The 139,869-nt window shown below is 40.8% G+C and overlaps 15 protein-coding genes, 2 long non-coding RNA genes and 2 other non-coding genes across 32 annotated transcripts; 12 read left to right on the top strand and 7 right to left on the bottom strand.

The window, feature by feature from the left end:
- Positions 1–5,471: 5,471 nt before the first annotated feature.
- Positions 5,472–29,564, bottom strand: LOC135626317 (cytochrome P450 71A1-like). The gene is made up of 2 exons (XM_065131544.1): positions 28,707–29,564; positions 5,472–6,269 (listed from the first exon to the last, which is right to left on the bottom strand). The coding sequence occupies exons 1-2, from the start codon at positions 29,412–29,414 to the stop codon at positions 5,655–5,657; spliced, it is 1,323 nt and encodes a 440-aa protein (XP_064987616.1). The 5' UTR covers positions 29,415–29,564; the 3' UTR covers positions 5,472–5,654.
- A 5,429-nt stretch (positions 29,565–34,993) lies between these two features.
- Positions 34,994–35,868, top strand: LOC135626313 (LOB domain-containing protein 1-like). Its single transcript, XM_065131536.1, has 2 exons — positions 34,994–35,299; positions 35,366–35,868. Exons 1-2 carry the CDS (start codon positions 35,021–35,023, stop codon positions 35,708–35,710), a joined length of 624 nt encoding a protein of 207 aa, XP_064987608.1. The 5' UTR covers positions 34,994–35,020; the 3' UTR covers positions 35,711–35,868.
- Positions 35,869–38,099: 2,231 nt separating this feature from the next.
- Positions 38,100–46,241, bottom strand: LOC103978591 (tetraspanin-3). 4 transcript variants are annotated; one of them, XM_065131521.1, is made up of 8 exons: positions 45,960–46,241; positions 43,547–43,629; positions 42,942–43,235; positions 42,777–42,851; positions 42,521–42,628; positions 41,673–42,402; positions 38,654–39,002; positions 38,100–38,579 (listed from the first exon to the last, which is right to left on the bottom strand). In XM_065131521.1, the coding sequence occupies exons 6-7, from the start codon at positions 42,204–42,206 to the stop codon at positions 38,658–38,660; spliced, it is 879 nt and encodes a 292-aa protein (XP_064987593.1). In that variant the 5' UTR covers positions 42,207–42,402; positions 42,521–42,628; positions 42,777–42,851; positions 42,942–43,235; positions 43,547–43,629; positions 45,960–46,241; the 3' UTR covers positions 38,100–38,579; positions 38,654–38,657. The 4 variants fall into 4 exon arrangements, with proteins under 4 accessions (XP_064987593.1, XP_064987598.1, XP_064987583.1 ...); XM_065131526.1 differs by having other exon boundaries at positions 38,100–38,566; XM_065131511.1 differs by having other exon boundaries at positions 38,100–39,002; positions 41,673–42,405.
- Positions 46,242–47,278: 1,037 nt separating this feature from the next.
- Positions 47,279–50,562, top strand: LOC135638707 (protein REVEILLE 8-like). The gene is made up of 6 exons (XM_065152004.1): positions 47,279–47,652; positions 48,253–48,310; positions 49,824–49,947; positions 50,043–50,189; positions 50,270–50,386; positions 50,543–50,562. The coding sequence occupies exons 1-6, from the start codon at positions 47,402–47,404 to the stop codon at positions 50,560–50,562; spliced, it is 717 nt and encodes a 238-aa protein (XP_065008076.1). The 5' UTR covers positions 47,279–47,401.
- An 827-nt stretch (positions 50,563–51,389) lies between these two features.
- LOC135637444 (uncharacterized) lies at positions 51,390–52,361 on the top strand. Its single transcript, XR_010496293.1, has 3 exons — positions 51,390–51,506; positions 51,836–51,895; positions 52,237–52,361. It is a non-coding gene; the product is annotated as an uncharacterized LOC135637444 (long non-coding RNA).
- Positions 52,362–53,100: 739 nt separating this feature from the next.
- Positions 53,101–55,280, top strand: LOC135586499 (uncharacterized). 6 transcript variants are annotated; one of them, XM_065131460.1, is made up of 3 exons: positions 53,101–53,222; positions 53,895–53,995; positions 54,856–55,280. In XM_065131460.1, exon 3 carries the CDS (start codon positions 54,867–54,869, stop codon positions 55,032–55,034), a length of 168 nt encoding a protein of 55 aa, XP_064987532.1. In that variant the 5' UTR covers positions 53,101–53,222; positions 53,895–53,995; positions 54,856–54,866; the 3' UTR covers positions 55,035–55,280. The 6 variants fall into 6 exon arrangements, with proteins under 6 accessions (XP_064987532.1, XP_064987539.1, XP_064987568.1 ...); XM_065131480.1 differs by having other exon boundaries at positions 53,143–53,281; XM_065131489.1 differs by having other exon boundaries at positions 53,156–53,226.
- A 6,632-nt stretch (positions 55,281–61,912) lies between these two features.
- Positions 61,913–70,801, top strand: LOC103978589 (calcium-transporting ATPase 1, endoplasmic reticulum-type). Its single transcript, XM_009394429.3, has 8 exons — positions 61,913–63,665; positions 65,495–65,564; positions 65,675–65,796; positions 66,317–66,595; positions 66,691–67,068; positions 68,751–68,860; positions 69,019–69,247; positions 69,857–70,801. Exons 1-8 carry the CDS (start codon positions 62,259–62,261, stop codon positions 70,439–70,441), a joined length of 3,180 nt encoding a protein of 1,059 aa, XP_009392704.2. The 5' UTR covers positions 61,913–62,258; the 3' UTR covers positions 70,442–70,801.
- A 323-nt stretch (positions 70,802–71,124) lies between these two features.
- Positions 71,125–76,390, top strand: LOC135626255 (UDP-glucuronic acid decarboxylase 1-like). Of its 2 annotated transcripts, none has more exons than XM_065131446.1 (7): positions 71,125–71,758; positions 72,249–72,395; positions 72,582–72,661; positions 73,897–73,980; positions 74,092–74,166; positions 75,782–75,874; positions 75,966–76,390. In XM_065131446.1, exons 1-7 carry the CDS (start codon positions 71,125–71,127, stop codon positions 76,158–76,160), a joined length of 1,308 nt encoding a protein of 435 aa, XP_064987518.1. In that variant the 3' UTR covers positions 76,161–76,390. The 2 variants fall into 2 exon arrangements, with proteins under 2 accessions (XP_064987518.1, XP_064987524.1); XM_065131452.1 differs by having other exon boundaries at positions 71,125–71,762; positions 72,253–72,395.
- A 1,284-nt stretch (positions 76,391–77,674) lies between these two features.
- LOC135584096 (ABC transporter B family member 20-like) lies at positions 77,675–87,082 on the top strand. Of its 2 annotated transcripts, XM_065131412.1 has the most exons (12): positions 77,675–77,913; positions 77,994–78,579; positions 79,946–80,000; positions 80,079–80,254; positions 80,408–80,608; positions 81,235–81,494; positions 81,579–81,889; positions 82,007–82,227; positions 82,321–82,661; positions 82,969–83,756; positions 83,834–84,075; positions 85,573–87,082. In XM_065131412.1, the coding sequence occupies exons 2-12, from the start codon at positions 78,190–78,192 to the stop codon at positions 86,800–86,802; spliced, it is 4,215 nt and encodes a 1,404-aa protein (XP_064987484.1). In that variant the 5' UTR covers positions 77,675–77,913; positions 77,994–78,189; the 3' UTR covers positions 86,803–87,082. The 2 variants fall into 2 exon arrangements, with proteins under 2 accessions (XP_064987484.1, XP_064987476.1); XM_065131404.1 differs by having other exon boundaries at positions 77,675–78,579.
- A 152-nt stretch (positions 87,083–87,234) lies between these two features.
- Positions 87,235–91,709, top strand: LOC135626245 (soluble inorganic pyrophosphatase 4-like). The gene is made up of 6 exons (XM_065131424.1): positions 87,235–88,354; positions 88,937–89,078; positions 89,186–89,214; positions 89,518–89,583; positions 90,569–91,176; positions 91,510–91,709. Exons 2-5 carry the CDS (start codon positions 88,946–88,948, stop codon positions 90,647–90,649), a joined length of 309 nt encoding a protein of 102 aa, XP_064987496.1. The 5' UTR covers positions 87,235–88,354; positions 88,937–88,945; the 3' UTR covers positions 90,650–91,176; positions 91,510–91,709.
- A 910-nt stretch (positions 91,710–92,619) lies between these two features.
- Positions 92,620–93,429, bottom strand: LOC103978585 (histone H2A). Its single transcript, XM_009394424.3, has 2 exons — positions 93,116–93,429; positions 92,620–93,028 (listed from the first exon to the last, which is right to left on the bottom strand). The coding sequence occupies exons 1-2, from the start codon at positions 93,326–93,328 to the stop codon at positions 92,789–92,791; spliced, it is 453 nt and encodes a 150-aa protein (XP_009392699.2). The 5' UTR covers positions 93,329–93,429; the 3' UTR covers positions 92,620–92,788.
- A 5,564-nt stretch (positions 93,430–98,993) lies between these two features.
- On the bottom strand, positions 98,994–99,067 carry TRNAV-AAC (transfer RNA valine (anticodon AAC)). The gene has a single exon. It is a non-coding gene; the product is annotated as a tRNA-Val (tRNA).
- A 211-nt stretch (positions 99,068–99,278) lies between these two features.
- TRNAV-AAC (transfer RNA valine (anticodon AAC)) lies at positions 99,279–99,352 on the bottom strand. The gene has a single exon. It is a non-coding gene; the product is annotated as a tRNA-Val (tRNA).
- A 65-nt stretch (positions 99,353–99,417) lies between these two features.
- On the top strand, positions 99,418–102,267 carry LOC135626221 (THO complex subunit 4A-like). The gene is made up of 5 exons (XM_065131385.1): positions 99,418–99,659; positions 99,763–99,909; positions 100,293–100,361; positions 100,435–100,619; positions 101,887–102,267. The coding sequence occupies exons 1-5, from the start codon at positions 99,501–99,503 to the stop codon at positions 102,044–102,046; spliced, it is 720 nt and encodes a 239-aa protein (XP_064987457.1). The 5' UTR covers positions 99,418–99,500; the 3' UTR covers positions 102,047–102,267.
- A 6,304-nt stretch (positions 102,268–108,571) lies between these two features.
- Positions 108,572–111,904, top strand: LOC103974616 (E3 ubiquitin-protein ligase XB3). Its single transcript, XM_009389479.3, has 8 exons — positions 108,572–108,895; positions 108,985–109,044; positions 109,152–109,223; positions 109,337–109,455; positions 109,566–109,706; positions 109,813–109,920; positions 110,363–110,618; positions 111,162–111,904. Exons 1-8 carry the CDS (start codon positions 108,713–108,715, stop codon positions 111,543–111,545), a joined length of 1,323 nt encoding a protein of 440 aa, XP_009387754.2. The 5' UTR covers positions 108,572–108,712; the 3' UTR covers positions 111,546–111,904.
- A 1,575-nt stretch (positions 111,905–113,479) lies between these two features.
- LOC135626203 (uncharacterized) lies at positions 113,480–122,716 on the top strand. 3 transcript variants are annotated; one of them, XM_065131364.1, is made up of 6 exons: positions 113,480–113,834; positions 113,903–114,245; positions 117,167–117,377; positions 117,938–118,014; positions 119,719–121,414; positions 121,893–122,716. In XM_065131364.1, exons 3-6 carry the CDS (start codon positions 117,218–117,220, stop codon positions 122,570–122,572), a joined length of 2,613 nt encoding a protein of 870 aa, XP_064987436.1. In that variant the 5' UTR covers positions 113,480–113,834; positions 113,903–114,245; positions 117,167–117,217; the 3' UTR covers positions 122,573–122,716. The 3 variants fall into 3 exon arrangements, with proteins under 3 accessions (XP_064987436.1, XP_064987426.1, XP_064987421.1); XM_065131354.1 differs by having other exon boundaries at positions 113,480–114,245; XM_065131349.1 differs by lacking the exons at positions 113,480–113,834; positions 113,903–114,245 and adding an exon at positions 116,581–116,803.
- A 571-nt stretch (positions 122,717–123,287) lies between these two features.
- Positions 123,288–124,282, bottom strand: LOC135637433 (uncharacterized). Its single transcript, XR_010496284.1, has 3 exons — positions 124,142–124,282; positions 123,881–123,967; positions 123,288–123,549 (listed from the first exon to the last, which is right to left on the bottom strand). It is a non-coding gene; the product is annotated as an uncharacterized LOC135637433 (long non-coding RNA).
- Positions 124,283–131,539: 7,257 nt separating this feature from the next.
- On the bottom strand, positions 131,540–133,537 carry LOC103974612 (E3 ubiquitin-protein ligase RDUF1-like). 2 transcript variants are annotated; one of them, XM_009389475.3, is made up of 2 exons: positions 133,206–133,537; positions 131,540–133,121 (listed from the first exon to the last, which is right to left on the bottom strand). In XM_009389475.3, exon 2 carries the CDS (start codon positions 133,069–133,071, stop codon positions 131,896–131,898), a length of 1,176 nt encoding a protein of 391 aa, XP_009387750.2. In that variant the 5' UTR covers positions 133,072–133,121; positions 133,206–133,537; the 3' UTR covers positions 131,540–131,895. The 2 variants fall into 2 exon arrangements, with proteins under 2 accessions (XP_009387750.2, XP_064987405.1); XM_065131333.1 differs by having other exon boundaries at positions 131,540–133,175; positions 133,343–133,520.
- Positions 133,538–134,610: 1,073 nt separating this feature from the next.
- Positions 134,611–136,372, top strand: LOC103974611 (probable protein phosphatase 2C 68). The gene is made up of 4 exons (XM_009389474.3): positions 134,611–135,206; positions 135,284–135,619; positions 135,718–135,823; positions 135,923–136,372. Exons 1-4 carry the CDS (start codon positions 134,784–134,786, stop codon positions 136,222–136,224), a joined length of 1,167 nt encoding a protein of 388 aa, XP_009387749.2. The 5' UTR covers positions 134,611–134,783; the 3' UTR covers positions 136,225–136,372.
- The last annotated feature ends 3,497 nt before the right edge of the window (positions 136,373–139,869 follow it).

Below are 139,869 nucleotides of genomic sequence, written 5' to 3'. Positions count from 1 at the left end.
CGACCGGCCTCAACATCCACTGGGGCCTCTCTCGAGCCAACCCTCGCCTCGGCCGGCGAACGAGTGGACGGGGCCGTCGAGGTCTTCCCCCCACGAAGGTCTCGGAGAACCACCATCTCTGCGCAAAAGCACCAACATTGGTCAGCTGACTAGTTAATCCCTAATAGAAACCCTAAAGCTACCCCTTAGGGCATACCTCGAGGCATCGGGCTAAGACCCGCCTCGACCAACCACTGCTCGGACATACTCCGGATTGCTCTTGAGGCTGGAAGGATTTCTTTAAGCCTCCGGAGCTCTCGGCGCTCCCCATCATCCAGACTCGGGGCAGTGTTGTCTATCACGCGCGTCGCCCATCGAAGCCCGAACCCCCAGTCCTCCAGGCGACTGACGAAAAAGAAGCACCCCTTCCATCCCTTATTACTGGAAGGAGCCCCGCTCACTCGGAAGCCCGCTCGGGCGGACAGATAGTAGCCCCCCGACCCCTTGGAAAGCCGGAAACAAGAAAGGAGGGATCATGTCGGGGTGATGTTAGCGCAGTGACACTCCCCCAGGAACGCCACCAGATAGCGCCAAGAGTTGGGCATCATCTGAGACGGGGAGATACGCCACCATGAGATACATGAAGTTATGATGGGGTGCAAGGGGAGGCGTAACCCGGCCTCAAAAGCATCAAGGGTAAGGGCGAAACCCCTGGGAATCGGATCGTACGCCCGTTGGCCGGGCTCGGGAGCATGGAGGGCAAACTCCTCCGGGATGCCGTAGAGGTCCCGGAGGCGACTGAGCGTCGACTCGCTCACGGTGGAGTCGAGGTCATGTGGCCACATCAGGGCCTCAAGGGCCTGGGCCGCCTTTTCGTCGGAAGACGAGTTGGGGTTCGACACAACCGTCGTTTGCTCATCTTTAGCCAAGGAAGAGGGTGAAGAGGAAGGGGAAGAAGCACCATCCTTACCGACCTTTTGGAAAAGAAGAAGAGCGATCGGCGCAAACGAAATGATGGAGTACGAAGCGGCAGAATAGAAACAAGTGAGGAGACTTTCGAGGGGCTAGCTGCACATTATTTATAGACAAAATCCCGCCAAAAACATCGACCCTTTCTCTTCTCAGGCACGTCGCATCGGGATGACGCAAACGTCATTCCGCCATAAATATAGCTTGACATAACGACCAACAGGCACGTTACGCGTGGCAAACAACGGGCTTGAGTCCCCGGTCTTCTAGAAAACTGGCGATTCATGAAAAGGTTCATCCCCTGGACTTCCGAACAGACCAAAAGTTACCCGGCCACCCGCACCTCCCGCAACACAACGTAACAGATCCAATCGAAGTAGCTCCTCGGCGGTAGCTGCCTGTGTCGTGCTCTTCGGCCTCATGTCGCTTGAAACCACACCTGCGCAGCCTGCTTGCCCAAGTTCAGCTCCTCGGCAGCAGCCGCCTGTGTCATGCTCTTCGGCCTCGTGTCACCCGAAACCACACCTGCGCGGCCTGCTCGCCCGAGTTCAATTCCTCGACAGCAGCCGCCTGTGTCGTGCTCTTTGGCCTCATATCGCCCAAAACCACGCTTGCGCGGCCCGCTCGCCCGAGTTCAGCTCCTCGACCCACCCGCCTGAGTCGTGCTCCTCGGTTGCACGTTATCCAAGGCCATGCCTACACAGCTTGCTTGCCCGAGGGGGCCACCACCCCTACGGCCAAGCCCAATCTGACCTACGAGTCATTCTTCGAGGTTTCTCGACCACTCACTACCCAGCACCGTAACGGCACACCCGACCTTCCTCGATTGCCAAGCGCCACGATCTCCACGCCCAGAGCGGCGAACTGGCCTTCGACCGACGGAGAAAGTTCTTTAAAACTGAAGCCATGCCTCAGACCCCTCCTTTTCGGCAACTGACGCATAGCTTCCTTTGGGGGGGGGGGGGGGGGGGGGGAGTATGATGAGGGTGATAATTACGATAAGACTTGCGTGACACTCGCTGACGTCCCGCGTCCCTGTTGGGCTGACAGCGCGTGGCTAACACGGGTCGTAACGCCAACCGAGGCCCATTAACGACCGCTCAGGCTCGACTCCGCACGTCACACCAATAGCGATGTCAGACGTCATCAGAAGGTACGACCCTACCCCCTGCGAGCAGGCACATCAAGTAACACCGAACTCCCCTATAAATACCCTTGCATTCTAGACGGAAAGGGGGAGAAAAAATAAACAACTCCCACGATCATCGACTAACTTAATCATCAGAGGGGTCGGGTCGAGCATCCCGACCCGACCTGCGTGCAGGGACGAAGGCGAGGCGCCTCTCTCCGGGCGCGTTGGCAAGGAGCCCCTTCCTGAAGGAAACGGCGACCCGTCATCCGGCCTCGAACCAAGCCGCGTCGGCCCCGAGGCCACGGCTAAAAAGTTGTTTACACCAACATATATATATATATATATACATATACATATATATTTATACATATATATATATATATATACATATATATATATATATATATACATATATATATATATATATACATACATATATATATATATATATACATACATATATATATGTACATATATATATATATACATATATATATATACATATATATATATATATATATATACATACATATATATATATATATATATATATGTGTATGTATATACATATATATATATATATACATATATATATATATATACATACACATATATATATATATATATATATATATATATATGTATATATATATATGTGTGTGTCTGTGTGTATGTATGTATGTATATATTTACATATACATATATATATATATATATACATACATACATATATATATATATATATATATATATATATATATATATATATATACTTATCCATATATATATATATATTTGTATATATATATATATATACACACACATCAAATTTAAGCAAGCTATGTATGGTTACCACGTGCATCGCACGTGCTCAGCGGACCGAACACGGCATTTGAAGATTTAAGTCGGCGACTTCCCGCCCTCAAACCTCTCGAAACCAACACGAGAGCTCGAGGGACCGAGAAGAGTCGGAGGAGCCACAAGCCGTGGGAAGACAGAATCGACGTCTACGACTCCGTTCTCCTTCCTCTCCTCATTCGTTCCTCCTCTTCTTCTCGGGATTCTCAAACCCTCACCTCCCCGCCTTCCCTGCGGCCCTTCTCCCACTTACTCCCCCTCCTACTAAAACCCTCACTCTCTCCTCCGACCCGTCGAGGAGTCTCCTCCCTTGCAAATCCCCGGCCTTGTCGGCTTCGTGCAGGCGTCAGACCACCAATATTGCCCTTTCTTTCGCGATCGGTGCACGGATGATGGCGGACTGAATCTCGACGACGACGATGGGGATTTCAAGCTCATTCCGTGGCTGTGCGCGTTAGGGTTTCAGGGTATGCCTCTGCCTCCCGACTATCATCTGCGTGGCTTCGGTTAGGGGAAAATTGCAATCGGGTCTACCCGATTGGTTCTTGGACAGCTGCAGGTTGTTGTCTTGCAGACCTGCCTAGGCATTTGATTTGTTCTCCATGGTGTTGATTGGCTTGGTGGATTGATCATCGGGTGGTAGGGATCGTCGAATCCTGCTCCCCAAATGATCTGGGACACCCTGTGTTTCTAACACTGAACGTACAGACGGATCTTCGGATGAAAGTTGCGTCATCATTCTTATTGCAGAAACCCTACTTTGATTGAGAAGGAACCCCTTTTTAGTATCCGACAGGCATTAGTAGAGGCTTTGTGGAGTCCTCTCGGATTACAATCTCAGTGGCAGTAATCTCTTGGCTTCGTCCTCATTCGCAAGCAGGTTGCAAATACTCATCAGAATCTGTCTTTGAAGTGCCATTTTAATTCTTTAGCTTTCTGCCTAAGTCCAATTTGATTGAGACAGTGAATTCTCTGTTGTTTCGTCTTGAATTGATACTTTCATATGCTTAGAAATAAAACGACTTCAGGTGGCTGCTTCTTGTCCAGCTAAAAGAATGTGGTGACTAGAAAATTGATCTGCCTTTTGATGTTTCTATAATTTCAGGTAAATTGTCGCTGTTACATCATTTCTCTCGCAGTTAAGTTCCTATTCGAATTGACCTATCACACTCCATTGTATATATTGTTGGTCCCTATCAACAAAACTTGGGATTTTACTGCTGAAATTTCTTTTATCGATATACCTCCTGGTAACCAAAGATAAATATCGGAGGGTTAGAGTAGAGTACAGGTAATAGAAATCAAATATAGGAGCATGAAAAGTCTTTTACATTAGGCCTTGATCTTCTTGAGAATTCTGAGAATAAATAAAAATGGTATTCCAGACAATAAGTAGATTTACCACTGGATAAGATAGCTGGATAATGTTGGGAAGACTATGTTTAAGATCAGATGCCTGGAAGTTAGATATCAACAATTGCAAAGAAAATATTTGAAATGTCATATGATACAATGAGGTATGTTGATGCCAAGATGGACCACTAATAAAGAGGCTTTTTGGTGAGACAAAACTGAAAGAATTGTCCAAAAGTTTTGGAATTTTGTTTGAAAAGTCCTATTGGATATCTCTGTCTTACATCTTAGATGAGGAATGAAAAAAGAGAATTTAATGGCTAACTATATGCTATATATCAAGAATGGAAGTGCAAAAGGACTGAGTGACATTCATTGTCATTAATATATAATTACTATATTAGCTGGTGAAGAAACGAGTAAAGACATTCCTGACACAATTGAAACAAAGTTTGTGCACCAGAGACTTGCGTATACACTTTGGTCACTACTGGTAAAGTCACATTATTTTTTTACCCCTAACATTGACTAATTTAATATTTTATTTAAAAAAAGGCAAAAAAGAGACTCACATTTGAAATATTGAAGGGAATGACATTAGAGATATGTTAACAGACATATCATAAACAATGACAAATAGTGGATCGCTGAATCATCACGATGACTGTATGACGTAAAAATGTTGCATTTGATGAATAAAAAATGTGCTGCTTTGAGTATGCTATGGATTTTTGTGCTTTGTTGTATTGTTGTTTATTTATGCAATGAAATTAATTCAGAGAAAATTCTCCGTTTTGCTTAAAGAAGAGATAGGCGCAATGTTGATAGAGGCAAAAAGAGCTATATATATGCTTTTTGCTGATTGTTCTTTGGATGCTAATGCGTTCTAATCTAAAAGATGTGATGTGTGAGAACATTTGCGCTATTGAGAGGAGATTATAATATACTTTTGTGGATTCTTGTTTTATATGCTCAAAGTTCATATTGGGCCTCATTTATTTGTGCTTCCGAGGTAGACAGGGGGCCTCGGGACAATCGGAAAGGTGGATACAATTATTTTGGCATCACAGCTCGAAGAACATCTGAAGGTAGGTGCTATATAGTGTTATAATTCGAGATAGGCAGGTGCTATACAGCGTTCCACATGCATCATGCAGATCACAGCATACACACAACAGTGTATTATCGAAGCACCAACATTAGAATGCCGAAAGGTCGATACAAGTGTTTAAGCATCACAGTTTGAGGAACATTGTGGTATCGTTCGATGGGCTTATGATAATGCTCAGGTTCGGAGTTCATATGCATCATTTACGTCATAGCATGCACACAACAAGTTATTACTATTTACTAGTTTCCTTTTCTAAGCACCCCATGGTTTGGCAACAAGATGAAGCCGCCCTTGTCGTTGTGTTACGATTCCAGGGGCCTCGTTCATTTGCAGCTCCTCCCTCGTCAATCCACCAGGCAGCTCCCAGTCGAAGCGGCTCACCAGGTTCGCCAGCGCCAGCTCCAGAGCAGCGACGGCGAAGTTTTGACCGGGGCAAATCCTTCGGCCTGCTCCGAACGGCACGTACCGGACATCGTTGCCCGTGAAGTCCAATGCGCCGTCCGCGAACCTCTCCGGCCGGAACTCCTCCGGCGACTCCCAGCTCCGCGGGTCTCTGCCCATCGCCCACGCGTTCACGAAGACGCGCGCCTTCTTGGGGATGCTGAACCCTTGTATACTGCAGTCTTCCAACAGCTCGCGCGGGAGCAGCAACGGGGCCGGAGGGTGCAGCCGGAGGACCTCCTTCACGACTGCTTTCAGATACGCCATCTGGCTCACCTCCGCCTCTCTGATCAATCCCTCCCCGCTGCCTCTTCCTCTTCTCACTTCGTCTTGTAATTTCCGCATCGCTCGGGGACTCCGGATGAGCTCCGCCATGGCCCATTCCAAGGTTACGTACGATGTGTCGGTACCGGCGGCGAACATGTCCTGCACAAGTTGGTTTTGTTAGAAAATAAATAGATAAACAAGTTGCAGAATAAGTTGATTGTTATTAACATATCCCCATTCCTTTTATACAGGTTAGAAGGGAGAATTTTCCTCAACAGGTTAGAGGATTTCCCTCAACAGAGTAGACTCCGATCAAGGAGGCGAGCTAGAGGCTTCGTAAATGAGTCGGCCAATTGATCAACCATATGAACATGAGAAATACGAAGTTGATGGCGGACAACTTGATCGCGTACAAAGTGGAAATCGATAGCAATATGTTTCATATGGGAGTGGAATACCGGATTAGCGCACAGATAGGTAGCTCCAATGTTATCACAATATATTGTAGGGGTGGAATCGATGTTGAGTTCCTGGAGTAGATTCGTGATCCAATTGAGTTTTACAGTGGTAGCGGCAATGGCACGATATTCAGCTTCAGTTGTAGACCGGGCGACTGTCTTTTGCTTCTTAGAACTCCAACTGATTGGATGAGCACCAAGGAAGATAATATACCTTGATGTGGATGTTCTATCATCAAGTTTACCTGCCCAATCAGTATCGGCAAAGGCATGAAGACAAAGTGGAGAGTGTTTACGAAAAGAGTCCATGATTTAGGGTCCCTTTAAGATATCGTAGAAGTCTCTTGACCGCAGACCAGTGTAGAGTAGATGGTTGATGCATAAACTGTGATAATTTATTGATAGCAAATGAGATGTCTGGATGCGTGAGAGCTAAGTATTGTAAAGAGCCAACAACTTGGCAGTATTGAGTGGGTTCCGTAGCAGGACTTCCATCCGATAATTTGAGAGAACCACTAGTAGAGATGGGGGTTGTAACTGCATTTGAATCCTGCATGTTTGTCTTTAATAACAAATCTTGAATGTACTTGCGTTTGTTAGGATTGGAGCGACACTAAGAGGGGGGGGGGGGTTGAATTAGTGCAACGGATTAAAACGTCGGTTTTGACAAATCTTTCATACGATAAAAATCAAACTCGGAAGTGCTTAACTTGAAAGCGTATTCGCAAAGTTGTGCAGCAAAGGTAATGAGGAAATAAAGCAAGTAAGAAGGTTTGCAGTAATGTAAATAACAGTAATGAAATGCAAACCAAAGATTACGCCGATTTTAAAGTGGTTTGGTCAAATGACCTACATCCACTTGCGAGGCCCCTCTTCCATGAGGCTCCTATCTTCCACTAGCAAATCTCTTGAAAGAGAAGGGTAAATACCCCTCTTACAACTTTCTTTACAAACTGTTCACTCTCTTACAGATTTTTAGTAAGAAAGAAGGAGGTGAACACTAGCAAATTGAAAACAAGACTAGCTAGGACTTTTCTAAGACCTTTCTCTCAATCAATTGCTTCTCAAAAAGTTCTAATCTCAACTGAGATTTGAGGGGTATTTATAGGCCTCAAGAGGATTCAAATTTGGGCTCCAAAATTTGAATCCTCTTTGGTTCCCGATGCTGGCGGTACCACCGCCTGTCACTGTCAGACACTGACAGTGGACTGGCGGTGCCACCGCCACGCCAAGCGGTGCCACCGCCTGCACTATTTCAGCTCACTGGTTGGGCTCCAAACTTGGCCCAAACCAGTCCGAATTCGAGCCCAATTGGCCCCTACTTTAACACCTAATCCTAACCCTAATTAATGTGCTAACTACGAATTTAAAGACATTTCCTAAGCTATTACAAAGTCCGTAAGTCAAGACTTTTTTTGGCGAGCTTCCGGCGAACTTCCGACGGTCTTCCGACGAACTCTCGGAAACCATTCTGCGGACTCCCGGCAAGCTCCTAGACTTCACGATTTGATCTTGGCGAGTTCCAATGAGCTTCTTCGGCAAGCTCCGATCTTTCTCGGTGAGCTCCGCGAACTTTCAACGAACCTTCCGGTGAGCTTCCGAAAAACCCTTCGGCAAGCTCCCTACTCATTCTTGGCTAGTTCCGGCAGCAATCCCGACGAACCTTCGGACTTCCGTCGAACTCTCGAACTCGCAACAAATCCTTCGCGCTTGACTCCAACACTTTGTTTCGCTTTATGTCTTCATCGTTATCGTAGTTAATCCTGCACACACAAGCCAAAACTCTACTCCGATCTAGACAATTATTACAATGCGAATTGACATTCTGTTGCCCGGCATGTCATTGGTTGGCGCTTCGTCCGATTCTTCGGCGCATCGTCCTCTCTTGCGGCTTGTTGCCCAATCGGCGATTGACCTCTGCAACCCCGATATCCTTGGTGCAATTCCGCTCTTGGCCCGATGTCCGACGTCCGAAGTGTTCTACCATCCAATATCCTAACGTGATCTCCTCCGGCACAACGTCAATTCCTCCTGCGTTTATTGTCTAATCCTGATCGAGTAGACCTGCATCACTCAAAATGCAGTTAAACATCTAAACACAATCAATTAGTTTCATCATCAAAATCCGAGATTCAACAGCGTTGTGATAAAAGGAGACCGGAAGATGTGAAGGTAGCTTCGACGCCCAGAAAGTAGCTCAAGGGTCCGAGATCCTTAAGCGAGAATCAAGCTGCCAGTTGTTTGATGAACGCTTGGATGCTGATGGGATTGTTGCCTGTGACAATAATATCATCCACATATACCAGAATATACATTGTGTTTCCATGATGATGTCGCAGAAACAACGAAGTGTCAGATTTGGAGTTAAGAAAGCTGACAGAAGTCAAAAATGAGCTAAGTTCAGTGTACCAAGCTCTCGGAGCCTGACGAAGTCCATAAATGGCTTTCCGAAGTTTGCAAACATGCTGTGGATACTGAGGATGAGTAAAATCGGGGGGTTGTTGCATAAAAACATCTTCGGATAGAGATCCCCGTAGAAAGGCATTATTAACATCTAATTGTCGTAATTGCCAGCCTTTAGTGGTAGCCAGACTCAAGATAAGCCGGATTGTAGTGGGTTTAACAACAGGACTAAACGTCTCAGTGAAATCAACCCCAGGTCATTGATGAAACCCTTTGGCGACCAGGCGTGCCTTATATCGGGCAATAGAGCCATCTGGGTTCCGCTTAATTCTAAAGACCCACTTACACTCGATGATGTTTTGTGAAGGATGGAAAGGAATGAGATCCCACGTTGAATTATGGAGGAGGGCATTATATTCCTCACTCATGGCAATACGTCAATGCGGAGATTTTTGGGCTTGATGTGCTAGTCATAGGTGCCCAGCAAGCCAATCACGTGAGTGATGGCACGTGTGACTTGATACAGAATCTTTTTGCTTATTATATTTTGGCGTATATCACTTTATAACTATTGCATAAATGCATATATATTGTGATGTCCTTGGATTTGTGCAATGGGAATCGGATCGTGATGAGATCACGATAATGAGATCGATTCACCTTTAAATACATATCCTAAATAATCCCGGTCATAGGTTACTCGAGAGGGACATCGTGATAACCGGATAGACTGGTGTGCTGTATACCCGTCCATATGATGGATGCAGCTGGTCTCATAGCTGCTCGTGTAGGGACACTAGGGATACAGTACAGGTGCTCATTGGAGAATGAGTTCACTGATTGATCCGCTTACGGAATGCTGGATGGTTGATGATGCCTTATTGTCAGACAGCGATTCCATAGTCCTAGTGGTGTATCTGGTCCTTAGACTTGAGACACCAAGGATGTCCTGTATGAGTGCTCCACTCTTTGATACCAGACTTATAGGTTTGACTGTTCTCAGATCTAGTACAACTGGTCATTGGGAGTGGTAGTCGACCTTACGAGGGCTATTGAGTGTCGACAGAGGATCATCCACTCTCGGCGTCATGAGAGGAATATCCTATGTGTTCTTGCTCAGACAAATCCCTGGCCAGGGTCATTCGGGTTGAGAGAGAAAGAGTTCTCCGGGAGAATCCGATTAGAGCGAGACTCGAGTAGAAACCGTATGGGTCTGACAGCACCATGCTCGATATACGGTCTCTGGGATATTAGATGGATGAGGGACTATAGGTACATGGTAACTGAGGACAGACAGGTCCAATGGATTGGATTCCCCTGTATCGTCTGGGGACTACGGCGTAGTGGCCTAGTACTTCCGTAGTCGATGAGTCGAGTGAATTATTACAGAGATAATAATTCACTAAGTTAGAAGGAGTTCTGACAGGTATGACTCACGGCCAGCTCGATATTGGGCCTAGAGGGTCACACACATATGGTAGGCATTGCGATGAGTAGAGGTTCGGATATGAGATATCCGACGGAGCCCTTGTCTTATTGGATGCAGATCCAATACCCACTAGGGAAAGGACCCATTAGGGTTTTGACACGGGATCTCTATAAATAGGAGGGATTCACAGCCTCATAGGCTAGAGTCTTTGCTTGCCCTTCCTATTCTCCTCTCCCTCTCCACCTCAGAGTAGGCCTGGAGTTTTGAGGAGCGTCGTCGCAACCCTGCTGTGTGGATCACCGCTAGAGAGGAGGACGCTTGACCTCCTTCACCCTCTCCTAAGGATCTGCAAGGAAACAGGGATATACGATCTCCCTAGGTAACACAATCTCTATACGCAGTTTTGTGTTTTTGCGGATTTTTTCGCACCAATCTTCGCACGACGACGAACATCTTTTTGGGAATCGGGGATTTTTGTTTTCTTGTTCTTCCGCTGCGCATATGATGTCGCCCCCCAATGATTTCCCAACAGTGGTATCAGAGCCAGGTTGTTCGTGCGAATGATTGGTTTTGAACTGCGTGTATTGTGTTTAGGAAGAAAATTGACGTCAAAATCGTTGACGCAAAAGCGAGGAAGGGCAGCAACAGTTGCTGCCCTCGATCTGCATGCCTGCAGCCACCTGCAGCGGCAGCCGCAGCCGCAGCCAGGCAGCACAGCGCTAGCGCATGCGCAAGCGCTGTGCCTGCAGCAGCCGGCCGGCGGTCTGCTTGCTGCTGGCGGGGCTGGCAACCGACGGGCAGAGGCGCCGCAGGGCAGCGGCGCCTGCCGCCGAAAGGAAGCGGCGCCTGCCGCCGCAGGGCAGCGACGCGCGACGCGCGACGCCTGCCGCCGCTGCTCCCGCGGGCGAAACCCCCCCCCCCACAGGGGCGGCCGCCCGGCGGGACAGCACCGCCTGCGGAGGCAGCGACGCCCGAAGGGGGAGCCCACCTGCAGCGGCAGCGCCGCCAGCGAGCGGCGACGCCCGCAGGCGAGGGCAGTGCCCCGCCCCTCGCCGCACAGGCCGCCGCCGGCAGGGTGGCGGCGGCGGCAGCAGCGAAAAGGGGAAAGGGCATTAGGGTTTTCTGGGAAAAAGACAGTTTTGCCCCTCGGAATTTGAGAAATTCCAGTTTCTGTCTTTTGTCCAAATTACGAAAATACCCTTAGGAATTGAGAAATTCCCTACATGTCCCTGATTTCAGAAAAATATTAATTAATTAAAAGGTTTAGTTGATTATTATTTTTTATTATTATCTAGTAGTCCTACATGATGATGATTATTTATACATGTGATGTATGATGTGTGGACGGATGATCATGGACCGTGTGATGTGTGTACTTGTGATTATTATTATTGAGGTCTGCGAACCTCCATTATATTTCTCGTTTATTGTCGGGCCTGCGTGCCTATGATTAAGTTGTAATCACATGAGGAGGCACAGCGGGAGCGTGGATGCGACAGCGGGACCCACGAGACGGACGATCGTGATGCATGGAGATGCATCAAGATGTCGACGAAACCGACGAGGACGAGATGGACGATCACAGGGCATGGAGATGCACCGTTGCACACATAGATCTTGATGTGAGTGATTAGGCCTACTGGCTCGGGCCTAATCATATTAGGTTGTGGTCCATGATCATCTGATGTGATTGATTATACACATACTAGATATGTATATATATTTGCATGCGATGTAGATATATATTAAATATGTATATGTGTGACATGTCATATTAGGAGACCAAATTATAGAAACATCTCTCGATAATATTAAGTCGGTAAACGTGAGGCAATTAGATTGACCCACGTGGCCTTCCATCGTTATGAGTAGGAACCGAATCCCGGTGTAGGTTGAGTTGGTCGAGTCCCTCGAGACTCACCTATATCGCGATTCGCTATCTTGCTTACGACATAGAGATGTCACCGGTGACCTGAGGACATGGTATGCTTGGTCGAGTCCCTCGAGGGTATATCATCAAATCAGACTCATCTTGTAACGAAGGTGTTGACTTAACCGAGCATCATGGTTGGTCGAGTCCCTCGAGGCCATGGTGATTCGGAGGCCGAACAGGACGGGAATCACAAGGAGTTGTGATCGGTAAGAGTTGCCTACCTTTTAGGCTTAGTGTGATTGGTCGAGTCCCTCGAGGTTACACTAAGACGCTGATTGGATCCTGATCCCCACTAGAAGTCTGCCGGAGACTTCCGTTTCACGTGCTGAGGGTGTCGTGTGACTCGTTAGTAAAATAGTGGGAGCATATTAAGATAGAAGTCCATATCTTGATAGTTTATTTCTTGCAAAATCTGCATGTTATTCATTTTGCTATATCTTTATTTTCAGAAAATGTCGCTTTCAAATCCCTTACGTGGCATACTTGATGTCAACCGCCTCACTGGTCCAAATTATACGGATTGGCTCCGTAACTTGAGAATTGTTCTCACAGCGGAGAAAATCGTGTACGTCCTTGATACAGTGATGCCTACGCCCGAAGAAGGGGCAAGCGAGGATGAGATCGCTCGCTACGTGAAGTACATTGATGACTCCACTCTTGCTCAGTGCTATATGTTGGGCTCTATGACTCCAGAGTTACAAAGACAACATGAAAAGATGGATGCCAGATCCATTCTCCTACATGTCCGTAAATTGTTTGAGGAACAGGGAAGGACTCAACGATATGAGATATCCAAGAGCCTTTTCCGCGCTAGGATGACTGAGGGGACACCGGTTCAGAACCATGTCCTAAAGATGATTGAGTGGATAGAGAAACTCACAGGTCTAGGAATGGTCCTAGAGGATAACTTGTGTGTGGACATTGTGCTTCAGTCCCTACCAGATTCCTTTTCACAGTTCATAATGAATTTTAATATGAACAAGCTTGAGGTGACTCTCCCAGAGCTCCTCAATATGTTGAGGGAGGCAGAGAGTACTATTAAGAAAGAGAAGCCAGTTCTCTACACTGGTGAGACCAGAAAGAAAAGGAAAGCAGAAAGGTCCCTTAAGAAGGGAAAGGGCAAGGGCAAACAAGGTAAAGCAAAGGTTGCTAAGAAAGACCCAACAAAGGACAAAGGCCAGTGCTTCCACTGTGGTAAAGATGGGCACTGGAAGAGAAACTGCAAAGAGTACCTTGCAGAAAGGGCGAAACAAAAGCTTGATGAAGCTTCAGGTATATTCATGATCAGTCTCCATTTGTCAGACTCTTATGATAACACATGGGTATTAGATACCGGTAGTGCTTATCATATATGCAATTCGTTGCAGGTTCTGGCAAGGCCTAGGAGACTAGAGAGAGGCGAGATGGACCTAAAGATGGGTAATGGAGCAAAAGTTGCTGTATTAGCTGTTGGCGAGGTCGCTCTACATCTGCCTAGTGGAGCTTTTATTGCATTAGATGCATGTTATTTTGTTCCTTCTATTATCAAAAACATTATTTCCATTTCATGTTTAACAGTTAGTGGATATAAATTTGTTTTTGAGAACAATGGTTGTTCGATATTATTAGATGATAAGATCATCACGAAAGGAACATTGCATAATGGTTTATTTATGTTAGACACCACTCCACATATCATGAATGTAAATGTGTCTAAGAGGAAACGAGATGAGGTGAACAATGCATACCTGTGGCATTGTAGGCTAGGTCACATCCATGGAAGAAGGATTCAAAAGTTGCTAAATGATGGATATCTAGATCCATTCGACTATGTGTCATATGCAACTTGTGAGCCTTGCATTCGTGGAAAACTGACCAACTCTCCATTTAGTGGAACTGGAGAGAGAGCCACTGAGTTGTTGGAACTCATACATAGTGATGTATGTGGACCCATGTCAACTCATGCCATTGGAGGTTACTCCTACTTCATTACATTTACTGATGATTTCTCAAGGTATGGATATGTGTACTTAATGAAGTACAAGTCCGAGGCCTTTGAGAAATTCAGAGAGTATAAGAATGAGGTGGAGAACCAGACTGGAAAGAGTATCAAAACTCTTCGATCAGATCGAGGAGGTGAGTACTTAAGTACAGAGTTTACTCACTTCCTCAAGGACCATGGGATATTATCCCAATGGACACCTCCTTATACACCTCAGCTCAATGGTGTCTCTGAAAGGAGAAATCGTACATTATTAGATATGGTACGGTCCATGATGAGTTTCGCTGACCTACCCATCTCATTCTGGGGATATGCCCTAGAAACCGCAGCTTACCTTCTGAACAGAGTTCCAACTAAGTCGGTAGTGTCTACACCATATGAGATATGGAAAGGGAAGAAGCCTGATCTTAAGGTTGTTAAGATTTGGGGCTGTTCTGCCCATGTTAAAAGACACAACCCCGATAAGTTAGAATCAAGGACAGAGCGATGCAAATTTGTGGGATACCCCAAGGAAACTTGTGGGTATTATTTCTATCATCTCGAGGACCAAAAGGTCTTTGTAGCTAAGAGAGCAGTGTTCCTTGAGGAGGAACACATTCTTGGCGGAGACAGTGGGAGAATGATAGAGTTGAGCGAAGTTAGGGAACCAAGCTCAAGCACCACTCTACAGCCCGAGTCTGTTCAGGTACCTAATACACAAGTATCAACTTTACGCAGGTCTGATAGAGTATCCCATCCTCCTGAGAGATATGTGGGACATATTAGAGCAGAGGATGTAGAGGATATTGATCCTCAGACCTACGAGGAGGCTATTATGAGTATAGACTCCGGGAAGTGGAAAGAAGCCATGAATTCTGAGATGGATTCTATGTACTCCAATAAGGTTTGGAACCTAGTTGATGCGCCCGAAGGTATTGTACCCATCGGTTGCAAATGGATCTTTAAGAAAAAGATCGGAGTAGATGGAAAGGTAGAGACCTATAAAGCAAGGCTAGTGGCTAAGGGGTATCGTCAAAGGCAAGGTGTTGACTACGACGAAACTTTCTCACCCGTAGCAATGCTAAAATCCATCAGAATTCTATTGGCTATTGCAGCACACTATGATTATGAGATCTGGCAGATGGATGTGAAAACCGCATTCCTCAACGGGAACCTGGAGGAGGAGGTGTATATGATGCAACCTGAGGGATTCGTGTCCAAGAACTGCCCAGATAAGGTGTGTAGGTTGCTTAGATCCATTTATGGACTAAAGCAAGCTTCCCGAAGTTGGAACATAAGATTTGATGAGGCAATCAGATCTTATGACTTCGTTAAGAACGAAGATGAGCCTTGTGTATACAGAAAGGTAAGAGGGAGCGCTATTAGCTTTTTGGTGTTATATGTGGATGACATCCTCATCATTGGGAATGACGTAGGAATGCTATCCACAGTAAAGACATGGTTATCTAGACACTTCTCCATAAAGGACTTAGGGGAAGCATCCTATATCTTGGGGATTAGAATCTATAGAGATAGATCCAAGAGGATGCTTGGCTTGTCCCAGTCCAGGTACATAGAAACCATTGTTAAAAGGTTTGGTATGGAAAATTTCAAAGGGCAAACATGAATATGATACCTTATGCTTCAGCAATAGGGTCTATCATGTATGCCATGCTATGTACTAGGCCTGATATAGCGCATGCTCTGAGTGTCACGAGCAGGTATCAGGCGGATCCAGGCTTGGAGCACTGGAAAGCAGTAAAGTGTATCCTTAAGTACTTGAGAAGGACTAAGGATCTTTTTCTAGTATATGGAGGTAATAGCCTTAAGGTTGAAGGCTACACTGACTCAAGTTTTCAGTCTGATGTCGATGATAGCAAGTCGAATTCAGGGTATGTGTACACCTTGAATGGAGGAGCAGTGTGCTGGAAGAGTTCCAAGCAAGATACCACTGCTGACTCGACCACAGAGGCGGAGTACATTGCTGCATCAGATGCAGCAAAGGAGGGAGTCTGGGTGAAGAAGTTCATCACAGATTTAGGAGTCGATACAGATAGCGACAAGTCAACTTCCTTATATTGCGACAACTATGGGGTGATTACTCAAATAAGGGAACCCGGGTCTTATCAGAAGTGTTCTGAGGAGGTTCCAGCTTATAAGAGAGATCGTGACCCGAGGAGATGTAGTAGTGGAAAGAGTTCCATCCGAAGATAGCATTGCAGATCCACTGACAAAGCCGTTGTCTCAGATTGTCTTTGAGCGTCACAGGGGTCTGATGGGGATCAGACACATAGGTGATTGGCTTTAGGTCAAGTGGGAGATTGCTAGTCATAGGTGCCCAGCAAGCCAATCACGTGAGTGATGGCACGTGTGACTTGATACAGAATCTTTTTGCTTATTATATTTTGGCGTATATCACTTTATAACTATTGCATAAATGCATATATATTGTGATGTCCTTGGATTTGTGCAATGGGAATCGGATCGTGATGAGATCACGATAATGAGATCGATTCACCTTTAAATACATATCCTAAATAATCCCGGTCATAGGTTACTCGAGAGGGACATCGTGATAACCGGATAGACTGGTGTGCTGTATACCCGTCCATATGATGGATGCAGCTGGTCTCATAGCTGCTCGTGTAGGGACACTAGGGATACAGTACAGGTGCTCATTGGAGAATGAGTTCACTGATTGATCCGCTTACGGAATGCTGGATGGTTGATGATGCCTTATTGTCAGACAGCGATTCCATAGTCCTAGTGGTGTATCTGGTCCTTAGACTTGAGACACCAAGGATGTCCTGTATGAGTGCTCCACTCTTTGATACCAGACTTATAGGTTTGACTGTTCTCAGATCTAGTACAGCTGGTCATTGGGAGTGGTAGTCGACCTTACGAGGGCTATTGAGTGTCGACAGAGGATCATCCACTCTCGGCGTCATGAGAGGAATATCCTATGTGTTCTTGCTCAGACAAATCCCTGGCCAGGGTCATTCGGGTTGAGAGAGAAAGAGTTCTCCGGGAGAATCCGATTAGAGCGAGACTCGAGTAGAAACCGTATGGGTCTGACAGCACCATGCTCGATATACGGTCTCTGGGATATTAGATGGATGAGGGACTATAGGTACATGGTAACTGAGGACAGACAGGTCCAATGGATTGGATTCCCCTGTATCGTCTGGGGACTACGGCGTAGTGGCCTAGTACTTCCGTAGTCGATGAGTCGAGTGAATTATTACAGAGATAATAATTCACTAAGTTAGAAGGAGTTCTGACAGGTATGACTCACGGCCAGCTCGATATTGGGCCTAGAGGGTCACACACATATGGTAGGCATTGCGATGAGTAGAGGTTCGGATATGAGATATCCGACGGAGCCCTTGTCTTATTGGATGCAGATCCAATACCCACTAGGGAAAGGACCCATTAGGGTTTTGACACGGGATCTCTATAAATAGGAGGGATTCACAGCCTCATAGGCTAGAGTCTTTGCTTGCCCTTCCTATTCTCCTCTCCCTCTCCACCTCAGAGTAGGCCTGGAGTTTTGAGGAGCGTCGTCGCAACCCTGCTGTGTGGATCACCGCTAGAGAGGAGGACGCTTGACCTCCTTCACCCTCTCCTAAGGATCTGCAAGGAAACAGGGATATATGATCTCCCTAGGTAACACAATCTCTATACGCAGTTTTGTGTTTTTGCGGATTTTTTCGCACCAATCTTCGCACGACGACGAACATCTTTTTGGGAATCGGGGATTTTTGTTTTCTTGTTCTTCCGCTGCGCATATGATGTCGCCCCCCAATGATTTCCCAACATGATGAAGGTGGTGGGTTCAACGTTGGGGGATGAGGAATTCATGATAGCTTGTAGGTTAAGTACCTGACGAGGTTTAAAAATACCATGCTTAGAGCGAGTGGTCATAGGATGATTAGAGACGACAGGGTTGGGAGGTGATGTTGGGTGAGGATCTGTGGCACAAGTCGGGTCAAGTGGAGACATGTCAGGGGCACTTGGGCAAGAAGGAGGTAAAGAGGATGGTTGTGTTTCGGAACATATTGCCCCATCAATTGGGGAAGAGTGGAGTGGAGTAGGAACAGAGGAAACAGGCAAGTGTTGAACTGGAGTGATATAGTGCGGATCAGGAGGGGAGGAAGTAGATGAAGTCATGGGAGGCTCGTCCGATTGGTCCGAAGGTATACTCCAGTGAGATAGTGAAGTGGTCTGTATGGCAGGATATGGAAGGGTTTGGAAAGGAAAGTTAGACTCAACAAAGACAACGTGACGTGATATGAAGATTTTGTGAGTGTGGAGATTATAGCAGCGGAAAGTATTATGTTCAAGTGAGTAACCAATAAAGACATAAGGAGTAGATCGGGATGTTAACTTATGAGAGGCATAGGGACGTAACCAAGGATAATATAAACAACCGAACACTCGGAGTTTACGAAGGTTAGGGGGTTTGTGAAATAGTGTGTCAAATGGGGACTGGTATTGTAGAACTAGTGTAGGCATTCGATTAATTAGGTAGACAGCAGTTTGAAAGGCTGCTGTCCAAAAAGTTGAAGGCATGGAAGCCTGATGTAGAAGTGTGAGTCCAGTTTCTACTATATGCCGATGTTTGCGGCAGAACTAACTAGTTGAGGAGTATGTGGGGGAGACTTGAGGTGTTGAATGCCACAAGCTGAGAGATGGGATGTCAGGGCTTGATATTCACCACCACCATCAGAGTAGACTATTTTAATGGTAGACTGAAAATAGTTTTCGACCAACTTCTGGAAAGTGGAAAAAATATGAGAAACATCAGATTTATGGGAAAGAGGATATATTCATGTGTACTTAGAGAAGTGATCTACAAAAATAACATAAAATCGGAACTTATCAAAAGATAAGATTGGAGCAGGACCCCAAACATCAATATATATAATTTCAAAAGGTTTAGAGGAGGAAATGGAAGATGAGCCAAAAGGCTGCCGATGACTCTTATTACTAAAACAAGCATCACAATGCATCATAGAATTAGTGGACTTAAAAAGAGGAAGAGAGTGACGATATAATAATTTCTTATGAATAAAGGACGAGGGATGACTAAGCCGACGATGCCACACATCAATTGGAGCCGCAATAGAAGAATGAACAGTGGGCTGGGTTATTCGAGAGGCTGACGGCCATTCATAAATGTTGTCTTTATTCGGGCCTTGGACCAATGATGCCCCCGTGCTCAAGTCCTTAACAAGAAATGAATCAAGAAAGAATTCAATGGAAGTATTGTTATGTTTGCAAAATTGAGAAACAGAAATGAGGTTGTGTTTAATATGAGGGGCGCATAAAACATCATCGAGGGTAAATGTATTAGAGTCAGAATTAAGCGTTGTGGAACCAGTATGAGTTATAGGAAGTCCTTTACCATCACCGATGATGATATCTTCATCGTCGCCATAGGGATTGTGAAGACACAAATTCTGAAGATCAACGGTGATGTGATGAGAGGCACTAGAGTCGATAATCCAGTTGGACTGGCTAGGTGTCGGAGAAGTTAGGAGATTTGCCTGAGGCCAATGTGATGGAGCAGGGAGGCGGGGACGAGACCGGCAAACTTTGGCGGAGTGGCCGACTTTGTTACACAGTTGGCAAACGACCCGTCTTTGATGGCTCGGTATGGTAGGACGCCAAGACGGATGATGGTTGGAGTTGCCACTTTGCGAGAAGTGATGACTAGGAGGATAGGAGGGGTGTTGTATGGAACTCATAGAATCAAGAGGTGCATTAGCCAAACCTTGGGTGATGTTCAGCGAGTACCGAGTGCTCTTCCGTTTAGACTTGTGACTGACTTGAGTAGTGATAGTAGATCCAGGCAATTTGTCCGCACGCTTCAAGTACATCTCGTAGTCAGTCAGCTTATCATAGAGATCTTCAAAAGAGACTGGTGAGTCGCGTACCCGAATTACAGCAGTCAATTCCTTGTAGTCGGTGTCGAGACCATTGAGGGTATGAATGACAACCTCTTCGTCACATAGGGAATGACCTATCAAGGCCAAGTCATCAATGATAACCTTGATATGTTGTAGATAATCAGAGATAGTACTTCCCTCTTATTTTGTCACCATAAGCTTGGATAGAAGACTGAGCTTGCGAGTACGCGAATGATTTGCCAGGGTGGTTTGCAGTGTAGACCATGCATCGACAGCTGTCACACATGAAGATATCAAGGGAGCAACGGATCCAGCAACTGAAGCTTGAATAGCTTGGAGGATGAGACGATCTTGACGTAGCCACAGTTTGTGAGCTGGATTGGGTACTGGACTGGGATCGCCGGGGATGTTGAGCATGGCCGGAGGACAACTGAAAGAGCCATCAATGTAACCTAACAAGTCGTATCCAAATAAAAGATTAGAAAATTGAGCTCGCTAGGACGCATAGTTGCCACCCTTTGATAACTTAAAGGGTATCAGCGTGGCAGCATTGATGGAGATAAGCCCTGTAGAAGAACAAGAAGTGGGAGTCCCTACAGGAATTGAAACATTAGAAGAAGTGAATGAAGACATTTTTTTTCTCTCTCTTCGGCTTTTTTTTTTTTTTTTGTGGAAGAGATGCAGCGAACCTTGTGTGATACTCAAGTCACACAAGGTGGAGAATGAGGGAGGGGGCTGCTGCTATAGATTGCTGCAGCAGATTGGGCAATCTACAACAGTGCCCAAAGCTGTCGGTAGTTGCTGTGGATTGCTGCTTGCTGCAGCAGATTGTAGAGGCTGCAGTTCGCCGGAAGATGGCCGCGAAAACTGCAGCGGTACTCAAGACTGTGGTTCGCTGCTGTGGATTGCTGCTTGCTGCAGCAGACTGTAAAGGCTGCAGTTCGTCGGAAGATGGTTGCGAAAACTGCAGCGGTACTCAAGACTGCAGTTCGCCGGGAAATGGCCGCGAAAATCTGCAGCGTTACTCAAGGAAACTGCAGTGAGAGAAATCTGCAGCAATTAGATGTATAGAGAAAAGCGACAGTGAAAGCTGCTGCGGTAGAGGAAGGAAGATGCAGCGGTTGCGGCTGCTGTTGGCTGGGAAGCGACCGCGACAGCGAATGAGGAAGACGCGGCAGCCATCGTTAAGCAAGGAAGACTGAGCGAGGAAGACACCACTGTTCGCCGTTCTGTCACGAACGGTCGTCGCGCACCCGCAACAACTCCGTTCAACGAACCGTTCGTCGCTCACACCCGCATGTACAGCTGCTTGACAGCATGTTTTCTTATGGTTTTGGGTCATTTTGCTTGTAAATATGTAAGTTCGAACAAGCTGCAGCGTTGCAAAGCGACCGTTCACCGAACCGAGCAAAACAGCCCCAAAACAGCCCAAAACGGCTCCGTTTTCGCGTGCCGCGGGAGGTGAGCGGAGTGCTGCCTCCGCTCACCAAAATGTCAGCCAGCTCAGACCCCAGGAACCCCCCGGGTGGCACATGGCTGGATGGGGCTTCGGTTATATACCGGGCGTAGACACTCTTTCGCAAGTTCGCACGTGACCTTTACGGGAACTTGGTGTTGCGTCCGGGACCAGGTGAGCGGCTGTTTGTGGGCTTGCAGCTGTTCGTTCATCCTTGAAAGCCTTGTTTTTCCCCCTCTCCCTCTTTTCTCTTGTGCACACAAGGTGTTCGACGAATTGCTTGTAAAGCTTTCCTTTTCGCGAGACTTCGGGACTTGTCCGTTGCTCGTTCTTTCGATCTAACTCTCTTTCTCTTTTACAGGTCCTTCAGGACCTGCGAGAGGTTACAAAGTGGGCTGATCCTTGCGGAGCAAGATCGCAAGGGCGAAGCGCGACTTAGGCAACGCAAGCTAAGTTCGCGTCTTTGGCCGCAAGGGTGCCGCACGCCTTAGGCAATTCCAGCTAAGGTCGTGACATTGTGGTATCAGAGCGGGCAAGCTCTTCGATCGAACAGCGAACGAACTTCGCAACTTCGCCATGGCGAAGCATCGTGGCGAATCAAGCAAGACGGGGCAAGCCGGACCCTTGCCCCAAGCAGCCGCAGGTGGGCTGCATGTGCACACTCGCTCTCATGCTGTTGGAGCCGCTCACGAGGATCGCGGCAGCGAACAGGATGAGCGAGAAGTTGGCAACTCTCCGCGAGCGGAGGAAGCGCAATCTGGTGCGCTAACTGGGAGAAAGAGTCATAAGGAGAGACTCACGACGGCGGAAACCCGCCTGGATGTTCTGGAAGCGAGCATGGAGGAACTCTACCATGGCCAACAAAGACTTGTTGGGGTAGAGAGCTCGCAAGAGGAAGTGGAGTCCAGGATCGACAAGGTCGAGGCCCTAGTCGACCGACTGTCCGATGACACCAAGGACTCCGTGCAGCACTTACAGGACGTTGTGGCGGAACTCACGGCAAAGGTGGCTATGCTCACAAGAACGCTAAATGCGGGAGGAGGCAACACCCGCGTTGCACCGCCACAAAATTTGAGGGCACCTGAGCCCCATGGATACGGAGGGGCCAGAGATGCCAAGGAGCTCGAGAACTTTCTGTTTGACATGGAGCAATACTTCCGAGCTACGAGGCCCGATTCTGAAGATACCAAAGTTTCCATAGCAACAATGTATCTGAATGGAGATGCGAAACTTTGGTGGCGAACTCGTTGGGAGGAGATCCAACAAGGTCGGTGTCGAGTCGACACATGGGAAGACTTGAAGCGGGAGTTGAGAACTCAGTTCCTACCGGAGAACACAGAGTTCGTCGCAAGAAGGAAGTTGAGACAACTCCGCCAAAGTACCACCATCCGAGACTATGTAAAGCAGTTTTCTGCACTGATGCTGGACATACAGGACATGTCCGAGAAGGACAAGTTGTTCAGCTTCCTTGATGGTTTGAAACCATGGGCTCAGCAGGAGCTGAATCGAAGGAATGTTACCGACGTGGTCGGGGCAATTGCAGCTGCAGAAAGGCTCACCGACTTCGTTTCCTCTGAAGACCCAGCGAGAAGGAAACAATCTTCAAGCAATCGCCCTCCAAAACATTCTCGAGGGAAGGAGCTCGGGGGCGAACAGAAGAAGAAGAGCTCCCACAAAGGGCCGAACCCAAAAGGCAAGGCCTCAAAACCTGGAGGATGCTTCTTGTGCGGAGGACCGCACATGGTAAGGGAGTGCCCACAGAAGCAGGCACTCAACGCTTTGACAGCTTCCATCCACCCTCCCCGATCGGACAAGGGCAAAGCTGTTGCTCTTAGTTCGAGCAGTTCAGAATCCAGCAGCGATGATGAGGAGTCGCAAGGACCCCGAATGGGAGCAATGCGTCTGTTGAACGCTATGCGGGGTCAAGTGGGGGAGAACATAAAGACGAAGGCACAAAAAGCAGGAAACAGTGATCTGATGTATGTGGACATCAAGCTGAATGGCCAAACGACCCGTGCCATGGTGGACACGGGCGCTACCCACAACTTCATAGCCGATCGTGAAGCACAACGACTTGGGTTGACATTGGAGAAAAGCCCAAGCCGAATGAAGGCGGTGAACTCGGAGGCCAGGCGAATCTCCGGGTTGGCGAAGGGAGTTCCCATCAAAATCGGGACTTGGAGCGGGAACACCAACATGATGGCCGTGCCATTAGACGACTTCCAAGTGATTCTTGGAATGGAGTTTATGCACGCGGCGAAGTTGGTGCCGATGCCGTTCTTGAATTCCCTATGTATGATGGGAGGCGATGACCCCTGCGTGGTTCCCGTCTCTCGGAGAGGAACCAAGGAGCCCCAACACATTTCGGCCTTACAATTGAAGAAAGGGGTGCGAAAGGGCGAACTGACATTCGTGGCTGCTATGAAGCTAGAGCCACTCAATGAAGAGGCCATTCAAGAACCTGCTATGGTGGCGAACGTCCTAAAAGAGTTCAAAGACGTTATGCCACCCGAGTTGCCGAAGACTCTCCCTCCACGCAGAGGCGTGGATCACAGTATCGAGCTGGAGCCAGGAGTGAAGCCTCCAGCAAGACCACCCTACCGCATGCCTCCACCAGAGTTGGCCGAACTCAGGAAGCAGTTAGGTGAACTGCTAAGCGGTGGTCTCATCCGCAGCTCAAAAGCACCTTTCGGAGCTCCAGTTCTCTTTCAGAAGAAACAAGATGGGAGCCTCCGATTATGCGTCGACTACCGAGCCCTCAACAAAGTAATAGTGAAGAACAAGTATCCCATCCCGCTCATTGCGGACTTGTTCGATCAATTGGGCAAGGCGAAGTATTTCTCAAAACTCGACCTCCGGTCGGGGTATTGGCAGGTGCGCATTGCTGAAGGCGACGAAGCAAAGACTACTTGTGTGACCAGATATGGAGCGTTTGATTTCTTGGTGATGCCTTTCAGCTTAACCAACGCTCCGGCCACATTCTGTACTCTCATGAACCAGCTATTCAAGGAGTATTTGGATAAGTTCGTGGTCGTCTACTTGGACGATATCGTCGTCTACAGCCAAACGCTCGAGGAGCACGTTAAGCACCTTCGGACGATTTTCAAGGTTCTCAGGGAGAACACGTTGTTCGTAAAAAGGGAGAAATGCTACTTTGCTCAGACTGAGATCCTATTCTTGGGGCATCGAATCGGTGATGGCTCCATTCGGATGGATAAGTCGAAGGTGCAAGCAGTTGCGGAATGGCGAACTCCAAAGAAGGTGCCAGAGTTGAGATCCTTCCTTGGTTTCGTCAACTACTATCGACGCTTCATCGCGGGATATTCGAAGCGGGCAACCCCACTGACGGAGTTGCTGAAGAAGGAGCAGCCTTGGAAGTGGTCGGACAGATGCGAGATAGCATTCCAAGATCTGAAGGCTGCTGTTCTGGAAGAACCAGTGCTCAAATTGCCAAACTATGGAGAGCCCTTTGAAGTCCATACAGATGCTTCGGACTTTGCTATTGGTGGAGTACTCATGCAAGAAGGTCATCCGGTGGCCTACGAGAGCCGCAAACTCAACGAGACCGAGAGGCGGTATCCAGTGCATGAGAAGGAGATGACAGCGGTGATCTACTGCCTACGAGTTTGGCGACACTACCTCCTCGGGTCGCGATTTGTGCTGAGGACAGACAACATCGCCCTGAGTTATTTCCAAACTCAGAAGAAGCTCTCCCCAAAGCAAGCACGGTGGCAGGACTTCCTGGCTGAATTTGATATGGCAATGGAATACAAGCCTGGGAAGGCGAATGTCGTGGCCGATGCGCTGAGTCGGAAGGTGGAGTGCGTGAATGCTGCACAACTGGAGGGCAGAGGCCAAACAAGTCAGTTACACTCCAACTTCCTTTCTCGAATCAGAGATGGACTGTATAGTGATCCCCAGGCAGTTATCCTGATGCAGCTCATCAAAGAAGGCAAGGCACGACGATTTTGGGTCCAGGAGGGACTTGTTTACACAAAAGGGAATAGAGTTTATGTTCCCCGAGTGGACCATTTAAGGCGTGAACTCTTAAAAGAGTGTCACGATTCCCTTTGGGCTGGACATCCCGGCATTCACAGAACATTGGCTCTCATGGAGAGGGCCTTCTACTGGCCAAAGATGGGGATTGATGTGGAGGAGTATGTTCGAACATGCCTTACTTGCCAACAAGACAAGGTGGAGCAACGGAAGCCGGTGGGACTTTTGGAGCCGTTGCCTGTACCAGAAAGGCCATGGGAGAGCATTTCCTTAGACTTCATATCAAGCTTGCCGCCTGTAGGGGGACTTGGATCGATACTTGTGGTGGTCGATCGGTTTTCAAAGTATGCAACTTTCATTGCTGCTCCCCTACACTGTTCAGCTGAAGAGGCGGCCAGACTGATGATGAAGGGTGTAGTGAAGTATTGGGGAGTCCCACACAATATTGTTAGTGATCGAGACGCTCGGTTCCTGGGACGATTCTGGACCGAGCTATTCAAATTGTTGGGGTCAAAGTTATACTTCTCTACAAGCCTCCACCCCCAGACGGATGGTCAGACTGAAAGAATAAATTCGCTCTTAGAGCAGTATCTCCGGCACTACGTGAGTGCCAATCAACGAGATTGGGTGAAGCTGTTGGACATCGCCCAATTCTCCTACAACTTGCAGCGGAGCTCTGCATCCAACAAGAGCCCCTTCGAAATTATCACAGGACAACAACCGTCGACTCCGCACACTATGGCAATTGGTTATACTGGGAGTAGTCCATCAGCCTACCATTTCGCAAAGGAGTGGCATCGAAATGCCGATATTGCGCGGGCTTACTTGGAGAAGGCGGCAAAACGGATGAAGAAGTGGGCAGACTTGGGAAGGCGACCACAAGAGTTCAAAGTTGGCGATTTGGTGTTGGTAAAGCTCCATCCAGCATCACTCCAATTCTTCAGGAAAAGAGTCCACAAAGGATTGGTGCGCAAGTATGAAGGGCCCTTCCCAATTATCAGCAAAGTAGGCAATGTTTCTTACAAGTTGCAGCTGCCGGCGTGGTTCAAAATTCACAACGTTCTTCACGCCAGCAACCTGAAGGCTTACCATTCGGATCCGCAAGATGCTTCTCAAAGTATTCCAACTCGGCTACCTCCCATCACAGCCTCCTACGAGAAGCGAGTGGAAACCATTCTAGCGGATCGCAAGATAAAGCTACCCAACGGAGCGGAGCAGACAGAGTACTTGGTGAAGTGACGAAAGCTTCCCCGAACTGAAGCCAGTTGGGAGCCTGAAGACGCCATGCGACATGAAGAAGAAGTCATCAACCACTACCAACAAGCGTCGACGAGGGCGTCGACAGTTTAAGTGGGGGAGAATGTCACGAACGGTCGTCGCGCACCCGCAACAACTCCGTTCAACGAACCGTTCGTCGCTCACACCCGCATGTACAGCTGCTTGACAGCATGTTTTCTTATGGTTTTGGGTCATTTTGCTTGTAAATATGTAAGTTCGAACAAGCTGCAGCGTTGCAAAGCGACCGTTCACCGAACCGAGCAAAACAGCCCCAAAACAGCCCAAAACGGCTCCGTTTTCGCGTGCCGCGGGAGGTGAGCGGAGTGCTGCCTCCGCTCACCAAAATGTCAGCCAGCTCAGACCCCAGGAACCCCCCGGGTGGCACATGGCTGGATGGGGCTTCGGTTATATACCGGGCGTAGACACTCTTTCGCAAGTTCGCACGTGACCTTTACGGGAACTTGGTGTTGCGTCCGGGACCAGGTGAGCGGCTGTTTGTGGGCTTGCAGCTGTTCGTTCATCCTTGAAAGCCTTGTTTTTCCCCCTCTCCCTCTTTTCTCTTGTGCACACAAGGTGTTCGACGAATTGCTTGTAAAGCTTTCCTTTTCGCGAGACTTCGGGACTTGTCCGTTGCTCGTTCTTTCGATCTAACTCTCTTTCTCTTTTACAGGTCCTTCGGGACCTGCGAGAGGTTACAAAGTGGGCTGATCCTTGCGGAGCAAGATCGCAAGGGCGAAGCGCGACTTAGGCAACGCAAGCTAAGTTCGCGTCTTTGCCGCAAGAGTGACTCGCGACTTAGGCAACGCAAGCTAAGTTCGCGTCTTTGGCCGCAAGGGTGCCGCACGCCTTAGGCAATTCCAGCTAAGGTCGTGACAGTTCGTCGCTATTGAGGAGGAGGACACCGCTGTTAAGGAGGCGCCATTGTGTAGAGGGAAGCGACAGCGAAAGCTGCTACGGTAGAGGAAGATGCAGCAGTTGCGACTGCTGCTGGCCGGGAAGCGAGGAAGACACCGTTGTTCGCCATTCACCGCTATTGAGGAGGCAGTGAGAGAATGTTTTCCTCCTTGCGTGACGGCGACGGAGAGTGTCTACTGTAGGCAGCAAATAGGAGAGGGAGCAAGGCCGGCGAAGAAAAGCAAGACCGGCGATGAAGGAAGAGAAGAAGTGGATGAGCAGAGCCAAGACGGTGCTCGTTAGCACTGGCTCTGAATCCGTGTCTTGTGCTTCTTCAATGACTCCGCTTGAGGCAGCGTGTTACTGTGGTCGCTTGGCTAACACTCGGCGATACTGTTGTCGCCAAGGAGGAACTGCTCTGATACCATGTTAGAAAATAAATAGATAAACAAGTTGTAGAAGAAGTTGATAATTATTAACATATCCCCTTCTTTTTATAAGAGAGAATTTTCCTCGATGAGTTAGAGAATTTTCCTCAACAGAGTAGAGAGATTTCTTCAAACAGTTAGGGAAATCTCATCTGGTTTAGGGTAGCGGGGGTGAACTTTGGATCAGCGGAAATAGCCGTAAGGCATCGAAAATGGGACAAAATATCATCGTTTATTTTGTCGCTCCTGAGAAAGGAAGGAGGAACGGTCAGAGTACATGTCGTCGATCGATTTCAGAGATGGTGGACCGCGAGAGACAGATGTCAGGGATGAGGCAGAAAGTCGCGTGGCGAGCGGTTGGTAATTTCGATTCTGACCAACCGATTCGAAGCGGAGACAGGACCATGAGAGAGAGAGAGAGAGAGAGAGAGAGAGAGAGAGAAGCGTACCTCCAGAAGTGCCTTGATATCTTCAGTTGTGTGGACGAAGTCCATCGCTGCATCTTTCTGCAGAGAGAGCAGAACATCCACGAAATCCTTCTCCTCACCGTCGTTTTCCTCCCCACCATGCTGCGCCGACCGAACTGCATGTTCCTTAATCACCTCATCTAGCAACTTATCCCACCTCGCCTTGTTCTTGTTGCATCTGGCCACACTACCGAAGAACATATCCAGCCACCCTAGCCACGGGAAGTAGTCACCCACGTAGATCTTGGACAAAAGCACCGAGTTCTCGCCGGCCAGCTCGGAGAACAGGCGATTCCTCCCTTCTTCTCTCGTGAACTTCCCTGAAACAACTCGACAGAGTACATCGTTGGCGAAAGAGTACAAGACCTCGGATAAGTCGATGACGTTCGCCGAAGCCGAAGCCTGGGACGAGATCTTTCCCATCATGGATTCCACCTCCTCCTCCCTCATTAGCCGGTACGACTGCACCCTCTTGGGGCTCAGCAGGTGGACGGAGCAGATCTTTCGGAGCTGCTTCCAGTAGTCGCCGTAGGGCGCGAAGGCCAAGTCCTTGCACCCGTACACGAGGATTCGGGCCGGCTTGATAGCTGGCCGGCTGGCGCAGGCGTGGTCCTGGTTGCGCAGCACCTCCCGGGCGGCGTCCGGCGAGGAGACCACGAGCGCCGGCACCTGGCCCAGGCGAAGTAGCATGAGCGGGCCGTGTTGCTGCGACAGGGCATGGAGGGAGCGGTGCGGTAGTGGGCCCAGCTGGTGGAGGTTGCCGATGAGGGGAAGCCGCGGCGGGCAAGGGGGATGCCCACGGGAGTTCCTCTTATCCTGCAGCAGAAGCAGCAGCAAAGAGAGAGGCACGAGTATGATGAAAGAGGGTCGTGAGTAGAGATGGGTCGAGCGGCGCCGTCGGCAGGGTGGAAGACATGATCGCCTGTGGCTGCTCGTCTTCTCTCGTGCATATCGAAGCACGCAAGTATTGCTTCCAGCCCAACATGTAAGAAAAATTACCACACAGGAGAGTGAGTGAAACGGTGTTATGTAAAACCCTATTGTTAAGGGTCCATTTTTTGCTTTTGTTAAGAGTATATTTTGATTGTTCGAACAGAAAGTCTTCTTTTTTTTATATTTATTTTAAGGTGGGAATTTATGGAGTTAGACATCTAAAGCCTACAAAAACTAAGTGGGCCCATTCCAGATAATGCCCTCGGATACTAAAGTTTTGAATGGTCATGCTTTCGTTGTTCGATATATCTTGGGGGTACTTGCGTAACCCCTTTATTAGTGACCATATGAGAGAAGGGTGTTATATAGTCTGTTCAATAAATAAGATGTGAAAATTGATCACAACCAACCATCCTTGCTGATCCCGAGCCATTCGATTGGAACTGCCATCACCGACTTTTATGCCTATTTACCATGTTGTTTATGTGATATTAGCTCGGCCATGTGTCAGCTAGTGGCTTGGACGTATGGAGAGGACCCTTGTTGAACACAAAAGTGACAATGATAGCATAGAGTGTTTGATGAATCAACCACGTCACCTTTATCGAGAAGCTCTAAAATAGTTGGTCGGGAAGTACGGTTCTGTTGTTAGCGTAAGAGATGATAAAATGTCTAACTCAGACTATCCAACTTAGTATTCTTGGGCTATCTAACTCGAGCTATTGGACTCGATATGCCCGACTTGACATGCAAACTCAATAGTATTAGTGTGTCATATCGATGGGTACTTGATTGTGCATGATGACCTATAGAGATGATATAGTATGATCGGGTGTGATGACACGATAGTAGTGCATGTAGACCGATGAGGCCCCAAGGTCGGGGGCAATGGTACTCAAAGGGCCAATGAAACTAGGCGTGTGATGAACGAAGGGCTACGAGGTCGGGGTGTAATGGCATGCCAAAGGCCCTAGAGAGGAAGACTAAAAATTGTCCGGCCTTTATCAATTTGTTTCGGACAAAGACATTTGATTATTGGAATTTAAATCAAATCTATTGATTTCCAACTTTGCTAGCTGAGAGCCTAATTTCTTATATCATTCTTGTGGAAATCCAAATCCTCATTTGAGAGAATTTAGAATCATACCATCTCAATTTAAAATAATAAATTATAATTATTATATATAATAAGACTGTATGTTATATTTTAAAAAATATTAAATAATTTAAAATTATATATATATATATATATATAAAGTGATAATAATAATAACAATGAGCATAATAAGCATTGATGATAATTAATCGGATCAATTTATATTTATTTCTCACATCAATTCTTAAATTTTGGATAAAAAGAATTAATGGTCAAATTCCCAATTTTTGTGTATGCTCTCTCGGCGGGATCTTTGGCACTCTATAAATTGCAATCGAGCCAAGAAAAGTGGGTATTGCGCCAAGGATATCGAAGTTGCGGAGTCAACTAGCCGATTAGGCAATAGGCCGCAAGAGAGGACGATGCACCGAAGAATTGGACAAAGCGTCGAGGGACCAATGACATGCTAGATAACTTGATTAATGCTTAGTATTAATTGTCTAGATCGAAGTTTGTTTTACATATGCAGGATTAACTACGATGGCAGTAAGACATGCAGCAGGTGTTGAGCCGGAGTCAAGACAAAGATCACGTTCGGGGTTCGAGAGTTCGTCGAAAGTCCAGACGGTCGTCCGAGTTTCTGCGGGAACAATCCGAAAAGTCCAAGAGCTTGCCAAAGAAGCTCGTTGGAACTCGCCAAGAGGATCGTCGCAAGTCTAGGAGTTTACCAGGAGTCCGCCGGAGCATCGCCGAGGGTTCGTCGGATGTTCGCCGGAAGTTTGCCGGAAGCTCGCCGGAAGAAGCGATTGACACATCGAAACATAAATTATAGTTATAATGTCTTAATTATAGTTAGCATGTCGATTAAGTTAAGATTAGGAGGTGATCCCATTAACTTAATCTGGGGCCAATTGGGCCCTTGGCAGGCCCAAATTGGGTCGAATGGATCAGTCCATTCGGACCAAGAATTCCTGTCAGGCGGTGGCACTGCCCAGGAGACTTGGTCTCCTAGGAATTCTAGGCGGTGGTACCACCGATAGTTATTACTGCCAGCGGTGGTACCGCCCCTGTCAGGCGGTAGTACCGCCCAGACTGAGTGGTACTACCGCTCAGTGTCAGATGCCAGGCGATAGTACCACCCAACTCTGGCGGTGGTACCACCAGGACCCAAAAATCCGGGAGATGATACTTTTGAGCTCCAAATTCAAACTGATTGGGGCCTATATAAACCCCACCCTTTATGATGAAAGGGAAACCGAAAGCTTACTTTTATTCTGAGTATTTGAGAGCTTAAAAGTGTTGTAAAAGGTTAGAAGTTCTTCTCCCTCTTTCTTTCTAAGTGTTGATCATTCAAGAGAGGGGTGAAAATATGTAAAGGTTGTCTCCTAATCCCGTCAAAATGAGAAAAGCTGTAAAATGGTGGTTGGCCTTCGCCTATTGAAGGAAGGCTTCTAGTGGACGTCGGTGACCTCGTCGAAGGAGGAAGCCAAAAGTGGATGTTGGTCGAGATTGACCGAACCACTCAAAATCTCAATTTGTATTTACATTCTGCTCTTTATCTTAACTGCAAACTGCCTCCATTACTTTACATCAACTATACTTCCGTTTCAATCTTAAGTTAAAGTTCTTTCCGAAACGGTTTTCATCGAAAACAGATTTCTTCGTACGAAAGTCATTTTTTGAACCGATGAAAGTTTTTCGCTGCACTAATTCACTCCCCCCCCCCCTCTTAGTGCTCTTGATCCTAACAATTGGTCCCTTTACCGCCTAAGGGGATAGTTTCAACACCTGTACATATATCCAAGTCTTTACATATTTTGAGGTTTAGCCTTTTTCTTTTGTCATAATAGTTAAAGGGCCTCCCATGAATCCTACTCTTTTATATCTAAAAAATTTTAGAGGATTTTTTTGATATTATCCTGACGAACTCCTTAATGAGTTACCTCTAATGTGACATCTAATATGTCATTAACTTAGTTCCTAGAGCCTTTTTATCCAATTTGCCTTATTATCGATTGAATTTCACTGAACTATAGCTCAAGAGGTAAATTGATAAGCTATTTCATAAGGGATTCATATAAGAAAGCCTTAATCCTTGTGTAGTACCTACCCTTCTCACCCCGAATAAAGATGGTAACTATAGAGCCATCAACAAAATCACTATCAAATATCGATTTCGCATCCCTAAGTTAGATGATATGTTAGACCATTTAATTGATTCTAAGGGGTTTACCAATATTGAACTTAGGAGTGGTTACTATCAAATTAGAATTTGACCTAATGATGAGTGAAAAATTACCTTCAAAACTATGATCTCTACGAGTGGCTAATTATGTCATTTAGCCTCATCAATATCGCACTCATATTTTTCGACTCTATCTCGGGGAGTTCTTGATAGTCAACTTTAACGACATTCTTATTTTTAGCAAAACTCAGGAGGAAGATCTACCAAACCTTAAATTGATCTTGAAAGTTCTCGGAAAGGAAAAGCTCTTTTTAAATTTAAAAAATATTCATTCCTTACCGACAAATGCCATCTTTCTTATATTCATAGTATTTGTTGAAAGATTTAGAGCTAACCCAAAAAATGTGAAAGTCATTCGAAACTGGCTTGAACCTACCACCCTCGTTCAAATCCATGGCTTAGTGACTTTTTTTATCATAGGTTCATATGTGATTTCAGTACTGTCACAACTCCCATCACAGATTATATTAGTGAATGTGAGTTTACATGTACCAAACCTATTAGCAAGGTCTTTCAGGACATCAAGACTCGAATGATCAAAGCCTCAGTACTTAGATTATCATATTTCTCTAAAATGTTTAAATAGCGTGTGATGCGTTAAGGATTAGTATCGATGAGACTTTGAGTTAGGAGGGACATCGAATGACTTTCTTGAACGAAAAGCTAAATGAAGCTAAAACATATATCAAAATGGACATGAAAAACATATATCAAAGCAAGAAGTGAGAAAGAAATTGTTCTCAAGATAGCAAATATTGCATCAAGTTTTTAACAATAATATATAATCTATCATGAACAATTTGTTACATGAATAATAATAAAGTCTTAACTATTCAATATGACTATGAAAGAATATAAATATAATATTATATTTAAATACATATTCCAGCTGGTTGGTATCCTGTGAAGTGTAAAAATAAAAATTAAAACATATTTTTTTGTATTAAACTGATGCTGAAATAGTTGTTTTTCTTTTATGATCCCTTTTGCCACTCTCTCCTTTCAGAAACAGGACAATGAATCCCCTTCCCACAGTTAATAGTAGTCATAACATGGGATTGTAGCTCATGTAAATTTGGCATTTTAGATACAGGAAATATGTTCCAAATGATTTAATTTTCTTAGAGAGTAAGTGTCTAAGATCTGACAAAAAAGAGTATAATGTTCTTGTTCTTGTCAGGATAGCTACAAAAAAAATCTGATTTATATGTAATTTCTCTACACTGCAAGCAGATCATTATGCTGAATAAGAACAAGCTGCCAGTAATTGTCATATGCTTTAGACTTCTCAGGCCCCATTAATAGAGAGGAAGATCATTATGTTCTTGTGCTTGTCAGGATTAATAGAGAGGAAGATTATAATGTTCTTGTGCTTGTCAGGATAGCTACAAAAAAATCTGATTTATATGCAATTTCTCTACACTGCAACAAGCAGATCATTATGCTGAATAAGAACAAGCTGCCAGTAATTGTCATATGCTTTAGATTTCTCAGGCCCCATTAATAGAGAGGAAGACTAAAAGTTGTCCTGACTTTATCAATTTGTTTCAGACAAAGACATTTGATTATTGGAATTTAAATCAAATCTATTGATTTCCAACTTTGCTAGCTGAGAGCCTAATTTCTAATACCATTCTTGTGGAAATCCAAATCCTCATTTGAGAGAATTTAGAATCATACCATCTCAATTTAAAATAATAAATTATAATTATTATATATAATAAGACTGTATGTTATATTTTTTTTAAAAAAATATTAAATAATTTAAAATTATATATATATATATATATATATATATATATATATGTGATAATAATAATAATATCAATGAGCATAATAAGCATTGATGATAATTAATCGGATCAATTTATATTTATTTCTCACATCAATTCTTAAATTTTGGATAAAAAGAATTAATGGTCAAATTCCCAATTTTTGTGTCTGCTCTGTCGGCGGGATCTTTGGCACTCTATAAATTGCAATGGTCTGAGGAGCCCCACACTTTCGTTGTACTCTCTTATCATGTCTTCTTCGAGTGACACAACAACAGCATCGGCGACTACAACCATCCTCGCTACTAAGACGACACCTCCTCCCTTCTCTCCCTCGCTTTCCTCTTCTGCTAACTCAGCTCCTCCTCCACACCCAACTGCTCCCAGCCCTTGCGCCGCTTGCAAGAGCCTCCGCCGGAGATGCACCGTTAGCTGTCTTCTCGCGCCGTTCTTCCCGCCGACCGAGACCCTCAAGTTCACCACCGCGCACCGAGTTTTCGGCGCCGGCAACATCATCAAGCTGTTGCAGGTAAGCCGTCGAGAGTTCAATTCCGCGGTCGAGAGTGATCTTTGATGCCGTCTCGGACGCTTACAGGACCTGCCGGAGAGCAGGAGGGCGGACGCGGTGAACAGCATGGTGTACGAGGCGAACGCCAGGTTGAGAGATCGAGTCTACGGGTGCGCCGGAGTCATCTGCCACCTCCAGAAGCAAGTGGACGAGCTCCAAGAGCAGCTGGCCCGAGCGCAGGCGAAGCATGTCATCTTGCAAGCTCAGCACGCACAGCTGTTGGCTTCAACGGCGACGGCTCGGTCACAGCAACAGCGCCCGGCCGAGGCCACGGATGGCGTCGTCGCCGATTCTTGCATGCTTCAGAACGGCGGATACTGCGTCGACGACTGCGGCCTGGGATCGGTTTGGGAGGAGCCCCGGTGGGCATGAGAAATCTGCAGGTGCTTCTCGACACGCATGTAGGTAATTAGCTTCTCATGAGATGAAACAGAGCAAGAAAGAAGTTATCCATGTCGTTGTAAGACAATCATAAAGTGCTTATACTTTAGTGCATAGCATTACAATTCTATGAACATAATACTATTCTATTTTCTGGGTCTCTGATGAACACATCTCCCAAAAGAGGGAATGAGTAGCAAAACATTAAAAAATCAACTTTGCAATTAGAAAGCATGAAGTTTGAGAGAGACATTAATCTAACAAGTAGCAAATGTCAACAGAAGGAAAGAGCAAATTTTCCAAGTAACCTTAGAAGATGCAGCAACAGTACAAGCCTCAAGTCTAGCTTTGATTTGATGGTCAGTAAGTTTGGCCGAAAGCCCTGTTTTGGATCAAATGTTAGGGGAGGCTTCTATAATTAATCTTTGTTTTGTTTCTCAATAAGATTGATTGATTGATTTGCTAAGCCATGACTTCAGTTGTTTTAATGTCCAAGAATTGGTCCCAAAATTCGATCACCATCATGCAGAACTTCAAAGTAGTATAGAGATGATGATGGTGATACCAATTATAATTAAGTAGTTATAGTGATGGTATCAATCAATAGATAATATAATCATTCTACAGGATGAACTGCAACTAAACATCAAAAACCTTTCTTTTGGCTTCAGCATGACTAAATAAAGATTGAAAACATACACTTGGAATGAATCATGTATTGACTCCATCAGACTGAATGCAAGAACATGCTTTTGACTGTTTCCAACATGATCAATAAGAAACAAAAAAGGATTTATCAGTGGTAACAAGTTACCTAAATGGTGGGCTGCAAAGTTCTAGCCATCTTCCAATATGAATAATTTTTGACTAGGAACAACACCCCAAGGCATGCCAAACTTATCTTAGACCAAACATGTCATTAAAATAAATCCCAAAAATAACTTCTTGGTCAATGTAAGTAGAAGCTTTGATTTTTCTTTACAATTCTTACTTGCTGTGGTGATGAAAAAGACAGTCTTGGTGACAATATAATACCTACACTACAGGTAAAGATCACCATAGGTTTGATGTAATTTCAACAACCACAAGTCTCATTCATGGATACAAGTTGACAAGAAGGGGTCAGTGCTAACAGGTTACCTAAATGGTGGGCTGCAAAGTCCTGCAAGCTTGCCATCTTCCAGCGTGAATAATTTTTGACTAGGAACAAGAAGCTAAGGCAGGCCAACCTTATCTGAAACCAAACATGTCATTAAAATAAATTCAAAAAATAACTTCTTGGTGAATAGAAGGAGAAGCTTTGATTTTTCTTTATGATACTTATTTGCAATGGTGACAATATAATACCTACACCACAGGTAAAGATCACTACAGGTTTGATGTAATTTCAACACCCACAAGTTTCATTCATGGATTCAAGTTGACAAGAAGGGATCATACCAGATTCAGGTCAATGAAGCTTTCTTTCTTGGTAATTTTGCACTCCTCATGAATTTGGTAATGATCCAATGAGAGTTGTACTTTACTTCCAAGCAATCACATCTTCAAACAAATTGCAGTTTATATGATCTACTACTAGCAACCTGACAACTTGAGATAGAAAAATCTGAATTGGCTACTCATCAAGATAATAGCTGCATAATAAACTTTTTTTGCCAATGATATTATCCAGTTAAAATATCATTGTCATTCATAGCAACAAAATAAGCCAAATGGACATGAGCCTAATTCCATATTATTCCTACAAACTTAATTGTACATCTGAAGATAGTATATAGTAAGCATTTGAAGGTGAAACTCCAAGTCTGATGCAATGAAGAATGCCCAATTAACTATGAGCAAGAATATGTCCTTCGACAGAGTTATATTTCCTGTAATTAATTATTTCCAATTCTTTTTCCACCAATTGGATATTCATTTGTACTTCAATTTAATTGGAAAGCCTTCATATTTGTGCACACTAAGACAATAGACAATAGACAAAAGTGAATATGCACATACTATAGCTTCTTTGCCCTAAAGCATGGAACATTAGTTGGGGTTCTTTCACAAATTTTCCCTTTAAATATTGAAATAGCATTTTGACCCTAACTATTTTAATATAATATTGCAGGTATATATACATATATATAATTAATATACAAATTTTATATAATATAAATATAATATTTTAATAATTTTGAATCAAATGCTTAAGCTTTTTGCGGATCACCACCGTCTCATACATAGCTTTATATTTCCAACATTAGGAGTCATATGACAAATGAACACCATCACTGAAGCATAATCTCAAACAAGTAATATGAGCAGCAAGGAGCAAATGCAATGGCAATTGTTCATGGCATGAACTGATGAATTAAAATTTTTAAGCAAAAAGATGTCAAAATACAGTAACGTCAAAGCCAAATTATCTATTAATCAATATCAGTTACACATTTTCCCAGGAATTAAGCATCAAAATAACAAGAAGAACAATTTCATCAAACATGAAAAAATTCACAAATGAGATCAATTCGAGCAATCTTCTATACCAACACAACTAGTATGGACGTTGGATTTGGCGATTTGATAACATTCGATGTCCAAGTTTAGAAGAAAACTATAACAAGTCCTGCAAAATTCACTGGCTTCTTAGTGAAGTTAAATATGCAGATCATACAAACTAATGAAGCATTTTCCAGGTATACAAAGTTTGACACAAGCAACAGAATATTGAAGATTGCAGACAACATTTGAAGTGCGGTCGACTGAGGACTGTGTAGCATACAAAAGAAAACTGAGACAAATTGAACTATTACTACATGGGAAACGCAGCCAGTTGAAATTTGATGAAGCCTTTCCGCTGTGCTACAAATATGAACTTTTTAAAAGTTTAATCAAACCTTCAAGCATCCAAAATGTCTCTATTGTACATAACAGCACTGATCTACATACCTGTCTAAAACTGGAACCGGCTAGGCCTAGATTTAGACATCCTGTTCTCTCCAAAGGGCTCATCATTGTCTGCCCTTTTTGCATTTCTGAATGCGGCACAGCCAATCACATAGACAATGACAAGGATTATGAGCACAACAATGTTAATCACGGAGACCTTTCTCCAGCTATGCCTGATGCTTGCAAGAACCCCAGCCTTACACGAGTCACACTGGTAGCACAGCGACTGTTGATCATTGCTCCATCTGGTGCAGTCCATGTCATTCACAACCATCCCTGCCCCTGCGGCCCAGAATGTCTCATTTATGTATGTATAGCCGCATGATGTTGGAGGCTTACAACACCCAGACTGCATCATTGAGAAACAAGATAGCCGAGCAAATGGTTGTTGGTTAAAAAAGACAGTTTACTCAGAAAGTAAATCATCAAAAATGCATATGGCAAATAAAACAATCTCTAGGTTTACAATTAAGGTAGGTTAGACACAAATCTCACACAAAATACTTGATGTATAATTTTAACAGCTGCAATATTTCACAACTATGATAAAACTATTTGGAACTTATGATCAACATACTTGAATTGGGACAAGCAAATTAGGTAGAAAGCGGTGGTGATATACCAAATTCACTTATCAAAGGTGGAGAGTTCGAAACCTTAGCTGATATATTTATACACTTAAACATTGGTTTAGTGGTGGTGCACCAGACTAACTTACCAATGATTGAGGGCTCAAAACCTCATTTGATAAATTTTACATCTTAAATATTGATCTAATTGGTGGTGTATCAAACCCACTTATCAAATATTGAGGGTTCAAAATCTCATCCGATATATGTTTACACCTTAAACATTAGTCTGGTAGTACTAGACTAACTTACTAAAGGTTGAGGGCTTAAAACCTCATCCGATATATTTTGCATATTGAACATTGATCTAATGGTGGTGTATTAGACTAACCTACTAAAGGTTGAGGGTTCAAAACCTCATTCGATATATTTTACATCTTAAGCATTAGTCTAATGGTGGTGTACCAAATACATTTTTACACCTTAACATTGGTCTGGTAGTGGAGTTCCAAACTAACCTACCAAAGGTTAAGGGTTCGAAACCTCATTTGATATATCTTAACACCTTAAACAATGGTCTGGTGGTGGTGGCCGTGTACCAAACCAACTTATCAAAGGTTGAAGGTTCAAAACCTCATTCAACCTATTTACACATTAAACATTGATCTGGTGATGGTGTACCAGACCTTATCAAAGGTTGAGGGTTTGAAACCTCAACTAATACATTTTTTATACCTTAAACATTGGTCTAATGGTGATGGTGGTGTACCATACTAACTTACAAAGGTTGAGGGTTTGAAACCTTGTCTGATATATTTTAAAGATGTCAACTAGCTTAGCTCGCCACTTACCCTTTGTAAAAAAAAAAAGACAGAAAGCAACCAACTATTAAGGATACTAAATATTATGTAAGTTAAAAAGTATGGCTAAGATATGCATGTATTGGTGTTTGTAAAAAATATCTTTTAGACCTACAGAAGCTATGTTACCACTTAAAACCAAGGTGCAAATCCTTTGCAACTTTGACTGTAGAGATTCTCTGCAATCCATTATATGAGAATGTCATATTGGTTGAAAAAGTGTATTCTCCAAATATCATCACATCAGGAAGGGATAGCTGTCATTAGAGAGTAAGATATACTACAGTGAGGATTGAATAAGAAATTGCCACATATTCAGGTTGTACAAATCCTCTACAACCTCATAGGTAGAGAATCTCTACTGCATAAACAGAGTAAACTCTCTCCATGCTATATTCTAGATAAGGTAATCAGGGCATAAACAATTACAGACAAACAAAGTCTTCAACTGAGGTGGTATAGTGCAGGAGATGCAGGGAGGGTTGAAGAACATGAATGACCATCGACTATAAAAAAGAAAAAGCACCGTTGGTTCTATATGAGAATGATGCCACTTCAATGCTACCTATGTTTTTTTTTTTTCAATTCCTCCTATACAGGATCCCACCACTGAAAATAAGTAAAAAGAAGACCTCATTATTCAATCATGCAGCTATGGTGACCGTCCTTTTCACTTGCTAAGTAAAAAGGTAGAAGAAAAATAAAGAGAAGACTTATTCTAAGTGGTTCAGTAATAGGCGCAGCTCTGGTGATCCTTGAGGAACTTTGTTCGACAAGGCTTTTTAACATTACTCTCTGTCTACTTGCTTTGTTGTCTCAGCTACCATTCTTTTACTTCCTTTTATTAAGATTCAGTCAAATTAGGACTGAGCTTGTTGTTTTATTTTAGATCTTGATATGACTCCTGGACTTCTTAAAGATGATTAGCATAAGATTTCATTAAGGGAAAACCAAAAAGAAGCAAGTACACCTTTGTTCTGGACATTCTAGTTACTTAGCCTTTACACGCCAGAACTCCGATCTTCCATCTATACGTTGCTTATGGGCAAACACGGTCAGAATTTTTCATTTTCTTTTCCACATAAGCAAAAATAAAGAAAGGGAAGAGTTGAGTAGGAAAGCAAGAAAGGAAAAGGTTTCCGAAATCAGAAGAAAACCAGTACTGTTTCTCCACATTCTCCATGCTTGCACTGGTAATAGAGACCAAATCTGATTGGACATGCTTGTAGAGGAAAAAAGAAACAATAACATCAAAAAGCAGGTGAAGACACTAAACATTTAAACTATTTTACTAAAAATATTGCTCAAAAAGCAAGAGAAAATCCAAGATCTAATCTTCCAAAATCAATTATCACTAAATCCGTAATTAGGATATCCCACTAACAAATTTATTACTGTTCTAATCCTCTGCTCGTTAAATAAATAAATAAATGTTTCACCAAAAGACGACATCTGTTGACTTGTCTGCTCATAAAAAATCGATGCTTCATCCAAAGATGCCCTCTTTTTTATCGCCTCCTTGAAGAAACTCCGATCTTTCGCAAATGCAAACAAAGATACAAATAAATGACAACGAATCCAAGTACTGACCTCGATGGGGGAGAGATTCCTCCGGTAAAACATATCCGGGGACTCAGGTACCAGCAGCCCTGTGGTGGGATCTCGGGAGTATCTCGTCATCTTGGAGCATGCATGTCCTTCGCGGAGGCAGGCGCTGATCTTGGCCCAGTACCCGGGGTCGGAGACGCGGTCCCTGAGCCAGCCGGAGTAGTCCGAGAGCTGGTACTCGAGGAAGGCGCGGTTCATAACGACCTGGCCCTGTCCACGGTCGGTGACAGCGAAGGCGAAGACAACGAAGCCAAGCAGCGCGGTGACGACGAAGAACATGGCGAAAAGGTAAAGGCGGAGCAGCCACGCGAGGCGGTAGCAAGCTCCGGCGAAGCCCATGAGAGAGATGACCATGATGGCGACGCCGATGATGATGAGCGGCCACTGGAGGAAGCGGAGGCAGTCGGTGGAGTTGGCCTTGGCGCTCAGCCATATGCCGCCGCCCAGGATAGGAATCGATATCAGGAACGTCACGAAGTTCACAGCCCCTATCAGGGTGTTGGTACCTCGCATCATCTCTCTCTTATTACCGATGATGACACTCCGTCTCGCTGCCTTCTCTGCTCTTCTCCTCCAAAGGTAGAGTCTTTATTGCTTAGCTCTCTCTGTTCCCTTACTTGGCCTTGATGTTTTGGGGGAAGCGAGGTTCAGGAACGGATGAACGGAGAGAAGAGAGACTGCTGAAGCTCAGGAAGAATAAGATATACTTCTGCTGCTGGGTTCAGGGAATGGCAGGTGAGCTTTAATAGACAATGGGGGAGTATCATGCAGGTCGAATGTGAGAAGACTTGAAAAGAGAGACAAGGGGACAGGTTCATGTATTGTTTTACCTTTGTGGAACTTGCCAGGTAAAGGGGGGAGTTCAGTAAATCCAGGTCTCCAAGAAAAGAACAGATTCTGCGAAGGTAGAAGACTTCCAGGAGCTCACAATTGGTTGCCTGGAGAAACAGTAACAAGTTAGCCATTAATATAGCTAATAGAAGTTTTGATCGACAATGTTCATGGTATTCTAACAGAAGGAGCAAACAATCATTAAGATTGTTTGATCATCCCTTGGTTGCATCCCTTGCAGGAATTCAAGCTGACCTGAGAAAGTGATTGCTCCATTGACGCTCATCTTCTGCTCAGAATGGACGAATTCTCAAGATCTCAGTTTGTCATCTTGAGGAATGCAAAATGGAACTCGGTAAACAAGTGAGATGAGTGAGATTGTCTTCAGAGATGACTAAGATACATCAACGGAGGCGTTACCTTCAAACTTTGGACTGACAGGTGTGGCTTTCTGTCGTCGAATGTTGCCCGTAACTTTCAGCAACGCATCATCTGACAAAGACACCGCCCAGAAGAACCCAAATCGTAAGTGAATCATAAAGCCATTTTGGTCGGCGATTGCGCAGGAAGAGGAGCACGGAGTATAAAGAAAGAGGGGAACAGCGGAAGCGATGCAGACGCGGGTCGTGGGACCACGTGGGCTTCCCCTTTCGTTGGCGCAAGCGTGGGGGAGCCCACGCCCTCGTGGGTCACATGCAACGCTGTCGGGCCCACCTGCGCGTAATACGCAATTCATTCAGCTAAAAAACCTATACTAATCGCAATTAACTGTAATCAATACTAACTAATTTGAATTAAATATATATATCTTAAATACTCTTAATATTTTTATGATCATAAAAAGTTTTTAAAGGATATTAATGTTATTTAAAGATTTAATTAATAATCATATATATATATATATATAAACAACTTAGATTTAGAGGAATAAATTAAAAAAAATCACTTACTTTGATATACATATATATATATATAATTTCAAAAAAAAAAAAGAAGATACAGGTAGTTGCAAGTGCAATATGTACCAGAGTGCACTTCCATAAACAGTATAATTTGTATCTTCTGATGAAGCTTTAAACATCTTTCATCTTCTGATAAGCTCAAGAGCCTTCTCAAAATATAAACAAGTAAAGAAAATCAGTGTTATAATAACTCCTACATTTAAGAAGAAAAACTTTAAGTTGGGACATGAAGAAGATTCAAAGAAACATCATAACCTTAGTGGTCTTCATTCAAGTATTTAACTATACAAACTCTTTATTCTAGCTATGGTAAGACAAGTGCTATAAAATATTTTAAATCCCAGCTTTGAAGAATGAGTGAAACACAATTATTCCAATGCATACACTATATCAATTCCCTAATTGCTTTCTCAACATAAAATCAATAAATAAAAGATAAAATCCATAGATTTATGGAGACGTCAACGAACAATAAGATCCTTGATATAGATTCTTAGTACACAACAAATGTGCAAAAAAAGTGCAGATATAGGATCCTTAATATAAATTCTTATTCAAGTTGGGACATGAAGAAGATTCAAAGAAACATCATAACCTTAGTGGCCTTCATTCAAGCATTTAACTATACAAACTCTTCATTCTAGCCATAATAAGGCAAGTGCTATAAAGTATTTTAAAGCCTAGCTTTGAAGAATGAGCGCAACACAATTATTCCAATGCATACACTATATCAGTTTCCTAATTTCTTTCTCAACATAAAATCAATAAATAAAAGGTAAAATCCACAGATTTATGGAGACGTGAACGAATATTAGGATCCTTGATATAGATTCTTAGTACACAACAAATGTGCAAAAAAAATGCAGATATAGGATCCTTGATATAGATTCTTCTTCAAGTTGGGACATGAAGAAGATTCAAAAAAACATCATAACCTTAGTGGCCTTCATTCAAGCATTTAATTATACAAACTCTTCATTCTAGCCATGGTAAGACAAGTGTTATAAAGTATTTTAAAGCCTAGCTTTGAAGAATGAGCGCAACACAATTATTCCAATGCATACACTATATCAGTTTCCTAATTGTTTTCTCAACATAAAATCAATAAATAAAAGGTAAAATCCACATATTTATGGAGACGTGAACGAACATTAGGATCCTTGATATAGATTCTTAGTACACAACAAATGTGAAAAAAAAGTGCAGATATAGGATCCTTGATATAGATTCTTCTTCAAGTTGGGACATGAAGAAGATTCAAAAAAACATCATAACCTTAGTGGCCTCCATTCAAGCATTTAACTATACAAACTCTTTATTCTAGTCATGGTAAGACAAGTGCTATAAAGTATTTTAAAGCCTAGCTTTGAAGAATGAGCGCGAACGAACATTAGGATCCTTGATATAGATTCTTAGTACACAACAAACGTGCAAAAAAAAGTATAGATATAATTCCAAAAAGCCATAACAGAACAGATGAATGATGGGTGATGATCCTACCCTTGCTTAGCCAAGGATACACTACTTTTGTGCCTTGGTCTGGATAGGAGGTACTCAGCTTCCAAAAGATGAAACCAAGGCAACCAAGCTTTGGCAATACTTGCATACCTGAAGCAGAGGAGGCAAGATGACTTGGAAATGACTACAACATATATGGGTGATGATCCATATATAATCCCCCAAGTAAGCTTTATGAATTGGAAATGACTAAAACATTGGTGATTCCTCATTGTCTGATGAGTATTTCTGAATAGCACCTTCCATGAGTTACAGCTGAGGGCTCAGATTTTGGATCTCAGCAACACTGCTAAACCCAAATGCTTTCTCCCCTTCTATCTCCTTACCATCTTTTCATCAAGATTACACAAGAAAAAAATATCTAGCACTTCTCAGTTGATCTTATATTTGTTGGCAACTTTAAAAAAGGATATGACAAAGTTATATAAAGACTTTGTTGCTAAAATGGAAAACATATCAACAAATCTAACCATCATATTCAATAGATCCTTCTTGACTAAGTTTCTAGTAGTTCATTTTTGGTTGGAGAACAACTAGTGTTGAGAAATGAGGACCTCCACAACAAATAATTTCATATTTTGAAGAATTTCCTGGAGGAAATGAATATTATGCTGCACAACAAATATATTGCAAAATTCAACCTGGGCATAAAAGAGCAAATCAAAGAAAACCCTTTGAAATGCTAAAGGCATTGACTTGCTTCAACAAATAAAATTTGAGATTTCCAAATCTGTGAGCAGTTTGCATTCTTCCAATGCAACATCGACCTCCAGGGCGTTGTACACAGCATTAATCATGCATTCACATTTTTTACTGAAGTCTACTTAGTTTCATGGTACATCACTGTACTAATTCCCAGTTGGACCGGTACATACAGGGCAGTTTACTCGATTTGCCATGATACTTAAACCCTTGGTTTCTAGGATTTGAGTAACAGTGTCTTTCTTATCATACTTACCATATAGACTAAACATCGTTTCCGAGGAGGTCGCGGTACCCGCCCTCCTCGGACGCGGTTGGCTGCCGCTCCTCCCGTTGCTCGATCACCGCCTCGGAAGAGATGGAGGTGAAGGGCGCGGCGCGTCCGGGTGGTAGAGAAATCCAGGGAGGTGGAGGGAGGGTGAAGAAAAAGGAACTAGGGTTCGGGCGGGAGAAGAGAGGCCGCGGCGGAGAGCGTCGTCTTCGAGGAGCCTCGCGAAACACCGCGGTCGAGTTGCAGCAGAGAGGTTATCGTTCGGAAGCTCAGGTGGTCGGCCAATTGGTATTCGATTGACCCATTATGTGGTGAGACTTGGATCCGTTGATCACGACTTGGATCCGTTGATCACGACTTGGATCAATGCAATTGATGCCATGGAAATTGACCTTATTTTATAATATAACATATATCAATTAAATATTTTAACTTAAATCGTTCTTTTATTATCGGGTATTTATGTCCCTAAATATCACTGGATGGATAGGCTAATTTGGTATTACAATCATCACATCTTTTCCAGTCATCCAACAATGATTTTGACGGTCTAAAGGACCTTCCGATATAAATAAGTAATTTAATTTAATATAGTTAGTAAGGATTTTTTTCTCTTTTTTTTGGATTGTAAATGCCTTTGTAAATACTAAATTACATATTTACCCCTTAAAAGTCCAAATATAAAAAATCCTGATTTAATTTTTACGAATCTTAAAGTTCTTATAAATAAAAAAATATATATTTTTAAAATAAAAAATTGACATATATGATGCCTAGACTCGAAACATATCACTTGTGCAATATATTACATAACTAATCAAGATATTTAAATGAAAGAAATAATAATATAATCAGAAATAACAGCCCAAAAGTTGGGAGATTAGGCTTGATAATGAATCACGTGAGTATCACGTGACGGGCGATTTGATTCGATGCCGTTGCTTCCCTCTCCCTCCCTCGGCCGAACTCTTCCAAGAAGCCAAAACCAAGTGGGCGTTCCTCCACCGCCCCCCTTTCCCCCTGCCTTCCCTTCTTCCATGTGCGCGACGCTGAGAGGAACCCACTCCTTTGCCTCTCCCAAGCACAAAGATGGCAAGTAGTGTTAGGCTGCGCAACCTCCGCTCTCCACCACCGCCCCCCAAACGCACAAAAGACGACCCACCATTCCCCCAATTAACCCCATTCCCCGTGCGTTGCCGCTACGCCACCCGCTGCCACTTCCGCGGCCCTTGCCCGACCTCTTGCGCTCCCTTTCGCGGGCACTTGCTCGTGGGCTTCTCTGACCGCCCGCCCGCCCATTGCCGTCGCTGTCAGCCGCCGTCCCTCACCTTCTCCCCCTCGTTATATGCCCCAGGCTGTGCGCCGAATCGAGGTATTGAGGTTGGGGACAGAATCGTTGAGGGGAGGATGGGTTGATAACGGCGTCGATGGCGGTCCACCGGATTCTTAGCCTCCGGCTTCTTTCCTACCTCTGCTTCCCTCTCCTACTCGGCTTCCGGTTCTACCGATGCTTTACGTACCCGACGGAGAGCGCGAACCGCTCGACCCCGTCGTCGTCCCGCCCCGCGGCGGGCGTAGACCGGACCACCAAGAAACTGCGGAAGCCCTACACCATCACCAAGTCGAGGGACAAGTGGACGGCCGAGGAGCACGAGAGGTTTCTCGATGCCCTCCTGCTGTAATGTCCACTCGTCATCCTCCTACTCTCGTTCTCTTTTTACATGGTTTCATGTTCGTCGATTATTCTTCTCCTCTGAGCAATAAAATTTTTATGATCCTTTGATTGGATCATATGATGCGAATTCTAGATGAAAAGAAATAGTAAGAGTTAGTTTGAGTTAGGTGACTAAACCAATGAATTAAAATTATTCATACCAATGATTTTGTTAGGTAACAGAATAAATATCAATTCCGACTTCAGCTTATTAAATTGATGGCTAAATCTAATATTTGTCAACTGACACTTTCTTAACGTTCATTGTCCTCTTAAAATCTCTCATCTTACACAAAAAATATTATATATATATATATATATATATATATATATATATATAGAGAGAGAGAGAGAGAGAGAGAGAGAGAGAGGGGTAGTGTATGTCCTGTTAGTAATTTCTTTGTCAAGTTGCAAAATAAAATAATCACTTATAACTTGAAAGCGTAGATTATGAATTTGATATAGATAATGATTTATGGATATGAAAAGTCATAGTTTGAATTTTGAGCATTCCTTGATGGTTAGAAATATGGCTTCTAAAATTTATATTGTGCTGCTAATCAGGTTTGGTCGTGATTGGAAGAAAATTGAAGAATTTGTGGGTACCAAGACAACTATTCAGGTACATCTTCAGTTTTGCAATTCTGGCATCTGTTACTCTAGGTTTTATTTCTTTCCCTCTAACTTCTCTAATAAGATTTAATATGGCTGGTAGTGGTGTATCATATATATATATATATATATATATATATATATATATATATATATATATATATATATATATATATATATATATATATATATATATATATATATATATATATATATATATATATATATATATATATATATATATATATATATATATATATATATATATACATATATACACACATATATATATATAATTTAGCCACGAAAGATTTTAATAGTTTATCATAAAATTCAAATCGCATCTTCAGCACTTAATCTTTGGTGAAAAAATAAATTTAAAAGTTTTGACCAACATTTGTTATTCTGCTGTAAGCTTGTCATAGAGGAGGCTGACATGCTCATTTTTGTTTCTTTCTTTTTATTCGTCAGCTTTGCTTAGGAGATCTTAAAGAACATAATATTCTTATCCATTTCTTAATAGCAATTACATATGACATTTTTTGTCATAAAATGGTACATTTACTGACATAAATAGTTATGATCTTATTGTCAGATGATTAAGATCTCCTCAATGCTAATTCTTATTAAATAAGGATATAAATAGATGTCATGATCACAGTTTGTCACACAATATAGCAATATCTTCTCTTCAGTTTGTACTTTTATGTATATGTTTTTTCTTGCCTTTCTTTGTCTCTAATCCGATGACCCTATTATTGGTTTCTTAGTATGTTCTTGATATCTTGTTCCTTGATTGATTATGTTTTCTTGGTCCATTCTTAATTTCTCGAGTCATTAGCTAACTTTCTTTAAAGGAAAAGATGAAATATTTTAATTGTTTGTTTTGGTTGTTTCCATGATCTTGTTGATTAGATAAAAAAGAAGATACATAAGCAAATATTAAATGGGTAAACAATAAAGAGTAGAGTGAAATGAAAATAACAAGGCTATATATATATATATATATATATATATATATATATATGTATATATATATATATATATATATATATATATGTATATATATATATATGTATATATATATATGTATATATATATGTATCTATATATATATATATATGTATATATATATGTATGTATATATATATATGTATGTATATATATATATATATATGTATGTATGTATGTATGTATGTATATATATGTATGTATGTATATATATATGTATGTATGTATATATATATATATATGTATGTATGTATATATATATATATGTATGTATATATATATATATATATGTATGTATGTATATATATATATATATATGTATGTATATATATATATATATATGTATGTATGTATATATATATTTATATATGTATGTATATATATGTATATATACATATACATATATGTATATATGTATATATATATATATACATATATATTTTTTGATTGCATCAATTTGAATAAACTAATTTACTTGTTTTGATTGTTCCTGGGCCTGTATTTGTTGTCAGATTCGTAGTCATGCTCAGAAGTACTTTCTAAAGGTACAGAAGATTGGGTTAGCTGCTCATGTGCCACCTCCTCATCCTAAACGCAAAATGGCTCATCCAACCCAGCAAATCACCCCCAACAATGGTTTTTATTCTGATTAGAAAGCAATATATTTCCTTTTTTTTGTGTTGGATATACCTTCCTATGAATTTTGACATTTAATAGACTGCTTTTGATAGAGATAGTATCTGTGGATTGCCTTTATGCATCTTCTCGAATTCTTCCTGCATGCTCTGTCTGGGATAATACCTCAAATGATATAAATTACACGTCCAGTGAAGCAACATCTCTACCTGCTTGCTATACCATCCGTCCTGATATTGAAGGTCTGTACGGTCCATAATTGTAGAAACATCCTTTTCATTTTTTGCTATAATAATTCGTTTCATCAATTTGGTTATTGTAGGTGACAGTGGAATATTTGGCAAAACAAGCATATATAGTCAAAACATTGATTGGAGTGGCAATTTAAGTGGATCTTTGTTAACTCATCGGGCAACAAAACAAAGAAACCCGCATCCAGGTAATTTTTGCACTTGTCACAGACTGTACCCTTCACTTTTTATCGTTTAATATCTAATTCCAACTTCAACGAATTTCAAGTATGCAACGCATAAAATACTTGGGAAGCAGTAACTGTATGTAAATTAAGTTTGTTTTTGTATATTTATATGAATAGTTGAATTTACACACCACTAGCATATTCAATAACCTAAGGATCACCATATTTGTAAAAGAAATGATCAAAAGAACTGGAAAAGCAGAGGCTTTTAGTGCCTTGCATTTATTCTATTTTTGCATGAAAGGGGAGGTCTGGTTATACTCCAACAATAGTGAAAAGATTATATACATGTACTTCTCTATAGAACCTTTCATCAGTGACCGCTTGGCATGGTTTTATCCTCTGTTTGAAATGGCCACGTACAAATTGTTTGTGGACATATCCATATTCTTAATACAATTAGTCATTTTTTTTATTTCTAGGAGGATATTAAGTATGTCTAAGTGGGATGGAAAGTTCCCAAGGGCAGCAAAGATCCCATTATTATGAGCAAACTGAAAATTTGCAATCTTTGGTACTCAGTAGTAATACCTATCGTTTAAAGGTTAATTATTTTTCTCTTTGGACAGCACCTATATAGAAAAAAAACATCTAGGAAAACGTATACAACTTTTACACCCAACTCCATCCATATTATGTTATTGGAGATTGTTGTCATAATTACAATCACTTTCAACTATCTGATCGAAGTTGTGTACAATTGTTTTTTTCTTTTGATATGCATGTACAAATAGTGTATGATATCATTCACCCAAAATGGGGTTTGAGTGAAGCAAATTGCATTTGTTTACATTTATATGTGAATTTGTACTAGTGATTGTACATTTATGTGCTGGTGATGCATTCAGTTGTTGGACCGCTGTCAAGCCTTATTCAGCATTTAATTTTAATTTCTATTCCATTAAGTCTCAGCACTGTTTACTATTTTCAAGTTATATCTGCATTGTGCTTATTACTTACTGTACCAGACTTTGCTCAAGTGTATACCTTCATTGGAAGTATGTTTGATCCGAACATTACATGGAGAGCGGAACATTTCTTTGAAAAGTTACAAGATGTCGATCCAGTTACTGCTAAAATTGTAAGTCAGCAAAATATTTTGAACTTCATATAGCCCCGTATTTACTATGTTTATTGACCATGGAACTTCCTTCAATTCTAGTTGGAGGAAAGAATTGTGAAATGTTAAGAATCTGTATAGTCAATTCTTTTTCATGGATATCTTCTAACTTGCCTTACTCGAGGAAAACAAAAGTCCTCGATCATCATGTAGAGTTGTATGGATGATTAATGAATATAAACACTAAACACATACCTTGGATCTAAAGAATGAACTTATGTCAGCTTGGATACTAAATTTAATGTTTCTATCATTGCTTCATTGGACTAATTTTTTCTATTCACATGCAGATTCTGATACTAATGAGGAATCTTGCTGTAAATCTGACTAGCCCTAGTCTTGAACCTCTGGTGAGTATACATTTTGACTATTGTTTTGTGTAACATCATGTGTTGTGATCTTACTGATCCTGCAGTTTGTAACTAGAAATATGTTGTGGCATTTTAAGATAACTGCTCTGTTGTATGGAATTTGTCTGCCATTCCTTTTCTCCTGTCTTACATGTATGAAGGCCTTCTTTTTTGGGCATCTTGCGAACAAAATACCCCTCTTAATTAAATTGCCTTCCCAAAATGATTTGAAGAAATTGCAAACTCATTTACGTTTTATGGATTACTTGTTCTTTGGATATGCAGCGTGTGTTCCTTCTCCGATGTTAATTTTGTGTATCATTCCGTGCTTCGTTCCACAGATAAGGTGGCTGGGCACGTATGACGTGAACACAAGAAAGGTGGCAGCCATCGGCGGAACTGCTGCTTTTGCAGATATATAATCTTACCTTTCACTTCATCTGAATAACTTGTTTTCGTACGTGAAGTCTTCTTATCATCTTTATCTACTTCATCTGAGACACACCTGTACTATAATTCTCCATGCAACAGAGGACATCATCAAAGATCCGGAAGACGTGAGTGAACAACTGGGAACCATCGTCGAACGTTTGATTCCTGCAAAAAGACACACCGGATTACTCCCTGAATTCCACCATCCTCATTTGCCATGAATATTTATTGCATGTGTTTGAAGTAATTCTTGAACTTACAATGATTTAGTAATACTTGATACGATAAGTATTTGGATGACTAGTTTTCCTTCCAGTGCATTAGTTTGATGATACCACTCGATACAATGGTACCAAAAGACCCTTTTGCTTTTTTTTGATGGTTTTGAATAGATCTTTTGAATCGTTTATTGCAATAAAGAAGTTTATTGTTGTGATGAAAGCCTTTACTCGCAGTAACTAAATTTGATTTGATTTAAATACTCTTATTCAAGCGTTCAATGCTCTAAAAAATAAATTGTTCTTTTTTTATTTTTTTGGAAAGTTATAAATGAGAGCGGAATATGTTTTTGTTTTATTTAATTGCTTCTGGAGATTTGATGGAGTCTGACAGCCCGTAAACCCGACCAAAATATCTGGATGCGGATCCTTTTGGTTCAAGATCCGATAAACTAATTGGATCGGATACGAATCCTGAATCCTGAACCTACACGCGATAATCTTAATATTATCGGATGCGGATTCGGATTTAGCTCGTTTCAATCCGATAATATGCTACCGTCGCGGTGGCATATACTGAGATACCAACTACAGTTGACGGGAGATTGCGACAACGATCGAAAGCAGCCGCCGCCACTCCGGTCGCGGTGCCGAACGCTAATCCCGACAACTCTTCCGTCAGTACTGCACTTCTCTCTCCTCTCTTTCCCTCTCTCTCCCCGGCAACAAAATTAGGGTATTTTCCACTTCTTTGAAGATTCTGATGGGCATTAGTTGTTTTAGTCGTGTTTTCGTTTCTATATGAAGAAAAATGAAATTTTCATGTTGATTTTATTGTTAATTTGATGCTGACTTATATCAATTTGATGCCTTGTTTGCCATCATGTTGCATTTCGATTTCGATTTCATTTCACGGCATGGCACTTGGTTAGGGCATTTTGGGATCTCCCTCGAAGAGGGCTTTTTAGAGTTCACGTTTGGTGTAAATTTCAAGGGGTTTTCGGCATAAATGTTTGTGAGGTTTAAGGTACTTTGAAAAAAAAATAAAGTGGAAATGTGTAAATTTGGGCAAACATCAATCGATTGAGCTAAAACTTTGGGTTATAAGTTCTGAATCGCTTGGCCCGATGATATAATTATGAACTTTTAATCATTTAATGTAGTCAAGATCATCTTTTGGTGAAGTTTTGTTTACCAAGAGGATGCATGTTTTCTGTCCCAGTAGCACTAAGGTTTTCTCTCGTTCTCTTTATTTCCATTTTACATAGTTTCGATGAAAAACTGATTGAACCCTTGAACCCATGGTGAACTAATTGAACCTTGATTCTTCCTTCATCTTGTTTTTTCAGATATCTTGGTAGATTTCCTTTTTGAATTATTAAATGGTTCAATTGTTTGATCAAGAAAAGTGCAAGAAACCAAGCTTATACTGCAGTGATTGGTTTTGCAGGTAAACAAAGACTTTAGTTTCCTGTACTGATGACAATTTACTTTTCTTATGGATCATTTTCGTTCATTGATGTATGCCATTCTATGTGAATCTTTGCTATTCTCTATTTATGGACTTTCCTTCTGGATTTCTACTTCATATTTCTGAAGCTTCATTACTTTAATCGTTGAGACCATCAAATATGACCATCTTAAGGTGATGAATATTATCATTTTACTTTTGAGTGAACCAAACATATTCAACAATGCTTGCCCTAGGAATATGGATATATTACCAATCAAAGTTTGAGATGCTCATCCTCACCCTCAAGTCAACCATGTTAATTGGACAGATTACCCTACTGTGTTGTGGGAGAGTTTCTGGATAATGCTTAAAAAAAAGCATCCGAATTTGCCTATCTGATCTTGACTTTTTAAATTGGGAGTAAGCCTCGTAGAATCTGGAAGAGTCCATTTTGAGAAGGGAAGGTTGGAGTTTGGCGCATGGAAATAAAAGCTCAGATTTATAGAGCAATTGAAGACATAAATCCTCCGTCAATTAATCTAACCACTCGAGTCATATTTCTTTCCATTAATGCTTGGACTATATGCATTACGACAAAGGTTGGAACGTGGATATCTTTCTTGATTAATGTGTGTGAACTCAATTCAGGCATGATCGCCTATAGAGAGAGTAAAATGGGTTTCATCAGGAAAATGCAGAATCTTCACTTTCATTCTGGCTATGTGTTTGTACATAGGTGTATTCATAACCTCATATCGTAATATTTGTTCGTCATATTTTTATGTTGTGGTAAGAGTCCCGACGACTGTGGTAAGAAACACCTGAATGGACTAAAGTTTCATTTTACTTGATTGCAGATTAAAGAAAAATGGGAATAATTAGGAGCAGTTTCTCGTTTTTGCTAGGAGTCGGCTGTGGTGTTTACATTGCTCAGAACTACGAGGTTCCGAACATAAAGAAGCTTGTGAGTACATGGATGTTGAAGACGAAGGACATCGAAGAGACTTATCGAAAGCCCAAGAAAGATGAAGACTAGAAGCATTCACCTATGGAAAATTACACTTGAGAAAAAAGATCAGTAATACACAGCAAAAACCGCCCTGATGCCATAGAGTGGCACAAACAAATAAATCTTGGGATCACATTTGTAACCCCTGAGATCTTGGCAAGTAGTTGTTACACTGCATTCTCAGTTTTTGTCTATATTCATAATTGAAGTGTTTTCGCCAATTGCCTTTTGTTAATGTGAAGTTTTGAAATAGAATTATCTTTTTTGGTACCATTCTGCATACTGAGTGGACTGTTATATATCTGATATGATTCGGTACAATTAGAACCATGGTCTGCAGTACCGGATCATACCGCCCGGTACAGGCGGTACGTACCGGTCCGATAGGCTTCCGGTACGCGGACCATATGTTACCGGTCCGACACTGTAGCAGCACTGTAGCATGTCCGACAAGCTTTCGGTACGTACCAGTCCGACAGGCTTCCGGTACGCGGACCATATGCTACAGTGCTCGACACGCCTAAATATACCGAGCGGTACACCTGGGTGTACCGCTCGGTATACCGTACCGTACCGGTACCGAGCCTAGGTCGAAACTCTGGTACGGTACGGTATTGCGGACCTTGATTAGAACATTAACTTATCGGCACGCGGACCATCCTAACCAGATGGTGTACTTCCGAAATCGGATTTACTGTCTGTGTTATTATAAATAAAAGTAAAAAATAGTGGTAATAAATAAGTCTAATTAATAAATAAAAATTCCTAAAATAAGTATGGAATTATTACATTGTAGAGAGTAAAATGTTACACAACCCATCACAAAGCCACCAAATGCAATCAGAGTAAGATTCGTCAAAAGATAATTAGAACATCATTCGATGTATTTGTGTGAAAAAAAAAAATAATAATAATAATAATAATAATAAAGAAGGAAATATAATTATTCCAATGCAAGGAAACCTAACAAGTTTGAGGTAACATGGTAAATCTCTCTATTATTTTGAAAGAATCACTTCATAGAGTACAAATGGCAAAAAAAAAATATTCCAATAGAATGAATAGGTTTAAAATACTATTATAATTTTCTTTCATAAATATTACAATAGAAAGTATACAAGACATTTTTTTGTGAAAACTCAGATTCGTACAACTTCATATTATCACACAAATGTCTCTCATGTATATTCGAAAAAATTCAAGTATATATTGTAAGCATAAAACTATCATTATCTTAAAAAAAATTAAAATCAAAATCAAAATTAAATAATAATAGATCAAGACCAAGCTTATATACCTTTAGATGTCATAATCAATGAAATATCTCTGTCGGATCTAGTAACATACCATAGTCTATAAGTAGCAAGCATCGATCCTTAAAAACTAGATTAATTTTCTCCTCTCCTTTTATTATCCACGAGATCATAATAAGTGATGGAGTAAAGACTAACAGATCTACAATATCTATCCATATATATAGTTCCTAAATGATCAATTAAACATAGGTTATGTATGGTGCGAAATTAGTAGGGAGATCATGAACACGTTGGCAGATGAGTCAAAATTGGGGCCGGAAATTAAACATAGGTTATCAATGCTTTTAATTGAAATAAGGGGAGTTAATTGGCAAATTTTAAAATTTTATGTTCGTAATCCTAATAGGATCTATATTAATCGATAAAAATTATCTATGATCAACATATTATTATTTATTATTATTATATATATTTTAAAATAATTATTATATGACATTTACATGTGAACTTAAATCAATCCAAGACATATCACTTGTGCAATAATACTGTTGAATCTCGTATTTTGATGATGAAACTAATTGATAATTATGTTTATGTTTAACTGCATTTTGAGTGATGCAGGTCTACTCGATCAGGATTAGACAGTTAACGCAGGAGGAATTGACGTTGTGCCGGAGGAGATCACGTCAGGGTATTGGACGGCAGAAGGCTTCGGACGTCGGGCGTCGGGCCAAGGAGAGTGGAATTGTGCCAAGGATATTGGGGTTGCGGAGGTCAACCGCCGATTGGGCAACAAGCCGCAAGAGAGGACGATGCACCGAAGAATCGGACGAAGCGCCAACCAATGACGTGCCGGGCAACAGAATGTCAATTCGCGTTGTAATAATTGTCTAGATCGGAGTTGAGTTTTGGTTTGTGTGTGCAGGATTAACTACGATAACGATGAAGACATAAAGCGAAACAAAGTGCTGGAGTCAAGTGCGAAGGATTTGTTGCGAGTTCGAGAGTTCGACGGAAGTCCGAAGGTTCGTCGGGAATGCTGTCGGAACTAGCCGAGAATGAGTAGGGAGCTTGCCGAAGGGTTTTTGGGAAGCTCGCCGGAAGGTTCGTTGGAAGTTCGCGGAGCTCACCGAGAAAGATCGGAGCTTGCCGAAGAAGCTCGTTGGAACTCGCCAAGATCAAATCGTGAAGTCTAGGAGCTTGCCGGGAGTCCGCAGAATGGTTTTCGAGAGTTTATCGGAAGACCGTCGGAAGTTCGCCGGAAGCTCGCCGGAAGAAGTCTTGACTTACGGACTTTGTAATAGCTTAGAAAATGTCTTTAAATTCGTAGTTAGCACATTAATTAGGGTTAGGATTAGGTGTTAATCCTATAACCCAAGTAGGGGCCAATTGGGCCCGAGTTCGGACTGGTTTGGGCCAAATTTGGAGCCCAACCAGTGAGCTGATTTGGCCTAGGCGGTGGCACCGCCCAGCACCCGAGAGCTGGGCGGTGACACCTCCTTGGCTGGGCGGTTGCACCGTCCAGCACCCGAGCGCTGGGCGGTGGCACCGCTTGGCTGGGCGGTGGCACCTCCAGCATTCGGGAACCCAAAGAGAATTCAAATTTTGGAGCCCAAAATTTGAATACTCTTGAGGCTTATAAATACCCCTCAAATCTCAGCTGAGAGAACAACTTTTGTGCAGCAAGTGATTGAGAGAAAAGTCTTAGAAGAGTCTTTGCCTTTCTTGTTTTCAATTTGCTAGAGTTCTCCTCATTCTTTCTTGCTGAAAATTTGTAAGAGGTTGAACTGCTTGTAAAAGGTTGTAAGAGGGGTATTTGCCCTTCCATTTCAAGAGATTTGCTAGTGGAAGGTGGGAGCCTCATCGAAGAGGGGCCTCGCAAGTGGATGTAGGTCATTTGACCGAACCACTCTAAAATCGACGTAATCTCTGGTTTACATTTCATTATTGCTATTTACATTACTGCAAACCTTCTTACATGCTTTAGTTCCTTATTACCTTTGCTGCACAACTTTAAGAATACGCTTTCAAGTTTAGCTTTTCAAGTTCCATTCTTATCGTACGAAAGATTTGTCGAAACCGAAGTTTTAATCCGCTGCACTAATTCACCCCCCCCTCTTAGTGCCGCTCCGATCCTAACAAATACATTATTGACTATAACATAGGTCATTATTATGCGATGATAAATGTGTGTAATTTATTATTTTTTATGCATGCTTATACAAAATGCACAAATCTTTCTATTAAAGTAAGTTGATAGAGTCCATGCCCACTTAATATCATCTCTTATGCATTTTATGTCCATGAACATGATTGATGCATATGTACTAATTGAGATATTAAACATAACATAGGGAGGCCATGGCCTCGCGTGGGCCCCCACAATTTTATGGGAGGCCCACTTTGGATGTCGAGCCAAAGTTGGAGCCCGTTAAGGGAATATAGGTCTTATGATAAAATATCATTTTAATTTTTTTCCATGAAATCTAACTCTTAAGCCTAAATCGATTTAGGCTTCCTATTTACGACCTACGTAAAATTATGTTACATCTCATAGACAAAAAGTATATGTAAAGATTTATTATTTGATTTATTTTTTATATTAATCAGTTTTTTATTTATATTTTCTTGAAATAATCATCCTCTTCTCAAGTAGGACGAGTGTTAAGAACTTAAAATTTTTTTACTAATACTAAATAATTGTGTTATTTCTATGACACAAGCTTAATTGATGTGGATTTGGTAATGAAGTGAGAGAGAGAGAGAGAGAGAGATTTAACATACAATGTCATTCAACATGAGTCAAAAATAAGAAATCTTTTTCATAAATATTGTATAAAAAAGAGTACAATAATATATATATATATATATTTATTTATTTTCAAACTTAAGACTTATCAACCACACAATAATATACTAACCGATATATATCAATGCATACAATCCTCTATTTTCTAGATAATAAATAATAATAATAAATGACTTACATAGATATGCTCTATAAATGTGTGATTGTCTTCTCTGATAGGATATTATATATTTCTATTGTATCTTTTTATAATTGGACATTAATTCTTACATATAGGAGCGAATAATGTGATGTATTTCCATTAGTTTGTTACACTCAATTTTTCATACATGCAATGACAAAATCATAGCAACCATTTTAGTCCTCATCATAATATATATGGCAAGAATCATGTTATATATTTCCCATGACTTCGTATAATTTGGCTTTGACCAAATGAATGTATCATATCTTACTTATGGATTAAAAAAAAATCATATCTTCTATTTTCATTAAAATTATATTTTTCTTTCATCTTTCTTCATGGAAAAAAAAATATCTTTCCATAATTTACCCTTAGTCGATTCAAAGTATTCTTATATGGTTGGAAATCAATTAGTATAGAATCATACATAATCGATTGATAATTATAAATACATTAATGCATGTATACATTAGCATGGAGATGCAAATCCACGAGCATTAAAATAAAGTCACATTAAAATCAAAGTCATGATTTGAATCCTAATCATCCATATCACTGAATAAATCTTTATATTTATCTATTAAGCTTAAGACTTAATATCGAAAGATAGTTTCATCTATGAAACATTCGAGCTAACCCAAAATTAGTCTATTCCGATGAGGCCATTATTTGGTGTCATCATTCTGAGACTATTTTCTAGAGGTGTATCCACTCTTACTCTTCCACAAATGCTACTTAACAATCACTTGAATCTTGACATCAATTTTCATTCATAAATCTAATAGAAACATCTAATTTTTCACTGTAAAAGGTATCGTTACTAATTACGATTCAGTCTCAACAATCATTCAGGTTTTGATATGTTTTGTCATTAAGAAAAGAAATTGAATCATTGACTAACAAAATAAATTTTATCGAATATTATCTTTAAAATATGGAAATTGTGTCTTTAGTTATGTTAATTCCGACCGACTTTTGTTAAAATCTTATAATTGAAATCTTATATTGAGATATCCATAATAATAATAATAATAGTATTATTATTACTATGTAGTCGATAGATCTCAAATACGAATCCACGTAAGAATGTGTTGCATGCAATTTATTATCATGCATGCTTACACAAAATACATAATCTTTCGATTAATTTAAAATTTGCACATAAATATTGTGTGTAAAATTAAATAATCAAATTAGGCATTTCCACAATTTGAACTCAATTTTTCACATATGGAATGACACATTTGGTTAGTGTTATGCCTTTCCACAATTTGATTCTAATTATAATATATGGAGGGAAGAATCATGGCATAGATTTCCCCTAATGTAATGAATGGTACAATTTTGTATCAAATGAAAGTGTTATTTTTTTTTCTAAAAAACATTTAATGAATGGTTATGCATGCATGAATTTGAAATTATATTTTTCATAAGAATGTGCATGAGCTTGAAACTTCATTTGAACTTGTTATTAGAAATCATTTTATCCACAATTATGCATTCAAGCATGCATTATACTAATTAACAATTACATGTACATTAACATACGGATTAATTTTAATCTAGTTAACAATTATGTACACAAGCATGCATGTGGAGATAGATACATGTACATCAACATTTAAGAAAGATTCATATACGATCAATTTATACAATGTAATGCCTCTTTATACTGAGAAATTTAATTCATGAGTTAGATTCTAGTAATCCGTTTCACCGATTCCTTAAACAACAATCTCCACTAATACATAAATATTTTTGAATATTTCAGTTAGAATATAGTGTTATCTTTCATTCATAAATATAATTGTTTGTCACTCTAAGTAGTTAAAAATATTCTTTTTTACATCGCTTCTTACGATCTAAAATGTCAATCATCTTAGTATCCTAAAATCTTACATAGTGTAAGATTGGATGAAGCTCCTAAATAATAGGATGGTGCTACACCATACTTCACTCGACAAAAAGAAAGATCTAATTTGAATTATTTTTAGATTTTATCGTTGAGTACTACAATGTCACATAAATAAGATAAAACTAACTAAATTTATGACATGAGATATTAGGTTTAGGTTTAGATTTGGATCAAATATATTTGAATGGAAAAATATAAATCAAATACAATCTATAGCGACAACCAAATGTTCCCCCAATAAAATAAAAAGCACCCAAATAAGACATCATAAGTGGGAGTGATGCCCTCCTCATACATAAGTCATAAATGACAAATCTAACAAGGAATCGTCTTCCTCTAAACCATCAATTTGATCTCATCCTCATCTGACACTCTATTTGTATTATAAGTGTGTCGACTTTCAAACAATTAAAAATGAAAGCCTTTATGTGCATACGACACACATCACCTACTTCGGTTATAAACGACATGCCACGTGGATCCGATCACGAGACGACACGTCACCTAACATTTTCTGATCGCGTCGGGCCACGATGGCCCTCGGAAGTTTCCCGAAAGTTCCAGCCTTTGAACTTTCTCACCCACAAAATACACGAGTGGGTCCCACGCCGCCCGCGCCATTGACCCAATCGCGAGCGGGTGACGGAAACAAAGGGTTCGGTAAGTGGTCGCACGTCAGTCGGGAATTAATGCTGTAATGGCGTTATAAGAACGGTGTGGGTCCCAAGGGCCTATCTCGCCTCGCCAAGCCGTTGCTTTTCCCAAGGGCCGATCGCGTGCTTTGAGGGATCGTTGTTCCCGTCGTAGTGAGACAGCGCTACGGGAGCGAACAACTCCGACCCAAGACGTCTGCGTCGGATCGCAAGCCCGTTTTGAGTTCCCTCCCATTTTCGATTTGTTCTACATGACTGGGATTGTTGCTAGGGTTTTCTTTCTTTCTTTCTTTCTTCTGGCGGGGAGATTGTTGCTAGGGTTTCTGGATTTGGGATTTTAGATCGGTCGGTTGATTACCGGAAGCGTGGGTTCGAGGGATTTGTAGAAAAGATTGGTTTCTAGTTTAGGGATTTCTGGTCGGAACGTGGTGGGGATGGGGAAAGGAGGGCAGGATGAGCGGAAGAAGGGTGGATTGGATCCCCCGACCACGAGTTTTCCGGCCTGGGCAAGGACCGTCCAGGAGTGCGAGGCTGAGTTCAAGGTTTCGGCCGAGTACGGGCTCCGATCCGATGAGGTGCTGAAGCGACGGGAGATTTATGGGTTGAACGAACTAGAGAAGCACTCTGGGCCGTCGATCTGGCAGTTGGTTCTCGAGCAGTTCAACGACACGCTGGTCCGGATCCTCCTTGTGGCTGCCGTCGTCTCCTTTGTGCTCGCTTGGTACGATGGGGATGAAGGTGGCGAGATGGGGATCACTGCCTTTGTTGAGCCGTTGGTGATCTTCCTTATTCTGATAGTGAATGCGATCGTTGGCGTTTGGCAAGAGAACAATGCCGAGAAGGCACTTGAGGCCCTGAAAGAAATCCAGTCTGAGCATGCTGCCGTTAGAAGGGATGGGAATTTGATTCCGAATCTGCCTGCTAAGGATCTTTTGCCGGGTGACATTGTGGAGCTCAAGGTTGGAGATAAGGTCCCGGCAGACATGAGGGTTTTATACCTGATTAGCTCCACTGTGAGAGTAGAGCAAGCATCTCTTACCGGAGAGAATGCTGCTGTGAATAAAACCAACCACCATGTTGAGCATGAAGACATAGATATCCAAGGGAAGGAATGCATGGTTTTTGCCGGTACCACTGTTGTGAATGGCAGCTGTGTCTGCTTGGTCACACAGACGGGCATGAACACTGAAATTGGTAAGATTCATTCGCAGATCCATGAAGCTTCACAGAGCGAGGATGATACACCATTGAAAAAGAAGCTGAATGAATTTGGAGAGGTCCTTACGGCTATAATTGGAGTAATTTGTGCTTTGGTTTGGCTTATCAATGTGAAGTACTTCTTTACCTGGGAGTATGTCAATGGCTGGCCAAGCAATTTCAAGTTCTCTTTTGAAAAGTGCACTTATTACTTTGAGATTGCTGTGGCCTTGGCTGTTGCAGCAATCCCAGAAGGGCTGCCTGCGGTGATCACTACTTGCTTGGCACTGGGTACACGGAAGATGGCACAAAAGAATGCCCTGGTCAGGAAGCTTCCAAGTGTTGAGACTTTGGGTTGCACAACTGTGATATGCTCTGATAAGACTGGGACATTGACCACAAACCAGATGTCTGTTGTAAGGCTTGTTGCAATGGGGCGCTGGACGGATACACTTAGAAGCTACAAAGTGGATGGTACCACATACGATCCTCATGATGGGAAGATCTATGATTGGCCAGCCAGTAGCATGGATGGGAATCTTCAAATGATTGCTAAGATTGCAGCTGTCTGTAACGATGCAAGTATCACTCAGTCAGGACATCATTTTGTTACCAGTGGTATGCCGACAGAGGCAGCTTTGAAGGTAAGAATACATATGGTTGCTTCCTGCCAAAGTTCATTCCTATTAGTAATTTTTAACTCAATATCAATTATCTAGTTCTTCTTAAAAATAATGTAAAGTTTTTGTAGCCAAGTTTCATGGATTCCTTTCGACTGTAAATAGGGGGATCTAGCTAGAATATAGGGCGATAGGCCCCCACTGACTTCTATTCGTTCCCCAACAAGTGGATCTTGGGCGCAAGGAGAAAGGAGATAAAGACCAGAACGGAACTCTTCCTCTTCTTCTCTAGGTTCCGTTTCCGTTTCCGTTCCTAGCGAGCTAACATCAAACAATTCCCTTCCAAACTATCCTACTGCTATTCGCTTGCCAATCACCTCCAAACTCAAAACAAAGAAAGCCCAGTTGGGATGGCAAAAGAAGGATTCCCATTCCCCTGCCTGGGAAGAGACTGCATGTAAAGATCTAACAATAGAAGGAAGCGCTTACTTCACGTAGTAAAGCCTCCAACTCGATGAAGTACACTCTCAGCGAGAAAGAATGAAAGTGGAACTGCCAACTCAAACCGACGGTAAAGGAACTCGCACTATTGATACGTGTCAAAATACTTACATACTTACACTTTTGGGAGGAGCGGAAATCCACTTCTGGAAAAGGGACTGCACCAATCCGAACTCACAAGGTAGGGCGGGTCACCTATTCCCTCAGCTGGCACAACAGCAAAGATATGGCCCACAGCTCGCTAGGAACTTCTTCTAAATAAAAGGGCTTTACTTAAGAGTGCAATTATATGATATGGGCTTAGCCTTAGGAGCTTACCTTAGTGCTTCCAGTGAATCAAAAAGATTATGATCAGAATTACGACTGGCAATCGACTTTCTTTATCATATAATATGAGAAAGCACTTTCGTTAACTGTATTGTTTATTCGCTTGCAACTTAATAGTATTGAAGGAAGAGGGGGAGTGCCAACTTGAAGGGATATCTACTGTTTTTATGGTATATTGAAAGTCAAAAGTCAACTATAGAAATTTAAGCTTTTTTAAGTCACAGTAAGAACGTATCTGTTTAAGTTCATCTATATCTGTTTCATAAGTTCATCTATATCTGTTTTAAGTGAATCTATTCTCCTCTCCTCTCTTTGGGGTTATGTTATCCTGAGCCCCCCCACCACTGCAGTCTTAGTGTGATTCCGTCTAGCACTAGCAAAAGAGAGTGGCATTCCCCTTTGGTTTCACCCAGCCGATAGAAGGTTAGATTAGGAAGTGGAATTCTGCTCTAGGCGAAATACAAAGAAGGATATTCTTTCTTTCTTTTCCAGCCCTGATTCGGCCTTAGCTTAGTTACTGAGGAAGCGGATCTCTATCTACAGGGATTCTAGGCTCACCGGTATTGGAAAGTCGCTTCTTTCAAACTTAGCCTAGCTTATTTGGTTCTTGGGTTTTTTTTTTGTTCCTGATGACTGCCCTAATTACTTTCTTTCGTTCATTGACATCACAAGGCTTGTTTTGAAGTGCTTAGGATTTTTAATTTAAAAATGAGAAGCTGAGTCCTTGCCTAGGTGAAATACACTATGCACCTTTTTAATTAAGTAATTAATGACAGAGGGAAGTTTAGAGTATCATAGCATGAGTAATTTTCAGCAGTTATACTAGACAACATACTATAAAATAATTATCTGTTCTATTTTGCTCTTGCTACGAAACTATTAGTTAGTAGTTAAGCTGTGTGTATCTCTATTTGAGTCGTATGTATTCAGATGTGACTTGAGAGGTATGCATGTAATTTGGTTTTTTTGATTTGATATTTACTTGACCTATCTTTGTTGATGAATGGTGAATATATATCGATCAGGTTTTGGTTGAGAAAATGGGACTTCCTGGAGGATATGATCCTTCTTCATTGGACTCGGCTGAAATATTAAGTATGTTTGAAGCCTTAAGTGCAGTTTATAATTCAATGATGTAGTTCAGATTTTTTTTGCATGCATGCATGGCAGTCTATTTATTAATTGACATCTTTTTATAATTGGAGGGTGCTGTAAATGGTGGAATGGAATTGCCCAGAGGGTTGCAACTCTCGAGTTCAATCGCACTCGAAAATCAATGGGAGTTATTGTGAAATCAAAATCAGGAACCAATTCTTTACTTGTGAAGGTATTTCTCGTTTTCTATCCATCTAGATAAAGATTATTTGGAATCATTCTCTGAATGTAACTGATGGACAAATAACCATTTGTGTTTCTTGGCATCCATGTTGAGCATGTTGGTGCATCTTATTCATTGAGAAAATTTGGTACCAAATATATAGATAATGAAGTCACAATGGCCCATATAGCTTATGCATCCATTGTCCTAGGAGAATATCCATGATATATGGACTGTGAAAACACTTGATGTTGGTTTTATCTGCTGACGAGGTTCTATTTTTGGTGTATGTTAAAAGGGATTTTTCTTTCTCTTTTACACTGTTATCTCTTTCTATTTCTTAGTCTGTTGTGGATGTATAATTCGTTCCTACTTTGTTTCTCCTAGACATATTAATTATTCTGCATATGCTTTGCAGCTATTAAGTATTTGGAAGCTCATACGATACTTTATCATTTGAACTTCTCTGCAGTATCATCTGGCTGGAAAATCTTTACTATAATAAATAATCAAAGTTACATTGTGGCAGGGTGCGGTGGAGAATTTGTTGGAAAGAAGTACCCACATTCAGCTGCTTGATGGTTCTGTAGTGTTGTTAGATGACAGTTCAAAAAATCTGATTATGAATGCTCTGCGTGAAATGTCAACAAATGCATTGCGCTGTTTGGGATTTGCCTATAAGGATGATCTAGCCGAATTTTCAGCATATGATGGAGGAGACCATCCAGCTCATAAACTTCTGCTTGATCCATCAAATTACGCATCCATTGAGACTGGTCTCATATTTGTTGGATTAGTAGGGCTGAGGGTGAGATATCTTGTTTGAATGAGTCATTCACCGAGTCTTTTCCTTTATGTGCTCTCCAGCCTTTGTCTGTATTCTGATTTTTGGAATCATTCTAGGATCCTCCACGAAAAGAGGTTTACAGAGCAATTGAAGATTGTAGAGCAGCTGGCATTCGTGTAATGGTCATAACAGGAGATAACAAGGAAACAGCAGAAGCAATTTGTCGCGATATAGGCGTATTTTCACCTGATGAAGATATACATTTGAAGAGCCTCACAGGCAAAGAGTTTATGTCATCCAATGATAAGAAGGCAATTCTGAGGCAAAACGGTGCTCTTCTGTTCTCTAGAGCAGAACCAGGGCATAAACAAGAAATTGTGAGATTGTTGAAGGAAGATGGTGAGGTTGTTGCAATGACAGGGGATGGAGTAAATGATGCTCCTGCTCTGAAAATGGCAGATATTGGTATAGCGATGGGCATTGCTGGGACAGAGGTCTGTTCTATCCTGCTTCTTATTTGTTCTTTTATTCGTTTTGTTCTTTGTAATTATGTATTGTGGTATACGAGTAAGAATTTTCCCGTGAGGTATGGTGAAATCATCATATCAACAATGATTAGCAGCTTAGTGTTCATTAAGCTATGTCTTTCCTTAATATCTGTTTCTATGATTTGTTAGCATTGACCTTCCTAATTAGGGTTATTCCGATTCATGGAGAAAGGCTTCCCAAGGTGACTAATGAGAAATAATCTACTTAATTGCTAAAAGGTAGCAAGTATATTACAAAAGTGAAATAAGATGCCTTAAGCAGGTCTTGAAATGCTTACTCTCAGGCTTTTGTCTTCTGCGCCTAATTACTTTTGAACTAAATCTAGGAAAAGTGAAATAGAATCACTCTTATTTATTCTCAGTGGCTCTTCCTAAATATTTCACAGCCTTTAGCTTATTTCTTTGCTCAGGCATAATTTGTAATTTCTTTTATGGTGGAACAATTTTCAGTTCTTATCGAGAAGGGAACTGGGATACTTTGTTTACAGAAATCAATATGAATCTTTTGGGGTGAACTGTTCTATAAATGTCATTAAAGATTTCAAATATATGTTTCTAAAGAAATAACTTATGTTTTTTAGTTAGTGGAAGGTCATATGTCACACTTAAGCTTCTTGTCTGTTATAGCCGAGTGACCTGTGTAGGGATTTCAAATCTCGGTTTGGCATAGCACCTTAATTGATGGCCTTGACTTTCTAGCAAAAGCTTGTAGTGCAGGCTTCATTTGCACATTCCCAATTGTTCTGGCCAAAGTATTTAAATCTCAGTGCAATAACATTTTAGGTAACTAATCATTGTTATACCAGAAGATCTACTTATCTGTACTGCTTGATATCAACAGAAAAATAATTAAAAAACAATTCAATACTGATCGGTTTTGATCTATATAGTCCAGTACCAGTTCTTCTTAAGAAAGGTAATTACTGGGCAGTATGTACCACTTCAACCAGTATTTGGTTCCATGATGTGTAGGGTTTGGACTATTTCTTTTAGTAGCATTCCTTCTCCTTTAGGCATGACCTAAGTTTGTAAGCAACACAATTTGAAGTTTCAGCCATAGCCTGTGGCCAGATTGAAATGTTTTAATAATCTTGACATTTCAGCAAATCTGGAATTTTTTTACTACTTTGCTTACAACAATTGTTAAAAAAATAAAGAAAATAATGAAAAGGGAAATCAATGGAAAGAAAAACTAATTATTTTTCCTTCTGGTTATTGAAAATAATGTTTGATGCAATTTTATGATAACATGAATTTAAAATTGAACAATTGCATGAAGCTATTAAAAAACTAAATTTTAATTAGTTTAGAACAATTGAAGTTCATTAAGCCATAAGAAAATAATTGAAGTCCCATAGACTTCTATTTGCTTTATCCACTTAAAAATAATTGTTTGTGCTTCTGCTGACTGAAATACATGATCCTGATCTGAGATGCTTGATGACTACTGCTGGATGGTTATACTTCTTCCTTTTTCTCTATGCTGTTAGCCATCAGAATACTTGTACGGTCTTATGATTTTGGTGATGGTGAGTGTTGTTTATTGAGTTAAAAGACAAGGGCCCGTCTGCCATATTAGTTCCCTGCATCAGCTGTCTTTTAGTATCCTTGAGTATTTCTTCTTCCAGGTTGCTAAGGAAGCCTCAGATATGGTGTTAGCAGATGACAATTTCAGCACGATAGTGGCAGCTGTTGGTGAAGGAAGATCAATTTACAACAATATGAAAGCGTTTATAAGGTCTTAACTTTTTCCTTCTGTTCACTCATTCAAGCCATCTATCTGAGGCTATTTATCAGATGTATAATTATATCGTTTTGATCATAGGTCTTGATGTTTTATGTACCTTGCAAAATTTCTTTGATGATCTTATGTACACGTCTCTTTACTAATTGCAGATACATGATCTCCTCAAATATTGGTGAAGTTGCTTCCATTTTTCTAACAGCAGCTTTAGGCATTCCTGAGGGGCTGATACCAGTTCAACTTTTGTGGGTCAATCTTGTTACTGATGGCCCTCCTGCAACTGCTCTTGGATTCAACCCACCTGATAAAGATATTATGAAGAAACCACCTCGAAGAAGTGATGATTCACTAATTACTGCATGGATTTTATTTCGTTATATGGTGAGTCATTCTTTTTTATTGTGATTTATATTATTAATGAGTTTGCAATGAACATGAATGGACTCTATCAATACATTATGGATTTTGCTGTTATTTGATGCCTAAGCCAGATCCTAATTCTGATTTCCTCTGAGGATGAACCTCTGCCTCCTGCTTTGACTCGACTTTGATTCAGTTTCTACCTTGCTTGACGATGGCTTGATTTTAATCTCCTGCTTCTGTTACATACCATAAACTATGGTTATTTATACACCCATATTTCTTATCCATATTAGTGTTGTCCAACCTATATGTGAAGATAGCCACTAAAGTAAGGGGGTGGATATTTAGAAAATCTTGAACTTTGGGAGAGGGGATAAAGCTTTCGGATAATAATGTTTTTGCAGCCAATCCACCATAGACTTCAGTTTTGCCTATAGATTGTACTTTCATAACTTTTATCTTCCAATTGACTGACTAGGAGTCATTTAATGGAAATTACAGACATTAATAGGAGCTGAGGTGTTGTTGCATGCATTACTAGTTGCACCTTCTACCGAAAATTTATATGCTCATAAATACGGTACCTGCTTCATTCATGGCAGCTGACTCTTATAATTCCTTGTATAGGTGATCGGGCTATATGTGGGGATTGCCACTGTAGGTATCTTCATCATATGGTACACTCATGGTTCCTTTATGGGCATTGACTTGAGTGGTGATGGCCATACTCTTGTAACCTATGCTCAGCTTTCTAACTGGGGAGAATGCTCCTCATGGGATGGCTTCAAGGTCGCTCCATTCACTGCTGGTTCACGTCGCTTCACCTTTGACACTAATCCCTGCGACTATTTCCAGACTGGTAAGGTGAAGGCAATGACCCTCTCGCTCTCCGTCTTGGTGGCCATTGAAATGTTCAATTCCCTTAATGCATTATCGGAAGATGGGAGCCTCCTGAGCATGCCTCCCTGGGTTAACCCGTGGCTTCTCTTGGCCATGTCAGTCTCATTTGGATTGCACTTCTTGATACTATATGTCCCTTTCCTGGCCCAAGTGTTTGGAATAGTGCCTCTCAGTTTCAACGAATGGCTCCTGGTGTTGGCGGTTGCTCTTCCGGTGATCCTCATCGATGAGGTTCTCAAGTTTGTCGGGCGCTGCACAAGTTCTTCAGGTGCCAGGAGACGATCTGCATCCGCAAAACACAAGGATGAGTAGATGCTAACAGATTTGGAGATGCATTTCAACAATTTTGCGTCACCACGGAAGGTAAAGGTTGTTCTGGTCCCTCATTCAGTTTGAGAATTAGGCAACCGGGATCTGTTCAGAAACCAACCTGGCAATGAACTTATATTGGATTTGGAGATTCTCGATTTTTAAGAAACATTTTTTTGTCATGCTGGATTATACAGATCCATTTCATTGGTAATACTCATGATGTTAATGTTACTACGAGGGGAAATGCTCGTGCAACTGTAGATCGTCGCATGTGCAATGTGACAGTCAATAATTTCTATCTAGTTTTTGTTTCTATAGGGGAGAGAATGTTGTTCGTACTTCCCTGCAGTTCTTTTGTTATCTTCAGCTTCAATATTTGGATCTTGGGGCCCATTCACTCTCTTCTGCTACAAACGTCAGCGCCATGTCAGCAACGGCCAAACAGTCAATTATTCTTGCTGTTGATGTTATTTTAATTACCATCAAGATTATTATGAGGAACACGGGCTTATCCATGACATCCGCACGCACAATGCACGTGCTGCGTCGGGTCACCCGTCCTGGTCCTCTCCCCCTCTTCTTCACCTCAACACTTCAGCTCGGTCGGCCTCGCTCTCACCGTACCCGGCGGACTGGAGGCATAATTCTCCGCCTGCGGAGCGCTTCAGCCGTCCGATCCCGCGATGAAGCAGCTCCACAAGCAGACCAGCCACCAGATCCCCACCCACGCCGCCAAGCCTGCCAAGCCCCCCTCCCGGTCTGCCGCCTCCGCTTCCGCCCCCACGTCCTTCCTCCGCGCCGCAGCCTGGTACCTCCTCCGCGAGCAGCGCCTCGTATTCGTCATCGCCGGCGCCGTCATCGCTTCCACCTTCTTCCTGCTTCATCCCTACCACTCCTCCTTTCCCCTTCTCCACACCTCCGATCGCTTCTTGCACGAAGGGTTCCTCCCCGGCGTACGCCACCCCTCTTTCTCCTCCCCCTCCTCCTCCGGCGGGAGCGTCGCCGTAGGTGGCGGTGGGCGGAGGGTGCCTGTGGGGCTGAAGAAGCCGGCGAAGCGGATCGTTGTGACCGGAGGCGCCGGATTCGTCGGGAGCCATCTGGTGGACAAGCTGCTTGCCAGGGGGGATAACGTGATCGTGATCGATAACTTCTTCACCGGGAGGAAGGAAAACGTGGTGCATCACTTTGGAAACCCCAGCTTCGAGCTGATCCGCCACGATGTCGTCGAGCCGATCTTGTTGGAGGTGGATGAGATCTACCATCTCGCTTGCCCGGCGTCGCCAGTGCACTACAAGTATAACCCAATCAAGACCATTATATCCTTCTGAGTTTGCTGATGGTTTCCATTTTGTACATTTTATTCAGGATTCATACTTTGATTTGAGGAATTGATGCCTTTGACCTGAGATGGATTTGGAAGAAAAATTCGTTTCTGCTCTAAATTATGTCGTAGGAATTGCTTTGGAAAAGAAACTATTTCCATAGATGATTTAGCCTCAAAGTGCAATTTTCTTTTTCAGTTGATGTGCATGAATTTGTAGTTTGTTACTGTATCTTTTGTTAGTTCTTGTGTGATAATCTACTAATTCAAGTGTTTGTTGTTGATTTTTGTTTTTGTGCACTGCAAAGATAGGAATGACACATCTTGCTAATCTTATGCAACTTCTCAGCAATTTGTTATCCCTTTGTATTGCTGAATGTTTGATTGGATTCTTTTGGTATTGCAAATGATAGGCTTCTTGATGTAGCAGCAAAGATAATATCTTATTCTGATAGAACTGTTTCAAATTCTTAACATTTGAGTACAAGACAAATGTGATGGGAACACTAAACATGTTGGGTTTAGCAAAGAGAATTGGAGCTCGATTCCTATTGACAAGTACCAGTGAGGTGTATGGTGACCCACTTGAGCACCCACAGAAGGAGACCTATTGGGGCCATGTCAATCCTATAGGTGGGCAAACTTCTTTTCGATCTCATTCATGCTTCTTTGAACAAAACTATGAACCCTACTGACACACTCGTTCTATTATTGCACACATCAGAAAGAGTGTTAAGCATTTCCATTTTGTTTGTTCGTATGTATGTTAATATACCCTCGAATACCTAAACACATCTTAATGTTAATGTTTATCCTCAGGTGTTAGGAGTTGTTATGATGAAGGAAAGAGAACAGCAGAAACTTTGACCATGGACTACCATCGTGGTGCAGAAGTTGAGGTGACTTTATACGGTTACACTCAAAATAAAAGCTTTTTCCCTTTGAATTGTTAGTTGCATGGTGAAGTAGTTGTGCACAAATGTGACAATGGCTAAATATGTGGTGCCACTAAAGAACGCATAGTGATTCAACTTCATGTTTGTTGGGTTTCTGATGTCTTACCACTAACACACTTGCATAATGATACCAATAATTTTGGCACATGTTTTTCACTAATTAAACATGATCTAGTTGAAGTAGATCTTGAAATCATTTAACCAGGCAATATATCAGCATTAAGTTTAGATGTCTTTTTCCTTCTTAAACATGAAACAAAATTTGTGTTCATTTGGGTGCATATACATGTGAGACTTCTTGATTTAGGGCTTTATATATAATATTTCTCATCATTAATGAGGTGTATAATTCCATAATATTTTTGCTGTTGTGTATGTTTATAGTTTAATTTAATCAAAGTTTTGGATATTTGTACCAACAGAAAAGCTTCTCCCAACTGCATTTTGCATCATATGTCTTGGGAAAGAAGAAAAGTTCATAATTTGAAAACATAAATTAAAATATCATGAGCAAGTGAAAGTGATTAAAGCAATGTTGTTCATTGTAAAATTTGAATGATCCAGTGAACTTGATACCATAGACTCGAGCCTAATGATCGTAGTTCACCTTGATTTATTACATGCAAATAGATTCAAGCCTGACGGAGACACTTGGTAAATGCACCCTTTCTAATCACGGGTTAACAAACACTGTATGCACTGTTGGCATGTGCCATGCTAAAATGCAAATGAAGAAAAAAATTTGACCAGCCAAGGCTTGGCTTGGTGTGACTTGGGCCTGGAAAACACTTGCGACTTGAAAAGTAAAAACAAGGGATTCCTTGCTAAGGATTGTGATCGTTAGATTGTCTTCTGCCAAGATAGTGTCAGCACCGATAGCTGCATACTGGCTCATAAAAGAAACAAGAGATTTCATTTACCGTGTCGTTAGTGTATCTTTAGACTGAACCAACCCAAGAAAAAACTTTGCCAGGATAAAGAATTTAATGGTTCCATACTATTTTATTGCACTTATTATCTTTCTCATCCTTGAGAAAATGCTTGGGAACAATCTGGCGTAATATTTGAAAGTCATATATTGCCCTCATGCAGATACTTTTCTCGGTAGCTCAATAGTTGCCTGATTTCTCCAAATAGAAAACTTGTTTATGAAATTGATATGTGGGATGCATTTTCAGGTCCGTATTGCACGAATATTTAACACATATGGACCTCGCATGTGCCTAGATGATGGCCGGGTTGTCAGCAACTTTGTTGCACAGGTATCTCTTCCTTTATGTGCAATATCTTTTCTTTTGTCATGTACATTCATGATCAGTTGCCATGAAGTATGAGTATAAGGATGTTATGATCATAGGAATTAAACTTTGCAGGCACTTCGTAAGGAACCTATGACGGTTTATGGCGATGGAAAGCAAACTCGAAGTTTTCAATTTGTTTCAGACTTGGTATGGAATCATGTTATAGTACTTTTTGTGTTCAAATGTAGATTTGATCTACGTGATTCCTCTTGTGGTTTTACGAATTGTTGCCTTAATTACCTATCTCTTTTGATATAAACCTATTTTTTTATTATTCTGACCTTTTCTCCCTGAAATTTTGATGGTTGGCATGAATGACGGATTTGAAATGCTTCTCATCCTTGAGATATTTAAGTTTCTGAAGTCACGGATAATTGTTAAGATCCTGGTAACCTGAGATCAACATGGAGCTTGCTATCTGAGAATTCCAACTTAGGAACCATCCAGATATATTCCATCTATGGTTCTCATGGTAAATATATTAAGTTTATTCAGGGAAGGGGTTCATTTATATTGAGTTGAACAAATAGGAATTCCCACCATGTGGAAGTGACACCAAGAGTGAGATTTTTAATGGCTTAGGACTCTTCTCCATAGTTGTTGTGTTAGATGGCTATCATTCTCCTTAAAGATTCTTGTCAAGCCTTTTCTCCCAGAGTTTAAATATGTCAACATAAGAGTTTCACCATTGGCTTAAATTTGCCATTATTATCAATTTTACTTTGGGTCGATTGCACGCGAAGCACTATTATGATATTTGTATACCTGAAATGTGTTCACTATATACTGCAAGTCCACAACATCATAAGATTATGTAGGTATGGATAACAACTTAATTTATTATTAGCATAGGATCATTTATGTATATTGGCTTAGTTCATAAGACAAATGCCCAGCAGACATGGTCAGCTGGAGTTTACAGTACATGTAAAATTTTATTTTTTACAACTGTTAAGCTATCACAATAATAGGGCAAACGATATTCATATTCTTAGACTTATCCTACAGTGTGTTGTTGCATGTCTATATGTAGAAGTTATGTCATCATGAGGTACTGGCCCTATAAACACTCCTAATATTTAGGTGTCCAATTCAAACATAAGATGCTGCAGAACCAGCGACATTGGTTTACAATAACTTTCTTGATGCTTTCTTTAGGTAGGTGCCTGGCATTTCTTTATTAGTTCCCACAATGTGCATGCTCTAAAATTAGCCTACTATGACTTCATTTGCTGACAGATGCTTATATCTTTTCAAAGAGTCATTGTTTGATGAAAAATATGGCTTCTCGTTGTTTTTGTTTATGCTGGTGTTCTCTATTGTTCTTGCTCGTTATAAGAAGGATTCCAAAAGGAGGAAAAGGGAAGAAAATTTTGATATTATTTTAATCAAGCACTGATATAGATCTCTATCAGGGCTTCTACAAAATACACTTCTTGATTATTATAAAAATTGCAAGAAATAAAGGTTGAAAAAGATCAAGACAGAATATGAATAGGAGGTAATAGTCTTGACCTTTGGGAATTTAGGAGGTCTTTGCCAATCAACGTTTGCTCGGCCAACAAACTTCTGCACTTTTTTTTGTACCATACTGCACTTTCTTCCTGTTCTCACTTGCAGTTTCCTAAGTCAGAATTTGATTGAGATATCACTAAGAACAACGATCCTTCTCTCAGATCATTTATTCTCACGCATTAGATTCATGCTGGCAGAGTTACTAACATAAACTCTTTTTAACAATCTGGACATATGAACTTGCTAGGTTGATGGGTTAATAGCACTAATGCAGAGTGAGCACATCGGACCTTTCAACTTGGGTAATCCAGGGGAATTCACCATGCTGGAGCTAGCTGAGGTATCATCACAAAACTTAAAGACATAAAGTTCCACTAATCCGTTCCACCCATCTTCATGTTGTAGTAACAGGAATTCCAACATCTTTGCAGATTGTGAAAGAGGTTGTTGATCCTTCTGCAACCATAGAATTCAAGCCCAATACTGCAGATGATCCTCACATGAGAAAACCTGATATATCCAAGGCAAAAGAACTGCTGAACTGGGAGCCGAAGATTAAATTGCGACAAGGGCTACCCCTAATGGTGACCGACTTCCAAAAGCGTATCCTAAGTGACGGAAAATGACCTGTCATGAATGCCAAGTTAAGAGTCTGTACCATACAACACACCATCAGCTTGATCAATCGGTATCTCTGTTGTTGTAATTTATGTATCAGCTTGATCGTTTGGTATCTATGTTGTTGTAATTTCCTCAAATTCCATGTGAGATAGGTTTGACCACTCAGAACTTAAAAGAAAGGAAATTTACTGTATTTATGCTGTCTTATCAAGTGAAGGAAACTTTATTGGACTCATCATGGCTGGCTTATTTCAAGTCAAGCATTCCATTAGCTTGGTCTCTGGCAGATTTGTCTTGACCACACTAGATTTCCTTTTAGTGACTTGACCGGAGTTTATTCTTCCCGATGTGTGTCAAGATCTTATTGGTCAAGTTAGTCCAAGATGCACTCTTTGACCACCATTTTTGACTGTTGAAATGCCTGAAAAGAACTTCTTCCACTTCCCCTTATGATTATTACTAATTTATTGCTGTTGTCGTGGTTAGCTCAACCATTATCAGTTTCCTTTTTCATGCAAAGTTACTCATAAGTTATCTTTAGTATGTCGATTTTTATACTTTTAAGAGTTATATTATAATTTTTATATTTACGAAAATAAAAATATTTAATTATATTTGTCTCAGATATTTTCATCGGTAATATCGAAATAAGATTAAATATTTTATTTTCATAAATATAAATATTCTAATATAATTTTTAAAATTATAAGAACAAAAGAACTGCCGCAGTCTCCGTTTTGTCCGAAGCCGCTGTCCGTTGCGTCGCCAAGCTCGGAACTCGGACCGTTCCCAGCTCTATAGAAGGGCCAATATGCGTGCGGTACGCTCACCGGTAGCGCACCCGCCGCGCTTCTGTTCTCCGGAACGCCACCCCCTGCCACGGTGGCCCACCGCTGTATGCCGGGTCAACGTAGAAGGACGGATTCGACGCGTCATCGCCTGCGAACCTACAGGGACGCAAGCCACCCAACCCAGCAGCCTACCCAGTCGGGCCCCGTGAGGCTCGGAAGCCCTCCACGTCAGCCGAGGAGCGCCTGTCTGCGTTGCTCGTGTCGTCCGTACCCTGGCGGGTCCCACGGCCTCTGCCACGATCTCGAAACGCCTCGGGTGGACCGGTTTCTCGGTGCCGTTATAATCAACCGTAACTCATCATACACACGTTATTCTTACATGTGTCGATTCAACTAACACCACCAATTAAGTGAACTGCTTGCATCCATCGAAGTACCATCGCATTAAATTATGTTGGCATTCTACGAGGGTTATATGTTACTCGAAAAGACGGTAACGCCGCGTGTTACGGGACGCGACCGTGTCATGGCAAAAGCGTTGTAACGGCTATAAATGCCACCGGTGCGGCCCGCATTGATGGGCACAGTCGCGGCGGTCGATCTCGGCCGTCGGATCCCTGCACCAACCCCGTCTCTGTTTCACGCCCCGGATTAAAAAGAGGGAAAAAGACAGCGAAGAAAATAATGGGCACACCCGTCGAAAAGCTAAAAGCCACACACCGCAATGATGCGTTCCCTTCCCCCTCCTCTTTTTTAGCTTTTATCCCCGAGTCGAGGAATCGAATCCCTGCGGTGAGTCGAGGCGGCCGAGTCCACCCCCCTTCTCCCTTCTCCCGTCTTCGAGACGTCTCCCTCGCGAGCTATCGTTTGTTACACACGCCTTCCTTCCCTTTCCTCTTTCCGCCCACCTCGTTTGACCGAGTCGTGGAATCGTTGGCCCGGTCACCCCCACCTCCGCCCCGACTCGGTTCGATCCATTTTAATAACCTCCGATAGCCATTATTGTTGTTGTTATTTTTATTATTATTGTTGTTAAGCGTTCGCCAGGAGGAGGACGGCTTGGCCAGCCACCGCTGTGGAAGACGAGGAGCTCGAGGAGGACCGGACAGGGGCAGAGAGAGGGAGGGGAAGAGGGGAGGCGAGGCGAAACCCTAGATCCGGTGGATTTCTAGGTTTTGGATGCGTCGCTAGGGTTTAAGGTTTTCGGGGGAAGAAGAAGAGGGAGAAGGGATCGGGGACGAGGATGATGGTCTCGAGGGGGTTGTTCGGGTGGTCGCCGCCCCATGTGCAGCCGCTGACGCCGGTCTCGGAGGTGTCGGAGCCGCCGGAGTCGCCGTCGCCGTACATGGACAACGGAGCTGATACGGTGCCGGTGGAGGACGATGGGGCGGTGGATGAGGTGGAGGAGATCGAGCCGCCGCCGGCCACCGTGCCCTTCTCGAGGCTCTTTGCCTGCGCTGATGGGGTCGATTGGGCACTGATGGCTGTTGGGGCCGTAGCTGCAGCCGCCCACGGGATGGCCCTGGTGATCTACTTGCATTTCTTTGGGAGGGCCATCAACTTGCTCAACTCGCAGAGCGACAACTCCGAGATGCACGCTAATGGGGATCTGCTGTTTAGAAAATTCAAGGATGTGAGTTCGATTCTAGTACATTTATTTTTTCCTCTGCTACTTTGAACCCCTTTTGTTATAACTTACTATTTGTTCCTGCATTTCGGTGCCTATGGTGAGGCTGTTGTGCTAGAATGGATTGTTTTGAAAGAGTGAAGAAGGTTATGCCTAAATGAACTTATTAATCTGTTGGGGTTGAAAGTGCTATAGGTTAGAGGGACATAGTTCGATTGAAGAAATATGAGGTTGGAATTTGCTGTCATTTGCTTGCCCGAAAGAAATTTCAGTAGTTGGAGGATAAAAGCTTAGCTAGGTTGAGTAGATTTGCTGCAGTATCCTCAATTTGGGTAATCATCAGTCGGTCATTTGAAGCATTATGTATTTTTTAAGTTGACGTAGACATCCTTAATCTTTAATCTATGCTTTCACCTATTTTGCTGAATTTGTCCTATTCTAGCAATTAGTATGTTAAGAAAGTAATTAGTGCTTAGGGAACTTTGATTTATTTTGACATCTTCGAACTGATGAGTTCCTTGGTCGCTAACATAAACTTGAAGCTTGGCCGCACTTCTTGCTTTCTATGCTCAGGATATATCATTCTTGTACACCAGCTAGATGGTACAGCAGCCTTAGGATGTCTACACCGCAATTACATTTGACCACACATAAAACCACATATAACGATATAGACAAGCTGAATACTCGACCTATAAGTTACCTTTGGTATTCCATTGTGGAGTAACTCAAGGGAACATGAAACCACATATAACAATATAGACAAGTTGAACACCTGACCTAGAAGTTACCTTTGGTATTCCATTGTGGAGTAACTCAAGGGAGGCTATCTTGGTATGTTGATGCCTTTTTGACATCATTAGCCCATGCACATAGCTTAGAACCACTTTCCGGGGACAATTGTGCATTTTGAAACATGATGGAAACACAAATAGGGTAGTCAGCGCAAAGTAAACTTCACCACTTGCTCTTTTGGAAACTGAATCCTTCAAGAGATTGAAGAGCATCATATAAAACCAGTTCCAAGTAGTCTAAGCACATAGAATTAGAAACAAGTTGCCAAAATGTGGAGTATTAATCAATAGTTTTTGAGTTTCTCCTCTCCTCTGTCATGCAATGAACACCTCAACCAGTAAAGGCACTCTTGGAAACACAAACATTCAAGTTATAATAATTACCAGCAATGCACTAAACATATACAGAAGCACACTTCAATTCATGACTGCTCAGTTATAAGCACAAGGCTGATGGATCCATAACCACATAGAAGATAATCTATGAAGAGCAATCGCTTTTTCATTTGTTTTGATAAAAGTTATTACAAAAATTTTGGTTCTTTGCTAAATTGTAATATTTTGTTCTTTATCTGCAGCATGCCCTATACATTATTTATATAGCTGTTGGAGTATTTGTTGCCGGTTGGATAGGTATGGGTTAAAGCTTTTCTACTAAATATTCCTGTTGCCTATATGTTCTCCATGCATACTGAATGAATGAGTTACCAGAGGTCTCATGCTGGATTCTCACTGGAGAGAGGCAGACTGCAGTCATAAGGTCAAAGTATGTCCAAGTCCTGCTGAACCAGGACATGAGCTTTTTTGATACCTATGGAAACAATGGAGATATAGTTAGTCAAGTGTTGAGTGATGTGCTGCTCATCCAATCTGCTTTAAGTGAAAAAGTACGGTAATGGATGCTTTTGTAATTCTGCTCATCCAATCTAACAGTTCTTTTTTGGCAAAAGAAAAGAATTCTGAATTCTAATTTGTAATTTTAGATTCAACATTGTAAGATTGTTCTTTGATGGTGGTGCATCTTTGCAATTGTGTCACAGGTTGGGAACTATATTCATAACATGGCAACGTTCTTTGGTGGTCTTATCGTTGGTTTGATCAACTGTTGGCAGATAGCACTTCTAACACTAGCAACTGGTCCTTTCATTGTTGCAGCAGGAGGAATATCAAATATTTTTCTTCATAGACTTGCTGAAAATATTCAGGATGCATATGCTGAAGCAGCAAGCATCGCAGAACAGGTTTTCACTTGCTGCAGTTTGCTTCTTTTTTTTTTTCTCCCTTATAAACTTGATCCCAGCTATTTCGGATTTGCTAGTTTTTTTCTTTTCGTGCATGTGACCTCTTTTACGGGCATAGCTAGATAATAAAAGCAAGTTTTGTGGGATTAAGATTAAATTCAGTATCACGAGTAGGACTTATTGGCGGACTCATCTAGATAAGCTAAAATGCGTCATGAAATTGGTTTTTGTAGAGCACTATAAATCAGCTGGGGTCGATTGGTGAAGTCATGTCCGTTTGGAACTTGCTTTGCCTGATCCTAGCCCAACACCTAAAAGAATCAGGGTCTTGGTTGGACTTGACGAAAGAGTAAATGATCCTGCAAAACTTTAATCCAAGTGTCATCAGATCCAGTTGCCTACATGTTTAAATAACAGATTATCTACTTATAGATTTGTAAGATTAGTTTGATATGTGTATATTACCCATATTGTTTTCGTCCTTGAGATGCTTTTTCTCTTGTAGCCAGATTAACAAGTCTACTGAATTTGCTCAAATGATGAATGATAAATCATCAAAATCAGAATCAGTATATTGTAGCCATTTGCTTTTTTGTTTACATTTTTTTTATTTTTCGTTTATGCAGGCAATCTCATATATTAGGACATTGTATGCCTTTACAAATGAAACTCTTGCAAAGTACTCCTATGCAACCTCACTTCAAGCTACGCTACGCTATGGGATATTGATTAGTCTTGTGCAAGGTCTCGGTCTTGGATTCACATATGGACTTGCTATATGTTCTTGTGCTTTACAACTTTGGGTTGGAAGGTTTCTGATTTCACATGGAAAAGCCAATGGTGGTGAAATTGTGACAGCTTTATTTGCTGTAATTTTAAGTGGCCTGTAAGTGTCTGATATGTTCATGAATCTTACTTTGTTCTCTATCCATGTTATCATTGTCTTATATAAGTCTTTTGTCACCTATAGTGGACTAAATCAAGCAGCTACGAACTTCTATTCATTTGAGCAAGGGAGAATTGCTGCTTACAGACTTTATGAGATGATAAGCCGTTCAAATTCTACTGTTAATCAGGATGGCAACACCCTAGATTCAGTGCAAGGAAATATTGAGTTCAGGAATGTATATTTCAGTTATCTTTCTCGGCCAGAAATCCCCATACTAAGTGGTTTCTACCTAACTGTACCTGCTAGAAAAACTGTGGCCCTTGTTGGTAGGAATGGTTCCGGGAAAAGCAGTATAATTCCTCTCATGGAGCGTTTCTATGATCCCACGTTAGGTATGTCTTTTTTAATTATGTTGTCTTGTTTGACTATGTGTTTTTTTCTGTTTGCACTGATGTGCAGTTTTTTATATGCATTAACAAGTTGAATTGTACCCTTGTCTTTTGGTTCAGGGGAAGTTCTATTGGATGGAGAGAATATAAAACATCTAAAGCTGGAATGGTTGAGAAGCCAAATAGGACTAGTCACCCAGGAGCCAGCTTTGTTAAGTTTAAGCATCAGGGATAATATAGCCTACGGACGATCTGCTACATCTGATCAGATTGAAGAAGCTGCTAAAACAGCTCATGCACATACATTCATTAGTTCACTTGAAATGGGATATGAAACACAGGTTGGTTGGTCTTGCAAATGTTTTCAACTTGAACAAGAGACATCTTTGTTGTCTTTTTTATTTTTTGTAATTTTTGAATTGTATGCAATATAGGTTGGTAGGGCTGGTTTGGCATTGACTGAAGAACAGAAAATAAAGATATCAATTGCTCGTGCTGTGCTTTCAAACCCTTCTATTCTTTTACTAGACGAGGTCACCGGTGGACTAGATTTTGAGGCAGAAAGGGCTGTTCAAGAGGCATTGGATATTCTTATGCTGGGAAGGTCCACTATAATAATAGCTAGACGCCTTAGTCTTATCCGCAATGCTGATTATATTGCAGTAATGGAGGAGGGTCAACTTGTGGAAATGGGTACCCATGATGAATTGCTGAATCTTGATGGCTTGTATGCAGAACTTTTGAGATGCGAGGAGGCAGCAAAGCTTCCTAAGAGGTACTTTTGTGCTGAAACATTTCTGACAAATCTTCTACAGAATTATTTGTATACAATTTGGCAAAAAGTTCTAGTTTAGACTTAGTATGGCATAAATTATGCACCTTTTAATGGCTGCTGAAAATCATTACCCTTTGGTTTTTTGTAGCAATAGTTCTTGACTTTGTAGTTCTTTGGCATTTGTCTCTACGTGCATGTGACCATATTCAAGTATATTGCCCAATTTGAGTTTTCTTATAACTTTTTGTTTTTAGATAATTCTTTTTAGAATCCACCAGGATTAGTGATTATTGTTAAAATGTTACAGGATGCCCATCAGGAACTATAAAGATCCCTCAAGTTTTCAAATTGAGAAGGATTCATCAGGAAGTCAAAGTCTACAGGAACCATCTTCTCCTAAAATGTCAAAATCACCTTCTCTTCAGAGAGCACATGGTTTTCATGCAATTAGGCAGCCGGATGCCAGTTATAACTCGCACGAGTCACCAAAGAGTCAAAGCCCACCCTCAGAGCTTATGGTGGAAAATGGAATGTCCTTGATACCATCTGAAAGAGCTCCAACTATCAAAAGACAGGACAGTTTTGAGATGATGTTGCCCGAGCTTCCTAAAATAGATGTCCATTCCATAAACCGACAATCTTCAAATACTTCAGACCCAGAATCTCCTATTTCTCCATTACTCACATCTGATCCTAAAAATGAGCGTTCTCATTCTAAGACTTTCAGCCGTCCCCTTAATCAGTTTGATCATGTGTACACTAAAGAGGAGATGAAGGACCTTCAGCGCCACAAACCTCCATCCTTCTGGAGGCTTACTGAACTCAGTTTTGCTGAGTGGCTTTACGCTCTTCTAGGAAGCACTGGTGCCGCAATTTTTGGATCATTTAATCCTCTCCTTGCTTACACTATTGCACTTATAGTGGCAGCATATTACAGAATAGATGTCCGTGATATCCATAATGAAGTGAACAAGTGGTGCTTGATCATTGCATGTATGGGTATCATCACAGTGGTTGCAAACTTTTTGCAGCACTTCTATTTTGGTATAATGGGGGAGAAAATGACCGAGCGAGTTAGGAGGATGATGTTCTCAGGTAATTGGTTTTCTATAGAATAACATTTTATTGTTATATTCATATCTATTCTTTTGACAAACTCTTTTCATATGTAGCAATGTTGCGGAATGAAGTTGGATGGTTTGATGAAGAAGAGAATAGTGCTGATACATTGTCCATGCGTTTGGCTAATGATGCAACATTTGTTCGTGCTGCATTCAGCAACCGGCTTTCCATATTCATACAGGACACTTCTGCAGTTGTTGTTGCCATTCTTATAGGTATGCTGCTAGAATGGCGGGTGGCACTAGTTGCACTTGCAACTCTACCCATCCTAACAGTTTCTGCTGTTGCACAGGTCAGCTTAATATTCTATATCAACATGATTCTGTAATTTACTTTGAGATTTTATCAATTGGTTTATGCAAAATGAAGTTCTCTCCTAGAGATAGGGCTTTGATCTGTAGTTTGCAAGCTTACTGTTCTCAGCTATTTGGTCTCTTATATAAATGCTCTGAATGATGTCTTCATAATTGGAAGGTTAGACACATATCAGGGAGTCTGCTATCTTCGGAGAATTATCGCTTTTAGTGTCTTAATGATCAGTGATATTCTTAGAAGTCTATTTCCAGATAATTTGTAGATAACTGGAGTTTGTTAATATGACTTGTTTTTGCCATTGTTGTCAAGCGAGATATACATGTTAGTTGGAACTGGCATCTGTGGTGAAATTTTATTGTAGTTATATCTGTTCTCCATTATATTTTTCTTGATAATTCTAATTGTGATTTATTTGATGTCTTAGTCTACAAATCGCAGGAGTTTGATTTCTGGTCAAAGTGATGGTAGCTAGTTTTTTCATCTGTCAGAATCATTGGTTTATTGTTGATTTTATAGGGAATATTTTTTGAGTAACTCATGTTAGTAATTAATCTGCCTTTGACGTAGTCCTCCTATGCAGATGATAGCCAAGATTGTGAGCCACAAAAATGATTTAGGCACAATACCCGTGCCAAGTACTACATTTATGGAAGGCTTTCTAATTTCCATGTTGATTCTTTTAACTGAAATACATCGATCTGCAGTACTAGCACCTTTCAGTGCCTGTAACTATTGATGCAAGTAACTATGTTGCTATTGAGCTGTGCAAATCAGTATTGTTCATCAGCCCTCCCGTCATAGCATTTTGAAAGAAATTCCATTGAAAACATGGTTATTATGTGTGAAACTTTTATTTTTCTCATTATAGATCCACTATTTTAATTGTGAAAGACACTTGAGATTTTGTATTGCATTATATTTCTTTCTTTCTTTAACCGGCAACTTTTCCTTTCAATAGTGAATTCTGGGAAGAATGATATAAATAGAAGTGCACCTTCAGTCTGTGCTATTTTTGTTTTACCCAAAAGAAGTTGCGCTGTGGTGGCATGCAATTGTTGATTCATTTTCTTGAATGCTCTTATTACTTTTGTTGCTTTAAAAGTAGATTTGCTTGTACAACTTGCATGAATCTTTTACTGTCAGCATGCTAATTATGTGTGATTTTCCGACATAATCTTTAGAAGTGCACCTTCAGTCTGTGCTATTTTTGTTTTACCCAAAAGAAGTTGCGCTGTGGTGGCATGCAATTGTTGATTCATTTTCTTGAATGCTCTTATTACTTTTGTTGCTTTAAAAGTAGATTTGCTTGTACAACTTGCATGAATCTTTTACTGTCAGCATGCTAATTATGTGTGATTTTCCGACATAATCTTTACCACTTTTATACTACTTACAAGCCTTGCATATAGAATGTCATCAGTGGATATGTTTTGTTCATTTCATCAGATCTGTTAAGTATTTTCTTTACTTTCAGAAAATGTGGCTTGCTGGATTTTCCAGAGGAATTCAAGAGATGCACAGGAAAGCCTCGTTGGTTCTTGAAGATGCAGTTAGAAACATTTATACTGTTGTTGCATTTTGTGCTGGTAACAAGATAATGGAGCTTTACAGATTGCAGCTTAGTAGAATACTAAAACAGAGTTTCATTCATGGAATGGCAATTGGGTTTGCTTTTGGCTTCTCACAGTTCCTTCTTTTTGCCTGCAACTCTCTTCTTCTTTGGTATACTGCTTTTTCTGTGGACAAAGGTTATCTTACGATAGCCACAGCACTTAAAGAGTATATCGTTTTCTCTTTTGCAACCTTTGCTCTGGTGGAGCCATTTGGCCTTGCTCCTTATATACTAAAACGGCAGAAGTCACTTACCTCAGTATTTGAGATCATAGACCGTGTACCAAGTATCGATCCAGATGACAACACTGGCCTAAAACCGCCTAATATTTATGGGAGCATTGAGCTTAAAAATGTTGATTTCTGCTATCCAACCCGACCTGAGGTGATGGTTCTCAGCAATTTCAGTCTTAAAGTGAGTGGGGGACAAACAGTGGCAGTGGTGGGGGTGTCAGGATCTGGTAAAAGCACAATAATATCTTTAATCGAGAGATTTTATGACCCTGTTGCTGGCCAAATTTTGTTGGATGGCCGGGATTTGAAGCTTTTCAATTTGAGATGGTTGCGGGGGCACATGGGTCTGGTTCAACAGGAACCAGTTATATTTTCAACAACCATTAGAGAGAATATCATCTATGCGAGGCATAATGCAACGGAGGCTGAGATGAAAGAAGCTGCAAGGATAGCAAATGCGCACCACTTCATCAGCAGCTTGCCACATGGTTATGACACACACGTGGGCATGAGAGGAGTTGACTTGACGCCAGGACAGAAGCAGCGGATTGCCATTGCTAGGGTAGTACTAAAGAATGCACCTATATTGTTATTGGATGAGGCAAGCTCTGCAATTGAATCCGAGTCGAGTCGAGTGGTGCAGGAGGCACTTGGCACACTGATCATGGGGAACAAGACAACTATTCTTATTGCACATAGGGCAGCGATGATGAGGCATGTGGACAACATTGTCGTTCTGAATGGTGGTAGGATAGTTGAACATGGCACCCATGAGTCGTTGGTGCAGACGAACGGTTTGTATGTGAGGTTGATGCAACCTCATTTCAGCAAAGGCCTACGGCAGCATCGGCTTGTCTAGGCAAGTTTTTTTTTGTGGTACTTGTAAATTGTAGCAGAATATCGAGTTCTCTTTCGCCTGTTATTTGATCATTAGAAGGTTATTGGATGTGTGACATGTCAATAGTCAGTGGCACCGCCACTGGGTGATATATGTTGGTAGTGACAATTTGGAGAGTGGGTGGAGTGGAGAATTGATGCGCTTGTAACATGGTTGATTTCTACTGGTCGTGATAATTAACATTGTTAAAACTGGAGTGCCATTAGGATAAAAAAATGTTTTATGTTGATTAGAGGACAAATGGGCAACCGAGGCAGCATGGTTTGTGTTGTGCATCAATTCTTTTGGAGGCCTGCATCTCCACACTGGATGCTGCCTCCGTAGTGTATTAATTTCTTGTTCCAAGAGAGAGCTGTAATATTATTTTTGTGGAGGTGATGCTGTGTGTCTTCTGTAATCACTGTCTTTCTCCTAAAACTAATTTTCCACATGAACATGCAGCCTATTGATTTCTTCTTTTCCTCGTCTTCTCAAGATTTGGGAAGGACAATAGTACCACCATTAGGAGCTCAGGTTATGACAGCCACTGTGACAAGTTAATTTTTTTTGCTGGGTGAACTTGACATGGTTTTATGTTTTCCCTCGGTGGGTAGTAGATTATACTTTGATTAATTCATCTCCTTTTAATCCATGCTTATTTGCTTCCCTATGCTCTGTACACGTATATTCTTGTTATTTATATTAATTATGTTCTTGCAGCCCACATCTTTGACTGTGAACATGACTTGTGCAGGCCTCTGTGTATCTGCTGTTTACTGCAATCGCTGTGAATTCAAAGTATTTTCATGATCTTGAAAATTATGTCAATCATATTTGAATAAGTAGTTTTATATTTGTTTTTTTTTCTATTTTTCGAGGTCTTTTTTTTTATTTGAGGTTAACAAAAATGTTCCGAGAACATCTGGTCGACATTATCTTGTTCTCATTGGTTGATGTGGTGAATTTATTGTTTATCTCGTATTAATTCATATTAGCATTGTTTTTATCCTCGATGACATTAATTATATTTTAAAACGTTAAAATATATTTTATTTTGACTTACTATTTTATTTTATTTTGACATCCCATTTAGTGTTTTTATGTACATAGCCACGCTGTGTACGCGACGCATTGGGCCGATTCCCCCACTCGTCAGCATCAAAGAGGCGGCAAGCGGCTCCGCCTAATCACCAAGTACACGTGGCTATCTCGGAACGAGTCGGAGGAGCTCGTTCTTTCGCCATCAGATGGACAACCGTTCGAGGGATTCACAGCCGTCCGATCACACCACGAATTCCCTCGCCTGTGAGGCAGTCGTCAACCAATCTGGATCATCCACGTGTCCTGATTAAATATAGAAAAGGAAGAAAAGAAGCGGGAAGCAACAGAACCCATCTCCCTTGTCTCTCCCCTGTCCTATTTGTTGGTTCCACCCCGCTGTCGGTTCCATTCTAGGGTTTGGTTTCGGCGTTTGCTTTCGCTTGCTTTGGTCTCCGGCCGAGAGCCGTTTCAGCTCCTTCTTCCGCTTCTTCAGGTATCGTTTCCTGTGATCTTTGTCCGCTGGGGATTGAGCATTTCCTTTCTTTCCCCCTTGTTTAGATCCGTTTACCTCATAGGACTGGGAGGTACTTCATCGTGGAGAAACGATCTCTATCTTTTATTCGTGTATATGAGTTTATCTGCACGAAATAATTGCTATTGTTATTGAATCCAGATATAGAAGTTCTGCTTCTTTCATATGCACAATGCCATGTTTTTGTAACATGCATCACCTTTTGGACCACAATGTGTGAAATTGTACGACTTGGATGATGAGGTAGAAAATGCACAAAAAATTTGCTAATCGATTAGCCCGTTAATTGTCTTCAATACATCTTTGGCTGCATACAATGCCTTAAGAAAGCAGTTCCCTGATGAGCCATGGTTGACTGCAAATGTCTCGAAGAACATGTTTTTATTCATGAACTGCATTCGCTCATTTTCTGCGAATATAGTGATCCAAAACATTCACTTTTTGGTGTTTCTATAAGCAAATGTTAACACAAATTTTCCAACAAATATAATTTCAATATCCAGATGATGAGCGTTGACTGCATATTCATTGCATGTTCAACAGCTTGTTGTTATGGCTCCGTCTCTGGAGATACCAATCATCTATTCGGACTTGCAACTTTCATGGCCACCTCTCAATGAAAGGATTCTTTCATCCATGTGCAGAAGGTCTGTTGCAGCACATCCTTGGCATGATCTTGACATAGGTACTTGATATTCTTATAAAAGGTTTCGTATGATTATTTATTTATTTTGCCTCTCCCTGCTGCTGTCTTCTTAAATGGACTTTGGATTCCATGGATTCGACATGCAGGTCCTGAAGCTCCTATGATATTTAACTGTGTAAGGTCTCTACACTTCGTTTAATGTGACTTATTATGAAGTTTGATGCTTAGCAATGGACCTAAATGAGATGTTATCACATACATGGGGGACAGATCCGCTTGGTTTGTCATGAAAACCAAGTTCTTGTACGCTAGCTTCAAATGTTGGGTCACCCTGTTCTAGTAATCTATGAGCTTTCCGATCATCACTTGATTGGATGAAAGATATGATACTTTGAATTTGTAGTTATGTGGATGATCATGATACATTACATTTGCACTTACAATATGAACCAGAAATAAAGACAGCAGATTTCTGCAGGTGGTAGAAATAGGAAGGGGAAGCAAAGTGAAATATGAACTTGACAAGAGAACTGGGCTGATAAAGGTATGCTTGGTATTTTACTCTGTTGCTTGCTTTCTGTTTTCTGCTGTGAATATCATATTTGTTTCTTCTGAACAAGGAGATCGTGTGCTTCACTCATCAGTGGTGTACCCTCATAATTATGGCTTCATCCCACACACCCTTTGTGAAGATAGTGATCCAATTGATGTTTTAGTTATCATGCAGTTATGTGGCACTTCAGTTCCATGGTTATAATGTTTACGAATATAGACTTCTACATATATAAGTCATATTCTTTAACACGGGAGTGTCTAATTTACTACAATCTAATCATACGAACCTTGATTATGATATGGTATTTTTTTCAGCTAACAACGATGCCTCATAATCTTTAACTCAGCCTACTCAAATATGACAACTCATCAGCATATTCCCTACACAAAGTTAAAACTGTTTCAAGATGCTTTTCTTCATAATAAAATAATACATTAAAGGAGTTGGTTAGCAGCTGTGAATATTTCTTCATGACCAAGGAATGCATTAAAGGAGTTGGTTAGCGACCATAAACACTTAATTTTAAAATTCTCTATGCATGAAGGAGGGTTGTTTCATACACTAGTATTTATTTTGGTGTTTAGGACTTAGAAAGAACTTTAGAAATTGATGATATTTTGCCGAAGCTCTCTTGAAGTTCTTGTTTAAACTCTGTATCTCTTGAATGCTTCATTGAATGGTGAGTCTTTTATTTTCAGTTCTGTTTCCTTATTTAATTTTCTTAGGGTGGTGAGTTGTTTTTCGATTTTATTGAGTTCGTATATTTTCCATCCGAAAAAATTGTACTATTGGTTTTCTTTCGAGTTCTATTCTTCTTTACCCCCATTATGTATCACGCCGGTATCATTCTTTGATCATAGATACCAAAACAAAAAAATATTTCCAATTTTCTGATATTTCAGAATCTTCACTGGTTGTTCAGACATTCAAGTAGTACCTGTTAAATTGGTTATTGCTGATGCTTGTTCAACAGGAACCAGTAATTCCAGGATGTTTTATTCGAGCTAAAGCCATAGGTCTGATGCCTATGATTGATCAGGTCTGGCTTGGTTAGACAAGTTGGAGAACTGATTTTGTAAATTGAAGCATTAGTGATTCACATATTGTTATATAATGCTTCTGATGATTGCTTAACTTTGGTAAAAGCCATGTTGATGCAATTTATGATGTTGGAAACGGGGAGAAAGATGACAAGATAATTGCTGTTTGTGCGGATGACCCTGAATACAACCATTACAATGATATCAACAAGCTGCCATGTCATCGTTTAGCTGAAATCAGGCGTTTATATCTACTAACACAGACTAAACATGACCAACTTTTTTGCAGTTTATGTAAATAAGCAGACAAATACTGTCAATTGAATCACTGGACTTATGTTTCTAGAACACTGGTGTGTGTTGCTAAAGAGACTCGAATTCTGATGTCTCTCACAAAATTCTGTGCCATTAGAGGTTTTGCTTCATCAAAGCCTGTCCTTGAACAAGATATTCAGATAAGAAAAAGGAGAACAAGGAAGTTGCTGTGAATGACATCCTGTCTGCATCTTCAGCTTATAAAGAAAGCCATTCAACACTCCATGTAAGTAATTATCATGTTTCTTAGTTCTAATCTTTTAGTTCTAGGAAGTCATCCCTGCCGAATGCTTGGGCAGACAGATGAAATTAAAAGCATGTAAAATTTTACTGCAAGAGGGAACTTTTCCTCATCAAATGTTGTTCTCACTTCTCAGACCTCAAGTCTTATCACATGCAGACCGTTATAAAACTCTCGGCCTCCGTGTGATTCTGCATGTATATTCTTGGGTTGTTTGTCTTGTATAGATATTCTTTTAACAATATATATCTAAGTGATGTTTGTGATATTTGCTTAAGACTGTTCTAATCATTTTAATTCTTTGAACTCTATTTGCAGGGACCTTTATGGCACTTGCATTGTCGAATACTCGAGGAAGTAGGAGGCATCTTGACAAATGGAGCTGAAAGTAATTGGTCATTTCCACATAGTGATTTTATATACGGCAGCTATCATTTAGTAATAGTTACATATGATACGCAAAAGTGACTGCTCATATTCTGCATCGCATGGTTGTGGTAACATTTAGTACAAAATTTTGTGGAGCTAAATTGAAATCTGAAGTGCATATATCAAATAGGCATTTAACAATTTTGGATGTGCTAGTTCTACCAGCAAATATGAACAACACATGGATGTTATATGAACATGACTTATCATTTGGAGATTTATTACACATACCAACATCTTCCATAGGAATCAATATTCCTAATTCAATTGTAAGAAAAGGATACTTGTCATATGTAATATCTCACTTTTCTTCAACATCATTACACTGTTCTAGTAATTTATATGTCATCTGGCATCATATGTTACCCTCATTAGCATCAATCTCTTTAATTTCCCATCTTCAAAGATGCATGCAATAAAAATCTAAGAATACATGATAGTCATACAAACTGAATTAATCTATCATGATGTAAATCAAATCAACAAAACAACAATTAGAGTAGAACATTATTTTTCTTAGTGCCTGAAACTGCACGTCCAATGCTAGCCCCTGCAAATTAGGGACTTTATTATCTATTTTCCTTCTCAAGTTGCAAGTCAGTATCTCCCTAATTGCAATTCATATTAACTCTTACATGCACATCACATTGCAAATATAATGAATAATCAAAAAGCACAAACCCTCCCTCAATAGCACCATCAGCCGATACAAGTTGATCTCATCAACCAAAGCCACAGCAACCATCACCCTATAGAATCATCAAAGAGACTCTTTGGTATAGAACCGTCATTAAAGATTCAATTGACAGCTACCAAAGAAAGACTGGTTTTCATGCCATAAAAAGAATATTTCAATCACTCCAAAGGAACCCTCTCGTATAACACATAATAACAAAGCCCATTAACCTTCTTCCTCCTCCAAAACTCCCAATTTCTTACAGTGGCTGTTGTCCCTTTCACGAAAAAGTGCAAAGTCAAACCAAATAAAACCACACCAAATCACATATAAATCACTACTATCATTAACATTGCATGAAAACATAGGAAGAAGAAACATTTGGCTTCATCTAATTCATCTCTTTCTTCCACCTACACTATTCCAGTCCTACAAAATACACAAAGAAGAGGAATTGCAGGAGATAGAAACCCCCTTTCATATCCGCTAACCCTAGTCTTTCTTCGGTGACTTGGTGCCCTTCGATGGCGACTTGGGCTCCTTGCCACCCTTGTCAGTCTTCTTCGGCAGAAGAACAGGGTTAATGTTGGGCAGAACCCCTCCGTGCGCGATGGTCACCCCAGCGAGAAGCTTCCCGAGCTCCTCGTCGTTCCTGATGGCAAGCAAGACGTGCCTCGGTATGATCCGGTTCTTCTTGTTGTCACGCGCCGCATTCCCGGCCAACTCCAAGACCTAAATATCCAAGCAAAGGGAAGATCATGAGAAGACGGAGATGCCGCGGGCGAGGTAGGCGACGATGATGGGGGTTCGAGAAAGCACCTCGGCTGCCAGGTATTCGAGCACGGCGGCGAGGTAGACGGGAGCGCCGGCGCCGACGCGCTGGGCGTACCGGCCCTTCTTGAGGAAGCGGCCGATGCGACCGACGGGGAACTGGAGGCCGGCCTTGACGGACCGTGAGACGGGCTTCTTCTTGGGGCCACCACCCCTCCGGCCAGCGGCTCCCTTCTTCACCTTGCTCCCTCCGCCGTCCATAGCCACACCACCACTTTAGGACGCTCCTGGTTGACTTGGGAATGGAGTAAAGATGGAACGAGTTCACACGGCCCGACTGAGTCACGAACGAGTGAGTTGGCGAAAGAGATGTATTGCCGATGCGGATATATAGTGGCGAGTGGGCTCGAGGCCTCGGATAGAGAAACCCGCACCGTTGGATTGGAATCAGATCAACGGCTAGCCATGCTTCAAGTCACGATCCGTGGGAGTACAGACGGACCAGTGGGGAGAGACGCCCTCGTGCCAAGTAAAGTGTGCTTCCTCATTTTTGAGATCCAATCCAAGAAAACGACGCCCGGACGGTTCAACGTTCGAATCGTCAAATCGAACCGGCCTTTAATTTGTCACCCAATCAAGAAAAAGGCGGCCGGACGGCTCAACGTTCGAATGTCAAATCGAGCCGGCCTTTAATTTGTCCCGCCAGTAAACCGCCAAATCGAAGCGAACCACATCGTACGACATTTTGGTTTGGTTTACAATTTAACGGGTTAATCTGGTTCAGAAAATACAGAAGAAAAATTCAATGTTCCTTGGGAATTTCTCAAAACAGAGTTACATATATTTAAATTAATGGTTACTTAAATTTTTTTAATTCGTATTTAAATCCTTTAGAAAATTGTATAATGCATTGAGGTGTATTTAATTATAATTTATATTAATATCCTTTAATTAATGTCAATTTAGGTGTGTTTTATTTTTAGGAGAGAATTAATATATATATATATATAGTCAATTAGTATATACGGATTCCTCCAAAACCTGAAAATTTGCATTGATGCAATTGTAGTTTATCTTAGTAAGATAGTTAACTTACTGTTAGTTGAAGTTTTAATTTAAATTTATAACCTTTGAGGACTATTAATGAATGATGATATAAACGTTTAAGATGCGTTGTATGAAATGTTATGTGCGTGTGTTTTGGTTTTATCATTGTGGTATTTAAAGCATCTTAACTATGGTTAACCCCATTGAAAATTAAAAATTACATTAAACACATAGCTGTATTATTTTAGTTTGATTAAACATGATTTCTATAGTAAAATTATTTAAGTTCATTTAAATAATACTAAATAAAGTTTGATTACTAAATAATAGTAAAATCATTTCATTGTGGTATTTAAGTTTGATTAAACACATAGCTGGTCACCAATTTCTTCCATTCACATCTATAAATTAAATCAAATACTAAATAACTTCAAATTCTGTTGGCTGAAACAAAGAAATGGAAAATGAGTCATTTTGTTCAATATCATACATTCGAAATAAGCATGGCTATTAACTTTTTTAAAATTCTTCATGTAAACAAAATTTTAAATAATATTTTTTAAATTATAATTTTACTCCTTTGTTCCATCTTTGTGTAACTCAGCTTATTAGCCACCGTATCCAATATTGCTCTCGTTAAAACCTAAGTAGTCCACGATAATTGTGCGTGATTGAAGTCATTGAGGGGTGACCCTGCATGCGAGAGCTACAGGTCACGATAAAACAACGGAGGCGACAATAGATTCAATGAAAAGAAAAAGATAAAATGATTTTTTTTTCATAGAATCAGGGGAACTGTTTTAGATTTTTTTTTAAAATAAAAACGTTCTATTAGAAATTTTAAAAAGTAAATTTTTTTTTAGGAATTCACGCAAGTATGAAATGAGTTAATATGTCTCTAATGCATAGAAAAGTGGAAACATAATGTGTATTTTTTAAAAAAAAATATTTTATTATTTTCCTTATTTTTCTATTTCCTTTGCTATAAATGTTTCTTAATATAAACAAAACGATGAAAACTTAGTGAAATTGCTGTTTTGTTCAGAATCGGGTTGGTCATGTTGGAAGTTATATATATATATATATATATATATATATTGGCATTTGATTTTTGGATTACATTAATTTTGTTTCCTTGAGATGTGATTTTTATTAATTTATTTATTTAAAGTCAGTAGTTTTAATGTTAATTTTGGTCACACTAGATATGTATCTGACATATACTTAAATATCTAATGTTCTTAGTAATATCACAAGGTCCTTTAATAACATAAAAAAGCAAATATAAATAAACTATCACCCTATCGAAGTATAAACTTATAATCTCACAAGTAAATATTTAAGTAAATATTTTATAATCAATACAAGTTAAAAGATAGACTTCAAAAGTTTTAAACAATCATATGATAAATGATCCAAAATAACTTGTCACATATAAAAATTCTTGTGTAATATCATTGTGGAACCAAGTCATCAATATATTATTCTGAAGTTTTATCTTATCACCTTGGGTTCCAAATGTAAGAGATATCTCATGTCATATGTTTATCTCTGGATAATAAGTCTATATAAATTATAATTATAAATCATAAATAAAAATAAAACCTAATCAAAATTAAACTATCAAATCAACTATAAGTCTCAAACATATTGTATCAAGCATGAAAAACATGAAAAAAAATAAACATTAAATCGAACATTTTGATACGAACAATTTTCTATATATCGAGTCCTAATATAAAAGATATTGATGTTCTTCATAATCGGCTTGGTAGGATGAAAGTTATATATATATATATATATATATATATATATATATATATATATATATATATATATATATATATATATATATATATATATATATATATATATATATATATATATATATATATATATATGCATTAATTTTAATGTTAATTTTGGTCACACTAGATATGCATAGTATAATCTGACATATACTTAAATATCTCATGTTCCTAGTAACATCACAAGGTCCTCTAATAACATAAAAAGGTAAATATAAATAAATTATCACCCTATAAATTTATGATCCCACAAGTAAATATTTAAGTAAAAAATTTATAACTAATATAAATTTAAAAATTAATTCTAAAAATTTTAAATAGTCATATGACAAATAATCCAAAATAACTTATCGTATATAAAAATTATTGTATAATATCGAAACCAAGTCATCAATCATCCCTAGACATTATCCCGAAGTTTCATATAGTTTTATCACCTCGAGATATTAATCTTATCACTCGGGTTCCAATGGTACAGAGATATTTAATGTCATATAAGATTGTGCCGTACAATTTGTTACATATATCACTTTAGATCCAAGTCCCGATATAAAAGATATTGATGTAAATTTACAAAACTAGTTGATCTCATCCTTATAAACTAACGGAACGATTAAGTCATGACAAATCAAATATGGGGTAAAAGAAATATTTTATGTAAGAGTTAAATTGCTTGAGGTCATCATAACAACGGCTCTAATTATATATGGTTGAAATGAATTTATGTTATTAGTTTATTTAAAAATTAGGTTGAGATGGTGAATGAACTGGATGGGATTTGTATGACATGGAAATATAGTTTATTTAAAAATTAAGTTACAATTTATGAAAAAAAATGATGTTCTATGTTGATATGGGTGGTATAATACTTAGGCAACTTGATATTGTATTGCATATTTGACACGTCAGGTTAATCCCATCATACAAGAATGATAATATGGTATCAACAAGGATGATGACTCTCATATGAAATAACAATATTTGGTCTTTGATATTAAAGTAATTATTTCATAATTATATAGATCATGGTTCAATGCTCTTATAATCAAATGATATCAAGGTGATGTACATAAATATTAACGATATTTATCACCGTTCATCCCGATAAATTATTTAAAAAAAGATCATAGTGCATCTTTGAAAAGATTGTTTTTAATTTTTATTAATATTTAGATCATTTGAATCCATATATAATTTAAACATCAGAGAATTTTTATCGTAAATGCTCTAATATAATTTTGTAGGTTTGAATTGTTAGGATCAAGAGCACTGAGGGGGGGGGGGGGGGGGGGGTGAATTAGTGCAGCGGAAAACTTTCGTCGGTTCAAAAAGACTTCGTATGAAAACCGTTTCGGAAAGATCTTTAACTTGAGAGCAAACAAAAGTATAGTTAACGTAAAACAACGAAGACAGTTTGCAGTTAAGATAAAGAGCAGAATGTAAATGCAAACCGAGATTTAGAGTGGTTCGGCCAATCTTGACATACATCCACTTTTGGCTTTCTCCTCCGACTAGGTCACTGATGTCCACTAGAGGTCTTCCTTCGATAGGCGAAGGTCAACCACCCTTTTACAGTTTTTCTCCTTTTGACGGGCTTAGGAGACAATCCTTACAAGTTTTTACTCCTCTTTTGAATGATCAACACTCAGAAAGAAAGAGGAAGAAGAACTCTAGCTTTTACAATACTTTTAAGTTCTTAAATACTTAGAATAAAAGCAAGCTTTTGGTTGCCCTTTCATGCAGAAAGGGTGGGGTTTATATATGCCATAATCAGTTTGAATTTGGAGCTTAAAAGTGTCATCTCCCGGATTTTCGGGGTCCTAGCCATACCACCGCTAGAGCTGGGCGGTACTACCGCCTCGCATTTGACACTGAGCGGTACTACCGCCTGACGTCGCTCAGAGACCGAGCTCAAGCGGTATCACCGCTTGACAGGAGCGGTACCATCGCTGGCAGTAATAACTACCGACGGTACCATTGCTGGAAATAATAACTGCTGGCGGTACCACCGCTTGACAGGGGCAGTACTACCGCCCAAAATTCCTGGGAGACCAAGTCTCCTAGGCGGTGCCACAACCTGCAGGAATTCTGGGTCCGAATAGATTGATCCATTCGACCCAATTTGGGTCTGCCAAGAGCCCAGTTGGCCCCAGATTAAGTTAATGGGATCACTTCCCGATCCTAACTTAATCTACATGCTAACTACGACAATTAAGACATCAATACTGCAGATCGTGTTCCGGTGCGTCAATCGCTTCTTCTTGTGAACTTCCGACGAACTTTCGGTGAACATCCGACGAACCCTCGACAATGCTCCGGCGGACTCCCGGCAAACTCCTGGACCTATGACGATCCTCTTGGCGAGTTCCGACGAGCTTCTTCGGCGAGCTCTTGGACTTTTTGAATTGTTCCCGTAGAATCTCCAACGATCGTTCGGACTTCCGACGAACTTTCGAACCCATAACGTGATCTTTGTCTTGACTCCGACTCAACACCTGCTGCGTGTCTTACTGCCACCGTAGTTAATCTTGCACATGTAAAACAAACATCGATCTAGACAATTAATACTAAGCATTAATCAAGTTGTCTGGCATGTCACTAGTCCCTCGACGCATCATCATCTCTTGCGGCCTATTGTCCAATCGGCCAGTTGACTCCGCAACTCCGATATCCTTGGCGTAATACCTGCTTTACTTGGCTCGATGCCTGAATCCACGACCCGACGTCCAATCTTCTGATATGTTCATCCGACCCAACATGATTTTTCTTGCTTTAATTGTCTCATTCTAATCGAAGCATCCTGTGTAACTCAAAACGCAGATTAAATTATAAACACAATTATCAATTGGTTTCATCATTAAAATACGAGATTCAACACGAATAATCAATGTTAAAGTAAAAAAACTATTATTTTATTAAAAAATTGTGTACAACATTAAAAAATTTTTTTTGAAATGAGCTATCTGTTAAAAAAGTCTGAAAAATAAACTTAGGCTGCAAAAAAGTGATATGGAAAATCAAAATAGAATTTGCCAGAAATCGGAAAATAAAATAGAAAGTTAAGCTAAAAGTGGCGTCGCCCGGACTCGAACCGGAGACCTTCAGTGTGTTAGACTGACGTGATAACCAACTACACCACGACACCACTCGTGACTAATTTCGTCAATTTAGTTATATATATATTTTTATAATTGAGGAACATAAAATATTAGCTGAAAATGGCGTCGCCCGGAGACCTTCAGTGTGTTAGACTGACGTGATAACCAACTACACCACGACACCACTCGTGACTAATTTCGTCATTTTTTTTTATATATATTTTTTATAATTGAAGAACATAAAATATAAGCTGAAAATGGCGTCGCCCGGACTCGAACCGGAGACCTACAGTGTGTTAGACTGACGTGATAACCAACTACACCACGACACCACTCGTGGCAAATTTCGTCTGGGTTATATAAACATATTATTTCTTAACTGTCCTCTTCTCTTCTCTTCTGAGTCTCGCCACGTCCTCTTCCCCCAGACCCTATTCACCGATCCCACCCTAATCCTCCGCCCTTCTCGATCGATCGGAGATGTCGAGCGGTTTGGACATGTCTCTCGATGACATCATCAAGAACAACAAGAAGTCCGCCGCGGGGGGCCGCGGCCGGGGCCGTGGTTCGGGCACTGGACCCGCCCGCCGCGTCCCCAACCGGTCGGCGAACCGATCCGCCCCATACTCCTTCGGGAAGGTACGACTAGGGCTTCCTCAGCGCGTCGATCCTCCATCTCCGCCGATCCGGTCCAAACATCTCCTCCGATTTTAGGGTTTCTCACTTCGATCTCCGATCCCAGGCTCCCGACTCGGCGTGGCAGCATGACATTTATGCGGCTCCGATGGGCGGCTTCCCTGCTCCTGCGGCTCGGGCTTCCTCTATAGAGACCGGCACCAAACTCTATATTTCCAACTTGGAATACGGTGTCTCGAACGAGGACATCAAGGTGATTTCCTATTTTTTGCCGTTCCGTTTCTAATATCACTTGTTATTGGTGATTCGGAATCTTTATATTTTGTCTTCAGATATCCAGGATCTGTTTGTGTCGTTGTTTTGTTGGTTAACTGGAGAGGTTCATTTGTATATATATATATATCTCTGGAAGTCCGCAAATCGTTTTGTCCAATTTGGATATCCTTCTTTGCCTTAAGATAAACATACTATGGCAAGTTATTGTAATCAATACACATGTAAGCCAGAATATTTGGGGGATTCATTTCTTTATTTTTGCCTGTATGATCACATGCTTTTGTTTTCTGTTCTTCCCAGCATTGGTTGAGGCGCCCCTTTTGGGCCTTTGTTTGTGATGTGATGTTTTATTTGTTCCAGGAGCTCTTTTCAGAGGTTGGTGATCTGAAGCGCTATTCAGTAAATTATGATAGAAGCGGAAGATCTAAGGTACTTCTTCAGATTGACTGATTTTTAGTTTCAACGTTGTTGTGCTCATTTTTTGGGAAAAAATATATTTAAGGGAACGGCTGAGGTGGTCTTCTCAAGGCGGGCTGATGCTTTAGCAGCTGTGAAGAGATACAACAATGTGCTGCTTGATGGAAAACCAATGCAAATAGAAATTATCGGAATAAATATTCCAACACCAGCTGCCGTGCCTCAGTTCTCTAATGGTGTCTCCAGAAATCCTAACGGTGCTCCCAAAAGGTCCGTTTAATTCTTGTTTATGGAGATGCCTTCATTTGATTAAGTTCTGATGAGTTCTACAATTTCCAACTTTGTGATTGCACTATTTTCTTGTATATGGTCGTTACCTAATCCATTGATTGTTACTTGAGATGTATTGTTATTATCAAGCATCTACCGATGATCATTTTTCTGCTATATAGCACGTGTCATGCTGACCTAAAATGCATCACTGTTTACATTTTCTTCAAATTTGGCTTTTTGGGCCAATATATGTTCTATAAAAGTTTAGTTATTGTATAGGAGGCACTGGGCCTTGTTCGGATGTAATATTATCTAGATGTAACAAAAGTAAGATCAAGATTCGTAACTCTGAATAGGCCCAAAAGAAATATGATCTTTATATCTGTCACGAGTTTAATTAATGTATTTACACTTTAGTCATTGTTAATCTCCTTGTCAGGTTTTGGGGCTATTGTAAGAAGAGAAGGTGTACTCTTGCAGAAGATATGTGCTTTGTGTTTTATGGCTAATTTGGTTAATTGAAAAAAGTATAATAATAACATGTCTCATGACGATGTATCAACAGACAGAAGAGAAAAGGTTGGCCCATAATGCACAGAGAAAAGGTTAAAAGGGGTGGCTGATTCTTCTTTTTAGCTTAAGCGAAACATGTATCATCAATTTACTTTAACTTTCACTAAGTAAAGAAGAGTTTTTAGATTGTTCTCTACTATCTTAGGTTAAAATATCATGCTCCAGTGAAAGTTATGGTATGCTTGTTGCTGTTAGCAGCATATCTGGGCAAAGATTCTTTTCTCTTGTTTTTTAAATGTATATTGAAAGTGTGTATTAGAGAAATTTTGATGCATGCATAATGAAAATAGTGATTTCTCTTCTATGTTTCATGTTCATATATGAAATTATTTTGAATCTTGATTGGTACACTAAGATTAATGATTTGTCATGATCATTTTAATAATATAAATTATTAGCAGTGATGGCAGTCAATTCTCCAGAAAATACAATAATTATATTTCCCCCATACTTTCCACATTTATATTAGATATATTTAGTAAAGTTGCATGTTTATATTGTTTTTCTTGCCTAGAGTATGCTTATATTTCCCCCTTACTGGGTCAATACATCATTATTTAAGTGGTTTCTATATGCAACACAACAGAATCTAAGAGCCTTTTTAGAATTTGTGGTATTATTGGTTTGTCGTTAGGCCTATCTATTTCTGTTTTATTGGTGTAATTTTTCTTAACTTGCTTATGTATTGCAGAACTGGACCAGGAAGGGTTTCTGCAGGATGGCCACGAGGTGGTGGTCGTGGAAGGGGGAAAGGTCGTGGCCAAGGTAGAGGCCGTGGTGAACCAGTATCTGCTGCAGCACTTGATGCTGATTTGGACAAGTATCATGAAGAAGCAATGCAAACTAACTGAATGCTTAGTTTGCAATCATATCTTGCTTGATGCTGCTCAATAGTTAAGTAATTCTGCAAACGTGCGTAATGTAGGAAATGGAAGATGATATTGTTAAACTACTTATTGGGTTTGGGGGCTTTCATTTTCATATATTTATTGCTCTTAGACTTCTACTTGCTGATGGGGTTAAAGCGACATTTGATGTCTGGCCTTAAAGTTCATTTCATTTGGTTGGTCAAGCTTCTTTCTCTTTGATTTTGGGGCTCAAATGTCATTGTGATACAAACTAGGGAAGTTGGACTTTCTACAGGAACCTGCATGACAAGTACCTCATATCAAGGTATGCAATATGTTTCTGCTTGCAGACTGCTTTTGTAGTTACTGAATAAACTAATCCTACTCTTTTTCATATCTGCTGAACAATGCTTCCTTTTGCTCTTTGGATAGGTGGGTCCGATGAATCCTTCTTTGGTGAGATAGCTTTCCGCCACAACTTATCCAGAGTTCATATTTAAGATCCCCATTATCTGTATTATGAGGTTTCTTTGCTCAACCAGAGATTACGTGCTGCACCTTGTTTGATTTGATATACCTTTAGTTATTATAGCTTCTATCATCACACATGGTGTTTACTGGGCTTTTTGGGAAATATTGCTTAAGAGAAGCTTGCTGCTCGTAGAATTGCATCAATTTGGGGTGCCAGGGAAAACATCTTTTGAAGACGGGAGATACCCATTATTTCTCATAGCTGTTTAATGTTGATAGATAATTGACAAGCTTATTTTTTTGAAAGTATTAAGTGTTAGGTTGGTAGATTTTGGGGTGCCTATGGATTTGGGATGGAGCGAGTGATCACTCGCTCCATTGGTTTACTTCTCAAAGTTCATCAATCCAATTTTTTTGTTGCGAAACAAGAAGGGGGAATGAAGTGTTCACAATTGAGGCTCCTCACTGGGGATATATCATGGTCTGACAAATGATCAACCTTGCCCAAAATATATCTCGAAGTTTTGTTTGGACTTTGGAGTTGTTACAGCTCTCTGTTATGGAAGGTCAAGTATTCCTTATGATTCATGTCCAAAGTGTGGTTTTCTTAAACCAAACTTGAAAATTAAGAGTGTAGCAAACTACTTGACATGGAAATGTCTGCTTCAAATGTGAGTCTTAGCTGCAGATGGTACAAATGAAGTCCAAACTTGCCATCTAGGGCTTTCCTCATGCTTTTTAATGCATGAACTGCTTAAATCAGCATCCCAGTGCATTTGCATCCATCATACTGCTTTAGTTTTTTGTGTTTCTCCCAGATGTGGTTTTTAGTTTCTGTTAAACGGTGTAATGTTTTCTACTTAGTTTAGGGAATCTGCTGGCAAGAACAGGGCTGTGGCCGATCTAGTTCAAATATGGAGGTGAACCTGGGCCGTTACTGCCAAATGATATTTCTACTTTATGGTGCTCGGTAATTATGTGAAATCAGCTTATGTCTGATAAATTATCGAGTAGTTTGTGAGGTGCTATTTTTTTGCAAAACATGGTGCTCTATTGAATGTTTTGTGCAAATGACTTTTTCTTTATTACTAGTGTTAGTGACTCTTGTTATGTCTATTACTGAATTGGTTCTGCATGTTATTGGACACTACTTTGAGATATGGATGCACCATCTGCAGTTTGCACTTCATTTGTGTGAGCTTCTAAACAGCAACCATTGGAAGCTCTCATACAGCAATCTGTTGTATACACATGTAGATATAATAGAAATCCTCTTACGGTAACAAGAGGCTGCAATAAACTGGTTAGCTGCTGCTGTGTATCGCATTCACATTCATGTCGGGAGAGAAGCTCAAACTATGGGATTCCACCGCGTGAATGTTGTGCGGAAGTGTGGTGTTGCATGCAGCTGTACTGTATTCTAGTTGTAAATTAGCGCCGTAGATCTGCTTGTTCATGTTGTTGTTGCTTTAGTAGATTTGTGATGCTTGCTTTTAGTATTCGTCAAACTGTGGATGAATGCTGTGTGGAAATGTGGTGTTGCATGCAGCTGGACTCTACTTTTAGTATTCGTTCATGTTGTTGTTGCTGCTTTAGTAGAATTGTGATGCTCGCTTTAGTATTTGTCAAACCATGAATGCTTTAGTATTTGCATAAAATCGTGACTAGAGTTCTGCTATCCTCTGATGACTGTCATCATGCATCTTAGAGGTGTTTCAGATTCATCCAGCAGTTCGACAATGTAATGATGATAAGAAACTCGAGATGTGCAAATATATATGGTGATGAGCATTGTTGATGGGGATCCACATTTGATTACATCGGAGTGAGACTGTATGCTATATATAGCCAGCTTCGTACTATCGCATCAACAGTGACTCTCTATCTAAAGTGTCCATCGCGCGAATCTCAAAGTACATATGTGGTGATCTTTGCTGTGAAGGATAACGCGTCGTGTGCACAAAGTCTTCGCAGCAGATGGTTAAGAAGCGGTCAAAGAGAAAGAGAGCGTAGATATAGTGCCTCCCTCCATCTGTTTGTTGTCTTGCCATCTTGCTTTGATCCTTGTTTTGCTCGCCATCTTGCTTTTTGTTGATTATTCTCATCACAAAGATGGGCATCTTCAAGAAAAGAAAGAAACAAACAGATTAACCCTCCCCTCCCCAGATAGAAGAGGCTATACACACACTTTATAATGACTTTGCATCTTGAATATAATTATTATATGAACCAGTTGAATTATACATCTATTATTTTCCAATTCAATTGCCATATAATAAATGTTAATGTTGTCCTATATTCATTCATTCATTCATTCATTCATTCATTCATTCTTGCAGACGACTCTGAATTCAAATCCTACACCAACATATAATAAATACCAAGAGAAATAGAAGAAGTCAAGAAGAAGCTCACCGTGCCACCCGATACTAAATTATCTCGGATTTAATTTAAAGGCAAATCATCAACAAAGCTCAAAAGCCTTGCAGTGTTCTTTGGGCGACACAAGAAACCAAGGTAGCTGTCCATCTTAAGAAATCCTATAAAGGCCAACTTTGCTTCGATGGGTGGACTCTCCTTTTTCGCTTTTCTGCAGCATGTATGTATGTATGTATGGTCACTCGTTTGGTCCCAAAGCCACATTTGTTTGTCCTCATATTCTTATTGGCATTTGGCATGACTGTAATGCCAGAGAAGAAGAGTGTTCGAGTGTGATCACCAGAGGCACAACAAATAGATGCTGAATACCATAAGCTTCCCACTCAAAAGTCACAGCCGCAGCAGTGCCCTTTAATTATTCTTCTCAGGAACATGGAATAGGGTGCCATTCTCGTCTTTGTAATGCTCAAAGTGTTTCTTGCTTGCTCGCTTGTTTTATTTAGCTCCCAATAAAGAAAGTTAGAGAACCTTATCGATTTGGTAACATTGAAATGGAAACTTTCTTTAAGCCGCCATTTTCCACAAAGCAATCTGATTTGACTTTCTAAGCTATATTAAAACTTAATTTGGACCCAAAAACACTTCATACCCTCCAATCTTCCTTCTGATCCTTTCATGGTGAGGAGGATTAAAGAAAGAACCATCAACACTCGAAGAAAGCTACTCGAGATTTAAAGCCTAATATAAGAATGAATGATTAATCATAAGACTTGCACTGAAGTTTTTGTATGTGAGAGATATTAGGGGACATCAGACTCCCTTCATAGAACACTAATGAAGCCATCAACGATCACCTTTGATCAGTCTTACAGTTCTTCTTCGTTTTACCTGAACGACGACTAATCTATCTATCTGATTTGTGTGGCACAACCTTTGTTTCATAAACAAGTCTCCACAGCCTTCTAAAAGAAAGAAAAGCACATTAGATTCTACATAAAGAAAAAAGGGAGAATTCCATACCAACTCTGTTGCTCAACCTCTCTCTCTCTCTCTGCATATGAAGTGCTGCATAAGCAAAGCAACAATTCAAGAAATATATATACATATATATATATATATATATATATAAAATACATAGTCCTTGTTTTTGGACTAATCACATTACACCATTAACATTGTCATCCCGTCGCTAAATGATCTTCCACCGAATTCGTGGTCTTTACCGATTATATTCATCATACGAGATTGTCACGATCCATGAGTTAATTGGCCAATAACTCCATTTTGGTCCTTCAATCGTGGACCAAAATACATAATCCTTGTTTTTGGACTTATCACATTACACCATTAACATTATCATCTCGTCGCTAAATGATCTTCTACCGAATTCATGGTCTTTACCGATTAAATACATAGTCCTTGTTTTTGGACTTATCACATTACACCATTAACATTATCATCTCGTCGCTAAATGATCTTCTACCGAATTCATGGTCTTTACCGATTACATTCATCGTACGAGATTGTCACGACCTGAGTCTGATGAGTTAACTAACTAATAACTCCATTTTGGTCCTTCAATCATAGACTAAAATGCTTAAGCGGGAGTTAACATAGTACACTCATCAGGCCCATATAAGCCAATCATACTTATCGTCCACTCCCGATGTAGGACTAATGGGATGTTACAGAGATAATCTTCAATATTTGATGTACAAATGGACCAATAATCTTCTATATATTAATTATCACACGTCAATCATTTTTGACATTTTATTTTTTTACTAAAATTATTATTAATTATCATTATAATTTACTAATAATCTTATTTAGTATTAGAGTTAGAACCGTTCCTTATGAATCCTCAGTAGGCTGAATGATGACATGTCAAAAACTACTTAGATATTTTGAGATAGATACATATTAATTATGTTATTAGGTCGGATAAGGACATCTATGATACCGTATCGACGGTGCTAACACTACTTTGTCCTTGTCAACTTCATCCACGTGGCTTCATTAGATACGGTGGACTTTGCTCCACCGTTGGTCGAAATCATTAGTCAATCTCGTAGCGTAAGTCTACAAATTAGGCCGACATCAATTGTCATGTGTTCATACTTCCTCTTCATCACCACCATATCACTGATGCAATAGAATCAACGTCTGTATACGCCCCAAGTTTACATGGGAATCACTGACTAACCATGCATACGAATTTGCATATCAGTTGTATTGCAAACACTACTTACTATAAGAAAGCAATCCTAACAAGTAGAAAAGAATTGCGCATCATCTTTGATGTTAGTATATTATATTAGTATTATAATATAATATACTTATTATATTAGAATTGCACATCATCTTTCTCGGTCCACACACCCTACTATATTATATTAGTATTATTGTCACTAACCTTATAATATTTTAAGCATATTCCAAAAGAAAATTTCTATTTTTTTAGATTTTTTTTTTTCCAAAAAGGGTCCACTCATCTCAAAATTCTCTTTTTTTTAAAACCAAATATCTAGAATATATATTTTTTTATTTTTCTAAAAATTAATTCATAGGATGAACCACTCTAGTTATAATATTTCTATACCATTATAATAGTTTTAACAATATAAAAAATATAACATAATTTTGTATAAATTTTATAAAAATATTATGTTTATATTTTTGGACCCCATGTTGTAGTATTTTCAATAATATTATGAAGTCATAATACAAAAAATACTATAACATAATATTTTTGTTTTCAACAATACAGAAACACTATAACACATTATAAAATATATAATGTAATATTTTTTTATACCATATTATGATATTTTTTGATATTATTAAAAATAATATAACTGGACTGATTTACCCTATAGATCAGGAGGGAAAGAAAGTAGAAGACTTTGAAAATTGAAATATTTCTTGAGAAAAATCAAAAAGAAAGTTTTTATAGGAATTCACCCTTTTTTTTTTGAAAAATTATGCTGAGATCAATTTGTCTAAATTTTGCATTCTTGCCAGGAAATTATGTATATATATATATATATATATATATTATATGCATATATTAACATATTTCCAATATTTTCAAAATATATATAACATGAGAATTCATTGATAAATATTTAATTGATGGCATCTGAATGATAATCTATCCTTTCAAAGATTCAAATTATTATCTCATTTTCAAATTTGATATTACATATATATATATATATATACATATATATATATATACATATATATATATATATATATATCTGCTATTATTTTGGTTCATATATATCATCACTCCCATTAATAACTATTTAATAACTTGAAATAATAGCTACTGATAATGATTATTAAAAGACCTTTTATGGCTTTTATTGATTAATTTACATATTGTGTCCTTAATCAAATGTATATGAGTAAACTTAAAATTATTAACTTTTATGTTTATGTTAAACATAAATTCATAGGGGCAAAAAATATAATTAAAAGCTGTTGAGGGATATTTGTGGAATTTGTCAGTAAAAGAGAGGAGGCGGTAAAAGACGTCTGACTTTTTCTTGGGAGTCGACCGATGGCAATCAATGCAGTGAACTGTTGTTTTACATGTATTGCGGTAAGCTCACCCGATGGTGATGATATATGATGCACTGCTTAAGACCAAACCATAAATGCAGCAGTTGGAGAACTGTAACTATCCGCGTGCTGCCTGTCGTCTTCCCCTCACCAGTTCCCACCCCGGCTCTCCTCTGCTCCCGCCTCCTCCCCCTTCGCCGCCGCCGGAGCCCGGAGAGATAGAGGGGGGGGGGGGAAGAGGAGCACGAGATGGGCCAGCGGCTGAGCTGCGCCGGATCGAGCTACGACCGTGACTTCTTCACCGCCGTCCAAGCGGGCCACTTGGAGACGGTGCGCAGCGCCGTCGACGAAGATCCCTCGCTGCTCCGGCGCACTACCGTCTACGATCGCCTCTCCTCTCTTCACATCGCCGCCGCCAATGGGCACGTCGAGGTGCCGCAAAAGATTACCTTTTTCTTTTGCGCTTTCTTTTGGTTTTTCTTGTTTTGGTATCATCGAGGCTGTTTGGGAAACTCGTGCAGATTTTGTCCATGTTGCTGGAAAAATATGCGAACCCTGACATCGTTAATCGACATAAACAGGTGGGGAGATCATAAAGATCTGATCTTTTCGCTTTTCTCCGCATTTTTTTTCTTTTTCGGAAATTTGGTAAAAATATCTGATTTTACGGGATCTGGTTGTAAATTAGACTCCGCTGATGCTGGCCGCGATTCACGGGAAGATTGCCTGCGTGCAAAAGCTGCTCGAGGCCGGAGCAAATGTGAGCTAAGATTCTAATTTCCCCCAATTTAATCTTGTTCTTCGTTGATTTGTTCGGTAGAAAATAATCACTGCAACGGGAGGATGATCTGGTTTTTAATTTTGTGTGGTTAGATCCTGATGTTTGATTCGATAAATGGAAGAACTTGTCTTCATCATGCTGCTTATTATGGCCATTCGAATTGTCTGCAAGCCATTCTATCAGCCGCCCCCATTTTGGTTGCTGATACTTGGTGGGTTTTTGTCAAGTCAATGAGTTCATCGTCGGTTGATGGATCTTGAAATTCTTTATTATGCTTGTTTCCCTTCTAATAATGATTTGTCCTTGCGATTAAAACTGTAGGGGATTTGCTCGGTTTGTAAATGTCGGAGATGACAACGGAGCGACGCCTCTACATCTTGCAGCAAGGCAACGACGGCCCGAGTGTGTTCACATTCTCTTGGACAATGGAGCTCTTGTTTGTGTTTCAACCGGCGGATATGGGTATTTTGATGGACAGCTTCATTCTCTGTTTCATATGTACATGGGCTTCTACCGGTAAATGTGTGTTCAGAGTTTGTGTTCTGTGCTCACAAATTCCAATTTGCAGTCATCCTGGGAGCACCCCTTTGCACTTGGCCGCTCGTGGAGGGAGTTTGGATTGCGTACGTGAATTGCTTGCATGGGGAGCTGACAGGCTTCAGAGGGATTCATCTGGGTAGGGATGTTTTGCCCTTTGACCTTGTCTATACCATCGAAGAAATCAGAATGCATGATGTACGACTTTGTGCTTGTTTGGTGACTAGATGACATCTTGAACAAACTGATCTAATAATTATCTTGTCCAAGATCTTGATTAAATTCCTGACTATTGGTTCATTTTTGCATTTATATTACAAATGACTATAGAGTCTAATTCTCGGGGATTAGCTGCTGGCATTTGGGCATCTTAATATCTTTAGCTGTCTTATGCTAGTGAGATAATATAGGATGGATTCTCTGGGACCATTTCTTACATAATGTTCTAGCTATGAGTAGTCCGAACTTTCTTTGTTAGAAAAAGCACAATTATTTCTTTTAACAATGATGATCTATCATTTAATAGGAGATGATGTTTTTTTTCTGCTGCCAGTGAACATTTTGCTGGTTTCTGTTTGCAGGCAAATACCATATGTTGTAGCTCTGAAGCGAAACCATGGAGCATGTGCAGCTCTACTAAACCCATCAGCAGCTGAGCCTCTGGTTTGGCCTTCTCCATTGAAGTTCATCAGTGAACTTGATCCAGATGCAAAGGCTTTGCTAGAGGCAGCTCTGATGGAGGCTAACAAGGAAAGAGAGAAGAAGATCCTAAAGGGAACAAAATATTTGGTGCTCTCTCCTGCCAATTCAGATGAAGTAGTTGATGATATGTCTGAGGTACCATAAGATTTCATTTTGCAACTTCAGTTTTCGGTTTTTTGGAAAAAAGAAACCTTAATGCTTATATCCATGTTTTTTGTTGACATTGATTATTGCTTGCAACCGTTACAAAGGATGTTAGGCTTGATAGATTATGCGACCTATTAGTGTCGGTGCTTAAGTTGTTTGTGGAGATTATTTATACTCTTTTTCCATGATTAATTGAAGGTTATAATATTACATCACCAGTAAAAAATTTAATTCTAATAATTAGATTGTAACCAGTTTGAGTTATGGTTATGCAGTTATTTGTGGAATGACTCAATTTGTTGCAAAATAAGATTTGCATTAAATGCTGGATGAACATTATGCCATAGTACAATAAATTTGATACTTTTGTTTCAACTATCAACATAACCTTTTAGCTGTTTCGCTGACAGAAATTTTCAAATGCAGAATTTTGTAGAATATTTTTAGATGATACTTCTTCCCTAATGAAGAAAACTACTAGTCTTCAAGTTTTGTTCTTGATTTCATTCATATGAGGAAATAATCTTGCAGGCAAGTGATTCCGACCTTTGTTTCATCTGCTTCCACCAAGTCTGCACGATCGAGGTCCGAGACTGTGGGCACCAGATGTGCGCTCACTGCACGTTGTCTCTGTGTTGCCACAACAAGCCCAACCCAACAACCTTGTCCGTGCCTTCACCATCATGCCCCTTCTGCCGTTGCAACATTTCTAGATTGGTGGTTGCCAAGACAAAGGCCGCAGACGAGGGGGACAATGCCACCAACTCAATGCTAAGGAGGTCTAGGAGGTCTCGGAACTTCAGTGGTGGAAGTGGCAGCTTCAAAGGTCTGACTTTGGCTATCGGATCATTCAGTAGGATGGGTCGTGGCTCTGGGCGCATTATGGATAGCGACGATACTGTGGACAAGCCTTGATAATTGCATTCAGGTTCATATGTCTACCAGTTCTGGAGCCTCCAATAAGCATTGCAGAGGGAGTCGACTGCTAGTGTAGAATCTTGCACTCTTAAAGGAAAATTAGTCATCAAATAATTAGTTTCGTTTTATAGCTTGTGTTGCCAGTTCTTCTCTACTACAGAGATGGAAGTCTATGGTTCTTTTGGTAAAACAAAGGCAATATATGCCTATCAGGGAAGTTTTCAGATCCATCTAAGTAGAGAGAGAGATCCATTTGGTAACTTTCCTACATCATGGACTTCCTGTCTGCTTGGAAGCATGATGAATGATGTAATGTAAATTAACATTTCATTTATAAGTTTTGGGTGTTGGCTTGATATGAGACTTTTTTCATACAGTTTAGCATTGGAATGAAGGTTCATTGTGCCTTGGTCCTTTTCTTTGTGGGTGCAGTCCAGAGGAAGAAGCCAAAGATGTCTTTATCAAGCTAGAGTCCTGTTGTTCCTTGACAGTGATCAATCCATTATAAGACCTCCCAAGTCAGCTGGTGCTATTGGTTTGTGGTCAGAGTTACCCTTCATGTTTGAAGTGTGAAACAGATTCATCCAGATTGGATCAGTGATTGGTTGAGAAGAGACTTGAGTAATGAAGAGGTTCTTCACCATGGAGTACATTTGGTTTTCCCCAATGGGTAATCTCCATCCATTGGTTGCGAAGGTGATGATCTTCCACAATGGATTGGATGTTTCATAGGTCAACTTAGTGGACACCAGAGGAGGATGTGGGTTGGCCCTGATAGGTCAAAAAGGATGACACAAGCTGTGGAGGGCCCCACTTCCCGTGTCAAGGAAGGAAGAATGTGCCACAAAGAAGCCATCTTCAAGATGAAAGATGTGAAACAGAGGGGAGGCTGTCATGCTTTATCTGACCAGAGTTCTTTTTCTTATAACTTGTTGAGCTCTCACCATCACATTCTGATGTGTCTCTGTTTTGGCATCCTCTGAAATATGTGTAAAACACACTGTGCGGTGTGAAACAGAGAGGATGATGATGACATGCTTCCATCTGACTACATTTCTTTTTTCTCAATCTTCAAAATATCTTTCTCACACATCATCATGTGAGGGGTGACAAGAGGCCAAATCATGAATTCTACTGCAGGTTGCCAAATGATCCAATATATTGCAACATTATCAGGGATGTGATGTTTTTTCCTCCTCCTCCCTCTTTTTTCCTGATTGAGCTCTCAAGTGCTGCTGTAATGGCAGACAACAAAAAATGACCACCTTTTGGATTGGCTTAAGATTCATGGCTATCATGACAAAGTGCTAAGGTATCTGATGCACCATTCATTAATAGTTTTATACAAGAATTTTATGTGCTGTGGTTAGTGGACAATGACATGAAAATGGTAGATCAAAGTTGTATATCTCTCTTTCTCTCTATTTTTTTTTAATTCTTTAGAGTAAGATATGAAATACCGTATCGATGTTTCAAGATTGACTCGATATGGTATAGTACCGGTGTATCGAGTGATACATTAAGACGTTCCGAGCGATATATCAGGGCGTATTGAGCGATATACCCTGATGTACTGAATAATTTTATATTTTTTTTTTCTACTGTAGCACTGTAGCATTGTAGTGGTACCGGACGGTCTGCGTACCGGTATGTCATCGGATTGGTACGTACCGCTCGTATCGGGCGATACCATTCGGTACTGCATACCATGTTTTAGAGTTGGAAATAAAAATTTGATAGACTTTTTTATATGTTGAAAAAATTATATCTCTGTGAGAAATATTATTTTCGATATCGATCACATATGACTACAACCTAATTCGAATTAATTTAATTAAATATATATATAAGTAGTTGGTGATCAAACGGATAGGGGACTCATAAATTTCATGTCATTTATCTGACTTTTAACCCTCCGTAAACAGGGGAACGCCCCGCACAGCCGTCCGTTCTTTAGCTGACAGCATCCTGTATCTACACGTGTCCACGGACGCAAAGCGGGAACTGCAACCGTAAGGCCAAAAAATCGATCGCCGGCGGCTCGCATAAGAGGAAGAAGATGACGCCCAAGCACTCACCCTCTTCCTCCTCGCTCTCTGCGCCTCCGCTCGGGGCTCACGCGTTAGCCCGGAGTGGGTCGAAGAGCGCCATGAACGCCGTCATCAGGGACGACGGACGGGCTCAGATCGAGGAGGCGCGAAGGAAACGGGACGCCGTCGCGCCAGAGGAAGACTGCGCGTTGCTGGTCGTCTCGACCGCTCCCCCCACGATCATCATCGAGGCGAGGTAAGTGGCTCTCGTCCTCGCTGCTTGCGCTTGGATTCGTTCTTTTGGTTTCCTCGATTGGTTCGTAGGGATTGATCTGAAGTCGGATCAACAAGATGGGCCTCGATTAGCAATTTGGCCCATATGAGAATGGGTTGGGCTGATACCATAAATCGATCGCCGGCGGTTCCCATAAGAGGAAGAAGACGACGGCCAAGCACTCGCCCTCTTCCTCCTCGCTCTCTGCGCCTCCGCTCGGGGTTCACGCGTTAACCTGGAGTGGGTCGAAGAGCGCCATGAACGCCGTCGTCAAGGACGACGGACGGGCTCGGATCGAGGAGACGCGAAGGAAACGGGAGGCCGTTGTGCCAGAGGAAGACTGCGCGTTGTGGTCGTTTCGGCCGCTCCCCCCACGATCATCATCGAGGGGAGGTAAGTGGCTCTCGTCCTCGCTGCTTGCGCTTGGATTCTTGCTTTTGGTTTCGTCGATTGGTTCGTCGGGATTGATCTGAAGTCGAGTCAACAAGATGGGCCTCAATTAGCGACTTGGCCCATCTTAGAAATGGGTTGGGCTGGGGCCTTAAGGATGATGGATATTTGGGTAATAATTTAAGAATTCACTTAATATACAGTTTAATAATTTTTTTTAAAAAATAATTTGTATAAAAAGGCTTAAAACTATCTCGAAATAATGCATTTTAATTTTTTTAGGAAGTCAAATCGATTAAAGATTCCTTTTATTTTGGTCTAAATAAGCTGCAGCCACCTAATCACATTCTAGAATAAAGGTTTTCTAAGTCAAGCAGTGTGTTCTGAAACTTCCTTGAGAATAAGATGTTCGAGTCACGGAGGAGACTTAGGAGACACACGCACGCACTTGGGAGACTAGGATAGGCAGAATCGTGTCAACGATGACTGGGTTACATCTTTGACCGAGAGTACGTACTGCCCCCAAATTGTTGACTGGTGACCATCACAGAGGGTCCACAAGGAAGTCAAGGTCACCTACTTGATGTGTGGTTGACTTCCAAACTCCAATCTCCTACGTCGTACGCAACGGAAGGAACACGGTATGACGACAGCCTTATCAATACAAACAACAAAAATGATTATTGATAATTGTGTAGTTATAGGAGAATCTCATTGTTGGGTTTCTGATTTGTTTAAAATTTGATTCATTTTGATCATCATTACATTTTTGTATGGTAATGTGCCTAATCTTACTAGGATGGATTATAAATTTATATAAAATAATAAGAAATAATAGAAATATCATTCTTATGTAATTAGAACTTTAATGAGATATGGAGATAATTAGGAATAGAAATAATGGTATTTCACTCGTTTTGAAAATTAATAATCTTGTATACCAGTAAATATATTTAGTTTCATATCGGTTGTAAAGTAGGAGAATTAACATCATAGAAATGAGAGTAATCTCGTAGACAAATGATTAGGGTGTTGACGAAAAATATTTAGTCGAAACAAAATTGTATGGATAGTCGAAACAAAACAATGATTCATCACATTTAATAACTAAAATGACACCAAATCTGAATAGGAATATTCATGAGTTTTTAATCTTTTATGGATAGAATGGTTATTGAATAATTGCAAAACTAAGAAATGCTAAGATGGAGAAAATAAGTCCATATAAATCATAGAGTTATATAATTTGGTTCTTCTTGCACTCTGAATTGTAAGAGATAGTAGCATTTTGGATTTGACACTATGGAGTTTATTTTGAAAATTCCCAATTTAGTGCTCAAACCATATCTACATTTTCCATCCAAATCACATCCTTTCTATGGTATGTATTCATGTGACATATAAGTCATAAGAAAAGGGGGATCAATGTTACACATACATTAACATATTGATGATATTTTGGGAGTCCATACTCCATGTTACAAGTCGCAGGTTCCATTCCAACAACTTAATTTCACCTACCGTTCTCCGACTAACCGGACCCCCACCTTCCCTGGTCTTCCGTTCCACCTTTCGTGCTCATCCGTCTGTGACCATTAATTATATATTATCTTTTATAATCAATTTATTTTGATTGATCTATATTTTTAAAAATTATATTGAGATCATTATATTTACGAAAGTGAAATATTTAATCTCGTTTCTCCTTACGTTGTTAACTCTATGATAAACTAAAATAAACAGAATCAATACTTAATAATAAATCTATCGTATTTTTATCAACATAGTTTCTTAATAGTAAATCTTATAGTATTTTCACCAACATAATCGATAACGTGAGAAGAAATATGATTAAATATTTTATTTTATTTTATAAAAAATAATAATATATTTTTTAAAATATAAAAATATAAAAATATTAAAAATAATTAATTACAGGGATAATCTTTAATTAGCCTTTAAAGAAACTTAAAGTGTTTATTAAAGAATATATATAATTTTAATTTTAGTATAAATATTATATGCTGTCGTTTTTTATTTCCATAAGCCATTGAAAATTAATCTATTTGATATTTTGATTTATATAGTTATCTTTTATAAGTTCTATGTCACTTTAAAAATATTAGGGCATTTTAAAACAACTATATTTTCATATGTTTTTAACACAAATAAAATTGATATTAAGTATATTACAAGTGCTTACTATGAATTTTCTGAATTGATGTTAACGATAATATTAATCTTTGGAGCAATATCTATTATATCTATAATATTAATATTGCATTATCTATTTATTTGCGGGCACGCCACGTTAAAAGACTTGTCTTCGGTGGTGAGATCTTAAGCAAAAGAAAGGGTCCAATTTAACGGGCAAAGAGAAAACGACACATAATACAGAATCCCTCTTCCCCTCTCTTTATTTCTTTCCTTTTCTTCCACAACGAAGTGTGGAAGGATTCAACTGCGCCCGCCAAAGTCGCGAGGCGATCTTTCTACACTTTCTCCCCAGTCTTCCAATCCCTAATCTCCCGCCGCCCTCCAACCTCCCACCTCCTCCGCAGGTTGTTAATGCCGCCTTCTCCTCACATGGCTGTATTTTGGTTTTCTTGGTTCAGTTGCTTTAGAATTGTTGTTATGGAATCGCAAGAAGATGTTCGTAAAGAGGATATTTCACTGCCATGTTTGTACATATCTGTTGCCCTTCTCTTTGTGTTATTCTTTTGCTTTTTATCCGAGAATTCGAGAAATAAGAATCGGTTATGGTTCGGAAGTTGTCTCTGGTACTCTGTTTGTTGGTGTTTTTGATTGTTTGTTGCAACTCAAGTGCACAAAGTTCAGCGATTTTTCTTTTTTCCTTTGTTTGGATGTTTCTCTGCGTTGTTTTCTGTGGTTTAGGCATGCTTATTTATCTATTTCTATTCCAGGATTGAAGCTGAGGTCCTCAGGCATCTGTTTTGGTACGTTGTGTTGGTCTTATGGAGGGACTATTGCAGCATCAGAACTCCACCGCCTCGTTTCAGAAGAATTACAAGAGCTGCATGTGGGACTGGCTTCGGATCTTTGACTTACAACATCGTCTCAGTGTGAGGAGGCTGCTTGAGGATGACGGTCATGGCAATCGCAGACACGTCAGGAGTGAGTGTTTACTTTCTTCTTGATCTAAGCTTGTGTAGCTTCTTTGTTTTTGTTGCTTTCCTGTTTTCTGGTGTTGAGCTCTTGCCATGACAAATTTGGCACAAACGTCATCGTTTAATTTGAACAACTTACCGGTTTCATATGATTACTCACAGCTGTCTTGTGTGGAACATATGCTTCTGAAATGAACACTCGGATCACAAGTCTAATCAGATACTTGAATAGATTAGACAAGCTTTAATCCAATAAAATCTTTTATTAATGTTGTTGTTATTGTTTTTGTTATTTTAGGGTTTTAGGGTAGCACTTGTCCCATAGGAGAATCACCTACACCTGAATCTAAATTTGGCTTTTCACTTTTGCATCGGTTCTTCTTTATTTTGCAAATTTTCCACCACAATATTCTTCTAATCAAGTGGGATTTGACTTTTGAAACCACCAAATTTGTTGGCACCATTAACTTTCTAACTTTGTGGAATTTATATTAGTCTCCTCATGTATTATCATTGAAGGAATGTTTTTATTCTTATGTTTGCTGATGACGCTTAATTTTCTTGTAGGAGTTGAAATCCCAGAAGTGCATGTTCCTGCAAGTGTAGATGAACATGACAACTTGGATGATGAAACCAAGCTCCTGGTGAGTTTTGATTCAAATGTTTATAAAGCAAGTTTCAGATCATTTTTTGACTCAATATGTTGCTATAGTTTGTCATGTGCTTCTTGTATAATTTGCATCTGTTTAATAGGCTTTCTTGTACTGCTTTACTTTTTTCATATGCTTTTTATTTTGATGGCTAGAATTTATTTTGATAATCATACATCCTAATCTATGGCAAGCCACATTTAGATTCTCTTTTTGGTCCAACCTTGACTCGGAGTAACTAGAGGCATCAATTTTAATGTACATCAGCTGGTCGAGCTGGTGAAGCATCCTGGACCTCAGCAAGTACAGGAACTCATTTCTGTAAAGAGTTATTGAGTTTGGAATTGGCTTTGAGCGTTTGAGCAAACAAAGAAGATCCACTGTAAATTATGAAGAAAAGCAGGAGAAAAATTGTTAATGATAAAACCAAATTTGATTCTTCCATTAGCTCAGAGGATTTCCCCAAGAAAATTGCTTATGTTCTATCTTTTGAATAGCTCCCATATTGCGATGGCTTTCTTACTTCTAACGATATAGATATAGCCAGTGAAGGAGCTGCAGTATCCTGGCTAATAGGCGAGACCCATCTAGTATTAGGCTATTAGCTATTAATATCATGGATCATGTACATCACAAAAAGGATAACATAGAAGAATATGAATGCCTCCAGATCTGGAAGAGAAACGATGAGGACATGTTCAGTGATATTTGATGTAATGCATGAAGAACTCAGGGTTCATTCATCCTGTCTATGCAGTATAACCTTTTTAGACCAACAGGAAGATCATGAGAACTTTATAGAAGACTAAGATACCTAGTAGGCTATATATAGTTCTAGGTCTCAATTGACAGAGATTATCAGTGTTCAGTAGCTCTGTCTATTGTTTATGCAATCTGATGATTTAAGCTGACTTGTTCTTGTTCTGACTGCAACATTTGTCTATCATTGGTGTTGTTTTATGCCCCATACTTCCCTGTGGTTGACTACCCTCCATACCATTTGATATTACTTGATTGTTACCCTTTAATCACCTTGTTAATGACATGGACTGAGGACTTTTACAAATATTTTATCATCTAGAGCTTTTCAAGAAATCATTTCCAGAAGCACATTCTGTGTTAATAATGTGAGTTCCAGATAATTCAAATATTTGCTTGTTCACAGGAGTGGCAAGTGTAACAGATGTTGCTTGCTTTTAGTTTCTACTGCCTGATTTTGTGCCATAGAATACAAATTCTATACTTCCTCCTCATTTGAGGTAACAGTTAGATTGGCATAATCAATTCAATGAAACATGCCAACTTATGGACTGCTAAGAGTATTACCAGCAAATGAGATGTGGTTTTGTATAGCAGCTCTTAATTATGAATGTCAAAGAATTATGTAAACTTGTACATTTTCAGTGCTAGTAAATTATCAGTTTATCAAAAAAGTGGCCTTGTGATCTGATGCTTTTGGTATATTACTAGACAATGATGTGTCCAACAGTCAACTGTCTAGCATATTATCTTCTAGTTTCCTTTCGTCTGTTTATTTTTATCCAACTATCTAACAATTTATAAGGTGTTGTACATTGGTGACTTTTGTCTGTTTATTTTTATCCAACTATCTAACAATTTATAAGGTGTTGTACATTGGTGCCATGGTCTAGCTACCCTATGTATTAACCATAGCTGCTTTCTTGTCATCTGCATCAGATTGTAAACAAGGGCAGCCAAACAAAAAAAAGTTCAGGAAAGGCTCTTGTTAGAGCTTTGATTTTCAAAAAAATGTTTAGGAAGCATAATCAGAAGCAAAAGATGCTACCTGTGAAGCCACGCCTGATGCGCACCGTTTCCATACATCACTTGGAATGCAGTGATTATGTTCTTCCAGTGGAAATGGCTTCTGACACTGCTACCCCGAAAGTTGATTTCCGTTCACAAAAGAGTGATTCTTCTGAAAGCCATGAACATGATCAACTTCCGCCTGCAAGTAAAAAGCATCAAGTATGTGGAACAATAAAACATGTTAATCATGTTAGCCACACTGAGCTTACTCAATCAACTGAAAAGCAAGCAAATCACTTGGATGCCTTTTCAAAACAGATGGACTCCTTTGAGGAGTTGGGAAGAGATGTGTTCCAGTCTAATGATTTGATCAGTACAAAGGAGTTTATTAATGAGCAGGGTGAGTCATTCCTGGGAATTGTTGAAGAACCAGACATTTTGTTGGAAAATTATTTACAGAATCTTCATAGGTGTAGCTCTGAGAGAGCATTAATGAAGTCTGGCTCATCCCCCATGGTTGGAATGTCAGCTAAAAGGCACAATAAATCACCCAACGATCACCTTGTTAACCAAGTTCAGAAATCAGAACCTGCAGATGTTGACAAGTATAATGCTTACTATAATTCAGAGTTTTCACCCAGATCTTTTCTTAAGCATACAAAACAAGGAGATCATGGAACTCTTTTAAGTCATTCTAGGACTGTTAAGAAAAAGTTAAAAGATGTATTCAATGAGAACAGGAAGGAGCATCTTCATATTTCGATGGATGGGCTTCTGCATAAAATCCCTTATGGCCACGCAGCATCTGGGAATGTCATGAAAGAAAAACTATTCCGATCTGCCTCAGCCAGACATTTCAATGAAAGCATAGAAGACAATGTTAGTATTCCTCCGAAAGCACACCCACATCAGAGTTTTAGAAGATCTCGATCTCTTACTGAGTCATACAAATATTCTCATGTGTTTGAGTCCATTTTAACCAGTGAATCCAAAAGGCTGCAAGAAAACTTGACCTCAACTGATGTGGATTTTGAGTTGCAGGATCAGACTGCACAAAAGGTCTTTGAACAAATTCACTCTAATCCTGAATTCAACTCCTTTCGCTGTAAGGATGTCCCAAATGAATCATTACATGGAGCTCTGTTGTCAGAAGCGGCAATTAGCAATCCTTTGAATGGAGATGAGGCAATTGACATCCATACTCCTGCTGAGCCAGAGTCACTGGTGAATGTGAAGGAGAGCATTGAACCTGGTGTCATTCTAGAACAAACTCTTGATGTACATGCTAGTGGGAAAATTTATGGAGGACTAGAATTACCACTGATCGCTAGCAAACTTACAGAGACAGAGACATGCAGGGTTTCATGGACGTCGAACATTGGTTGTATCCCTTTGCCTAATGAGTTGTCTGTGGACCAACAAGAATCTCATATTGAGCTTCACCAGAGTGAAGAAGTACATGAAGTTTCAGATTCACCACAGACGGACAATAGCCATGTTGCGCATGAGCATGCGCTGGAAGTAGATTCAAATGTTGAGTCAACTAAACCAAGGCCAACCTCTGTTTTTCAACTAAATTCTGAAGATGATCTTTTGAAACCTGCAAAACATGAGTACTTAGAAGGTAAAGTATCTCATTTAACCCACAACTTTTAATTAAGATATGTCATCATAGAAAGGAATAGTCCACAGACATACCTTAAGCCATAAAGTTAAAATGTGTGTCCTCAAAACGTGGTTTGTCCTGATGTTTGTGATCGCCTAGACTATGAGAGGGGCAGATTCAGTTTTCTTTGTTATATTATCTTCCATTTACTCTTCAATTGATTAAGTTCATCTAGTGATTGCTAGAAGGTTTAGCATAGTTTATGCCACTAATCTTTTCTGATACCATGTTTCCATTTGCACACAACAGCCCAAACACATGCAATTGACAAACACACACACACACACAAAAGAAAAGCGAAAAGCCATTCTGAAAAAAAAAAGAAGAGAATAAATGAAGTCATGAAACATAGCATGCCTCATCTCTTATTATAAAATCTTTATAGGAGCTCTACATTATAGGTTTCAACTTCTTTTATTTTTCCTGGTTTTTGCAGATTCAGAGACTGAACCAAGAAACCTCCATTTTGAGGAAGTCGATTTGTTGGCCAAAACACATAATTTGTCGGTTTTTAAAGTATCTGATGAGATGGATCCTGCGGAATCTAATTTTGGTAAAAAGCAGGAGGAGGCTTTTGCAAATGTTGGCAAGTTCCACATTCAAGTGGATCAAAAGGATGAGGCTGATTTCAACTATGTTAGGGATGTATTGAGAAAATCCGGATTCAATGGTTTCGAGTTTGTTGGTGCACAGCACTTCCCCAGTCAACTAGTTGGCCCCTTACTATCTGATGGACATGAGGTTGCATCATATGATTCTGATGATCTCTCTCCTGAGCACCAGCTCCTTTTTGATCTAATTGATGAGATCTTATTGGAAATGTCAGAAAAATATTCTACCGGTAGATGGTTCTCGCGCTTTGACCCTGACACTAGAACATTGCCTGCGGAACGTAATATCCTCGATCAGGTTTGGCGAAAAATTAGCTCACATCTTAGTCACATGCATGAACATGTTGTGGCTCGAGACTATGCAAAAAATGATGGATGGTTGAACCTGCAGCAGGATGCCGTGTGTCTGGGTGTGGAGTTAGAGGACCTTCTTTTGGATGGTTTGCTGGATGAATTAATTCTTGATTGTGATGATATGTCAGGTTATTATTCTGTATTTTCCTAGTTTATTTTGCATGTTGTATATATCTTTGTAGCTATATAGTTCAATCTGATCGATGTCATTCACATCTGTATAGAGTGGAATTCATTGTACTATATAAATTTTGCGATCTAAGGTAGTGAATCAAAGTGCTTTGTGTGTTGTTTAGCTCCTTTCTTGTCCTCAGCTTGGTGTAAGGTTGTTCCTTTGTGTGATCAAAGTGATCATGATTCTTGTATAGATATCCTATATTATTAAGATAATAATATACTGTCATAGCTTGCAGATTCATACTATACTTGCCAGAGATTTTGTTCACTGGTTTCTTTTACCTTGTGTTGGTTTGGATTCTTATGGATTTATCTTCAGAATAAAATTTAAAGTACTATATTTCTACTTGTAAAATCAAGTCTTTTTAAGTATACTTTGGGAATCTTTTTCTACCAATTGCTCTTCCCTGGATAACTTAATTAACATAATTTCAAGAGTCTCTTGAAAAATCACAAAATCTGTGAGATCTTTTTCAAAGATTGTGTGGGATGAAATTTGTTTCACATTCCCTTCCTCACAAAAGCAGTAATTGTGTGACATCAATTACATTAATTGGTGAAGATAGATAGGACAGCTTTCCCTTTTATTTATTTTGTTTTCTTTTAGTCACTAGTAGTGATAACTTAGTCCCTCTAATCTATATTACTAAACATGGTGGAAGACAAAAGCAACAATTGAATCATATCAGTTCATAGTAATAATAGGTCATATATGATGACACTATAAATGCCACTTAAAGCAGAACCAACATTACATGATAAAAGCCATTACAGCTCTACTCATACTCCTCTTATTTAGCTGTCTGCATATACTGCTCTCTCTGATGCTAATAATACATGTCTCAGTTACAGCCGCAGCAAGCACAGCTGCAGCTGCTTCCGCACTTGCACTTGCTGCAGTCACAGCCTCCTCCCTCAGACCCATTTGCCACCTCAAAACCTTCAATATGCCTGCAACCACCGATTCATTTCTTTCAAGAAGACGAATTAAGTATGACAATGTCCTAAAATCATCCGAATCATCTATTTCAGTTCTTATAATATATTCTCTGATCTAGACATGATTATTATTTTATGTCCGAAATAAGATTACGTACATTGATCCTCTTTGAGTTGTAATGATGGATTAACGAGAGTGACTAATATTAGGTTTGTAGAGATAATTTTTCTTGCCGCAGTTACGAGGGAATTATGAGAGTTCCTTTTCTCTTTTTCCATCAAAACCCTAATCCATGTTATAGGTGAAGCAAAATGGAGTTATAAGAGTGAGATGCCGGAGGACCCTTTCAGAGTTGCAACACCGAGGTCAATGATTCCCGCAGCGGTGGTGCCACGCTCTCCACCCAAGTCAGGGAACATCTTGCAGCAGCTGCACCAGAGAAAGAGCAAGTAAACACCTATAGAACAAGAACGGAACCAAACAAGGGGAAATCTTGTATCTACTTCCATGTCGCAACCACACACACACCCACACACACACACTCAAAACGCATCACTGAAAGAAAGATTAGGTACGAGTCAGTGAAGGGGTGGCGACTCGTACCTTCCGCATGCACCGCCGCAGCTGCAGCTGCAGCCGGAACCGCATCCGCATCCGCAGGAAGACATCTTCTCAGAGAAGCAGTGGCACGAGGAAGAAGACGAGAACTGAAGTCGGGAGAGCTTGTTCTGTGGGTTGAGGCAGACGCCTCCTATTTATAGGCCATTTTCGGCAATGCCGGCGACACCATCTTCATGCCTTCTTCTCTCTACCGCACAAATCTGTTGGCTGTGGTCAACGAGAATAGTAGCACCGGATGCTACGACTAAAGAGCATCAGACGGGGAAAAGGGTCGGAGAGAGCACCAGTCTTCTCCTCTCCGCCATCCATGCATCGCAGAGAGGGGCCACATCATGTCATAAAGAGCAACACAACGCAGAAAGTTCCCCTCTGTGGGACAGCAAGTGGGATCGGGTGAAGCTCAGTGGATGGTTCGCTGCAAGCGAGAGAGGAATCCCATCCTCATCCCACTGCAACCTTAACATGCATATAAAGGAACACAAAAGGAGTGGATGCTGCGACTCCTCTCCCACACGCATGCGTGAACCTTTCTCAACTCAACTGCTCATTAAGCAAACATTGGATTTGGCAATGGAGACATAACATGCAGATTGTGATTGTGGGATGGAAAGAAATCTCCAAAGATACTTTAATGTTATAACCAAAGATTATATTAAAGTTATTTAGTCCGATATTGATTAAAGAGCATGGAACGAACGACTCGTAAATCCTCCGGATCTCCTTACCCTCAAAAGGTATTTTTTGAAGCTCACATATTCTAAAATGATAAAATCATCATACGTACAAATGATCGGTCAATCAAATAGTTCCTTTATCAATTATTATTTTTATTCATTAAAATTTTTTAATTTTTATTATGTGAAATCAATTAAGGGATCATCAATTTTTCTTATATACCTTTTTACATAAACTTTAAAGAATTTATATATTTTCTCTCGTCTTCTCTATAAATTTTAGAGAGTTGAGAAATCAAAGAGTTCTTAGTATCTTTCTCTATCTCGATCAAAACTTAAGTCACACCTTAGATATTTATAAACATAAATAAATTTTAAATTTTGAAGTTTTCTTACTTCTCCTCGTATTAGGACTTCTTTGGCTCTAGAAATCTAGAAATAAAATAAGAATTTTGAACATAATCCAAAGTATTATTATTGTTATTATTATTTTGGGATAGGAAAGGTGAGGTGAGAACAAAATTGGACTAAACATATATGGATTAATCACTTTAAAGGCACCCAATTACTTGCAGTTAAATATATGCTTTCCTTTTATTTCCTCTCTATTTGATATCGGATCCGGATCCTCTCTCCCTCCGACGTAAGATCCGGCTGTTCATCGGTTTTGGCACGGATCATAAAGACGTCAAATTAAATTGCAATCGAGGGTTCGAATATTTGGGCTTTGGGCTTTAAGCGGATCGTTGAGAATGGTAGCCCAAATGCTACTTTTCGGCCTTTTAGGAGCACGAGTTTTGATGAAAACTAATATTGGGAACGATAATTAAATAAATGTGTGAAAAATGAAGTATATATATATATATATATATATATATAATATTTATAGAATATAATGTTGGGAATGAAAAAAGATGTTCGAAAAGTATATAAATATTAAAAACGAATACGAATATTAAATATTAAATTTATACACATATATGAGATGGAAAACAATACCAACATTTCAAATAATATCAAATATGAAAAACCATAAGATTCGCTAACACGTTAAACAAAGGAATACGACACTCACAGAGATAGATAGATAGATAGAGAAAGAGGCCTCTGATTTGTCCTCCGGTTTGACGCTGCAGGCAGTGGATGACGGGCGCTGAGGGCAGCGGCGATCGTCCTCGGGCTTCTCTTTCTTTTGCTTCGATGGGTCTCTCTGGCTGGCCGGATCTCCTCCTTTCCTCTCCGATGGAGATGCTGCACACCATTCGGTGATGATGGCCGGTGGGACGACGATGTGGCCCTAAAAGCAAAGCATTGCATTGCATTGCAGTCATGGCAAAAGTCCCGACCTCGACAACCTGACATGATCAAATTAATGGATTGACGGCGAGGTAGACAGATGATCAGATACATAGATAGATACCGATAGAGAGCTCCGCTCGTCTTTGAGCTCTGAATCTGATATTACAACAATTTGTTGGAATCAATATACCTGAGGATAATAATAAGAATGAAATTATCTCTTTTAATTCAGATAAAAAGTAGTAACATATTATAATCTACACAGATAGTCTGTATGATTAGTTCATAGACTGCTCACTTCTTTTCTGTGCTTTCTTCGACCTTCCTCTGTATAGACTCTGAGCTGTAAAGGTTGAACACTTCATGGCGTCCAGTTAGATGAAATAACCATGAACAGTGTGTGGAAATGAAGGGAATGTATGTTTGATCCTGTAGGGCCTCCACATTCCCGTGAGCCAAATTGCATTGAGATCCAAAGAGGCACAGAGATTTGAAGTACCGACCGACCAAGCAGTAGGTAAACCCCACAGTGAGTTGCTAAAAAGGCTACGGGAAGCACTCAGCAACACAGTGGGTGGATTGCTCAGGTCAGGGATGGAAAGAGAACCACGTAAAGCCACGCAGGTTATGTGATTGCATGGGTCCAGTAACCGTCAGAGAAGAGGACGACAGAGGATGGGAAGTGTGAGTGCCGAGTTAAGCTGTGGAGAGGAGAGAAGAGGAGAGGAAGCCGAGGATGGACGTAGGTAGAATGCTTGCAGGAAACGCAACAGATCCTCCGAACCTAAACGCCACCATTACAAGAGAGGTGAGATGGGGGAAGGGAGCGAGGAGTCCTTTCCGGTTTCCTCTTCCATGCTCTCCTTGGGCTGTGGTGTTTCCCTGCAGGGAAGGTTCCCTCGTACCTCTCACTCTCGCTCTCTCTTGCTCTGGTCCTTTGTTGGTGGCAAGTGGCCGAGGTCAGGAGGGAGTAAAAGACTTGTGTTTTTGAGGCGCCCGGATTGCGATGGATAACTGTTGCTGTTGTTGGAGTACCAGTCTTTACTTCCCTGACACACTCTCTCTCTCTCTCTCTCTCTCTCTCTCTCTCTCTATCTGTCTTGGATCACAACACACAAAGGCCAACGGGGTAATCCCCAACACCCTCACGCCACTCTTAGCCCTGCTCCTATATGTATGCCCTCAACTCTCAGAGCCTCTCTCTCAAGTTCCTCTTCTTCTCTAGCTCATTAAGCTTCTACTTTTAGCCTTCTGTGAGCTACAGTTTTTTATCCTCACTGTTGTAAGTTGTTCTTCTGTTCCTCTCTCTTCTTCGGTTCTTCTACATTTTAACGGAGATGAGGAGATTCCCAGCTTTATCTCGTCTCTTCTAGCTGTAGATGCATGGGCTCGGTTCTTGTAGGGATCCCCCTTTAGCTTTCTCTCGGCAGTTTCTTCTCCACCTCTTTCATGTTAGCTAGGGTTACAGCCGGCTTTAGGAGTAGGGGCTGCTCGGTTTTATTATTACCTCAGGCAAAAGCTGCAGTCATTGTTTGCTGGTGTGGCATCATCAAGATTCACAAGCTCGCACCATGAGAGCTTCAAACCACACTGAGGTGTTTTTGACTGAGATTTGAGAATCTTGATGATGCTGCATTGGCAATAAATGACTACCTACGAATGTGCCATCGACTGGAGCTGAAGAACAATGATGTGTGCAGGTATATATGTACATGTAAAACCCTAACTCAGACTCACTCTTTCTCCCGGAGAAGAAGAAGAAGTTTCAATGATTCGTGCTATAGACCTTTAACCTTAACGAAAGAAACAAAAACCTAAGTAACTTTTCTCTTCTTCTTCTTCTTCTTCTCATTCTTCAAAATAAACGATCATGAAATCTTTATCAGCAGTCGAAGTTTATATATGTAGACAGCAGTCGATGATGGCATGATTGAAAGCTCGAGCAGGTGATGCCCTGAGATGCTGCAAAAGAGTACTTTTTGATCTCTGCCTGATTGTTCTCTCTGATCGTAGCAGCCTTTTTCTTGGTTGTTGCATCAAAATAAATGAAGATGATTCCTTCCAGTAATCCGTACCCATCGTTATAACTTGAGCTGGGATTTGTTGGATCTCGAGAATGCAAGAAGAAACCAATCTCACTTTTCAGTCATATGAATACGAATTTATATGGGTATTTCAGATCAGGCTTTGTCAGCGATGGCCGTCAAAGTCGATATTTCAGCTGACTCCTACTACTTGGTGTTCTACGCAGAATTTGATTGGCTTCTTGGAGTTCCTTCTGTGATTTGTACTGTATTCTCGAATCTCTTTCTTTTGATTCATGATCTACTGCAGCAGAGGCATGGAAAAGTATTGCTCGAATTCTCGATCCACGGTCGTCTTCCTCGTATCAAATCCAGCATCTGCAAGACGGTATTCACAGCATTATCTAACGCGTAGCTTTGGGTGAGACACGGCAGCACCTTCGACGCCTCGCCGTTGGAATGAAGTACTGCGTCGTCTTCAACGGCGGGATCTAAATGTGCGATGCCATCCAAATCCTCCAAGCCTGCGTCTTCCTCGGCGTATCATCAGTTTCTTCTGATTCATCTCTTATTTCGGCTCTTCGTCCAGCTTTTGGGGTCTTCTGCAATCCCAGATCCAACTCTGGAGCTCTGTAATGGATGTCGAAATCTGTGCTTGGGCAATGGCCACGCTGAACCATGCGGATCATGCAGTGGTTCCCTTTTCCTGTTCGGTTCACTGAAGCTGGAAGTCACAGTGGCTGAGATTGAAGAGAGAGGTATAGTATGCCCATGCAAAGAACAGAACAGAGGAACCTGTTAACCAGACCATTGTCCCTCTGATCATCCACAAGCATCTCAGAGATGAAGAAGGATACGAAATGCATTCTGAGGGAAGAAATAGAGGAGGAGGAACAAAGAATACAAAGCAAATAGATAAGGAGAGTTCACGGCATGGAGGCAAGCGGAAGAAGACGAGCGTCGATCTTCTACACGACCGATCGACTTTTCTCTTTAGCCATAAAGCAATTGGGACACACATCACGTGCTCGCTCTCGCGGTGGAGCGGCGGCGGCGGCGGCGGCGGGGCCAGAGGACACACATCACGTGCTCGCTCTCGCGGTGGAGACGTGGTGGCGGACGACAAAGACGGCACTTTTGGGGCTCATTTTGAAAGCGAGCTGAAGCAGAGGAGCTCATATTTCTCTACTACTGTTTTACTACTTGAACTTGGGAAGAAGATATGGATCTAACAGTGCCACATTAGCATTCTTCCGCATATTGTCATTTTCACAGGTAAAATGACTGAAAGAGAGACGAGTGAGCAGCTTTCTGCAGCGTTCTGTTTCTTGTCTCTCTCTCTCTCTCCCAATCCACCATGAAGGAGTAGGTGATACTTTGCATCAACAGTCGTCATCACGAACTCAGCCAAATTGTTAATGGTGTTGATATGTAAATATACTATGTTATATGAACTCATTGATACTGTGTTAATCCTATATGGATAAGATTTATGGTGTCGATTATAATAGTAATTTATTCAAAAACATTATAGTTGAGATAAATGAACTCAAGAATCAATAGAAATCAACTCATTAAGATTTCAAACAGATATCTTATTGGTTTAAAAATACTAAATAGCAAGATTTCTATATCAATTATGGTATCTATGTATAGAGTTTTGCATGTGAATGGAAGCCAACAAGACTCACCAACAAGAAAAAGAAAAACAAAATCAAGATGGAGTTTAGAGAGAGAGAGAGAGAGAGAGAGAGAGAGATGCATTGACCAAGTCCAACAAGAGCCATCCATCTAATATACTTCCAAGGCAATGAACATGATCACTTTGGCTATTGACCTTGGTTACTTCATTCAAAAAGGCATTCACCTGTACAACAGACCATGTCAAAGACTGACTCATATGTCACATTGAGCTAAGATCATGACACCATGGCCCTGTGAAGAGATGCAAATTTGTGTTGTCTCTGTTAGTGTGTTCTTGCTTTTTGCCCACTGGCATTGAATTAGTTCACAGGACAATGCACAGCAATAACTAGCAGTTCCTAAGCCAATCAATATTCCCCAAGTCATTTGATGTATAGCTTGGTATTGATGAGATACTATCCCTAATATGCAGCATGTAATACAATCAATGAAATTATTCTATCACAAAATTGTAGGACCTGAGATTTGCTATCTGCTAGATAAAACAGATTATAGATGATCTCAAGCATCTTGAATGGGAATCAGAAAAAGATACAACAAAAGGAACAAAAATCTGATGATCTCAAGTGTCAAACAATCAAAATTTAGACCATGAGAAAATTTTTGCTGCCAAGTTCCAGTGGACTTGAAAGGATATTAATACATGATAACAGTGTTTAGAACCAAAAATAATAAAAATGGTTGTGAGTCAAAGAGGATGGTAAACCACAGTTGATAGAAACTGATGCTAAAGAAAAGATGAAAAAAGAGACAGACAAATCTTGAATTGAATAGATCCAATCAATCCCTACAATACAAGACAGAGAAAACCAACAGATTGACGAAGGCCAACCACCAGCCTTATGTCTGCCCATACTATTAGACAAAAGAGTTCCAACACAGCTTTAAAAAATGGACAACCCAACAACATGAACAATAAAAATATCTGGTGGAGAGAAACTAGCACTAATACAGGTCAACCACTCATGTGAATGTAACATCCTGAAGATATCATACATACTACAAATATTTCAACCAAGATAAAGAAGTATAAAGCATGTACCGATGTGATTCAATGAGTGATAAACAAGATCCAGATGGCTTTTGAAGCACAATTATGATACAAGCAATCAAATGAAATAGTTCACAGAGATAGTAATAGAATCCTTTAATGTGAGGCAGCAACCTAAAACAGTATTGCAAGAGAAAACATGATAAGAACAATGAGGAGAACAATCTAGATTAACAGTATGTTTTGACAGAAGAATTCATATTACATCGTCGTAAAAGGTACAATACAATATGCTACTGGGAAGCCTTTAGGAAAAGGAAAATACAAGTCTACTTTAGATTTTAGGCTAAATTATGTAATCGGCTTTCTGATCTAGGAACAAGAAAAATCGATTCTGTCAAAAGCATCAAGAGGGGATGACATTAATCAATTTTAATTAGATCACTTTCTATGAACATCAGAAGCTCTGAACAACATTTCAGTGATTTATACGATCCATGCTTATAATTATCGAGTATGAGCAAGGATAAAGTAAACATCAGAATCTTCTCATCACTGGAGTAGTACTAAATTGATAACTTCAGCAAGCATAAAATTGGAAATTTAAAGTAGATAAAACCTCCGTTCAAGTTGCTGATCATAAACTCGAAAAGAACATTGAACATACATACGAAACAACACCAGAAGATAGAATGTCAAACATTATAATTTTTGAAATAAGAGCTCAAACATTATAAATTTTGAAATAAGGGCACTACAAGAAGGTATATACCTTCATAATATTATGACTCCTGAGAAGTTACAGCCTCCTCTGTGTGGAAAAGAGAACAGAATATGTAATGAAGCCCAGAGGAGTTAGAACCGCGAAGATGCTTTGTCATTTAGCTCTTCTCTAATTACAGTTGAATCATGTCTAGAGACCACCCATCTCCACCTTTTACACAATCATTTTCACTCCTCTTGAAGGATCAAGTAATTACAGTTTTGTAGAGGAATTGAAGCCAAGGAGAGAAGTAGCTGAGCTTTCCAAGTTCTTTGTCATCATCACCATCTTGCAATTGCACTTGCATTCCCATCCTCCAATGCCCAATTAGTGGTGCGGCTCCGCGAACTCCTACTGAAGATTGAATGCCTCCTGCTTCTAAGAGAAGAGGTAGAGGTTGAACGAGATTCAGAGCTCAATCTCGACGAAGTGGTGGAAGAAGATCTCAAACGCCTGAAGAATGAGAAAAAACTGCGGAATGCTTGACCAATTCCTCCACCCTCCCTCGACCGACTCCCTCTGGAGGACCATGATATTCTTCTCGGTGCTCCACCGGTGCTGAATCCACCATCCACCTCTGTGTAAACGACTGGAAGTCCCCTCTCCCCTGCTCTCCTGCCACCAGTAAACCTCCCAACGGCAAACCCACCACCAGGAAGCCTCCATATGGTGAGTCCCACCATCTCCTCCTCGTTGCCAGCGACGTGAGTCTGCTCATCGGCATCGGGATCTGCCATACCCCTTTCCGGTGCATCTGTCGGCATCTCATGGCGGCAAACAGGGCAAGAATTTCTGAGCAAGAGCCATGGCAAGATGCAATCTTGGTGGTAGATGTGCTTGCAGGGCATCTCACGGGCTTCAGCTCCGAGCTCAAAGGGATCCTTGCAGACGGCACAATGGGATTCCATCATGATGTGGCCGTCAGCGATCTCGATGGTGGGCATCGATTCGATGGCAGCCTTCGAAGCCGGTGGGTGTTCGAAGCCACCGCCCCCACCGAATCCATTGACCTCGATCTGGGCGAGCTGGTCGAGTAGTCGCTCAAACCCAGATCCCATCAAGAAGTCCGACATGCTTTCCGGCAAGGGACGGAGGCCAGATCCGGAGCCGTCATCATAGTAGAGCTCGAAGCTGTTGCCGGTGGCACGATCCGCATCGCCTCGACCTTCGGGCGGACCGCGGAGGACGATGACGGGGTTGAAAGGGGAACGTTCGCCAGTGGACGAACGGTGGTGCCTCCTAACGCCGGCTCTGTCGACGGCGGTGGAGGGGAACCGGCGGCGACGAGGCTCCGCGCTGGCTGCAGAGACAGGAAGGGGGCGGGGAGGCGAATCCACCTCCTCGAGGAAGCCGCCGCCGCAGTCGGGGCAGACGACTGCGTCCCGGGGCCAAACCCTGACGAAGCGACTGCAACGGTAACACCAGTACGACGGCGCCGTCGCCATAGAAGTCATCATCGACAGCAAGGCGAAGGCGACGACGAAGCTCCGGGGGAGGAAAGGAATCCCTTGTAAAGATCCAAGCTTTGAACTCAAAAACGAATCGATCTGCAATGGAAGCCCTAAAAATCCGAATTCGTTCAAGAAATTACCTCAACAACACCGGTCAAGCTATCAAAAAAATCGCTCGATTGCAGATAGAATCCGATCTCCGGGTATCCCAAAAAATTCCCAGCAACCAAGACGAGAAAAAAAAATACAAATTCCCTACGTAATCCAAGTCCCTTACTTAATTTGCACCCAAACCCCGCGATGACTCGGGGATTTGGGTGGGGAAAAGGAGGACGGCCTGAGGAGGGAAGGCAAAAGGGGGGAGACTTGAAGCGGTCGACGATTTCGGCAGCGGAGGCGCGTGCGTGATGGCGTGCTTCGGACGCTTGATGGCACGGCATAGCTCCCCCAAGACGGCGTTCTAACCGCTTCGTCGACGTGGCGAATTATCGCTGGCTCTATACGCTTCACGGCGTTAGTTAAACGGCGATCGAGCTTGATCCGGATCACGTGGGTCAGACAAGACGTCTCGGGTCGGCCGAGCCCGTGATTCGTCGCTGACAGTCAATTTACGAGAAAGCCCATCTCGATATCGGACAGCCTGGCCCAGCGGGCCCCAACAAATAACAGACAGAAAAAAGAAAAGCCAAGTTTTCTCATCCTAACTAACATAAAGAGAAGGCCGTAATAGAAATGTTGACTAATTCTTTTGCCTATTTCCCCTCTACAGATGTACGACTATTATGAGCCTGAGAGGGATGTTATGAGCCGTTCGATGCACACTAATGAACCCTCAATATATACTTTAGCCCAATCTATCCAAATGTACGGTTAATTTGTTGCTCCTTAAGTCCTTTAGTGTTCATGACATTTCGCTGATCGTGAGTCGTGTCATTTGATATCTGACTGTGAACTGTGGCATGAAGAGCTTGTACGTACGTGTGTTCCGTGTGTTTGGCATCATCGAAAGCACATGATAAGAGAACGGTTGATGCTACAAGATCTTGGACACGTAATGGATCAGCTCACGTGGTCTTGGAAATGGACAAACCGCACACGATATGACATCCTTGAGGTGTGCGGTGGACAAGAGAACACGTATGTGGCTCGCTGTACGGGATCGACGAAGAGCATATCGTTTCCTCCAAGACGGTTGGCGTCCACGAGGAATTTTCCTACACGTCAGTGATTCGATGTTCGACATTAAAGAAAATAATAATAATATTCTCTTATACCCTTTTAAAATCCGATTTAATTGGATATTACATGACGACTACGGTCGAGTCAAGGCGTTAAGGGAAAAGAAAAAGGAGGAGAAAAAGGAAAAAAAATCTGACGGAAGGCAAACGGGATACGATAAGATCCGATGCGAGTGACCGCAACACGTCCAGGGGCTGCCCACGAACCCACGCGTCCCCCTGCGGTCCGAGGAGCGGCCACCACGCGTCCACGAGCTGCGACTGCGACCGTGACGGACGGCAGGTGCCTGTCGGGTGGAGCGTGGCCCGCCGGGCACGGGCAGTTGCCCCCGGGCAGCGACAGCTGCTTTTTGTTGCCGCTCCGCCACGCCCATGCCTCGTCAATGATTCCCTCTTCCTTCCCCGGCACTCTCCTACCCTCTTAAGAAGACGAGCGGTGCTCCCCTCCCGAACACTCTCTTTGGTTTGTTCCGTCTCCACATGGCAGAGATCTGTTGCGACGTCGTGACCCAGGCGGAGCGGTTGGCCAACCCCTGCTCGCCCAGACCTCGCTTGGACCGGCGGCGCCGCATGACCCGCCGGTTCAAGATCCTCGCCGGCGCAGAAGCGCTGGATCTGACGGAGGAGATGGACGGGAAGAGGCGGCGATTGGGTTGCTCCCGCTCGTCACCCGGCGTGGAGGGCGCGGAGGAGCCGAGGGTGGAAGTGGTGACTCAGAGGGCGAGCGACCCAGAGCTGACGCATTTGTCGCCCCCCAAGTATGGGATGATGGCCGTTTGCGGCCGGAGGAGGGAGATGGAGGACGCTGTCTCCATCCGCCCGAACTTCGTCAAACGTGCATGTGGGGCTGCCGCCAGGAACCACAGCTTCTTCGGCGTCTACGACGGCCATGGTTGCTCCCATGTAAGACTCTCTCTCTCTCTCGATGGCCTTCTGCCTCAAATTATTATGGGCTCATGGTTTTCCTTTTGTTCGTGCAGGTGGCGGCGTTGTGCAGAAATCGGATGCACGAGTTGGTGGCTGAGGAGATGTCAAGACTCGGATCTGATCCCCTGCCTCCGGAGGCATGGACGAGGTTGATGGAGCGGAGCTTCTCGCTGATGGACTCGGAGGCGTCGGCGGCGGCGCAGTCAGGCAGCGACCGGCTGATCCCCTGCTGCCGCTGCGAGCTTCAGACGCCAAGGTGCGACAACGTGGGCTCCACCGCCGTCGTCGGCGTCGTGGGACCTACCCACATCGTCGTCGCCAACTGCGGCGACTCGCGTGCCGTCCTCTGCCGCGGCGGCGTTCCCGTTCCCCTCTCCTTCGATCACAAGGTATTCCCACGAAGAAGAGACTTCCCTGTTCAGTTGTATCCATTGACTTGCTCTGCGTGAGCGAATGATGATCCTTCTTTGCCATGCGGGTGTTGCAGCCTGACCGGCCGGACGAGCTGAGTCGGATCGAGGCGGCCGGTGGTCGAGTCATCTACTGGGAAGGCGCAAGGGTTCTCGGCGTGCTCGCCATGTCACGAGCCATCGGTAAGCAACCTTCTACCATCGTTCCATCGCTCGCCACCGTCCACGGGACGGCGTCACCGATCAACAGAACCATCAATTGCTTCTGTGTCGTGGCAACAGGGGACAGCTACCTGAAGCCGTACGTGACATCGGAACCGGAGGTGACGGTGACGGAGAGGAGCGAGGAGGACGAGTGCCTGATCCTGGGAAGCGACGGGCTGTGGGACGTGGTCACCAACGACATGGCCTGCCACGTCGCTCGCATGTGCCTCCGGGCCAGTTCACCCGCGAGGGTACCCGGCGAGCGTCGCGACGGCGCGTGCTCCGACGCCGCGACGCTGCTGACGAAGCTGGCGCTCGCGAGGGGGAGCGAGGACAATGTCAGCGTGGTTATCGTTGACCTGAGGAGACAATCGAGATGATGCAGTTCTACCGAGAGTAGCAGTAACACGTGAACTGGCAATTCTTAATTAGAAAGAGAGAGAGAGAGAGAGAGAGAGAGAGCGAGAGAGAGGGGAAGAAATTTAGATGTATGAAATGATACATATAAACAGCTTTTAACTTCTTTTCCTTGGAATTAGCCAATGCCATATACTGTTCTACCGTATTATATCTCTAAGGCAGGTAGCTCACATACTGTTTCATCTATATCTTTGGGACTAATTACATAGGGGTATATTATCACTGTAGATCTTTTAGTATACTTATGTTTAGATTTAAAATTTTAATATTAAAATATTTATAATTAATTTTTTAATATCTTGATTTGTAAATTTAAAAAATTTATATTAAAATTTTTATAGTTATAAAATTAAAATATTTAATCTTATTGTCTTAATATCGTTGATTAATAGCATCCATTTTATCCGTGAAAGATATAAATTCAATCAAAATTATTTTTTCTCATCATTTTTTATGACATCGGTAAAATCGTTCATCATATCATTCTCGTCAATCAATCATCAGAATAGTCCTTCATAATAATATTATTATTAAAATTAATTTTTTATTTATCATTTTTATATGTATATATTATCATATATATCTTTCATAGATAAAGTCAATAATATCAAGATAAATTAAATTAAATATTTTTAAATATTTTTAATTAAATATTTTTAAGTCTATAGATTGAGATGTAAAAAAAAATTGGACTACAAGAATTTTGATAAGGTCTCTTTATGTCGTGGTCGGGGAGTTAGCACGGCTATGGTCGATTCCAGATGCGTTGGGTTGCCTAATCTAGCACTCGGGTCTTAAAAGCTAACGCCAATCGTCTCGTGTCTGGTGCCGCCCTTTGTCTTAAGGTCTTTGATGCGCAGGGTCTTCCGCGTCTCTGCTCATGCATCGAGGCAGGTTAAAACCTTATCTCCCAAGGGTGACCTTTTTTGTCGTTGGGCTCCTACACATAGGTCGAGGTCCGAAGAGAAATTTCTCGATCCGACCCCTTCGATGTTTAAGTTAGCTTTTCGTTGAACGAGTGAAAATAGATACATGAGTCAAAAAGCTCCCCTCGTGTTGGCCAAGCAATGGGCTTTTATGCCTGCCCACGGGGGTTGGTTGTTACCAGCCTCTTAATGGCTACCGCCATCTTAAGCAGCGAACCCATACCTTTCATGCTAACACCGGTTGTCCTATGCGGCGTCGCACCTGAGTAGAGCTGTCCCTGCCTTTGTGGGGCGGAGGTGTACTCGAGCGGCGCCATCCCATTCTTTGCGGGGACGACATCGTACCCGAGCGGTGTCGTCGTCACACCTGAGCGGCGTCATTTCATTCTTTGCGGGATGACATCGTACTCGAGCGACGTTGTCCCAACCTCCGCGAGGTGATGTCATACTCGAGTGGTGCCGCTGTCATGCCCGAGCGATGCCGTTCCACTCTTCATGGGACGATGTTGTACCCCAGCGACACCGTTCCACTCTTCGTGGGACGATGTTGTACCCAAGCGGTGTCATTCCACTCTTCGCGGGACGGTGTTGTATTGACGTGGTATGCCACACCGACTTCGAAACTTTTCGTTGGCGCTGAGGTGGTTGCGCTCGGGTACCAAGGGGCATGCTACAAATTGTGCCCCATCAAATTTCAATATAATCTTTTTTAATTTAAAAATCAAGACACTAAAAAATAATTAGCTCATTCCTTTATCCTATTTTATCATCTGACAAATCAATTAGACAGGATAAATAATTAAGTCCCAAACGAGGATAAAAATTTAGATTGAGACAACTAATCCTGGGATCCCATGAGGGAATCGAACAAGCAGCATTTAGCTGAGGATATACCAAACAGGATTTGCATCAGAATTGCCAGCTTTTATTCCTCACCAAGTCCACTAATGACATTGACTTGGCATAAGCACAGCTCCCATCGCATGCACACTGTTAATGAGGCTGATAGAAGAGGAAGATAAAATAGATTCCCATAATCGAGCAGAATCATGCTGAACTTTTGTAAAGCCAACCTTTCTTCGGTACGACAATGTCTTCTAAACATACAGAATTCTTGTGCTCTGCTTTTAAAGCAGAGAATATGATTCGATTAGTGTTGTAGTGACCGCCACTTCAAGCTTCTTAGAGATGCTATCAGAATCAGCTAGGAATGCTTGTTGGAGAGAACAGTGTGGCAGAAGACTTTTGTTGCTCGTTGATAACCTCATATATGAGGGAGAATAACGTGATAGGTTATAAGGCGTTGTTGGAGAATCAGAAGCTACTCAAATGCTTCTTCTGCTGCTCTTTCTATATGCTTTTTGTTCTCTGAACCCCACTTGATATGCATGCATGCATGACTCAGAACAAATCGTTTAGTATTCATGCCCACAATGCGTGAATCATGTTCCTCTCATACCACAGATGATGATGGGTATAAGAATATTAGATAAGTGAGGAAGAAACCAGAGAAAGAAATTATTGAAAGATTTATAACGATGGTTGTAGTGTTTTTTTTTTTAGAATAAACTTGTCGATGTTCTATTGAATAAAGAAGCCGATGTGTTGCGTCCAGCAATTTTCGATAATATCTAATTTCAACATATTTATATTAAAAAGTATTTGATAGGGCGACAGCATGCTCTTTGACAGCATACCATAGCCACGGTAGGATCGATGTGAAACTTGCAAGTCGATGTGGCAGACCACGTCAATAGCTCAGACAATGCGATCGTCCTCCTAATCTTTGCAAGGCCATACAAGTGGCGTCATCAAGTACGAAGCTATCCTGGAAGGTTCGGAACGATGCCGTCGAGTACAAAGCCACCCCGAAATGCTCGGGACGATGCCGCTTGAGGACGATTCGCATACGTCAATCGGAATAGCACCGTCGAGTACAGAGCTGTCCTAGAATGATCGGGACTGCACCGTTTGGGGACGATCCATACACGTCGATCGTCGTCCGCGCACAGAGGCATGGGCCGACCGCTTAAGGGGTCAACGATCATTAACATATGAGGTACGACCGATCTCATTGTGTAGGTATAAAAGTCCACCACCTGAGCCATGGGGACCTTTTGGGGCACACTCAACTCACTCTTATTCCATTCAACGTTAATTTGAGCTTCGGAAGGATCGTGCAAGGGACGACGACAAAGAAACCCACAACCGGACTCTTAACTCGTGGCTCAACCCGATCGGACGTGCAATCTTGCCCCCCTAGTCTCCGCGTGGGTGACCTTGTATATTCGGAATCGGACCAAGCCGTACTGACTCCTCAACCACGACGTAAAGGTTCACCAATATTTTTAAAATTATAAATAATGTAAAAATTTGAAATCTTCGCTAAATTTTCATGAACATTAATATAAGCCATATAATTTAGTGTGATTTATGAAATAGTGTAATCGACGGAAGGTGATATTAAAATTAAATTTTATTTTCTTATGGAATTTGATTCTTTCTGGTATATTTTGTAATGTGAATGTGAATGTGTCATAGAAAAAAAATTAAAGTAGTTTATGATTTGTAAACTTTGCTAAATAATCATGGGAAAAGTAAATATAGATTAGTAATGAACAAGATCCAATTTCACTATTTTGCACAGTGGTATATTAATATCATAACACAATTAAATAA

This window comes from Musa acuminata, chromosome BXJ1-3 (genome assembly GCF_036884655.1).
Source record: "Musa acuminata AAA Group cultivar baxijiao chromosome BXJ1-3, Cavendish_Baxijiao_AAA, whole genome shotgun sequence".
NCBI classification, from domain to species: domain Eukaryota; kingdom Viridiplantae; phylum Streptophyta; class Magnoliopsida; order Zingiberales; family Musaceae; genus Musa; species Musa acuminata.
This window is presented reverse-complemented; position numbering and strand designations above follow the sequence as displayed.

Bases quoted from the DNA above. Each gene is read 5' to 3' on its own strand.
- LOC103978585 (XM_009394424.3), bottom strand. From the start codon at position 93,328: ATGGACGGCGGAGGGAGCAAGGTGAAGAAGGGAGCCGCTGGCCGGAGG. The intron at 93,029-93,115 runs GTGCTTTCTCGA...TTGGATATTTAG, and splicing joins TCGAATACCTGGCAGCCGAG to GTCTTGGAGTTGGCCGGGAA.
- LOC135586499 (XM_065131460.1), top strand. From the start codon at position 54,867: ATGGGAATAATTAGGAGCAGTTTCTCGTTTTTGCTAGGAGTCGGCTGT.
- LOC135626221 (XM_065131385.1), top strand. From the start codon at position 99,501: ATGTCGAGCGGTTTGGACATGTCTCTCGATGACATCATCAAGAACAAC. The intron at 100,362-100,434 runs GTACTTCTTCAG...AATATATTTAAG, and splicing joins ATAGAAGCGGAAGATCTAAG to GGAACGGCTGAGGTGGTCTT. The intron at 100,620-101,886 runs GTCCGTTTAATT...TATGTATTGCAG, and splicing joins CCTAACGGTGCTCCCAAAAG to AACTGGACCAGGAAGGGTTT.
- LOC103974611 (XM_009389474.3), top strand. From the start codon at position 134,784: ATGGCAGAGATCTGTTGCGACGTCGTGACCCAGGCGGAGCGGTTGGCC. The intron at 135,207-135,283 runs GTAAGACTCTCT...TTGTTCGTGCAG, and splicing joins ACGGCCATGGTTGCTCCCAT to GTGGCGGCGTTGTGCAGAAA. The intron at 135,824-135,922 runs GTAAGCAACCTT...TCGTGGCAACAG, and splicing joins CGCCATGTCACGAGCCATCG to GGGACAGCTACCTGAAGCCG.
- LOC135626245 (XM_065131424.1), top strand. From the start codon at position 88,946: ATGGCTCCGTCTCTGGAGATACCAATCATCTATTCGGACTTGCAACTT. The intron at 89,079-89,185 runs GTACTTGATATT...TTCGACATGCAG, and splicing joins TTGGCATGATCTTGACATAG to GTCCTGAAGCTCCTATGATA. The intron at 89,215-89,517 runs GTAAGGTCTCTA...AGATTTCTGCAG, and splicing joins CTCCTATGATATTTAACTGT to GTGGTAGAAATAGGAAGGGG.
- LOC103974616 (XM_009389479.3), top strand. From the start codon at position 108,713: ATGGGCCAGCGGCTGAGCTGCGCCGGATCGAGCTACGACCGTGACTTC. The intron at 109,224-109,336 runs GTGAGCTAAGAT...TTGTGTGGTTAG, and splicing joins TGCTCGAGGCCGGAGCAAAT to ATCCTGATGTTTGATTCGAT. The intron at 109,456-109,565 runs GTGGGTTTTTGT...TTAAAACTGTAG, and splicing joins ATTTTGGTTGCTGATACTTG to GGGATTTGCTCGGTTTGTAA.
- LOC135626255 (XM_065131446.1), top strand. From the start codon at position 71,125: ATGAAGCAGCTCCACAAGCAGACCAGCCACCAGATCCCCACCCACGCC. The intron at 73,981-74,091 runs GTATCTCTTCCT...TAAACTTTGCAG, and splicing joins TCAGCAACTTTGTTGCACAG to GCACTTCGTAAGGAACCTAT. The intron at 74,167-75,781 runs GTATGGAATCAT...TGAACTTGCTAG, and splicing joins TTCAATTTGTTTCAGACTTG to GTTGATGGGTTAATAGCACT.
- LOC103978589 (XM_009394429.3), top strand. From the start codon at position 62,259: ATGGGGAAAGGAGGGCAGGATGAGCGGAAGAAGGGTGGATTGGATCCC. The intron at 63,666-65,494 runs GTAAGAATACAT...TATATCGATCAG, and splicing joins CGACAGAGGCAGCTTTGAAG to GTTTTGGTTGAGAAAATGGG. The intron at 65,797-66,316 runs GTATTTCTCGTT...ACATTGTGGCAG, and splicing joins CCAATTCTTTACTTGTGAAG to GGTGCGGTGGAGAATTTGTT.
- LOC135638707 (XM_065152004.1), top strand. From the start codon at position 47,402: ATGGCGGTCCACCGGATTCTTAGCCTCCGGCTTCTTTCCTACCTCTGC. The intron at 48,311-49,823 runs GTACATCTTCAG...ATTTGTTGTCAG, and splicing joins GTACCAAGACAACTATTCAG to ATTCGTAGTCATGCTCAGAA. The intron at 50,190-50,269 runs GTCTGTACGGTC...TGGTTATTGTAG, and splicing joins CATCCGTCCTGATATTGAAG to GTGACAGTGGAATATTTGGC.
- LOC103974612 (XM_065131333.1), bottom strand. From the start codon at position 133,505: ATGCCGTGCCATCAAGCGTCCGAAGCACGCCATCACGCACGCGCCTCC. The intron at 133,176-133,342 runs GTAAGGGACTTG...TCGGATTTTTAG, and splicing joins GGGGTTTGGGTGCAAATTAA to GGCTTCCATTGCAGATCGAT.
- LOC135626203 (XM_065131364.1), top strand. From the start codon at position 117,218: ATGGAGGGACTATTGCAGCATCAGAACTCCACCGCCTCGTTTCAGAAG. The intron at 118,015-119,718 runs GTGAGTTTTGAT...CATCTGCATCAG, and splicing joins ATGATGAAACCAAGCTCCTG to ATTGTAAACAAGGGCAGCCA. The intron at 121,415-121,892 runs GTAAAGTATCTC...TGGTTTTTGCAG, and splicing joins AAAACATGAGTACTTAGAAG to ATTCAGAGACTGAACCAAGA.
- LOC103978591 (XM_065131511.1), bottom strand. From the start codon at position 42,206: ATGATGCGAGGTACCAACACCCTGATAGGGGCTGTGAACTTCGTGACG. The intron at 39,003-41,672 runs GTCAGTACTTGG...TCAATGATGCAG, and splicing joins GGAATCTCTCCCCCATCGAG to TCTGGGTGTTGTAAGCCTCC.
- LOC135584096 (XM_065131412.1), top strand. From the start codon at position 78,190: ATGATGGTCTCGAGGGGGTTGTTCGGGTGGTCGCCGCCCCATGTGCAG. The intron at 81,495-81,578 runs GTAAGTGTCTGA...TGTCACCTATAG, and splicing joins GCTGTAATTTTAAGTGGCCT to TGGACTAAATCAAGCAGCTA. The intron at 83,757-83,833 runs GTAATTGGTTTT...TTTCATATGTAG, and splicing joins TAGGAGGATGATGTTCTCAG to CAATGTTGCGGAATGAAGTT.
- LOC135626313 (XM_065131536.1), top strand. From the start codon at position 35,021: ATGTCTTCTTCGAGTGACACAACAACAGCATCGGCGACTACAACCATC. The intron at 35,300-35,365 runs GTAAGCCGTCGA...GGACGCTTACAG, and splicing joins ACATCATCAAGCTGTTGCAG to GACCTGCCGGAGAGCAGGAG.
- LOC135626317 (XM_065131544.1), bottom strand. From the start codon at position 29,414: ATGCTACTTCGCCTGGGCCAGGTGCCGGCGCTCGTGGTCTCCTCGCCG. The intron at 6,270-28,706 runs GTACGCTTCTCT...CAACTTGTGCAG, and splicing joins ATATCAAGGCACTTCTGGAG to GACATGTTCGCCGCCGGTAC.